This window comes from Electrophorus electricus, chromosome 8, assembly GCF_041902795.1.
Source record: "Electrophorus electricus isolate QZ-2024a chromosome 8, ASM4190279v1, whole genome shotgun sequence".
In the NCBI taxonomy this organism is placed as follows: domain Eukaryota; kingdom Metazoa; phylum Chordata; class Actinopteri; order Gymnotiformes; family Gymnotidae; genus Electrophorus; species Electrophorus electricus.
In genome coordinates, this window is record NC_137504.1 from 18,562,393 (window position 1) to 18,706,571 (window position 144,179).

Consider the following 144,179-nt stretch of genomic DNA (forward strand, 5'->3'; position numbering starts at 1 on the left):
CCCTGAAACAGTGTATAGGGCGATTACAATGCTGTTTCAATGTGTTTAAAAGGTAAAGAACAGAGTTGCAATGTAAAGATACCATTTATAATGCATTACATTTTAGTCTAAAACACAATCTCTTGCTCTGAAACAGTGTCTAGGGCGATTACAATGCTGTTTCAATGTGTTTAAAAGGTAAAGAACAGAGTAGCAATGTAAAGATACCATTTATAATGCATTACATTTTAGTCTAAAACACAATCTTTTGCTCTGAAACAGTGTTTAGGGTGATTACAATGCTTTGAAACGCTGTTTCAGTGTGTTTAAAAGGTAAAGAACAGAGATGCAATGTAAAGATTCCATTTATAATGCATTACATTTTAATCTAAAACACAATCTCTTGCTCTGAAACAGTGTTTAGGGCGATTACAATGCTGTTTCAATTTGTTTAAAAGGTAAAGAACAGAGTAGCAATGTAAAGATACCATTTATAATGCCTTACATTTTAGTCTAAAACACAATCTCTTGCTCTGAAACAGTGTTTAGGGCGATTACAATGCTGTTTCAATGTGTTTAAAAGGTAAAGAACAGACTAGGAATGTAAAGATACCATTTATAATGCATTATAATTTAGTCTAAAACACAATCTCTTGCTCTGAAACAGTGTTTAGGGCGATTACAATGCTTTGAAACGCTGTTTCAGTGTGTTTAAAAGGTAAAGAACAGAGTTGCAATGTAAAGATTCCATTTATAATGCATTACATTTTAGTCTAAAACACAATCTCTTCCTCTGAAACAGTGTTTAGGGCGATTACAATGCTGTTTCAATGTGTTTAAAAGGTAAAGAACAGAGTAGCAATGTAAAGATACCATTTATAATGCTTTAAATTTTAGTATAAAACACAATCTCTTGCCCTGAAACAGTGTTTAGGGCGATTACAATGCTGTTTCAATGTGTTTAAAATGTAAAGAACAGAGTAGCAATGTAAAGATACCATTTATAATGCATTACATTTTAGTCTAAAACACCATCTCTTGCCCTGAAACAGTGTTTAGGGCGATTACAATGCTTTGAAACGCTGTTTCAGTGTGTTTAAAAGGTAAAGAACAGAGTAGCAATGTAAAGATTCCATTTATAATGCATTACATTTTAGTCTAAAACACAATCTCTTGCTCTGAAACAGTGTTTAGGGCGATTACAATGCTGTTTCAATGTGTTTAAAAGGTAAAGAACAGAGTAGCAATGTAAAGATACCATTTATAATGCATTACATTTTAGTCTAAAACACAATCTATTGCTCTGAAACAGTGTTCAGGGCGATTACAATGCTGTTTCAATGTGTTTAAAAGGTAAAGAACAGACTAACAATGTAAAGATACCATTTATAATGCATTACATTTTAGCCTAAAACACAATCTCTTGCTCTGAAACAGTGTTTAGGGTGATTACAATGCTTTGAAACGCTGTTTCAGTGTGTTTAAAAGGTAAAGAACAGAGTTGCAATGTAAAGATTCCATTTATAATGCATTACATTTTAATCTAAAACACAATCTCTTGCTCTGAAACAGTGTTTAGGGCGATTACAATGCTGTTTCAATGTGTTTAAAAGGTAAAGAACAGAGTAGCAATGTAAAGATACCATTTATAATGCATTACATTTTAGTCTAAAACACAATCTCTTGCTCTGAAACAATGTTTAGGGCTATTACAATACTGTTTCATTGTGTTTAAAAGGTAAAGAATAGAGTAGCAATGTAAAGATATCATATATAATGCATTACATTTTAGTCTAAAACACAATCTCTTGCTCTGAAACAGTGTTTAGGGCGATTACAATGCTGTTTCAATGTGTTTAAAAGGTAAAGAACAGACTAGCAATGTAAAGATACCATTTATAATGCATTACATTTTAGTCTAAAACACAATCTTTTGCTCTGAAACAGTGTTTAGGGTGATTACAATGCTTTGAAACGCTGTTTCAGTGTGTTTAAAAGGTAAAGAACAGAGTTGCAATGTAAAGATTCCATTTATAATGCTTTACATTTTAGTCTAAAACACAATCTATTGCTCTGAAACAGTGTTTAGGGCGATTACAATGCTGTTTCAATGTGTTTAAAAGGTAAAGAACAGAGTAGCAATGTAAAGATACCATTTATAATGCATTACATTTTAGTCTAAAACACAATCTCTTGCTCTGAAACAGTGTCTAGGGCGATTACAATGCTGTTTCAATGTGTTTAAAAGGCAAAGAACAGAGTAGCAATGTAAAGATACCATTTATAATGCATTACATTTTAGTCTAAAACAATCTTTTGCTCTGAAACAGTGTTTAGGGTGATTACAATGCTTTGAAACGCTGTTTCAGTGTGTTTAAAAGGTAAAGAACAGAGTAGCAATGTAAAGATAGCATTTATAATGCATTACATTTTAGTCTAAAACACAATCTTTTGCTCTGAAACAGTGTTTAGGGTGATTACAATGCTTTGAAACGCTGTTTCAGTGTGTTTAAAAGGTAAAGAACAGAGTTGCAATGTAAAGATTCCATTTATAATGCATTACATTTTAATCTAAAACACAATCTCTTGCTCTGAAACAGTGTTTAGGGCGATTACAATGCTGTTTCAATGTGTTTAAAAGGTAAAGAACAGAGTAGCAATGTAAAGATACCATTTATAATGCTTTACATTTTAGTCTAAAACACCATCTCTTGCCCTGAAACAGTGTTTAGGGCGATTACAATGCTTTGAAACGCTGTTTCAATGTGTTTAAAAGGTAAAGAACAGAGTTGCAATGTAAAGATTCCATTTATAATGCTTTACATTTTAGTCTAAAACACAATCTATTGCTCTGAAACAGTGTTTAGGGCGATTACAATGCTGTTTCAATGTGTTTAAAAGGTAAAGAACAGACTAGCAATGTAAAGATACCATTTATAATGCATTACATTTTAGTCTAAAACACAATCTTTTGCTCTGAAACATTGTTTAGGGTGATTACAATGCTTTGAAACGCTGTTTCAGTGTGTTTAAAAGGTAAAGAACAGAGTTGCAATGTAAAGATTCCATTTATAATGCATTACATTTTAATCTAGAACACAATCTCTTGCTCTGAAACAGTGTTTAGGGCGATTACAATGCTGTTTCAATGTGTTTAAAAGGTAAAGAACAGACTAGCAATGTAAAGATACCATTTATAATGCATTACATTTTAGTCTAAAACACAATCTTTTGCTCTGAAACAGTGTTTAGGGTGATTACAATGCTTTGAAACGCTGTTTCAGTGTGTTTAAAAGGTAAAGAACAGAGTTGCAATGTAAAGATTCCATTTATAATGCTTTACATTTTAGTCTAAAACACAATCTATTGCTCTGAAACAGTGTTTAGGGCGATTACAATGCTGTTTCAATGTGTTTAAAAGGTAAAGAACAGAGTAGCAATGTAAAGATACCATTTATAATGCATTACATTTTAGTCTAAAACACAATCTCTTGCTTTGAAACAGTGTCTAGGGCGATTACAATGCTGTTTCAATGTGTTTAAAAGGCAAAGAACAGAGTAGCAATGTAAAGATACCATTTATAATGCATTACATTTTAGTCTAAAACACAATCTTTTGCTCTGAAACAGTGTTTAGGGTGATTACAATGCTTTGAAACGCTGTTTCAGTGTGTTTAAAAGGTAAAGAACAGAGTTGCAATGTAAAGATTCCATTTATAATGCATTACATTTTAATCTAAAACACAATCTCTTGCTCTGAAACAGTGTTTAGGGCGATTACAATGCTGTTTCAATGTGTTTAAAAGGTAAAGAACAGAGTAGCAATGTAAAGATACCATTTATAATGCTTTACATTTTAGTCTAAAACACCATCTCTTGCCCTGAAACAGTGTTTAGGGCGATTACAATGCTTTGAAACGCTGTTTCAATGTGTTTAAAAGGTAAAGAACAGAGTTGCAATGTAAAGATTCCATTTATAATGCTTTACATTTTAGTCTAAAACACAATCTATTGCTCTGAAACAGTGTTTAGGGCGATTACAATGCTGTTTCAATGTGTTTAAAAGGTAAAGAACAGACTAGCAATGTAAAGATACCATTTATAATGCATTACATTTTAGTCTAAAACACAATCTTTTGCTCTGAAAAAGTGTTTAGGGTGATTACAATGCTTTGAAACGCTGTTTCAGTGTGTTTAAAAGGTAAAGAACAGAGTTGCAATGTAAAGATTCCATTTATAATGCATTACATTTTAATCTAGAACACAATCTCTTGCTCTGAAACAGTGTTTAGGGCGATTACAATGCTGTTTCAATGTGTTTAAAAGGTAAAGAACAGATTAGCAATGTAAAGATACCATTTATAATGCATTACATTTTAGTCTAAAACACAATCTATTGCTCTGAAACAGTGTTTAGGGCGATTACAATGCTGTTTCAATGTGTTTAAAAGTTAAAGAACAGACTAGCAATGTAAAGATACCATTTATAATGCATTACATTTTAGTCTAAAACACAATCTTTTGCTCTGAAACAGTGTTTAGGGTGATTACAATGCTTTGAAACGCTGTTTCAGTGTGTTTAAAAGGTAAAGAACAGAGTTGCAATGTAAAGATTCCATTTATAATGCTTTACATTTTAGTCTAAAACACAATCTATTGCTCTGAAACAGTGTTTAGGGCGATTACAATGCTGTTTCAATGTGTTTAAAAGGTAAAGAACAGAGTAGCAATGTAAAGATACCATTTATAATGCATTACATTTTAGTCTAAAACACAATCTCTTGCTCTGAAACAGTGTCTAGGGCGATTACAATGCTGTTTCAATGTGTTTAAAAGGCAAAGAACAGAGTAGCAATGTAAAGATACCATTTATAATGCATTACATTTTAGTCTAAAACACAATCTTTTGCTCTGAAACAGTGTTTAGGGTGATTACAATGCTTTGAAACGCTGTTTCAGTGTGTTTAAAAGGTAAAGAACAGAGTAGCAATGTAAAGATAGCATTTATAATGCATTACATTTTAGTCTAAAACACAATCTTTTGCTCTGAAACAGTGTTTAGGGTGATTACAATGCTTTGAAACGCTGTTTCAGTGTGTTTAAAAGGTAAAGAACAGAGTTGCAATGTAAAGATTCCATTTATAATGCATTACATTTTAATCTAAAACACAATCTCTTGCTCTGAAACAGTGTTTAGGGCGATTACAATGCTGTTTCAATGTGTTTAAAAGGTAAAGAACAGAGTAGCAATGTAAAGATACCATTTATAATGCTTTACATTTTAGTCTAAAACACCATCTCTTGCCCTGAAACAGTGTTTAGGGCGATTACAATGCTTTGAAACGCTGTTTCAATGTGTTTAAAAGGTAAAGAACAGAGTTGCAATGTAAAGATTCCATTTATAATGCTTTACATTTTAGTCTAAAACACAATCTATTGCTCTGAAACAGTGTTTAGGGCGATTACAATGCTGTTTCAATGTGTTTAAAAGGTAAAGAACAGAGTAGCAATGTAAAGATACCATTTATAATGCATTACATTTTAGTCTAAAACACAATCTTTTGCTCTGAAACATTGTTTAGGGTGATTACAATGCTTTGAAACGCTGTTTCAGTGTGTTTAAAAGGTAAAGAACAGAGTTGCAATGTAAAGATTCCATTTATAATGCATTACATTTTAATCTAGAACACAATCTCTTGCTCTGAAACAGTGTTTAGGGCGATTACAATGCTGTTTCAATGTGTTTAAAAGGTAAAGAACAGACTAGCAATGTAAAGATACCATTTATAATGCATTACATTTTAGTCTAAAACACAATCTTTTGCTCTGAAACAGTGTTTAGGGTGATTACAATGCTTTGAAACGCTGTTTCAGTGTGTTTAAAAGGTAAAGAACAGAGTTGCAATGTAAAGATTCCATTTATAATGCTTTACATTTTAGTCTAAAACACAATCTATTGCTCTGAAACAGTGTTTAGGGCGATTACAATGCTGTTTCAATGTGTTTAAAAGGTAAAGAACAGAGTAGCAATGTAAAGATACCATTTATAATGCATTACATTTTAGTCTAAAACACAATCTCTTGCTCTGAAACAGTGTCTAGGGCGATTACAATGCTGTTTCAATGTGTTTAAAAGGCAAAGAACAGAGTAGCAATGTAAAGATACCATTTATAATGCATTACATTTTAGTCTAAAACACAATCTTTTGCTCTGAAACAGTGTTTAGGGTGATTACAATGCTTTGAAACGCTGTTTCAGTGTGTTTAAAAGGTAAAGAACAGAGTAGCAATGTAAAGATAGCATTTATAATGCATTACATTTTAGTCTAAAACACAATCTTTTGCTCTGAAACAGTGTTTAGGGTGATTACAATGCTTTGAAACGCTGTTTCAGTGTGTTTAAAAGGTAAAGAACAGAGTTGCAATGTAAAGATTCCATTTATCATGCATTACATTTTAATCTAAAACACAATCTCTTGCTCTGAAACAGTGTTTAGGGCGATTACAATGCTGTTTCAATGTGTTTAAAAGGTAAAGAACAGAGTAGCAATGTAAAGATACCATTTATAATGCTTTACATTTTAGTCTAAAACACCATCTCTTGCCCTGAAACAGTGTTTAGGGCGATTACAATGCTTTGAAACGCTGTTTCAATGTGTTTAAAAGGTAAAGAACAGAGTTGCAATGTAAAGATTCCATTTATAATGCTTTACATTTTAGTCTAAAACACAATCTATTGCTCTGAAACAGTGTTTAGGGCGATTACAATGCTGTTTCAATGTGTTTAAAAGGTAAAGAACAGACTAGCAATGTAAAGATACCATTTATAATGCATTACATTTTAGTCTAAAACACAATCTTTTGCTCTGAAAAAGTGTTTAGGGTGATTACAATGCTTTGAAACGCTGTTTCAGTGTGTTTAAAAGGTAAAGAACAGAGTTGCAATGTAAAGATTCCATTTATAATGCATTACATTTTAATCTAGAACACAATCTCTTGCCCTGAAACAGTGTTTAGGGCGATTACAATGCTGTTTCAATGTGTTTAAAAGGTAAAGAACAGATTAGCAATGTAAAGATACCATTTATAATGCATTACATTTTAGTCTAAAACACAATCTATTGCTCTGAAACAGTGTTTAGGGCGATTACAATGCTGTTTCAATGTGTTTAAAAGGTAAAGAACAGACTAGCAATGTAAAGATACCATTTATAATGCATTACATTTTAGTCTAAAACACAATCTTTTGCTCTGAAACAGTGTTTAGGGTGATTACAATGCTTTGAAACGCTGTTTCAGTGTGTTTAAAAGGTAAAGAACAGAGTTGCAATGTAAAGATTCCATTTATAATGCTTTACATTTTAGTCTAAAACACAATCTATTGCTCTGAAACAGTGTTTAGGGCGATTACAATGCTGTTTCAATGTGTTTAAAAGGTAAAGAACAGAGTAGCAATGTAAAGATACCATTTATAATGCATTACATTTTAGTCTAAAACACAATCTCTTGCTCTGAAACAGTGTCTAGGGCGATTACAATGCTGTTTCAATGTGTTTAAAAGGCAAAGAACAGAGTAGCAATGTAAAGATACCATTTATAATGCATTACATTTTAGTCTAAAACACAATCTTTCGCTCTGAAACAGTGTTTAGGGTGATTACAATGCTTTGAAACGCTGTTTCAGTGTGTTTAAAAGGTAAAGAACAGAGTAGCAATGTAAAGATAGCATTTATAATGCATTACATTTTAGTCTAAAACACAATCTTTTGCTCTGAAACAGTGTTTAGGGTGATTACAATGCTTTGAAACGCTGTTTCAGTGTGTTTAAAAGGTAAAGAACAGAGTTGCAATGTAAAGATTCCATTTATAATGCATTACATTTTAATCTAAAACACAATCTCTTGCTCTGAAACAGTGTTTAGGGCGATTACAATGCTGTTTCAATGTCTTTAAAAGGTAAAGAACAGAGTAGCAATGTAAAGATACCATTTATAATGCTTTACATTTTAGTCTAAAACACCATCTCTTGCCCTGAAACAGTGTTTAGGGCGATTACAATGCTTTGAAACGCTGTTTCAATGTGTTTAAAAGGTAAAGAACAGAGTTGCAATGTAAAGATTCCATTTATAATGCTTTACATTTTAGTCTAAAACACAATCTATTGCTCTGAAACAGTGTTTAGGGCGATTACAATGCTGTTTCAATGTGTTTAAAAGGTAAAGAACAGACTAGCAATGTAAAGATACCATTTATAATGCATTACATTTTAGTCTAAAACACAATCTTTTGCTCTGAAACAGTGTTTAGGGTGATTACAATGCTTTGAAACGCTGTTTCAGTGTGTTTAAAAGGTAAAGAAAAGAGTTGCAATGTAAAGATTCCATTTATAATGCATTACATTTTAATCTAGAACACAATCTCTTGCTCTGAAACAGTGTTTAGGGCGATTACAATGCTGTTTCAATGTGTTTAAAAGGTAAAGAACAGAGTAGCAATGTAAAGATACCATTTATAATGCATTACATTTTAGTCTAAAACAAAATCTTTTGCTCTGAAACAGTGTTTAGGGTGATTACAATGCTTTGAAACGCTGTTTCAGTGTGTTTAAAAGGTAAAGAACAGAGTTGCAAGGTAAAGATTCCATTTATAATGCATTACATTTTAATCTAAAACACAATCTCTTGCTCTGAAACAGTGTTTAGTGCGATTACAATGATGTTTCAATGTGTTTAAAAGGTAAAGAACAGAGTAGCAATGTAAAGATACCATTTATAATGCATCACATTTTAGTCTAAAACACAATCTCTTGCCCTGAAACAGTGTTTAGGGCGATTACAATGCTTTGAAACGCTGTTTCAATGTGTTTAAAAGGTAAAGAACAGAGTTGCAATGTAAAGATTCCATTTATAATGCATTACATTTTAATCTAAAACACAATCTCTTGCTCTGAAACAGTGTCTAGGGCGATTACAATGCTGTTTCAATGTGTTTAAAAGGTAAAGAACAGAGTAGCAATGTAAAGATACCATTTATAATGCATTACATTTTAGTCTAAAACACAATCTTTTGCTCTGAAACAGTGTTTAGGGTGATTACAATGCTTTGAAACGCTGTTTCAGTGTGTTTAAAAGGTAAAGAACAGAGTTGCAATGTAAAGATTCCATTTATAATGCATTACATTTTAATCTAAAACACAATCTCTTGCTCTGAAACAGTGTTTAGTGCGATTACAATGCTGTTTCAATGTGTTTAAAATGTAAAGAACAGAGTAGCAATGTAAAGATACCACTTATAATGCATTACATTTTAGTCTAAAACACCATCTCTTGCTCTGAAACAGTGTTTAGGGCGATTACAATGCTTTGAAACGCTGTTTCAATGTGTTTAAAAGGTAAAGAAGAGAGTTGCAATGTAAAGATTCCATTTATAATGCTTTACATTTTAGACTAAAACACCATCTCTTGCCCTGAAACAGTGTATAGGGCGATTACAATGCTGTTTCAATGTGTTTAAAAGGTAAAGAACAGAGTTGCAATGTAAAGATACCATTTATAATGCATTACATTTTAGTCTAAAACACAATCTCTTGCTCTGAAACAGTGTCTAGGGCGATTACAATGCTGTTTCAATGTGTTTAAAAGGTAAAGAACAGAGTAGCAATGTAAAGATACCATTTATAATGCATTACATTTTAGTCTAAAACACAATCTTTTGCTCTGAAACAGTGTTTAGGGTGATTACAATGCTTTGAAACGCTGTTTCAGTGTGTTTAAAAGGTAAAGAACAGAGATGCAATGTAAAGATTCCATTTATAATGCATTACATTTTAATCTAAAACACAATCTCTTGCTCTGAAACAGTGTTTAGGGCGATTACAATGCTGTTTCAATTTGTTTAAAAGGTAAAGAACAGAGTAGCAATGTAAAGATACCATTTATAATGCCTTACATTTTAGTCTAAAACACAATCTCTTGCTCTGAAACAGTGTTTAGGGCGATTACAATGCTGTTTCAATGTGTTTAAAAGGTAAAGAACAGACTAGGAATGTAAAGATACCATTTATAATGCATTATAATTTAGTCTAAAACACAATCTCTTGCTCTGAAACAGTGTTTAGGGCGATTACAATGCTTTGAAACGCTGTTTCAGTGTGTTTAAAAGGTAAAGAACAGAGTTGCAATGTAAAGATTCCATTTATAATGCCTTACATTTTAGTCTAAAACACAATCTCTTGCTCTGAAACAGTGTCTAGGGCGATTACAATGCTGTTTCAATTTGTTTAAAAGGTAAAGAATAGACTAGGAATGTAAAGATACCATTTATAATGCATTATAATTTAGTCTAAAACACAATCTCTTGCTCTGAAACAGTGTTTAGGGCGATTACAATGCTTTGAAACGCTGTTTCAGTGTGTTTAAAAGGTAAAGAACAGAGTTGCAATGTAAAGATTCCATTTATAATGCATTACATTTTAATCTAAAACACAATCTCTTGCTCTGAAACAGTGTTTAGTGCGATTACAATGCTGTTTCAATGTGTTTAAAAGGTAAAGAACAGAGTAGCAATGTAAAGATACCATTTATAATGCATTACATTTTAGTCTAAAACACCATCTCTTGCCCTGAAACAGTGTTTAGGGCGATTACAATGCTTTGAAACGCTGTTTCAATGTGTTTAAAAGGGAAAGAACAGAGTTGCAATGTAAAGATTCCATTTATAATGCTTTACATTTTAGTCTAAAACACCATCTCTTGCCCTGAAACAGTGTATAGGGCGATTACAATGCTGTTTCAATGTGTTTAAAAGGTAAAGAACAGAGTTGCAATGTAAAGATACCATTTATAATGCATTACATTTTAGTCTAAAACACAATCTCTTGCTCTGAAACAGTGTCTAGGGCGATTACAATGCTGTTTCAATGTGTTTAAAAGGTAAAGAACAGAGTAGCAATGTAAAGCTACCATTTATAATGCATTACATTTTAGTCTAAAACACAATCTTTTGCTCTGAAACAGTGTTTAGGGTGATTACAATGCTTTGAAACGCTGTTTCAGTGTGTTTAAAAGGTAAAGAACAGAGTTGCAATGTAAAGATTCCTTTTATAATGCATTACATTTTAATCTAAAACACAATCTCTTGCTCTGAAACAGTGTTTAGGGCGATTACAATGCTGTTTCAATTTGTTTAAAAGGTAAAGAACAGAGTAGCAATGTAAAGATACCATTTATAATGCCTTACATTTTAGTCTAAAACACAATCTCTTGCTCTGAAACAGTGTTTAGGGCGATTACAATGCTGTTTCAATGTTTTTAAAAGGTAAAGAACAGACTAGGAATGTAAAGATACCATTTATAATGCATTATAATTTAGTCTAAAACACAATCTCTTGCTCTGAAACAGTGTTTAGGGCGATTACAATGCTTTGAAACGCTGTTTCAGTGTGTTTAAAAGGTAAAGAACAGAGTTGCAATGTAAAGATTCCATTTATAATGCCTTACATTTTAGTCTAAAACACAATCTCTTGCTCTGAAACAGTGTCTAGGGCGATTACAATGCTGTTTCAATGTGTTTAAAAGGTAAAGAACAGACTAGGAATGTAAAGATACCATTTATAATGCATTATAATTTAGTCTAAAACACAATCTCTTGCTCTGAAACAGTGTTTAGGGCGATTACAATGCTTTGAAACGCTGTTTCAGTGTGTTTAAAAGGTAAAGAACAGAGTTGCAATGTAAAGATTCCATTTATAATGCATTACATTTTAATCTAAAACACAATCTCTTGCTCTGAAACAGTGTTTAGGGCGATTACAATGCTGTTTCAATGTGTTTAAAAGGTAAAGAACAGAGTAGCAATGTAAAGATACCATATATAATGCATTACATTTTAGTCTAAAACAATCTATTGCTCTGAAACAGTGTCAAGGGCGATTACAATGCTGTTTCAATGTGTTTAAAAGGTAAAGAACAGAGTAGCAATGTAAAGATACCATTTATAATGCTTTACATTTTAGTCTAAAACACAATCTTTTGCTCTGAAACAGTGTTTAGGGTGATTACAATGCTTTGAAACGCTGTTTCAGTGTGTTTAAAAGGTAAAGAACAGAGTTGCAATGTAAAGATTCCATTTATAATGCATTACATTTTAATCTAAAACACAATCTCTTGCTCTGAAACAGTGTTTAGTGCGATTACAATGCTGTTTCAATGTGTTTAAAAGGTAAAGAACAGAGTAGCAATGTAAAGATACCATTTATAATGCATTACATTTTAGACTAAAACACCATCTCTTGCCCTGGAACAGTGTTTAGGGCGATTACAATGCTTTGAAACGCTGTTTCAATGTGTTTAAAAGGTAAAGAACAGAGTTGCAATGTAAAGATTCCATTTATAATGCATTACATTTTAATCTAAAACACAATCTCTTGCTCTGAAACAGTGTCTAGGGCGATTACAATGCTGTTTCAATGTGTTTAAAAGGTAAAGAACAGAGTAGCAATGTAAAGATACCATTTATAATGCATTACATTTTAGTCTAAAACACAATCTTTTGCTCTGAAACAGTGTTTAGGGTGATTACAATGCTTTGAAACGCTGTTTCAGTGTGTTTAAAAGGTAAAGAACAGAGTTGCAATGTAAAGATTCCATTTATAATGCATTACATTTTAATCTAAAACACAATCTCTTGCTCTGAAACAGTGTTTAGTGCGATTACAATGCTGTTTCAATGTGTTTAAAATGTAAAGAACAGAGTAGCAATGTAAAGATACCATTTATAATGCATTACATTTTAGTCTAAAACACCATCTCTTGCCCTGAAACAGTGTTTAGGGCGATTACAATGCTTTGAAACGCTGTTTCAATGTGTTTAAAAGGTAAAGAAGAGAGTTGCAATGTAAAGATTCCATTTATAATGCTTTACATTTTAGTCTAAAACACCATCTCTTGCCCTGAAACAGTGTATAGGGCGATTACAATGCTGTTTCAATGTGTTTAAAAGGTAAAGAACAGAGTTGCAATGTAAAGATTTCATTTATAATGCATTACATTTTAGTCTAAAACACAATCTCTTGCTCTGAAACAATGTCTAGGGCGATTACAATGCTGTTTCAATGTGTTTAAAAGGTAAAGAACAGAGTAGCAATGTAAAGATACCATTTATAATGCATTACATTTTAGTCTAAAACACAATCTTTTGCTCTGAAACAGTGTTTAGGGTGATTACAATGCTTTGAAACGCTGTTTCAGTGTGTTTAAAAGGTAAAGAACAGAGTTGCAATGTAAAGATTCCATTTATAATGCATTACATTTTAATCTAAAACACAATCTCTTGCTCTGAAACAGTGTTTAGGGCGATTACAATGCTGTTTCAATTTGTTTAAAAGGTAAAGAACAGAGTAGCAATGTAAAGATACCATTTATAATGCCTTACATTTTAGTCTAAAACACAATCTCTTGCTCTGAAACAGTGTTTAGGGCGATTACAATGCTGTTTCAATGTGTTTAAAAGGTAAAGAACAGACTAGGAATGTAAAGATACCATTTATAATGCATTATAATTTAGTCTAAAACACAATCTCTTGCTCTGAAACAGTGTTTAGGGCGATTACAATGCTTTGAAACGCTGTTTCAGTGTGTTTAAAAGGTAAAGAACAGAGTTGCAATGTAAAGATTCCATTTATAATGCATTACATTTTAATCTAAAACACAAACTCTTGCTCTGAAACAGTGTTTAGGGCGATTACAATGCTGTTTCAATGTGTTTAAAAGGTAAAGAACAGAGTAGCAATGTAAATATACCATTTATAATGCATTACATTTTAGTCTAAAACACAATCTCTTGCTCTGAAACAGTGTCTAGGGCGATTACAATGCTGTTTCAATGTGTTTAAAAGGTAAAGAACAGAGTAGCAATGTAAAGATACCATTTATAATGCATTACATTTTAATCTAAAACACAATCTCTTGCTCTGAAACAGTGTTTAGTGCGATTACAATGCTGTTTCAATGTGTTTAAAATGTAAAGAACAGAGTAGCAATGTAAAGATACCATTTATAATGCATTACATTTTAGTCTAAAACACCATCTCTTGCCCTGAAACAGTGTTTAGGGCGATTACAATGCTTTGAAACGCTGTTTCAATGTGTTTAAAAGGTAAAGAAGAGAGTTGCAATGTAAAGATTCCATTTATAATGCTTTACATTTTAGTCTAAAACACCATCTCTTGCCCTGAAACAGTGTATAGGGCGATTACAATGCTGTTTCAATGTGTTTAAAAGGTAAAGAACAGAGTTGCAATGTAAAGATTTCATTTATAATGCATTACATTTTAGTCTAAAACACAATCTCTTGCTCTGAAACAATGTCTAGGGCGATTACAATGCTGTTTCAATGTGTTTAAAAGGTAAAGAACAGAGTAGCAATGTAAAGATACCATTTATAATGCATTACATTTTAGTCTAAAACACAATCTTTTGCTCTGAAACAGTGTTTAGGGTGATTACAATGCTTTGAAACGCTGTTTCAGTGTGTTTAAAAGGTAAAGAACAGAGTTGCAATGTAAAGATTCCATTTATAATGCATTACATTTTAATCTAAAACACAATCTCTTGCTCTGAAACAGTGTTTAGGGCGATTACAATGCTGTTTCAATTTGTTTAAAAGGTAAAGAACAGAGTAGCAATGTAAAGATACCATTTATAATGCCTTACATTTTAGTCTAAAACACAATCTCTTGCTCTGAAACAGTGTTTAGGGCGATTACAATGCTGTTTCAATGTGTTTAAAAGGTAAAGAACAGACTAGGAATGTAAAGATACCATTTATAATGCATTATAATTTAGTCTAAAACACAATCTCTTGCTCTGAAACAGTGTTTAGGGCGATTACAATGCTTTGAAACGCTGTTTCAGTGTGTTTAAAAGGTAAAGAACAGAGTTGCAATGTAAAGATTCCATTTATAATGCATTACATTTTAATCTAAAACACAAACTCTTGCTCTGAAACAGTGTTTAGGGCGATTACAATGCTGTTTCAATGTGTTTAAAAGGTAAAGAACAGAGTAGCAATGTAAATATACCATTTATAATGCATTACATTTTAGTCTAAAACACAATCTCTTGCTCTGAAACAGTGTCTAGGGCGATTACAATGCTGTTTCAATGTGTTTAAAAGGTAAAGAACAGAGTAGCAATGTAAAGATACCATTTATAATGCATTACATTTTAATCTAAAACACAATCTCTTGCTCTGAAACAGTGTCTAGGGAGATTACAATGCTGTTTCAATGTGTTTAAAAGGTAAAGAACAGAGTAGCAATGTAAAGATACCATTTATAATGCATTATAATTTAGTCTAAAACACAATCTCTTGCTCTGAAACAGTGTTTAGGGCGATTACAATGCTTTGAAACGCTGTTTCAGTGTGTTTAAAAGGTAAAGAACAGAGTAGCAATGTAAAGATACCATTTATAATGCATTACATTTTAGTCTAAAACACGATCTCTTGCCCTGAAACAGTGTTTAGGGCTATTACAATGCTGTTTCATTGTGTTTAAAAGGTAAAGAATAGAGTAGCAATGTAAAGATATCATATATAATGCATTACATTTTAGTCTAAAACACAATCTCTTGCTCTGAAACAGTGTTTAGGGCGATTACAATGCTATTTCAATGTGTTAAAAAGGTAAAGAACAGAGTAGCAATGTAAAGATACCATTTATAATGCATTACATTTTAGTCTAAAACACAATCTCTTGCCCTGAAACAGTGTTTAGGGCGATTACAATGCTTTGACATGCTCTTTCAATGTGTGTAAAAGGTAAAGAACAGAGTTGCAATGTAAAGATTCCATTTATAATGCATTACATTTTAATCTAAAACACAATCTCTTGCTCTGAAACAGTGTTTAGTGCGATTACAATGCTGTTTCAATGTGTTTAAAATGTAAAGAACAGAGTAGCAATGTAAAGATACCATTTATAATGCATTACATTTTAGTCTAAAACACCATCTCTTGCCCTGAAACAGTGTTTAGGGCGATTACAATGCTTTGAAACGCTGTTTCAATGTGTTTAAAAGGTAAAGAAGAGAGTTGCAATGTAAAGATTCCATTTATAATGCTTTACATTTTAGTCTAAAACACCATCTCTTGCCCTGAAACAGTGTATAGGGCGATTACAATGCTGTTTCAATGTGTTTAAAAGGTAAAGAACAGAGTTGCAATGTAAAGATTTCATTTATAATGCATTACATTTTAGTCTAAAACACAATCTCTTGCTCTGAAACAATGTCTAGGGCGATTACAATGCTGTTTCAATGTGTTTAAAAGGTAAAGAACAGAGTAGCAATGTAAAGATACCATTTATAATGCATTACATTTTAGTCTAAAACACAATCTTTTGCTCTGAAACAGTGTTTAGGGTGATTACAATGCTTTGAAACGCTGTTTCAGTGTGTTTAAAAGGTAAAGAACAGAGTTGCAATGTAAAGATTCCATTTATAATGCATTACATTTTAATCTAAAACACAATCTCTTGCTCTGAAACAGTGTTTAGGGCGATTACAATGCTGTTTCAATTTGTTTAAAAGGTAAAGAACAGAGTAGCAATGTAAAGATACCATTTATAATGCCTTACATTTTAGTCTAAAACACAATCTCTTGCTCTGAAACAGTGTTTAGGGCGATTACAATGCTGTTTCAATGTGTTTAAAAGGTAAAGAACAGACTAGGAATGTAAAGATACCATTTATAATGCATTATAATTTAGTCTAAAACACAATCTCTTGCTCTGAAACAGTGTTTAGGGCGATTACAATGCTTTGAAACGCTGTTTCAGTGTGTTTAAAAGGTAAAGAACAGAGTTGCAATGTAAAGATTCCATTTATAATGCATTACATTTTAATCTAAAACACAATCTCTTGCTCTGAAACAGTGTTTAGGGCGATTACAATGCTGTTTCAATGTGTTTAAAAGGTAAAGAACAGAGTAGCAATGTAAAGATACCATATATAATGCATTACATTTTAGTCTAAAACAATCTATTGCTCTGAAACAGTGTTTAGGGCGATTACAATGATGTTTCAATGTGTTTAAAAGGTAAAGAACAGACTAGCAATGTAAAGATACCATTTATAATGCATTACATTTTAGTCTAAAACACAATCTTTTGCTCTGAAACAGTGTTTAGGGTGATTACAATGCTTTGAAACGCTGTTTCAGTGTGTTTAAAAGGTAAAGAACAGAGTTGCAATGTAAAGATACCATTTATAATGCATTACATTTTAATCTAAAACACAATCTCTTGCTCTGAAACAGTGTTTAGGGCGATTACAATGCTGTTTCAATGTGTTTAAAAGGTAAAGAACAGAGTAGCAATGTAAATATACCATTTATAATGCATTACATTTTAGTCTAAAACACAATCTCTTGCTCTGAAACAGTGTCTAGGGCGATTACAATGCTGTTTCAATGTGTTTAAAAGGTAAAGAACAGAGTAGCAATGTAAAGATACCATTTATAATGCATTACATTTTAATCTAAAACACAATCTCTTGCTCTGAAACAGTGTCTAGGGAGATTACAATGCTGTTTCAATGTGTTTAAAAGGTAAAGAACAGAGTAGCAATGTAAAGATACCATTTATAATGCATTATAATTTAGTCTAAAACACAATCTCTTGCTCTGAAACAGTGTTTAGGGCGATTACAATGCTTTGAAACGCTGTTTCAGTGTGTTTAAAAGGTAAAGAACAGAGTAGCAATGTAAAGATACCATTTATAATGCATTACATTTTAGTCTAAAACACGATCTCTTGCCCTGAAACAGTGTTTAGGGCTATTACAATGCTGTTTCATTGTGTTTAAAAGGTAAAGAATAGAGTAGCAATGTAAAGATATCATATATAATGCATTACATTTTAGTCTAAAACACAATCTCTTGCTCTGAAACAGTGTTTAGGGCGATTACAATGCTATTTCAATGTGTTAAAAAGGTAAAGAACAGAGTAGCAATGTAAAGATACCATTTATAATGCATTACATTTTAGTCTAAAACACCATCTCTTGCCCTGAAACAGTGTTTAGGGCGATTACAATGCTTTGAAACGCTGTTTCAATGTGTTTAAAAGGTAAAGAAGAGAGTTGCAATGTAAAGATTCCATTTATAATGCTTTACATTTTAGTCTAAAACACCATCTCTTGCCCTGAAACAGTGTATAGGGCGATTACAATGCTGTTTCAATGTGTTTAAAAGGTAAAGAACAGAGTTGCAATGTAAAGATTTCATTTATAATGCATTACATTTTAGTCTAAAACACAATCTCTTGCTCTGAAACAATGTCTAGGGCGATTACAATGCTGTTTCAATGTGTTTAAAAGGTAAAGAACAGAGTAGCAATGTAAAGATACCATTTATAATGCATTACATTTTAGTCTAAAACACAATCTTTTGCTCTGAAACAGTGTTTAGGGTGATTACAATGCTTTGAAACGCTGTTTCAGTGTGTTTAAAAGGTAAAGAACAGAGTTGCAATGTAAAGATTCCATTTATAATGCATTACATTTTAATCTAAAACACAATCTCTTGCTCTGAAACAGTGTTTAGGGCGATTACAATGCTGTTTCAATTTGTTTAAAAGGTAAAGAACAGAGTAGCAATGTAAAGATACCATTTATAATGCCTTACATTTTAGTCTAAAACACAATCTCTTGCTCTGAAACAGTGTTTAGGGCGATTACAATGCTGTTTCAATGTGTTTAAAAGGTAAAGAACAGACTAGGAATGTAAAGATACCATTTATAATGCATTATAATTTAGTCTAAAACACAATCTCTTGCTCTGAAACAGTGTTTAGGGCGATTACAATGCTTTGAAACGCTGTTTCAGTGTGTTTAAAAGGTAAAGAACAGAGTTGCAATGTAAAGATTCCATTTATAATGCATTACATTTTAATCTAAAACACAATCTCTTGCTCTGAAACAGTGTTTAGGGCGATTACAATGCTGTTTCAATGTGTTTAAAAGGTAAAGAACAGAGTAGCAATGTAAAGATACCATTTATAATGCATTACATTTTAGTCTAAAACACAATCTTTTGCTCTGAAACAGTGTTTAGGGTGATTACAATGCTTTGAAACGCTGTTTCAGTGTGTTTAAAAGGTAAAGAACAGAGTTGCAATGTAAAGATTCCATTTATAATGCATTACATTTTAATCTAAAACACAATCTCTTGCTCTGAAACAGTGTTTAGTGCGATTACAATGCTGTTTCAATGTGTTTAAAATGTAAAGAACAGAGTAGCAATGTAAAGATACCATTTATAATGCATTACATTTTAGTCTAAAACACCATCTCTTGCCCTGAAACAGTGTTTAGGGCGATTACAATGCTTTGAAACGCTGTTTCAATGTGTTTAAAAGGTAAAGAAGAGAGTTGCAATGTAAAGATTCCATTTATAATGCTTTACATTTTAGTCTAAAACACCATCTCTTGCCCTGAAACAGTGTATAGGGCGATTACAATGCTGTTTCAATGTGTTTAAAAGGTAAAGAACAGAGTTGCAATGTAAAGATTTCATTTATAATGCATTACATTTTAGTCTAAAACACAATCTCTTGCTCTGAAACAATGTCTAGGGCGATTACAATGCTGTTTCAATGTGTTTAAAAGGTAAAGAACAGAGTAGCAATGTAAAGATACCATTTATAATGCATTACATTTTAGTCTAAAACACAATCTTTTGCTCTGAAACAGTGTTTGGGTGATTACAATGCTTTGAAACGCTGTTTCAGTGTGTTTAAAAGGTAAAGAAGAGAGTTGCAATGTAAAGATTCCATTTATAATGCATTACATTTTAATCTAAAACACAATCTCTTGCTCTGAAACAGTGTTTAGGGCGATTACAATGCTGTTTCAATTTGTTTAAAAGGTAAAGAACAGAGTAGCAATGTAAAGATACCATTTATAATGCCTTACATTTTAGTCTAAAACACAATCTCTTGCTCTGAAACAGTGTTTAGGGCGATTACAATGCTGTTTCAATGTGTTTAAAAGGTAAAGAACAGACTAGGAATGTAAAGATACCATTTATAATGCATTATAATTTAGTCTAAAACACAATCTCTTGCTCTGAAACAGTGTTTAGGGCGATTACAATGCTTTGAAACGCTGTTTCAGTGTGTTTAAAAGGTAAAGAACAGAGTTGCAATGTAAAGATTCCATTTATAATGCATTACATTTTAATCTAAAACACAATCTCTTGCTCTGAAACAGTGTTTAGGGCGATTACAATGCTGTTTCAATGTGTTTAAAAGGTAAAGAACAGAGTAGCAATGTAAAGATACCATATATAATGCATTACATTTTAGTCTAAAACAATCTATTGCTCTGAAACAGTGTTTAGGGCGATTACAATGATGTTTCAATGTGTTTAAAAGGTAAAGAACAGACTAGCAATGTAAAGATACCATTTATAATGCATTACATTTTAGTCTAAAACACAATCTTTTGCTCTGAAACAGTGTTTAGGGTGATTACAATGCTTTGAAACGCTGTTTCAGTGTGTTTAAAAGGTAAAGAACAGAGTTGCAATGTAAAGATACCATTTATAATGCATTACATTTTAATCTAAAACACAATCTCTTGCTCTGAAACAGTGTTTAGGGCGATTACAATGCTGTTTCAATGTGTTTAAAAGGTAAAGAACAGAGTAGCAATGTAAATATACCATTTATAATGCATTACATTTTAGTCTAAAACACAATCTCTTGCTCTGAAACAGTGTCTAGGGCGATTACAATGCTGTTTCAATGTGTTTAAAAGGTAAAGAACAGAGTAGCAATGTAAAGATACCATTTATAATGCATTACATTTTAATCTAAAACACAATCTCTTGCTCTGAAACAGTGTCTAGGGAGATTACAATGCTGTTTCAATGTGTTTAAAAGGTAAAGAACAGAGTAGCAATGTAAAGATACCATTTATAATGCATTATAATTTAGTCTAAAACACAATCTCTTGCTCTGAAACAGTGTTTAGGGCGATTACAATGCTTTGAAACGCTGTTTCAGTGTGTTTAAAAGGTAAAGAACAGAGTAGCAATGTAAAGATACCATTTATAATGCATTACATTTTAGTCTAAAACACGATCTCTTGCCCTGAAACAGTGTTTAGGGCTATTACAATGCTGTTTCATTGTGTTTAAAAGGTAAAGAATAGAGTAGCAATGTAAAGATATCATATATAATGCATTACATTTTAGTCTAAAACACAATCTCTTGCTCTGAAACAGTGTTTAGGGCGATTACAATGCTATTTCAATGTGTTAAAAAGGTAAAGAACAGAGTAGCAATGTAAAGATACCATTTATAATGCATTACATTTTAGTCTAAAACACAATCTCTTGCCCTGAAACAGTGTTTAGGGCGATTACAATGCTTTGACATGCTCTTTCAATGTGTGTAAAAGGTAAAGAACAGAGTTGCAATGTAAAGATTCCATTTATAATGCATTACATTTTAATCTAAAACACAATCTCTTGCTCTGAAACAGTGTTTAGTGCGATTACAATGCTGTTTCAATGTGTTTAAAATGTAAAGAACAGAGTAGCAATGTAAAGATACCATTTATAATGCATTACATTTTAGTCTAAAACACCATCTCTTGCCCTGAAACAGTGTTTAGGGCGATTACAATGCTTTGAAACGCTGTTTCAATGTGTTTAAAAGGTAAAGAAGAGAGTTGCAATGTAAAGATTCCATTTATAATGCTTTACATTTTAGTCTAAAACACCATCTCTTGCCCTGAAACAGTGTATAGGGCGATTACAATGCTGTTTCAATGTGTTTAAAAGGTAAAGAACAGAGTTGCAATGTAAAGATTTCGTTTATAATGCATTACATTTTAGTCTAAAACACAATCTCTTGCTCTGAAACAATGTCTAGGGCGATTACAATGCTGTTTCAATGTGTTTAAAAGGTAAAGAACAGAGTAGCAATGTAAAGATACCATTTATAATGCATTACATTTTAGTCTAAAACACAATCTTTTGCTCTGAAACAGTGTTTAGGGTGATTACAATGCTTTGAAACGCTGTTTCAGTGTGTTTAAAAGGTAAAGAACAGAGTTGCAATGTAAAGATTCCATTTATAATGCATTACATTTTAATCTAAAACACAATCTCTTGCTCTGAAACAGTGTTTAGGGCGATTACAATGCTGTTTCAATTTGTTTAAAAGGTAAAGAACAGAGTAGCAATGTAAAGATACCATTTATAATGCCTTACATTTTAGTCTAAAACACAATCTCTTGCTCTGAAACAGTGTTTAGGGCGATTACAATGCTGTTTCAATGTGTTTAAAAGGTAAAGAACAGACTAGGAATGTAAAGATACCATTTATAATGCATTATAATTTAGTCTAAAACACAATCTCTTGCTCTGAAACAGTGTTTAGGGCGATTACAATGCTTTGAAACGCTGTTTCAGTGTGTTTAAAAGGTAAAGAACAGAGTTGCAATGTAAAGATTCCATTTATAATGCATTACATTTTAATCTAAAACACAATCTCTTGCTCTGAAACAGTGTTTAGGGTGATTACAATGCTGTTTCAATGTGTTTAAAAGGTAAAGAACAGAGTAGCAATGTAAAGATACCATATATAATGCATTACATTTTAGTCTAAAACAATCTATTGCTCTGAAACAGTGTTTAGGGCGATTACAATGATGTTTCAATGTGTTTAAAAGGTAAAGAACAGACTAGCAATGTAAAGATACCATTTATAATGCATTACATTTTAGTCTAAAACACAATCTTTTGCTCTGAAACAGTGTTTAGGGTGATTACAATGCTTTGAAACGCTGTTTCAGTGTGTTTAAAAGGTAAAGAACAGAGTTGCAATGTAAAGATACCATTTATAATGCATTACATTTTAATCTAAAACACAATCTCTTGCTCTGAAACAGTGTTTAGGGCGATTACAATGCTGTTTCAATGTGTTTAAAAGGTAAAGAACAGAGTAGCAATGTAAATATACCATTTATAATGCATTACATTTTAGTCTAAAACACAATCTCTTGCTCTGAAACAGTGTCTAGGGCGATTACAATGCTGTTTCAATGTGTTTAAAAGGTAAAGAACAGAGTAGCAATGTAAAGATACCATTTATAATGCATTACATTTTAATCTAAAACACAATCTCTTGCTCTGAAACAGTGTCTAGGGAGATTACAATGCTGTTTCAATGTGTTTAAAAGGTAAAGAACAGAGTAGCAATGTAAAGATACCATTTATAATGCATTATAATTTAGTCTAAAACACAATCTCTTGCTCTGAAACAGTGTTTAGGGCGATTACAATGCTTTGAAACGCTGTTTCAGTGTGTTTAAAAGGTAAAGAACAGAGTAGCAATGTAAAGATACCATTTATAATGCATTACATTTTAGTCTAAAACACGATCTCTTGCCCTGAAACAGTGTTTAGGGCTATTACAATGCTGTTTCATTGTGTTTAAAAGGTAAAGAATAGAGTAGCAATGTAAAGATATCATATATAATGCATTACATTTTATTCTAAAACACAATCTCTTGCTCTGAAACAGTGTTTAGGGCGATTACAATGCTATTTCAATGTGTTAAAAAGGTAAAGAACAGAGTAGCAATGTAAAGATACCATTTATAATGCATTACATTTTAGTCTAAAACACAATCTCTTGCCCTGAAACAGTGTTTAGGGCGATTACAATGCTTTGACATGCTCTTTCAATGTGTGTAAAAGGTAAAGAACAGAGTTGCAATGTAAAGATTCCATTTATAATGCATTACATTTTAATCTAAAACACAATCTCTTGCTCTGAAACAGTGTTTAGGGCGATTACAATGCTGTTTCAATGTGTTTAAAATGTAAAGAACAGAGTAGCAATGTAAAGATACCATTTATAATGCATTACATTTTAGTCTAAAACACCATCTCTTGCCCTGAAACAGTGTTTAGGGCGATTACAATGCTTTGAAACGCTGTTTCAATGTGTTTAAAAGGTAAAGAAGAGAGTTGCAATGTAAAGATTCCATTTATAATGCTTTACATTTTAGTCTAAAACACCATCTCTTGCCCTGAAACAGTGTATAGGGCGATTACAATGCTGTTTCAATGTGTTTAAAAGGTAAAGAACAGAGTTGCAATGTAAAGATTTCATTTATAATGCATTACATTTTAGTCTAAAACACAATCTCTTGCTCTGAAACAATGTCTAGGGCGATTACAATGCTGTTTCAATGTGTTTAAAAGGTAAAGAACAGAGTAGCAATGTAAAGATACCATTTATAATGCATTACATTTTAGTCTAAAACACAATCTTTTGCTCTGAAACAGTGTTTAGGGTGATTACAATGCTTTGAAACGCTGTTTCAGTGTGTTTAAAAGGTAAAGAACAGAGTTGCAATGTAAAGATTCCATTTATAATGCATTACATTTTAATCTAAAACACAATCTCTTGCTCTGAAACAGTGTTTAGGGCGATTACAATGCTGTTTCAATTTGTTTAAAAGGTAAAGAACAGAGTAGCAATGTAAAGATACCATTTATAATGCCTTACATTTTAGTCTAAAACACAATCTCTTGCTCTGAAACAGTGTTTAGGGCGATTAAAATGCTGTTTCAATGTGTTTAAAAGGTAAAGAACAGACTAGGAATGTAAAGATACCATTTATAATGCATTATAATTTAGTCTAAAACACAATCTCTTGCTCTGAAACAGTGTTTAGGGCGATTACAATGCTTTGAAACGCTGTTTCAGTGTGTTTAAAAGGTAAAGAACAGAGTTGCAATGTAAAGATACCATTTATAATGCATTACATTTTAATCTAAAACACAATCTCTTGCTCTGAAACAGTGTTTAGGGCGATTACAATGCTGTTTCAATGTGTTTAAAAGGTAAAGAACAGAGTAGCAATGTAAATATACCATTTATAATGCATTACATTTTAGTCTAAAACACAATCTCTTGCTCTGAAACAGTGTCTAGGGCGATTACAATGCTGTTTCAATGTGTTTAAAAGGTAAAGAACAGAGTAGCAATGTAAAGATACCATTTATAATGCATTACATTTTAATCTAAAACACAATCTCTTGCTCTAAAACAGTGTCTAGGGAGATTACAATGCTGTTTCAATGTGTTTAAAAGGTAAAGAACAGAGTAGCAATGTAAAGATACCATTTATAATGCATTATAATTTAGTCTAAAACACAATCTCTTGCTCTGAAACAGTGTTTAGGGCGATTACAATGCTTTGAAACGCTGTTTCAGTGTGTTTAAAAGGTAAAGAACAGAGTAGCAATGTAAAGATACCATTTATAATGCATTACATTTTAGTCTAAAACACGATCTCTTGCCCTGAAACAGTGTTTAGGGCTATTACAATGCTGTTTCATTGTGTTTAAAAGGTAAAGAATAGAGTAGCAATGTAAAGATATCATATATAATGCATTACATTTTAGTCTAAAACACAATCTCTTGCTCTGAAACAGTGTTTAGGGCGATTACAATGCTATTTCAATGTGTTAAAAAGGTAAAGAACAGAGTAGCAATGTAAAGATACCATTTATAATGCATTACATTTTAGTCTAAAACACAATCTCTTGCCCTGAAACAGTGTTTAGGGCGATTACAATGCTTTGACATGCTCTTTCAATGTGTGTAAAAGGTAAAGAACAGAGTTGCAATGTAAAGATTCCATTTATAATGCATTACATTTTAGTCTAAAACACAACCTCTTGCTCTGAAACAGTGTTTAGGGCGATTACAATGCTGTTTCAATGTGTTTAAAAGGTAAAGAACAGAGTAGCAATGTAAAGATACCATTTATAATGCTTTACATTTTAGTCTAAAACACCATCACTTGCCCTGAAACAGTGTTTAGGGCGATTACAATGCTTTGAAACGCTGTTTCAATGTGTTTAAAAGGTAAAGAACAGAGTTGCAATGTAAAGATTCCATTTATAATGCATTACATTTTAGTCTAAAACACAATCTCTTGCTCTGAAACAGTGTTTAGGGCGATTACAATGCTGTTTCAATGTGTTTAAAAGGTAAAGAACAGAGTAGCAATGTAAAGATACCATTTATAATGCTTTAAATTTTAGTATAAAACACAATCTCTTGCCCTGAAACAGTGTTTAGGGCGATTACAATGCTGTTTCAATTTGTTTAAAAGGTAAAGAACAGACTAGCAATGTAAAGATACCATTTATAATGCATTACATTTTAGTCTAAAACACCATCACTTGCCCTGAAACAGTGTTTAGGGCGATTACAATGCTTTGAAACGCTGTTTCATTGTATTTAAAAGGTAAAGAACAGAGTAGCAATGTAAAGATTCCATTTATAATGCATTACATTTTAGTCTAAAACACAATCTCTTGCTCTGAAACAGTGTTTAGGGCGATTACAATGCTGTTTCAATGTGTTTAAAAGGTAAAGAACAGAGTAGCAATGTAAAGATACCATTTATAATGCTTTACATTTTAGTCTAAAACACCATCACTTGCCCTGAAACAGTGTTTAGGGCGATTACAATGCTTTGAAACGCTGTTTCAGTGTGTTTAAAAGGTAAAGAACAGAGTTGCAATGTAAAGATTCCATTTATAATGCATTACATTTTAATCTAAAACACAATCTCTTGCTCTGAAACAGTGTTTAGGGCGATTACAATGCTGTTTCAATGTGTTTAAAAGGTAAAGAACAGACTAGGAATGTAAAGATACCATTTATAATGCATTATAATTTAGTCTAAAACACAATCTCTTGCTCTGAAACAGTGTTTAGGGCGATTACAATGCTTTGAAACGCTGTTTCAGTGTGTTTAAAAGGTAAAGAACAGAGTTGCAATGTAAAGATTCCATTTATAATGCATTACATTTTAATCTAAAACACAATCTCTTCCTCTGAAACAGTGTTTAGGGTGATTACAATGCTGTTTCAATGTGTTTAAAAGGTAAAGAACAGAGTAGCAATGTAAAGATACCATTTATAATGCCTTACATTTTAGTCTAAAACACAATCTCTTGCTCTGAAACAGTGTCTAGGGCGATTACAATGCTGTTTCAATGTGTTTAAAAGGTAAAGAACAGACTAGGAATGTAAAGATACCATTTATAATGCATTATAATTTAGTCTAAAACACAATCTCTTGCTCTGAAACAGTGTTTAGGGCGATTACAATGCTTTGAAACGCTGTTTCAGTGTGTTTAAAAGGTAAAGAACAGAGTAGCAATGTAAAGATACCATATATAATGCATTACGTTTTAGTCTAAAACACAATCTATTGCTCTGAAACAGTGTTTAGGGCGATTACAATGCCGTTTCAATGTGTTTAAAAGGTAAAGAACAGACTAGCAATGTAAAGATACCATTTATAATGCATTACATTTTAGTCTAAAACACAATCTTTTGCTCTGAAACAGTGTTTAGGGTGATTACAATGCTTTGAAACGCTGTTTCAGTGTGTTTAAAAGGTAAAGAACAGAGTTGCAATGTAAAGATACCATTTATAATGCATTACATTTTAATCTAAAACACAATCTCTTGCTCTGAAACAGTGTTTAGGGCGATTACAATGCTGTTTCAATGTGTTTAAAAGGTAAAGAACAGAGTAGCAATGTAAAGATACCATTTATAATGCATTACATTTTAGTCTAAAACACAATCTCTTGCTCTGAAACAGTGTCTAGGGCGATTACAATGCTGTTTCAATGTGTTTAAAAGGTAAAGAACAGAGTAGCAATGTAAAGATACCATATATAATGCATTACATTTTAGTCTAAAACACAATCTATTGCTCTGAAACAGTGTTTAGGGCGATTACAATGCTGTTTCAATGTGTTTAAAAGGTAAAGAACAGACTAGCAATGTAAAGATACCATTTATAATGCATTACATTTTAGTCTAAAACACAATATTTTGCTCTGAAACAGTGTTTAGGGTGATTACAATGCTTTGAAACGCTGTTTCAGTGTGTTTAAAAGGTAAAGAACAGAGTTGCAATGTAAAGATACCATTTATAATGCATTACATTTTAATCTAAAACACAATCTCTTGCTCTGAAACAGTGTTTAGGGCGATTACAATGCTGTTTCAATGTGTTTAAAAGGTAAAGAACAGAGTAGCAATGTAAAGATACCATTTATAATGCATTACATTTTAGTCTAAAACACAATCTCTTGCTCTGAAACAGTGTCTAGGGCGATTACAATGCTGTTTCAATGTGTTTAAAAGGTAAAGAACAGAGTAGCAATGTAAAGATACCATTTATAATGCATTACATTTTAGTCTAAAACACAATCTCTTGCTCTGAAACAGTGTCTAGGGCAATTACAATGCTGTTTCAATGTGTTTAAAAGGTAAAGAACAGAGTAGCAATGTAAAGATACCATTTATAATGCATTATAATTTAGTCTAAAACACAATCTCTTGCTCTGAAACAGTGTTTAGGGCGATTACAATGCTTTGAAACGCTGTTTCAGTGTGTTTAAAAGGTAAAGAACAGAGTAGCAATGTAAAGATACCATTTATAATGCATTACATTTTAGTCTAAAACACGATCTCTTGCCCTGAAACAGTGTTTACGGCTATTACAATGCTGTTTCATTGTGTTTAAAAGGTAAAGAATAGAGTAGCAATGTAAAGATTCCATTTATAATGCATTACATTTTAGTCTAAAACACAATCTCTTGTTCTGAAACAGTGTTTAGGGCGATTACAATGCTGTTTCAATGTGTTTAAAAGGTAAAGAACAGAGTAGCAATGTAAAGATACCATTTATAATGCTTTACATTTTAGTCTAAAACACCATCACTTGCCCTGAAACAGTGTTTAGGGCGATTACAATGCTTTGAAACGCTGTTTCAATGTGTTTAAAAGGTAAAGAACAGAGTTGCAATGTAAAGATTCCATTTATAATGCATTACATTTTAGTCTAAAACACAATCTCTTCCTCTGAAACAGTGTTTAGGGCGATTACAATGCTGTTTCAATGTGTTTAAAAGGTAAAGAACAGAGTAGCAATGTAAAGATACCATTTATAATGCTTTAAATTTTAGTATAAAACACAATCTCTTGCCCTGAAACAGTGTTTAGGGCGATTACAATGCTGTTTCAATGTGTTTAAAATGTAAAGAACAGAGTAGCAATGTAAAGATACCATTTATAATGCATTACATTTTAGTCTAAAACACCATCTCTTGCCCTGAAACAGTGTTTAGGGCGATTACAATGCTTTGAAACGCTGTTTCAATGTGTTTAAAAGGTAAAGAAGAGAGTTGCAATGTAAAGATTCCATTTATAATGCTTTACATTTTAGTCTAAAACACCATCTCTTGCCCTGAAACAGTGTATAGGGCGATTACAATGCTGTTTCAATGTGTTTAAAAGGTAAAGAACAGAGTAGCAATGTAAAGATACCATTTATAATGCTTTAAATTTTAGTCTAAAACACAATCTCTTGCCCTGAAACAGTGTTTAGGGCGATTACAATGCTGTTTCTATTTGTTTAAAAGGTAAAGAACAGACTAGCAATGTAAAGATACCATTTATAATGCATTACATTTTAGTCTAAAACAAAATCTTTTGCTCTGAAACAGTGTTTAGGGCGATTACAATGCTTTGAAACGCTGTTTCAGTGTGTTTAAAAGGTAAAGAACAGAGTAGCAATGTAAAGATTCCATTTATAATGCATTACATTTTAGTCTAAAACACAATCTCTTGCTCTGAAACAGTGTTTAGGGCGATTACAATGCTGTTTCAATGTGTTTAAAAGGTAAAGAACAGAGTAGCAATGTAAAGATACCATTTATAATGCTTTACATTTTAGTCTAAAACACCATCACTTGCCCTGAAACAGTGTTTAGGGTGATTACAATGCTTTGAAACGCTGTTTCAGTGTGTTTAAAAGGTAAAGAACAGAGTTGCAATATAAAGATACCATTTATAATGCATTACATTTTAATCTAAAACACAATCTCTTGCTCTGAAACAGTGTTTAGGGCGATTACAATGCTGTTTCAATGTGTTTAAAAGGTAAAGAACAGAGTAGCAATGTAAAGATACCATTTATAATGCATTACATTTTAGTCAAAAACACAATCTCTTGCTCTGAAACAGTGTCTAGGGCGATTACAATGCTGTTTCAATGTGTTTAAAAGGTAAAGAACAGAGTAGCAATGTAAAGATACCATTTATAATGCATTACATTTTAGTCTAAAACACAATCTCTTGCTCTGAAACAGTGTCTAGGGCGATTACAATGCTGTTTCAATGTGTTTAAAAGGTAAAGAACAGAGTAGCAATGTAAAGATACCATTTATAATGCATTATAATTTAGTCTAAAACACAATCTCTTACTCTGAAACAGTGTTTAGGGCGATTACAATGCTTTGAAACGCTGTTTCAGTGTGTTTAAAAGGTAAAGAACAGAGTAGCAATGTAAAGATACCATTTATAATGCATTACATTTTAGTCTAAAACACGATCTCTTGCCCTGAAACAGTGTTTACGGCTATTACAATGCTGTTTCATTCTGTTTAAAAGGTAAAGAATAGAGTAGCAATGTAAAGATTCCATTTATAATGCATTACATTTTAGTCTAAAACACAATCTCTTGCTCTGAAACAGTGTTTAGGGCGATTACAATGCTGTTTCAATGTGTTTAAAAGGTAAAGAACAGAGTAGCAATGTAAAGATACCATTTATAATGCTTTACATTTTAGTCTAAAACACCATCACTTGCCCTGAAACAGTGTTTAGGGCGATTACAATGCTTTGAAACGCTGTTTCAATGTGTTTAAAAGGTAAAGAACAGAGTTGCAATGTAAAGATTCCATTTATAATGCATTACATTTTAGTCTAAAACACAATCTCTTCCTCTGAAACAGTGTTTAGGGCGATTACAATGCTGTTTCAATGTGTTTAAAAGGTAAAGAACAGAGTAGCAATGTAAAGATACCATTTATAATGCTTTAAATTTTAGTATAAAACACAATCTCTTGCCCTGAAACAGTGTTTAGGGCGATTACAATGCTGTTTCAATGTGTTTAAAATGCAAAGAACAGAGTAGCAATGTAAAGATACCATTTATAATGCTTTACATTTTAGTCTAAAACACCATCTCTTGCCCTGAAACAGTGTTTAGGGCGATTACAATGCTGTTTCAATGTGTTTAAAAGGTAAAGAACAGAGTAGCAATGTAAAGATACCATTTATAATGCTTTAAATTTTAGTCTAAAACACAATCTCTTGCCCTGAAACAGTGTTTAGGGCGATTACAATGCTGTTTCAATTTGTTTAAAAGGTAAAGAACAGACTAGCAATGTAAAGATACCATTTATAATGCATTACATTTTAGTCTAAAACAAAATCTTTTGCTCTGAAACAGTGTTTAGGGCGATTACAATGCTTTGAAACGCTGTTTCAGTGTGTTTAAAAGGTAAAGAACAGAGTAGCAATGTAAAGATTCCATTTATAATGCATTACATTTTAGTCTAAAACACAATCTCTTGCTCTGAAACAGTGTTTAGGGCGATTACAATGCTGTTTCAATGTGTTTAAAAGGTAAAGAACAGAGTAGCAATGTAAAGATACCATTTATAATGCTTTACATTTTAGTCTAAAACACCATCACTTGCCCTGAAACAGTGTTTAGGGCGATTACAATGCTTTGAAACGCTGTTTCAATGTGTTTAAAAGGTAAAGAACAGAGTTGCAATGTAAAGATTCCATTTATAATGCATTACATTTTAGTCTAAAACACAATCTCTTGCTCTGAAACAGTGTCTAGGGCGATTACAATGCTGTTTCAATGTGTTTAAAAGGTAAAGAACAGACTAGGAATGTAAAGATACCATTTATAATGCATTATAATTTAGTCTAAAACACAATCTCTTGCTCTGAAACAGTGTTTAGGGCGATTACAATGCTTTGAAACGCTGTTTCAGTGTGTTTAAAAGGTAAAGAACAGAGTAGCAATGTAAAGATACCATATATAATGCATTACATTTTATTCTAAAACACGATCTCTTGCCCTGAAACAGTGTTTACGGCTATTACAATGCTGTTTCATTGTGTTTAAAAGGTAAAGAATAGAGTAGCAATGTAAAGATTCCATTTATAATGCATTACATTTTAGTCTAAAACACAATCTCTTGCCCTGAAACAGTGTTTAGGGCGATTACAATGCTGTTTCAATTTGTTTAAAAGGTAAAGAACAGACTAGCAATGTAAAGATACCATTTATAATGCATTACATTTTAGTCTAAAACAAAATCTTTTGCTCTGAAACAGTGTTTAGGGCGATTACAATGCTTTGAAACGCTGTTTCAGTGTGTTTAAAAGGTAAAGAACAGAGTAGCAATGTAAAGATTCCATTTATAATGCATTAAATTTTAGTCTAAAACACAATCTCTTGCTCTGAAACAGTGTTTAGGGCGATTACAATGCTGTTTCAATGTGTTTAAAAGGTAAAGAACAGAGTAGCAATGTAAAGATACCATTTATAATGCTTTACATTTTAGTCTAAAACACGATCACTTGCCCTGAAACAGTGTTTAGGGCGATTACAATGCTTTGAAACGCTGTTTCAATGTGTTTAAAAGGTAAAGAACAGAGTTGCAATGTAAAGATACCATTTATAATGCATTACATTTTAGTCTAAAACACAATCTCTTGCTCTGAAACAGTGTCTAGGGCGATTACAATGCTGTTTCAATGTGTTTAAAAGTTAAAGAACAGAGTAGCAATGTAAAGATACCATTTATAATGCATTACATTTTAGTCTAAAACACAATCTTTTGCTCTGAAACAGTGTTTAGGGCGATTACAATGCTGTTTCAATGTGTTTAAAAGGTAAAGAACAGACTAGGAATGTAAAGATACCATTTATAATGCATTATAATTTAGTCTAAAACACAATCTCTTGCTCTGAAACAGTGTTTAGGGCGATTACAATGCTTTGAAACGCTGTTTCAGTGTGTTTAAAAGGTAAAGAACAGAGTTGCAATGTAAAGATTCCATTTATAATGCATTACATTTTAATCTAAAACACAATCTCTTGCTCTGAAACAGTGTTTAGGGCGATTACAATGCTGTTTCAATGTGTTTAAAAGGTAAAGAACAGAGTAGCAATGTAAAGATACCATTTATAATGCCTTACATTTTAGTCTAAAACACAATCTCTTGCTCTGAAACAGTGTCTAGGGCGATTACAATGCTGTTTCAATGTGTTTAAAAGGTAAAGAACAGAGTAGGAATGTAAAGATACCATTTATAATGCATTATAATTTAGTCTAAAACACAATCTCTTGCTCTGAAACAGTGTTTAGGGCGATTACAATGCTTTGAAACGCTGTTTCAGTGTGTTTAAAAGGTAAAGAACAGAGGTGCAATGTAAAGATAACATTTATAATGCATTACATTTTAATCTAAAACACAATCTCTTGCTCTGAAACAGTGTTTAGGGCGATTACAATGCTGTTTCAATGTGTTTAAAAGGTAAAGAACAGAGTAGCAATGTAAAGATACCATATATAATGCATTACATTTTAGTCTAAAACACAATCTATTGCTCTGAAACAGTGTTTAGGGCGATTACAATGCTGTTTCAATGTGTTTAAAAGGTAAAGAACAGACTAGCAATGTAAAGATACCATTTATAATGCATTACATTTTAGTCTAAAACACAATCTTTTGCTCTGAAACAGTGTTTAGGGTGATTACAATGCTTTGAAACGCTGTTTCAGTGTGTTTAAAAGGTAAAGAACAGAGTTGCAATGTAAAGATACCATTTATAATGCATTACATTTTAATCTAAAACACAATCTCTTGCTCTGAAACAGTGTTTAGGGCGATTACAATGCTGTTTCAATGTGTTTAAAAGGTAAAGAACAGAGTAGCAATGTAAAGATACCATTTATAATGCATTACATTTTAGTCTAAAACACAATCTCTTGCTCTGAAACAGTGTCTAGGGCGATTACAATGCTGTTTCAATGTGTTTAAAAGGTAAAGAACAGAGTAGCAATGTAAAGATACCATTTATAATGCATTACATTTTAGTCTAAAACACAATCTCTTGCTCTGAAACAGTGTCTAGGGCGATTACAATGCTGTTTCAATGTGTTTAAAAGGTAAAGAACAGAGTAGCAATGTAAAGATACCATTTATAATGCATTATAATTTAGTCTAAAACACAATCTCTTGCTCTGAAACAGTGTTTAGGGCGATTACAATGCTTTGAAACGCTGTTTCAGTGTGTTTAAAAGGTAAAGAACAGAGTAGCAATGTAAAGATACCATTTATAATGCATTACATTTTAGTCTAAAACACGATCTCTTGCCCTGAAACAGTGTTTACGGCTATTACAATGCTGTTTCATTGTGTTTAAAAGGTAAAGAATAGAGTAGCAATGTAAAGATATCATATATAATGCATTACATTTTAGTCTAAAACACAATCTCTTGCTCTGAAACAGTGTTTAGGGCGATTACAATGCTGTTTCAATGTGTTTAAAAGGTAAAGAACAGAGTAGCAATGTAAAGATACCATTTATAATGCATTACATTTTAGTCTAAAACACAATCTCTTGCCCTGAAACAGTGTTTAGGGCGATTACAATGCTTTGACATGCTCTTTCAATGTGTTTAAAAGGTAAAGAACAGAGTTGCAATGTAAAGATTCCATTTATAATGCATTACATTTTAGTCTAAAACACAATCTCTTGCTCTGAAACAGTGTTTAGGGCGATTACAATGCTGTTTCAATGTGTTTAAAAGGTAAAGAACAGAGTAGCAATGTAAAGATACCATTTATAATGCTTTACATTTTAGTCTAAAACACCATCACTTGCCCTGAAACAGTGTTTAGGGCGATTACAATGCTTTGAAACGCTGTTTCAATGTGTTTAAAAGGTAAAGAACAGAGTTGCAATGTAAAGATTCCATTTATAATGCATTACATTTTAGTCTAAAACACAATCTCTTCCTCTGAAACAGTGTTTAGGGCGATTACAATGATGTTTCAATGTGTTTAAAAGGTAAAGAACAGAGTAGCAATGTAAAGATACCATTTATAATGCATTACATTTTAGGCTAAAACACAATCTCTTGCTCTGAAACAGTGTTTAGGGCGATTACAATGCTGTTTCAATGTGTTTAAAAGGTTAAGAACAGAGTAGCAATGTAAAGAGACCATTTATAATGCATTACATTTTAGTCTAAAACACAATCTCTTGCCCTGAAACAGTGTTTAGGGCGATTACAATGCTTTGACACGCTCTTTCAATGTGTTTAAAAGGTAAAGAACAGAGTAGCAATGTAAAGATCCCATTTATAATGCATTACATTTTAGTCTAAAACACAATCTCTTGCCCTGAAACAGTGTTTAGGGCGATTACAATGCTTTGACATGCTCTTTCAATGTGTTTAAAAGGTAAAGAAAAGAGTTGCAATGTAAAGATTCCATTTATAATGCATTACATTTTAGTCTAAAACACAATCTCTTGCTCTGAAACAGTGTTTAGGGCGATTACAATGCTGTTTCAATGCGTTTAAAAGGTAAAGAACAGAGTAGCAATGTAAAGATACCATTTATAATGCTTTACATTTTAGTCTAAAACACACTCTCTTGCCCTGAAACAGTGTTTAGGGCGATTACAATGCTGTTTCAATGTGTTTAAAAGGTAAAGAACAGACTAGCAATGTAAAGATACCATTTATAATGCATTACATTTTAGTCTAAAACAAAATCTTTTGCTCTGAAACAGTGTTTAGGGCGATTACAATGCTTTGAAACGCTGTTTCAGTGTGTTTAAAAGGTAAAGAACAGAGTAGCAATGTAAAGATACCATTTATAATGCATTACATTTTAGTCTAAAACACAATCTCTTGCTCTGAAACAGTGTTTAGGGCTATTACAATGCTGTTTCATTGTGTTTAAAAGGTAAAGAATAGAGTAGCAATGTAAAGATATCAAATATAATGCATTACATTTTAGTCTAAAACACAATCTCTTGCTCTGAAACAGCGTTTAGGGCGATTACAATGCTGTTTCAATGTGTTTAAAAGGTAAAGAACAGAGTTGCAATGTAAAGATTCCATTTATAATGCATTACATTTTAGTCTAAAACACAATCTCTTGCTCTGAAACAGTGTTTAGGGCGATTACAATGCTGTTTCAATGTGTTTAAAAGGTTAAGAACAGAGTAGCAATGTAAAGATACCATTTATAATGCATTACATTTTAGTCTAAAACACAATCTCTTGCCCTGAAACAGTGTTTAGGGCGATTACAATGCTTTGACACGCTCTTTCAATGTGTTTAAAAGGTAAAGAACAGAGTAGCAATGTAAAGATCCCATTTATAATGCATTACATTTTAGTCTAAAACACAATCTCTTGCCCTGAAACAGTGTTTAGGGCGATTACAATGCTTTGACACGCTCTTTCAATGTGTTTAAAAGGTAAAGAAAAGAGTTGCAATGTTAAGATTCCATTTATAATGCATTACATTTTAGTCTAAAACACAATCTCTTGCCCTGAAACAGTGTTTAGGGCGATTACAATGCTGTTTCAATTTGTTTAAAAGGTAAAGAACAGACTAGCAATGTAAAGATACCATTTATAATGCATTACATTTTAGTCTAAAACAAAATCTTTTGCTCTGAAACAGTGTTTAGGGCGATTACAATGCTTTGAAACGCTGTTTCAGTGTGTTTAAAAGGTAAAGAACAGAGTAGCAATGTAAAGATTCCATTTATAATGCATTACATTTTAGTCTAAAACACAATCTCTTGCTCTGAAACAGTGTTTAGGGCGATTACAATGCTGTTTCAATGTGTTTAAAAGGTAAAGAACAGAGTAGCAATGTAAAGATACCATTTATAATGCTTTACATTTTAGTCTAAAACACGATCACTTGCCCTGAAACAGTGTTTAGGGCGATTACAATGCTTTGAAACGCTGTTTCAATGTGTTTAAAAGGTAAAGAACAGAGTTGCAATGTAAAGATACCATTTATAATGCATTACATTTTAGTCTAAAACACAATCTCTTGCTCTGAAACAGTGTCTAGGGCGATTACAATGCTGTTTCAATGTGTTTAAAAGTTAAAGAACAGAGTAGCAATGTAAAGATACCATTTATAATGCATTACATTTTAGTCTAAAACACAATCTTTTGCTCTGAAACAGTGTTTAGGGTGATTACAATGCTTTGAAACGCTGTTTCAGTGTGTTTAAAAGGTAAAGAACAGAGTTGCAATGTAAAGATTTCATTTATAATGCATTACATTTTAATCTAAAACACAATCTCTTGCTCTGAAACAGTGTTTAGGGCGATTACAATGCTGTTTCAATTTGTTTAAAAGGTAAAGAACAGAGTAGCAATGTAAAGATACCATTTATAATGCCTTACATTTTAGTCTAAAACACAATCTCTTGCTCTGAAACAGTGTTTAGGGCGATTACAATGCTGTTTCAGTGTGTTTAAAAGGTAAAGAACAGAGTTGCAATGTAAAGATTCCATTTATAATGCATTACATTTTAATCTAAAACACAATCTCTTGCTCTGAAACAGTGTTTAGGGCGATTACAATGCTGTTTCAATGTGTTTAAAAGGTAAAGAACAGAGTAGCAATGTAAAGATACCATTTATAATGCATTACATTTTAGTCTAAAACACAATCTCTTGCTCTGAAACAGTGTTTAGGGCGATTACAATGCTTTGAAACGCTGTTTCAGTGTGTTTAAAAGGTAAAGAACAGAGTAGCAATGTAAAGATACCATATATAATGCATTACGTTTTAGTCTAAAACACAATCTATTGCTCTGAAACAGTGTTTAGGGCGATTACAATGCCGTTTCAATGTGTTTAAAAGGTAAAGAACAGACTAGCAATGTAAAGATACCATTTATAATGCATTACATTTTAGTCTAAAACACAATCTTTTGCTCTGAAACAGTGTTTAGGGTGATTGCAATGCTTTGAAACGCTGTTTCAGTGTGTTTAAAAGGTAAAGAACAGAGGTGCAATGTAAAAATAACATTTATAATGCATTACATTTTAATCTAAAACACAATCTCTTGCTCTGAAACAGTGTTTAGGGCGATTACAATGCTGTTTCAATGTGTTTAAAAGGTAAAGAACAGAGTAGCAATGTAAAGATACCATATATAATGCATTACATTTTAGTCTAAAACACAATCTATTGCTCTGAAACAGTGTTTAGGGCGATTACAATGCTGTTTCAATGTGTTTAAAAGGTAAAGAACAGACTAGCAATGTAAAGATACCATTTATAATGCATTACATTTTAGTCTAAAACACAATCTTTTGCTCTGAAACAGTGTTTAGGGTGATTACAATGCTTTGAAACGCTGTTTCAGTGTGTTTAAAAGGTAAAGAACAGAGTTGCAATGTAAAGATACCATTTATAATGCATTACATTTTAATCTAAAACACAATCTCTTGCTCTGAAACAGTGTTTCGGGCGATTACAATGCTGTTTCAATGTGTTTAAAAGGTAAAGAACAGAGTAGCAATGTAAAGATACCATTTATAATGCATTACATTTTAGTCTAAAACACAATCTCTTGCTCTGAAACAGTGTCTAGGGCGATTACAATGCTGTTTCAATGTGTTTAAAATGTAAAGAACAGAGTAGCAATGTAAAGATACCATTTATAATGCATTACATTTTAGTCTAAAACACAATCTCTTGCTCTGAAACAGTGTCTAGGGCGATTACAATGCTGTTTCAATGTGTTTAAAAGGTAAAGAACAGAGTAGCAATGTAAAGATACCATTTATAATGCATTATAATTTAGTCTAAAACACAATCTCTTGCTCTGAAACAGTGTTTAGGGCGATTACAATGCTTTGAAACGCTGTTTCAGTGTGTTTAAAAGGTAAAGAACAGAGTAGCAATGTAAAGATACCATTTATAATGCATTACATTTTAGTCTAAAACACGATCTCTTGCCCTGAAACAGTGTTTACGGCTATTACAATGCTGTTTCATTGTGTTTAAAAGGTAAAGAATAGAGTAGCAATGTAAAGATATCATATATAATGCATTACATTTTAGTCTAAAACACAATCTCTTGCTCTGAAACAGTGTTTAGGGCGATTACAATGCTGTTTCAATGTGTTTAAAAGGTAAAGAACAGAGTTGCAATGTAAAGATTTCATTTATAATGCATTACATTTTAATCTAAAACACAATCTCTTGCTCTGAAACAGTGTTTAGGGCGATTACAATGCTGTTTCAATTTGTTTAAAAGGTAAAGAACAGAGTAGCAATGTAAAGATACCATTTATAATGCCTTACATTTTAGTCTAAAACACAATCTCTTGCTCTGAAACAGTGTTTAGGGCGATTACAATGCTGTTTCAGTGTGTTTAAAAGGTAAAGAACAGAGTTGCAATGTAAAGATTCCATTTATAATGCATTACATTTTAATCTAAAACACAATCTCTTGCTCTGAAACAGTGTTTAGGGCGATTACAATGCTGTTTCAATGTGTTTAAAAGGTAAAGAACAGAGTAGCAATGTAAAGATACCATTTATAATGCATTACATTTTAGTCTAAAACACAATCTCTTGCTCTGAAACAGTGTTTAGGGCGATTACAATGCTTTGAAACGCTGTTTCAGTGTGTTTAAAAGGTAAAGAACAGAGTAGCAATGTAAAGATACCATATATAATGCATTACGTTTTAGTCTAAAACACAATCTATTGCTCTGAAACAGTGTTTAGGGCGATTACAATGCCGTTTCAATGTGTTTAAAAGGTAAAGAACAGACTAGCAATGTAAAGATACCATTTATAATGCATTACATTTTAGTCTAAAACACAATCTTTTGCTCTGAAACAGTGTTTAGGGTGATTGCAATGCTTTGAAACGCTGTTTCAGTGTGTTTAAAAGGTAAAGAACAGAGGTGCAATGTAAAGATAACATTTATAATGCATTACATTTTAATCTAAAACACAATATCTTGCTCTGAAACAGTGTTTAGGGCGATTACAATGCTGTTTCAATGTGTTTAAAAGGTAAAGAACAGAGTAGCAATGTAAAGATACCATATATAATGCATTACATTTTAGTCTAAAACACAATCTATTGCTCTGAAACAGTGTTTAGGGCGATTACAATGCTGTTTCAATGTGTTTAAAAGGTAAAGAACAGACTAGCAATGTAAAGATACCATTTATAATGCATTACATTTTAGTCTAAAACACAATCTTTTGCTCTGAAACAGTGTTTAGGGTGATTACAATGCTTTGAAACGCTGTTTCAGTGTGTTTAAAAGGTAAAGAACAGAGTTGCAATGTAAAGATACCATTTATAATGCATTACATTTTAATCTAAAACACAATCTCTTGCTCTGAAACAGTGTTTAGGGCGATTACAATGCTGTTTCAATGTGTTTAAAAGGTAAAGAACAGAGTAGCAATGTAAAGATACCATTTATAATGCATTACATTTTAGTCTAAAACACAATCTCTTGCTCTGAAACAGTGTCTAGGGCGATTACAATGCTGTTTCAATGTGTTTAAAAGGTAAAGAACAGAGTAGCAATGTAAAGATACCATTTATAATGCATTACATTTTAGTCTAAAACACAATCTCTTGCTCTGAAACAGTGTCTAGGGCGATTACAATGCTGTTTCAATGTGTTTAAAAGGTAAAGAACAGAGTAGCAATGTAAAGATACCATTTATAATGCATTATAATTTAGTCTAAAACACAATCTCTTGCTCTGAAACAGTGTTTAGGGCGATTACAATGCTTTGAAACGCTGTTTCAGTGTGTTTAAAAGGTAAAGAACAGAGTAGCAATGTAAAGATACCATTTATAATGCATTACATTTTAGTCTAAAACACGATCTCTTGCCCTGAAACAGTGTTTACGGCTATTACAATGCTGTTTCATTGTGTTTAAAAGGTAAAGAATAGAGTAGCAATGTAAAGATATCATATATAATGCATTACATTTTAGTCTAAAACACAATCTCTTGCTCTGAAACAGTGTTTAGGGCGATTACAATGCTGTTTCAATGTGTTTAAAAGGTAAAGAACAGAGTAGCAATGTAAAGATACCATTTATAATGCATTACATTTTAGTCTAAAACACAATCTCTTGCCCTGAAACAGTGTTTAGGGCGATTACAATGCTTTGACATGCTCTTTCAATGTGTTTAAAAGGTAAAGAACAGAGTTGCAATGTAAAGATTCCATTTATAATGCATTACATTTTAGTCTAAAACACAATCTCTTGCTCTGAAACAGTGTTTAGGGCGATTACAATGCTGTTTCAATGTGTTTAAAAGGTAAAGAACAGAGTAGCAATGTAAAGATACCATTTATAATGCTTTACATTTTAGTCTAAAACACCATCACTTGCCCTGAAACAGTGTTTAGGGCGATTACAATGCTTTGAAACGCTGTTTCAATGTGTTTAAAAGGTAAAGAACAGAGTTGCAATGTAAAGATTCCATTTATAATGCATTACATTTTAGTCTAAAACACAATCTCTTCCTCTGAAACAGTGTTTAGGGCGATTACAATGATGTTTCAATGTGTTTAAAAGGTAAAGAACAGAGTAGCAATGTAAAGATACCATTTATAATGCTTTAAATTTTAGTATAAAACACAATCTCTTGCCCTGAAACAGAGTTTAGGGCGATTACAATGCTGCTTCAATGTGTTTAAAAGGTAATGAACAGAGTAGCAATGTAAAGATACCATTTATAATGCATTACATTTTAGTCTAAAACACAATCTCTTGCCCTGAAACAGTGTTTAGTGCGATTACAATGCTTTGAAACGCTGTTTCAATGTGTTTAAAAGGTAAAGAACAGAGTAGCAATGTAAAGATACCATTTATAATGCATTACATTTTAGTCTAAAATACAATCTCTTGTCCTGAAACAGTGTTTAGGGCGATTACAATGCTGATTCAATGTGTTTAAAAGGTAAAGAACAGAGTAGCAATGTAAAGATACCATTTATAATGCATTACATTTTAGGCTAAAACACAATCTCTTGCTCTGAAACAGTGTTTAGGGCGATTACAATGCTGTTTCAATGTGTTTAAAAGGTTAAGAACAGAGTAGCAATGTAAAGATACCATTTATAATGCATTACATTTTAGTCTAAAACACAATCTCTTGCCCTGAAACAGTGTTTAGGGCGATTACAATGCTTTGACACGCTCTTTCAATGTGTTTAAAAGGTAAAGAACAGAGTAGCAATGTAAAGATCCCATTTATAATGCATTACATTTTAGTCTAAAACACAATCTCTTGCCCTGAAACAGTGTTTAGGGCGATTACAATGCTTTGACATGCTCTTTCAATGTGTTTAAAAGGTAAAGAACAGAGTTGCAATGTAAAGATTCCATTTATAATGCATTACATTTTAGTCTAAAACACAATATCTTGCTCTGAAACAGTGTTTAGGGCGATTACAATGCTGTTTCAATGTGTTTAAAAGGTTAAGAACAGAGTAGCAATGTAAAGATACCATTTATAATGCATTACATTTTAGTCTAAAACACAATCTCTTGCCCTGAAACAGTGTTTAGGGTGATTACAATGCTGTTTCAATGTGTTTAAAAGGTAAAGAACAGAGTAGCAATGTAAAGATACCATATATAATGCATTACATTTTAGTCTAAAACACAATCTCTTGCTCTGAAACAGTGTTTAGGGCGATTACAATGCTGTTTCAATGTGTTTAAAAGGTAAAGAACAGACTAGCAATGTAAAGATACCATTTATAATGCATCACATTTTAGTCTAAAACACAATCTCTTGCTCTGAAATAGTGTCTAGGGCGATTACAATGCCGTTTCAATGTGTTTAAAAGGTAAAGAACAGAGTAGCAATTTAAAGATACCATTTATAATGCTTTAAATTTTAGTCTAAAACACAATCTCTTGCCCTGAAACAGTGTTTAGGGCGATTACAATGCTGTTTCAATGTGTTTAAAAGGTAAAGAACAGACTAGCAATGTAAAGATACCATTTATAATGCATTACATTTTAGTCTAAAACAAAATCTTTTGCTCTGAAACAGTGTTTAGGGCGATTACAATGCTTTGAAACGCTGTTTCAGTGTGTTTAAAAGGTAAAGAACAGAGTAGCAATGTAAAGATACCATTTATAATGCATTACATTTTAGTCTAAAACACAATCTCTTGCTCTGAAACAGTGTTTAGGGCTATTACAATGATGTTTCATTGTGTTTAAAAGGTAAAGAATAGAGTAGCAATGTAAAGATATCAAATATAATGCATTACATTTTAGTCTAAAACACAATCTCTTGCTCTGAAACAGTGTTTAGGGCGATTACAATGCCGTTTCAATGTGTTTAAAAGGTAAAGAACAGAGTAGCAATGTAAAGATACCATTTATAATGCATTACATTTTAGTCTAAAACACAATCTCTTGCCCTGAAACAGTGTTTAGGGCGATTACAATGCTTTGACACCCTCTTTCAATGTGTTTAAAAGGTAAAGAACAGAGTTGCAATGTAAAGATTCCATTTATAATGCATTACATTTTAGTCTAAAACACAATCTCTTGCTCTGAAACAGTGTTTAGGGCGATTACAATGCTGTTTCAATGTGTTTAAAAGGTTAAGAACAGAGTAGCAATGTAAAGATACCATTTATAATGCATTACATTTTAGTCTAAAACACAATCTCTTGCCCTGAAACAGTGTTTAGGGCGATTACAATGCTTTGACACGCTCTTTCAATGTGTTTAAAAGGTAAAGAACAGAGTAGCAATGTAAAGATCCCATTTATAATGCATTACATTTTAGTCTAAAACACAATCTCTTGCTCTGAAACAGTGTTTAGGGCGATTACAATGCTGTTTCAATGCGTTTAAAAGGTAAAGAACAGAGTAGCAATGTAAAGATACCATTTATAATGCTTTACATTTTAGTCTAAAACACCATCTCTTGCCCTGAAACAGTGTATAGGGCGATTACAATGCTGTTTCAATGTGTTTAAAAGGTAAAGAACAGAGTAGCAATGTAAAGATACCATTTATAATGCTTTAAATTTTAGTCTAAAACACAATCTCTTGCCCTGAAACAGTGTTTAGGGCGATTACAATGCTGTTTCAATGTGTTTAAAAGGTAAAGAACAGACTAGCAATGTAAAGATACCATTTAAAATGCATTACATTTTAGTCTAAAACAAAATCTTTTGCTCTGAAACAGTGTTTAGGGCGATTACAATGCTTTGAAACGCTGTTTCAGTGTGTTTAAAAGGTAAAGAACAGAGTAGCAATGTAAAGATACCATTTATAATGCATTACATTTTAGTCTAAAACACAATCTCTTGCTCTGAAACAGTGTTTAGGGCGATTACAATGCTGTTTCAATGTGTTTAAAAGGTTAAGAACAGAGTAGCAATGTAAAGATACCATTTATAATGCATTACATTTTAGTCTAAAACACAATCTCTTGCCCTGAAACAGTGTTTAGGGCGATTACAATGCTTTGACACGCTCTTTCAATGTGTTTAAAAGGTAAAGAACAGAGTAGCAATGTAAAGATCCCATTTATAATGCATTACATTTTAGTCTAAAACACAATCTCTTGCCCTGAAACAGTGTTTAGGGCAATTACAATGCTTTGACACGCTCTTTCAATGTGTTTAAAAGGTAAAGAAAAGAGTTGCAATGTAAAGATTCCATTTATAATGCATTACATTTTAGTCTAAAACACAATCTCTTGCTCTGAAACAGTGTTTAGGGCGATTACAATGCTGTTTCAATGTGTTTAAAAGGTAAAGAACAGACTAGCAATGTAAAGATACCATTTATAATGCATCACATTTTAGTCTAAAACACAATCTCTTGCTCTGAAATAGTGTCTAGGGCGATTACAATGCCGTTTCAATGTGTTTAAAAGGTAAAGAACAGAGTAGCAATGTAAAGATACCATTTATAATGCTTTAAATTTTAGTCTAAAACACAATCTCTTGCCCTGAAACAGTGTTTAGGGCGATTACAATGCTGTTTCAATGTGTTTAAAAGGTAAAGAACAGACTAGCAATGTAAAGATACCATTTATAATGCATTACATTTTAGTCTAAAACAAAATCTTTTGCTCTGAAACAGTGTTTAGGGCGATTACAATGCTTTGAAACGCTGTTTCAGTGTGTTTAAAAGGTAAAGAACAGAGTAGCAATGTAAAGATACCATTTATAATGCATTACATTTTAGTCTAAAACACAATCTCTTGCTCTGAAACAGTGTTTAGGGCTATTACAATGCTGTTTCATTGTGTTTAAAAGGTAAAGAATAGAGTAGCAATGTAAAGATATCAAATATAATGCATTACATTTTAGTCTAAAACACAATCTCTTGCTCTGAAACAGTGTTTAGGGCGATTACAATGCTGTTTCAATGTGTTTAAAAGGTAAAGAACAGAGTAGCAATGTAAAGATACCATTTATAATGCATTACATTTTAGTCTAAAACACAATCTCTTGCCCTGAAACAGTGTTTAGGGCGATTACAATGCTTTGACACGCTCTTTCAATGTGTTTAAAAGGTAAAGAACAGAGTTGCAATGTAAAGATTCCATTTATAATGCATTACATTTTAGTCTAAAACACAATCTCTTGCTCTGAAACAGTGTTTAGGGCGATTACAATGCTGTTTCAATGTGTTTAAAAGGTTAAGAACAGAGTAGCAATGTAAAGATACCATTTATAATGCATTACATTTTAGTCTAAAACACAATCTCTTGCCCTGAAACAGTGTTTAGGGCGATTACAATGCTTTGACACGCTCTTTCAATGTGTTTAAAAGGTAAAGAACAGAGTAGCAATGTAAAGATCCCATTTATAATGCATTACATTTTAGTCTAAAACACAATCTCTTGCCCTGAAACAGTGTTTAGGGCGATTACAATGCTTTGACACGCTCTTTCAATGTGTTTAAAAGGTAAAGAAAAGAGTTGCAATGTAAAGATTCCATTTATAATGCATTACATTTTAGTCTAAAACACAATCTCTTGCTCTGAAACAGTGTTTAGGGCGATTACAATGCTGTTTCAATGTGTTTAAAAGGTTAAGAACAGAGTAGCAATGTAAAGATACCATTTATAATGCATTACATTTTAGTCTAAAACACAATCTCTTGCCCTGAAACAGTGTTTAGGGCGATTACAATGCTTTGACACGCTCTTTCAATGTGTTTAAAAGGTAAAGAACAGAGTAGCAATGTAAAGATCCCATTTATAATGCATTACATTTTAGTCTAAAACACAATCTCTTGCCCTGAAACAGTGTTTAGGGCGATTACAATGCTTTGACACGCTCTTTCAATGTGTTTAAAAGGTAAAGAAAAGAGTTGCAATGTAAAGATTCCATTTATAATGCATTACATTTTAGTCTAAAACACAATCTCTTGCTCTGAAACAGTGTTTAGGGCGATTACAATGCTGTTTCAATGCGTTTAAAAGGTAAAGAACAGAGTAGCAATGTAAAGATACCATTTATAATGCTTTACATTTTAGTCTAAAACACCATCTCTTGCCCTGAAACAGTGTATAGGGCGATTACAATGCTGTTTCAATGTGTTTAAAAGGTAAAGAACAGAGTAGCAATGTAAAGATACCATTTATAATGCTTTAAATTTTAGTCTAAAACACAATCTCTTGCCCTGAAACAGTGTTTAGGGCGATTACAATGCTGTTTCAATGTGTTTAAAAGGTAAAGAACAGACTAGCAATGTAAAGATACCATTTAAAATGCATTACATTTTAGTCTAAAACAAAATCTTTTGCTCTGAAACAGTGTTTAGGGCGATTACAATGCTTTGAAACGCTGTTTCAGTGTGTTTAAAAGGTAAAGAACAGAGTAGCAATGTAAAGATACCATTTATAATGCATTACATTTTAGTCTAAAACACAATCTCTTGCTCTGAAACAGTGTTTAGGGCGATTACAATGCTGTTTCAATGTGTTTAAAAGGTTAAGAACAGAGTAGCAATGTAAAGATACCATTTATAATGCATTACATTTTAGTCTAAAACACAATCTCTTGCCCTGAAACAGTGTTTAGGGCGATTACAATGCTTTGACACGCTCTTTCAATGTGTTTCAAAGGTAAAGAACAGAGTAGCAATGTAAAGATCCCATTTATAATGCATTACATTTTAGTCTAAAACACAATCTCTTGCCCTGAAACAGTGTTTAGGGCAATTACAATGCTTTGACACGCTCTTTCAATGTGTTTAAAAGGTAAAGAAAAGAGTTGCAATGTAAAGATTCCATTTATAATGCATTACATTTTAGTCTAAAACACAATCTCTTGCTCTGGAACAGTGTTTAGGGCGATTACAATGCTGTTTCAATGCGTTTAAAAGGTAAAGAACAGAGTAGCAATGTAAAGATACCATTTATAATGCTTTACATTTTAGTCTAAAACACCATCTCTTGCCCTGAAACAGTGTATAGGGCGATTACAATGCTGTTTCAATGTGTTTAAAAGGTAAAGAACAGAGTAGCAATGTAAAGATACCATATATAATGCATTACATTTTAGTCTAAAACACAATCTCTTGCTCTGAAACAGTGTTTAGGGCGATTACAATGCTGTTTCAATGTGTTTAAAAGGTAAAGAACAGACTAGCAATGTAAAGATACCATTTATAATGCATTACATTTTAGTCTAAAACACAATCTTTTGCTCTGAAACAGTGTTTAGGGTGATTACAATGCTTTGAAACGCTGTTTCAGTGTGTTTAAAAGGTAAAGAACAGAGTTGCAATGTAAAGATTCCATTTATAATGCATTACATTTTAATCTAAAACACAATCTCTTGCTCTGAAACAGTGTTTAGTGCGATTACAATGCTGTTTCAATGTGTTTAAAAGGTAAAGAACAGACTAGCAATGTAAAGATACCATTTATAATGCATTATATTTTAGTCTAAAACACAATCTCTTGCTCTGAAACAGTGTTTAGGGCGATTACAATGCTGTTTCAATGTGTTTAAAAGGTTAAGAACAGAGTAGCAATGTAAAGATACCATTTATAATGCATTACATTTTAGTCTAAAACACAATCTCTTGCCCTGAAACAGTGTTTAGGGCGATTACAATGCTTTGACACGCTCTTTCAATGTGTTTAAAAGGTAAAGAACAGAGTAGCAATGTAAAGATCCCATTTATAATGCATTACATTTTAGTCTAAAACACAATCTCTTGCCCTGAAACAGTGTTTAGGGCGATTACAATGCTTTGACATGCTCTTTCAATGTGTTTAAAAGGTAAAGAAAAGAGTTGCAATGTAAAGATTCCATTTATAATGCATTACATTTTAGTCTAAAACACAATCTCTTGCTCTGAAACAGTGTTTAGGGCGATTACAATGCTGTTTCAATGCGTTTAAAAGGTAAAGAACAGAGTAGCAATGTAAAGATACCATTTATAATGCTTTACATTTTAGTCTAAAACACACTCTCTTGCCCTGAAACAGTGTATAGGGCGATTACAATGCTGTTTCAATGTGTTTAAAAGGTAAAGAACAGAGTAGCAATGTAAAGATACCATATATAATGCATTACATTTTAGTCTAAAACACAATCTCTTGCTCTGAAACAGTGTTTAGGGCGATTACAATGCTGTTTCAATGTGTTTAAAAGGTAAAGAACAGACTAGCAATGTAAAGATACCATTTATAATGCATCACATTTTAGTCTAAAACACAATCTCTTGCTCTGAAATAGTGTCTAGGGCGATTACAATGCCGTTTCAATGTGTTTAAAAGGTAAAGAACAGAGTAGCAATGTAAAGATACCATTTATAATGCTTTAAATTTTAGTCTAAAACACAATCTCTTGCCCTGAAACAGTGTTTAGGGCGATTACAATGCTGTTTCAATGTGTTTAAAAGGTAAAGAACAGACTAGCAATGTAAAGATACCATTTATAATGCATTACATTTTAGTCTAAAACAAAATCTTTTGCTCTGAAACAGTGTTTAGGGCGATTACAATGCTTTGAAACGCTGTTTCAGTGTGTTTAAAAGGTAAAGAACAGAGTAGCAATGTAAAGATACCATTTATAATGCATTACATTTTAGTCTAAAACACAATCTCTTGCTCTGAAACAGTGTTTAGGGCTATTACAATGCTGTTTCATTGTGTTTAAAAGGTAAAGAATAGAGTAGCAATGTAAAGATATCAAATATAATGCATTACATTTTAGTCTAAAACACAATCTCTTGCTCTGAAACAGTGTTTAGAGCGATTACAATGCTGTTTCAATGTGTTTAAAAGGTAAAGAACAGAGTAGCAATGTAAAGATACCATTTATAATGCATTACATTTTAGTCTAAAACACAATCTCTTGCCCTGAAACAGTGTTTAGGGCGATTACAATGCTTTGACACGCTCTTTCAATGTGTTTAAAAGGTAAAGAACAGAGTTGCAAGGTAAAGATTCCATTTATAATGCATTACATTTTAGTCTAAAACACAATATCTTGCTCTGAAACAGTGTTTAGGGCGATTACAATGCTGTTTCAATGTGTTTAAAAGGTTAAGAACAGAGTAGCAATGTAAAGATACCATTTATAATGCATTACATTTTAGTCTAAAACACAATCTCTTGCCCTGAAACAGTGTTTAGGGCGATTACAATGCTTTGACACGCTCTTTCAATGTGTTTAAAAGGTAAAGAACAGAGTAGCAATGTAAAGATCCCATTTATAATGCATTACATTTTAGTCTAAAACACAATCTCTTGCCCTGAAACAGTGTTTAGGGCGATTACAATGCTTTGACACGCTCTTTCAATGTGTTTAAAAGGTAAAGAAAAGAGTTGCAATGTAAAGATTCCATTTATAATGCATTACATTTTAGTCTAAAACACAATCTCTTGCTCTGAAACAGTGTTTAGGGCGATTACAATGCTGTTTCAATGCGTTTAAAAGGTAAAGAACAGAGTAGCAATGTAAAGATACCATTTATAATGCTTTACATTTTAGTCTAAAACACCATCTCTTGCCCTGAAACAGTGTATAGGGCGATTACAATGCTGTTTCAATGTGTTTAAAAGGTAAAGAACAGAGTAGCAATGTAAAGATACCATTTATAATGCTTTAAATTTTAGTCTAAAACACAATCTCTTGCCCTGAAACAGTGTTTAGGGCGATTACAATGCTGTTTCAATGTGTTTAAAAGGTAAAGAACAGACTAGCAATGTAAAGATACCATTTAAAATGCATTACATTTTAGTCTAAAACAAAATCTTTTGCTCTGAAACAGTGTTTAGGGCGATTACAATGCTTTGAAACGCTGTTTCAGTGTGTTTAAAAGGTAAAGAACAGAGTAGCAATGTAAAGATACCATTTATAATGCATTACATTTTAGTCTAAAACACAATCTCTTGCTCTGAAACAGTGTTTAGGGCGATTACAATGCTGTTTCAATGTGTTTAAAAGGTTAAGAACAGAGTAGCAATGTAAAGATACCATTTATAATGCATTACATTTTAGTCTAAAACACAATCTCTTGCCCTGAAACAGTGTTTAGGGCGATTACAATGCTTTGACACGCTCTTTCAATGTGTTTAAAAGGTAAAGAACAGAGTAGCAATGTAAAGATCCCATTTATAATGCATTACATTTTAGTCTAAAACACAATCTCTTGCCCTGAAACAGTGTTTAGGGCAATTACAATGCTTTGACACGCTCTTTCAATGTGTTTAAAAGGTAAAGAAAAGAGTTGCAATGTAAAGATTCCATTTATAATGCATTACATTTTAGTCTAAAACACAATCTCTTGCTCTGAAACAGTGTTTAGGGCGATTACAATGCTGTTTCAATGCGTTTAAAAGGTAAAGAACAGAGTAGCAATGTAAAGATACCATTTATAATGCTTTACATTTTAGTCTAAAACACCATCTCTTGCCCTGAAACAGTGTATAGGGCGATTACAATGCTGTTTCAATGTGTTTAAAAGGTAAAGAACAGAGTAGCAATGTAAAGATACCATATATAATGCATTACATTTTAGTCTAAAACACAATCTCTTGCTCTGAAACAGTGTTTAGGGCGATTACAATGCTGTTTCAATGTGTTTAAAAGGTAAAGAACAGACTAGCAATGTAAAGATACCATTTATAATGCATTACATTTTAGTCTAAAACACAATCTTTTGCTCTGAAACAGTGTTTAGGGTGATTACAATGCTTTGAAACGCTGTTTCAGTGTGTTTAAAAGGTAAAGAACAGAGTTGCAATGTAAAGATTCCATTTATAATGCATTACATTTTAATCTAAAACACAATCTCTTGCTCTGAAACAGTGTTTAGTGCGATTACAATGCTGTTTCAATGTGTTTAAAAGGTAAAGAACAGAGTAGTAATGTAAAGATACCATTTATAATGCATCACATTTTAGTCTAAAACACAATCTCTTGCTCTGAAATAGTGTCTAGGGCGATTACAATGCCGTTTCAATGTGTTTAAAAGGTAAAGAACAGAGTAGCAATGTAAAGATACCATTTATAATGCTTTAAATTTTAGTCTAAAACACAATCTCTTGCCCTGAAACAGTGTTTAGGGCGATTACAATGCTTTGACACGCTCTTTCAATGTGTTTAAAAGGTAAAGAACAGAGTAGCAATGTAAAGATCCCATTTATAATGCATTACATTTTAGTCTAAAACACAATCTCTTGCCCTGAAACAGTGTTTAGGGCAATTACAATGCTTTGACACGCTCTTTCAATGTGTTTAAAAGGTAAAGAAAAGAGTTGCAATGTAAAGATTCCATTTATAATGCATTACATTTTAGTCTAAAACACAATCTCTTGCTCTGAAACAGTGTTTAGGGCGATTACAATGCTGTTTCAATGCGTTTAAAAGGTAAAGAACAGAGTAGCAATGTAAAGATACCATTTATAATGCTTTACATTTTAGTCTAAAACACCATCTCTTGCCCTGAAACAGTGTATAGGGCGATTACAATGCTGTTTCAATGTGTTTAAAAGGTAAAGAACAGAGTAGCAATGTAAAGATACCATATATAATGCATTACATTTTAGTCTAAAACACAATCTCTTGCTCTGAAACAGTGTTTAGGGCGATTACAATGCTGTTTCAATGTGTTTAAAAGGTAAAGAACAGACTAGCAATGTAAAGATACCATTTATAATGCATTACATTTTAGTCTAAAACACAATCTTTTGCTCTGAAACAGTGTTTAGGGTGATTACAATGCTTTGAAACGCTGTTTCAGTGTGTTTAAAAGGTAAAGAACAGAGTTGCAATGTAAAGATTCCATTTATAATGCATTACATTTTAATCTAAAACACAATCTCTTGCTCTGAAACAGTGTTTAGTGCGATTACAATGCTGTTTCAATGTGTTTAAAAGGTAAAGAACAGAGTAGTAATGTAAAGATACCATTTATAATGCATCACATTTTAGTCTAAAACAAAATCTCTTGCTCTGAAATAGTGTCTAGGGCGATTACAATACCGTTTCAATGTGTTTAAAAGGTAAAGAACAGAGTAGCAATGTAAAGATACCATTTATAATGCTTTAAATTTTAGTCTAAAACACAATCTCTTGCCCTGAAACAGTGTTTAGGGCGATTACAATGCTTTGAAACGCTGTTTCATTGTGTTTAAAAGGTAAAGAACAGAGTAGCAATGTAAAGATACCATTTATAATGCATTACATTTTAGTCTAAAACACAATCTCTTGCCCTGAAACAGTGTTTAGGGCTATTACAATGCTGTTTCATTGTGTTTAAAAAGTAAAGAATAGAGTAGCAATGTAAAGATATCAAATATAATGCATTACATTTTAGTCTAAAACACAATCTCTTGCTCTGAAACAGTGTTTAGGGCGATTACAATGCTGTTTCAATGTGTTTAAAAGGTAAAGAACAGAGTAGCAATGTAAAGATACCATTTATAATGCATTACATTTTAGTCTAAAACACAATCTCTTGCCCTGAAACAGTGTTTAGGGCGATTACAATGCTTTGACACGCTCTTTCAATGTGTTTAAAAGGTAAAGAACAGAGTTGCAATGTAAAGATTCCATTTATAATGCATTACATTTTAGTCTAAAACACAATCTCTTGCTCTGAAACAGTGTTTAGGGCGATTACAATGCTGTTTCAATGTGTTTAAAAGGTTAAGAACAGAGTAGCAATGTAAAGATACCATTTATAATGCATTACATTTTAGTCTAAAACACAATCTCTTGCCTTGAAACAGTGTTTAGGGCGATTACAATGCTTTGACACGCTCTTTCAATGTGTTTAAAAGGTAAAGAACAGAGTAGCAATGTAAAGATCCCATTTATAATGCATTACATTTTATTCTAAAACACAATCTCTTGCTCTGAAACAGTGTTTAGGGCGATTACAATGCTGTTTCAATGCGTTTAAAAGGTAAAGAACAGAGTAGCAATGTAAAGATACCATTTATAATGCTTTACATTTTAGTCTAAAACACCATCTCTTGCCCTGAAACAGTGTATAGGGCGATTACAATGCTGTTTCAATGTGTTTAAAAGGTAAAGAACAGAGTAGCAATGTAAAGATACCATTTATAATGCTTTAAATTTTAGTCTAAAACACAATCTCTTGCCCTGAAACAGTGTTTAGGGCGATTACAATGCTGTTTCAATGTGTTTAAAAGGTAAAGAACAGACTAGCAATGTAAAGATACCATTTAAAATGCATTACATTTTAGTCTAAAACAAAATCTTTTGCTCTGAAACAGTGTTTAGGGCGATTACAATGCTTTGAAACGCTGTTTCAGTGTGTTTAAAAGGTAAAGAACAGAGTAGCAATGTAAAGATATCATATATAATGCATTACATTTTAGTCTAAAACACAATCTCTTGCTCTGAAACAGTGTTTACGGCGATTACAATGCTGTTTCAATGTGTTTAAAAGGTAAAGAACAGAGTAGCAATGTAAAGATACCATTTATAATGCATTACATTTTAGTCTAAAACACAATCTCTTGCCCTGAAACAGTGTTTAGGGCGATTACAATGCTTTGACACGCTCTTTCAATGTGTTTAAAAGGTAAAGAACAGAGTTGCAATGTAAAGATTCCATTTATAATGCATTACATTTTAGTCTAAAACATAATCTCTTGCTCTGAAACAGTCTTTAGGGCGATTACAATGCTGTTTCAATGTGTTTAAAAGGTAAAGAACAGAGTAGCAATGTAAAGATACCATTTATAATGCTTTACATTTTAGTCTAAAACACAATCTCTTGCCCTGAAACAGTGTTTAGAGCGATTACAATGCTTTGAAACGCTGTTTCAATGTGTTTAAAAGGTAAAGAACAGAGTTGCAATGTAAAGATACCATTTATATTGCATTACATTTTAGTCTAAAACACCATCTCTTGCCCTGAAACAGTGTATAGGGCGATTACAATGCTGTTTCAATTTGTTTAAAAGGTAAAGAACAGAGTAGCAATGTAAAGATACCATTTATAATGCTTTAAATTTTAGTCTAAAACACAATCTCTTGCCCTGAAACAGTGTTTAGGGCGATTACAATGCTGTTTCAATGTGTTTAAAAGGTAAAGAACAGACTAGCAATGTAAAGATACCATTTAAAATGCATTACATTTTAGTCTAAAACAAAATCTTTTGCTCTGAAACAGTGTTTAGGGCGATTACAATGCTTTGAAACGCTGTTTCAGTGTGTTTAAAAGGTAAAGAACAGAGTAGCAATGTAAAGATACCATTTATAATGCATTACATTTTAGTCTAAAACACAATCTCTTGCTCTGAAACAGTGATTAGGGCGATTACAATGCTGTTTCAATGTGTTTAAAAGGTTAAGAACAGAGTAGCAATGTAAAGATACCATTTATAATGCATTACATTTTAGTCTAAAACACAATCTCTTGCCCTGAAACAGTGTTTAGGGCGATTACAATGCTTTGACACGCTCTTTCAATGTGTTTAAAAGGTAAAGAACAGAGTAGCAATGTAAAGATCCCATTTATAATGCATTACATTTTAGTCTAAAACACAATCTCTTGCCCTGAAACAGTGTTTATGGCGATTACAATGCTTTGACACGCTCTTTCAATGTGTTTAAAAGGTAAAGAAAAGAGTTGCAATGTAAAGATTCCATTTATAATGCATTACATTTTAGTCTAAAACACAATCTCTTGCTCTGAAACAGTGTTTAGGGCGATTACAATGCTGTTTCAATGCGTTTAAAAGGTAAAGAACAGAGTAGCAATGTAAAGATACCATTTATAATGCTTTACATTTTAGTCTAAAACACCATCTCTTGCCCTGAAACAGTGTTTAGGGCGATTACAATGCTTTGAAACGCTGTTTCAGTGTGTTTAAAAGGTAAAGAACAGAGTAGCAATGTAAAGATACCATTTATAATGCATTACATTTTAGTCTAAAACACAATCTCTTGCCCTGAAACAGTGTTTAGGGCTATTACAATGCTGTTTCATTGTGTTTAAAAAGTAAAGAATAGAGTAGCAATGTAAAGATATCAAATATAATGCATTACATTTTAGTCTAAAACACAATCTCTTGCTCTGAAACAGTGTTTAGGGCGATTACAATGCTGTTTCAATGTGTTTAAAAGGTAAAGAACAGAGTAGCAATGTAAAGATACCATTTATAATGCATTACATTTTAGTCTAAAACACAATCTCTTGCCCTGAAACAGTGTTTAGGGCGATTACAATGCTTTGACACGCTCTTTCAATGTGTTTAAAAGGTAAAGAAAAGAGTTGCAATGTAAAGATTCCATTTATAATGCATTACATTTTAGTCTAAAACACAATCTCTTGCTCTGAAACAGTGTTTAGGGCGATTACAATGCTGTTTCAATGCGTTTAAAAGGTAAAGAACAGAGTAGCAATGTAAAGATACCATTTATAATGCTTTACATTTTAGTCTAAAACACCATCTCTTGCCCTGAAACAGTGTATAGGGCGATTACAATGCTGTTTCAATGTGTTTAAAAGGTAAAGAACAGAGTAGCAATGTAAAGATACCATTTATAATGCTTTAAATTTTAGTCTAAAACACAATCTCTTGCCCTGAAACAGTGTTTAGGGCGATTACAATGCTGTTTCAATGTGTTTAAAAGGTAAAGAACAGACTAGCAATGTAAAGATACCATTTAAAATGCATTACATTTTAGTCTAAAACAAAATCTTTTGCTCTGAAACAGTGTGTAGGGCGATTACAATGCTTTGAAACGCTGTTTCAGTGTGTTTAAAAGGTAAAGAACAGAGTAGCAATGTAAAGATACCATTTATAATGCATTACATTTTAGTCTAAAACACAATCTCTTGCCCTGAAACAGTGTTTAGGGCTATTACAATGCTGTTTCATTGTGTTTAAAAGGTAAAGAATAGAGTAGCAATGTAAAGATATCATATATAATGCATTACATTTTAGTCTAAAACACAATCTCTTGCTCTGAAACAGTGTTTAGGGCGATTACAATGCTGTTTCAATGTGTTTAAAAGGTAAAGAACAGAGTAGCAATGTAAAGATACCATTTATAATGCATTACATTTTAGTCTAAAACACAATCTCTTGCCCTGAAACAGTGTTTAGGGCGATTACAATGCTTTGACACGCTCTTTCAATGTGTTTAAAAGGTAAAGAACAGAGTTGCAATGTAAAGATTCCATTTATAATGCATTACATTTTAGTCTAAAACATAATCTCTTGCTCTGAAACAGTGTTTAGGGCGATTACAATGCTGTTTCAATGTGTTTAAAAGGTAAAGAACAGAGTAGCAATGTAAAGATACCATTTATAATGCTTTACATTTTAGTCTAAAACACAATCTCTTGCCCTGAAACAGTGTTTAGAGCGATTACAATGCTTTGAAACGCTGTTTCAATGTGTTTAAAAGGTAAAGAACAGAGTTGCAATGTAAAGATACCATTTATATTGCATTACCTTTTTGTCTAAAACACAATCTCTTGCCCTGAAACAGTGTTTAGGGCTATTACAATGATGTTTCATTGTGTTTAAAAGGTAAAGAATAGAGTAGCAATGTAAAGATATCATATATAATGCATTACATTTTAGTCTAAAACACAATCTCTTGCTCTGAAACAGTGTTTAGGGCGATTACAATGCTGTTTCAATGTGTTTAAAAGGTAAAGAACAGAGTAGCAATGTAAAGATACCATTTATAATGCATTACATTTTAGTCTAAAACACAATCTCTTGCCCTGAAACAGTGTTTAGGGCGATTACAATGCTTTGACACGCTCTTTCAATGTGTTTAAAAGGTAAAGAACAGAGTTGCAATGTAAAGATTCCATTTATAATGCATTACATTTTAGTCTAAAACATAATCTCTTGCTCTGAAACAGTGTTTAGGGCGATTACAATGCTGTTTCAATGTGTTTAAAAAGTAAAGAACAGATTTGCAATGTAAAGATTCCATTTATATTGCATTACATTTTAGTCTAAAACACCATCTCTTGCCCTGAAACAGTGTATAGGGCGATTACAATGCTGTTTCAATGTGTTTAAAAGGTAAAGAACAGAGTAGCAATGTAATGATACCATATATAATGCATTACATTTTAGTCTAAAACACAATCTCTTGCTCTGAAACAGTGTTTAGGGCGATTACAATGCTGTTTCAATGTATTTAAAAGGTAAAGAATAGACTAGCAATGTAAAGATACCATTTATAATGCATTACATTTTAGTCTAAAACAAAATCTTTTGCTCTGAAACAGTGTTTAGGGTGATTACAATGCTTTGAAATGCTGTTTCAGTGTGTTTAAAAGGTAAAGAACAGAGTTGCAATGTAAAGATTCTATTTATAATGCATTACATTTTAATCTAAAACACAATCTCTTGCTCTGAAACAGTGTTTAGTGCGATTACAATGATGTTTCAATGTGTTTAAAAGGTAAAGAACAGAGTAGCAATGTAAAGATACCATTTATAATGCATCACATTTTAGTCTAAAACACAATCTCTTGCTCTGAAACAGTGTCTAGGGCGATTACAATGCTGTTTCAATGTGTTTAAAAGGTAAAGAACAGAGTAGCAATGTAAAGATACCATTTATAATGCATTACATTTTAGTCTAAAACACAATCTTTTGCTCTGAAACAGTGTTTAGGGTGATTACAATGCTTTGAAACGCTGTTTCAGTGTGTTTAAAAGGTAAAGAACAGAGTTGCAATGTAAAGATTCCATTTATAATGCATTACATTTTAATCTAAAACACAATCTCTTGCTCTGAAACAGTGTTTAGTGCGATTACAATGCTGTTTCAATGTGTTTAAAAGGTAAAGAACAGAGTAGCAATGTAAAGATACCATTTATAATGCATTACATTTTAGTCTAAAACACCATCTCTTGCCCTGAAACAGTGTTTAGGGCCATTACAATGCTTTGAAACGCTGTTTCAATGTGTTTAAAAGGTAAAGAACAGAGTTGCAATGTAAAGATACCATTTATAATCCATTACATTTTACTCTAAAACACAATCTCTTGCTCTGAAACAGTGTCTAGGGCGATTACAATGCTGTTTCAATGTGTTTAAAAGGTAAAGAACAGAGTTGCAATGTAAAGATTCCATTTATATTGCATTACATTTTAGTCTAAAACACCATCTCTTGCCCTGAAACAGTGTATAGGGCGATTACAATGCTGTTTCAATGTGTTTAAAAGGTAAAGAACAGAGTAGCAATGTAATGATACCATATATAATGCATTACATTTTAGTCTAAAACACAATCTCTTGCTCTGAAACAGTGTTTAGGGCGATTACAATGCTGTTTCAATGTGTTTAAAAGGTAAAGAATAGACTAGCAATGTAAAGATACCATTTATAATGCATTACATTTTAGTCTAAAACAAAATCTTTTGCTCTGAAACAGTGTTTAGGGTGATTACAATGCTTTGAAATGCTGTTTCAGTGTGTTTAAAAGGTAAAGAACAGAGTTGCAATGTAAAGATTCCATTTATAATGCATTACATTTTAATCTAAAACACAATCTCTTGCTCTGAAACAGTGTTTAGTGCGATTACAATGATGTTTCAATGTGTTTAAAAGGTAAAGAACAGAGTAGCAATGTAAAGATACCATTTATAATGCATCACATTTTAGTCTAAAACACAATCTCTTGCTCTGAAACAGTGTCTAGGGCGATTACAATGCTGTTTCAATGTGTTTAAAAGGTAAAGAACAGAGTAGCAATGTAAAGATACCATTTATAATGCATTACATTTTAGTCTAAAACACAATCTTTTGCTCTGAAACAGTGTTTAGGGTGATTACAATGCTTTGAAACGCTGTTTCAGTGTGTTTAAAAGGTAAAGAACAGAGTTGCAATGTAAAGATTCCATTTATAATGCATTACATTTTAATCTAAAACACAATCTCTTGCTCTGAAACAGTGTTTAGGGCGATTACAATGCTGTTTCAATGTGTTTAAAAGGTAAAGAATAGACTAGCAATGTAAAGATACCATTTATAATGCATTACATTTTAGTCTAAAACAAAATCTTTTGCTCTGAAACAGTGTTTAGGGTGATTACAATGCTTTGAAATGCTGTTTCAGTGTGTTTAAAAGGTAAAGAACAGAGTTGCAATGTAAAGATTCCATTTATAATGCATTACATTTTAATCTAAAACACAATCTCTTGCTCTGAAACAGTGTTTAGTGCGATTACAATGATGTTTCAATGTGTTTAAAAGGTAAAGAACAGAGTAGCAATGTAAAGATACCATTTATAATGCATCACATTTTAGTCTAAAACACAATCTCTTGCTCTGAAACAGTGTCTAGGGCGATTACAATGCTGTTTCAATGTGTTTAAAAGGTAAAGAACAGAGTAGCAATGTAAAGATACCATTTATAATGCATTACATTTTAGTCTAAAACACAATCTTTTGCTCTGAAACAGTGTTTAGGGTGATTACAATGCTTTGAAACGCTGTTTCAGTGTGTTTAAAAGGTAAAGAACAGAGTTGCAATGTAAAGATTCCATTTATAATGCATTACATTTTAATCTAAAACACAATCTCTTGCTCTGAAACAGTGTTTAGTGCGATTACAATGCTGTTTCAATGTGTTTAAAAGGTAAAGAACAGAGTAGCAATGTAAAGATACCATTTATAATGCATTACATTTTAGTCTAAAACACCATCTCTTGCCCTGAAACAGTGTTTAGGGCGATTACAATGCTTTGAAACGCTGTTTCAATGTGTTTAAAAGGTAAAGAACAGAGTAGCAATGTAAAGATACCATTTATAATGCATCACACTTTAGTCTAAAACACAATCTCTTGCTCTGAAACTGTGTCTAGGGCGATTACAATGCTGTTTCAATGTGTTTAAAAGGTAAAGAACAGAGTAGCAATGTAAAGATACCATTTATAATGCTTTACATTTTAGTCTAAAACACCATCACTTGCCCTGAAACAGTGTTTAGGGCGATTACAATGCTTTGAAACGCTGTTTCAATGTGTTTAAAAGGTAAAGAACAGAGTTGCAATGTAAAGATACCATTTATAATGCATTACATTTTAGTCTAAAACACAATCTCTTGCTCTGAAACAGTGTCTAGGGCGATTACAATGCTGTTTCAATGTGTTTAAAAGGTAAAGAACAGAGTAGCAATGTAAAGATACCATTTATAATGCATTACATTTTAGTCTAAAACACAATCTTTTGCTCTGAAACAGTGTTTAGGGTGATTACAATGCTTTGAAACGCTGTTTCAGTGTGTTTAAAAGGTAAAGAACAGAGTTGCAATGTAAAGATTCCATTTATAATGCATTACATTTTAATCTAAAACACAATCTCTTGCTCTGAAACAGTGTTTAGGGCGATTACAATGTTGTTTCAATGTGTTTAAAAGGTAAAGAACAGAGTAGCAATGTAAAGATACCATTTATAATGCCTTACATTTTAGTCTAAAACACAATCTCTTGCTCTGAAACAGTGTCTAGGGCGATTACAATGCTGTTTCAATGTGTTTAAAAGGTACAGAACAGACTAGGAATGTAAAGATACCATTTATAATGCATTATAATTTAGTCTAAAACACAATCTCTTGCTCGGAAACAGTGTTTAGGGCGATTACAATGCTTTGAAACGCTGTTTCAGTGTGTTTAAAAGGTAAAGAACAGAGTAGCAATGTAAAGATACCATATATAATGCATTACATTTTAGTCTAAAACACAATCTATTGCTCTGAAACAGTGTTTAGGGCGATTACAATGCTGTTTCAATGTGTTTAAAAGGTAAAGAACAGACTAGCAATGTAAAGATACCATTTATAATGCATTACATTTTAGTCTAAAACACAATCTTTTGCTCTGAAACAGTGTTTAGGGTGATTACAATGCTTTGAAACGCTGTTTCAGTGTGTTTAAAAGGTAAAGAACAGAGTAGCAATGTAAAGATACCATTTATAATGCATTACATTTTAGTCTAAAACACAATCTTTTGCTCTGAAACAGTGTTTAGGGTGATTACAAAGCTTTGAAACGCTGTTTCAGTGTGTTTAAAAGGTAAAGAACAGAGTTGCAATGTAAAGATTCCATTTATAATGCATTACATTTTAATCTAAAACACAATCTCTTGCTCTGAAACAGTGTTTAGGGCGATTACAATGCTGTTTCAATGTGTTTAAAAGGTAAAGAACAGAGTAGCAATGTAAAGATACCATTTATAATGCCTTACATTTTAGTCTAAAACACAATCTCTTGCTCTGAAACAGTGTTTAGGGCGATTACAATGCTGTTTCAATGTGTTTAAAAGGTAAAGAACAGACTAGGAATGTAAAGCTACCATTTATAATGCATTATAATTTAGTCTAAAACACAATCTCTTGCTCTGAAACAGTGTTTAGGGCGATTACAATGCTTTGAAACGCTGTTTCAGTGTGTTTAAAAGGTAAAGAACAGAGTAGCAATGTAAAGATACCATATATAATGCATTACGTTTTAGTCTAAAACACAATCTATTGCTCTGAAACAGTGTTTAGGGCGATTACAATGCCGTTTCAATGTGTTTAAAAGGTAAAGAACAGACTAGCAATGTAAAGATACCATTTATAATGCATTACATTTTAGTCTAAAACACAATCTTTTGCTCTGAAACAGTGTTTAGGGTGATTACAATGCTTTGAAACGCTGTTTCAGTGTGTTTAAAAGGTAAAGAACAGAGTTGCAATGTAAAGATAACATTTATAATGCATTACATTTTAATCTAAAACACAATCTCTTGCTCTGAAACAGTGTTTAGGGCGATTACAATGCTGTTTCAATGTGTTTAAAAGGTAAAGAACAGAGTAGCAATGTAAAGATACCATTTATAATGCATTACATTTTAGTCTAAAACACAATCTCTTGCTCTGAAACAGTGTCTAGGGCGATTACAATGCTGTTTCAATGTGTTTAAAAGGTAAAGAACAGACTAGGAATGTAAAGATACCATTTATAATGCATTATAATTTAGTCTAAAACACAATCTCTTGCTCTGAAACAGTGTTTAGGGCTATTACAATGCTTTGAAACGCTGTTTCAGTGTGTTTAAAAGGTAAAGAACAGAGTTGCAATGTAAAGATTCCATTTATAATGCATTACATTTTAATCTAAAACACAATCTCTTGCTCTGAAACAGTGTCTAGGGCGATTACAATGCTGTTTCAATGTGTTTAAAAGGTAAAGAACAGACTAGGAATGTAAAGATACCATTTATAATGCATTATAATTTAGTCTAAAACACAATCTCTTGCTCTGAAACAGTGTTTAGGGCGATTACAATGCTTTGAAACGCTGTTTCAGTGTGTTTAAAAGGTAAAGAACAGAGTAGCAATGTAAAGATACCATATATAATGCATTACATTTTAGTCTAAAACACAATCTATTGCTCTGAAACAGTGTTTAGGGCGATTACAATGCTGTTTCAATGTGTTTAAAAGGTAAAGAACAGACTAGCAATGTAAAGATACCATTTATAATGCATTACATTTTAGTCTAAAACACAATCTTTTGCTCTGAAACAGTGTTTAGGGTGATTACAATGCTTTGAAACGCTGTTTCAGTGTGTTTAAAAGGTAAAGAACAGAGTTGCAATGTAAAGATACCATTTATAATGCATTACATTTTAATCTAAAACACAATTTCTTGCTCTGAAACAGTGTCTAGGGCGATTACAATGCCGTTTCAATGTGTTTAAAAGGTAAAGAACAGAGTAGCAATGTAAAGATACCATTGATAATGCTTTAAATTTTAGTCTAAAACACAATCTCTTGCCCTGAAACAGTGTTTAGGGCGATTACAATGCTGTTTAAATGTGTTTAAAAGGTAAAGAACAGACTAGCAATGTAAAGATACCATTTTTAATGCATTACATTTTAGTCTAAAACAAAATCTTTTGCTCTGAAACAGTGTTTAGGGCGATTACAATGCTGTTTCAATGTGTTTAAAAGGTAAAGAACAGAGTAGCAATGTAAAGATATCATTTATAATGCCTTACATTTTAGTCTAAAACACAATCTCTTGCTCTGAAACAGTGTCTAGGGCGATTACAATGCTGTTTCAATGTGTTTAAAAGGTAAAGAACAGAGTAGCAATGTAAAGATACCATATATAATGCATTACATTTTAGTCTAAACACAATCTCTTGCTCTGAAACAGTGTCTAGGGCGATTACAATGCTGTTTAAATGTGTTTAAAAGGTAAAGAACAGACTAGGAATGTAAAGATACCATTTATAATGCATTATAATTTAGTCTAAAACACAATCTCTTGCTCTGAAACAGTGTTTAGGGCTATTACAATGCTTTGAAACGCTGTTTCAGTGTGTTTAAAAGGTAAAGAACAGAGTTGCAATGTAAAGATTCCATTTATAATGCATTACATTTTAATCTAAAACACAATCTCTTGCTCTGAAACAGTGTCTAGGGCGATTACAATGCTGTTTCAATGTGTTTAAAAGGTAAAGAACAGACTAGGAATGTAAAGATACCATTTATAATGCATTATAATTTAGTCTAAAACACAATCTCTTGCTCTGAAACAGTGTTTAGGGCGATTACAATGCTTTGAAACGCTGTTTCAGTGTGTTTAAAAGGTAAAGAACAGAGTAGCAATGTAAAGATACCATATATAATGCATTACATTTTAGTCTAAAACACAATCTATTGCTCTGAAACAGTGTTTAGGGCGATTACAATGCTGTTTCAATGTGTTTAAAAGGTAAAGAACAGACTAGCAATGTAAAGATACCATTTATAATGCATTACATTTTAGTCTAAAACACAATCTTTTGCTCTGAAACAGTGTTTAGGGTGATTACAATGCTTTGAAACGCTGTTTCAGTGTGTTTAAAAGGTAAAGAACAGAGTAGCAATGTAAAGATACCATTTATAATGCATTACATTTTAGTCTAAAACACAATCTTTTGCTCTGAAACAGTGTTTAGGGTGATTACAAAGCTTTGAAACGCTGTTTCAGTGTGTTTAAAAGGTAAAGAACAGAGTTGCAATGTAAAGATTCCATTTATAATGCATTACATTTTAATCTAAAACACAATCTCTTGCTCTGAAACAGTGTTTAGGGCGATTACAATGCTGTTTCAATGTGTTTAAAAGGTAAAGAACAGAGTAGCAATGTAAAGATACCATTTATAATGCCTTACATTTTAGTCTAAAACACAATCTCTTGCTCTGAAACAGTGTTTAGGGCGATTACAATGCTGTTTCAATGTGTTTAAAAGGTAAAGAACAGACTAGGAATGTAAAGCTACCATTTATAATGCATTATAATTTAGTCTAAAACACAATCTCTTGCTCTGAAACAGTGTTTAGGGCGATTACAATGCTTTGAAACGCTGTTTCAGTGTGTTTAAAAGGTAAAGAACAGAGTAGCAATGTAAAGATACCATATATAATGCATTACGTTTTAGTCTAAAACACAATCTATTGCTCTGAAACAGTGTTTAGGGCGATTACAATGCCGTTTCAATGTGTTTAAAAGGTAAAGAACAGACTAGCAATGTAAAGATACCATTTATAATGCATTACATTTTAGTCTAAAACACAATCTTTTGCTCTGAAACAGTGTTTAGGGTGATTACAATGCTTTGAAACGCTGTTTCAGTGTGTTTAAAAGGTAAAGAACAGAGTTGCAATGTAAAGATAACATTTATAATGCATTACATTTTAATCTAAAACACAATCTCTTGCTCTGAAACAGTGTTTAGGGCGATTACAATGCTGTTTCAATGTGTTTAAAAGGTAAAGAACAGAGTAGCAATGTAAAGATACCATTTATAATGCATTACATTTTAGTCTAAAACACAATCTCTTGCTCTGAAACAGTGTCTAGGGCGATTACAATGCTGTTTCAATGTGTTTAAAAGGTAAAGAACAGAGTAGCAATGTAAAGATACCATATATAATGCATTACATTTTAGTCTAAAACACAATCTCTTGCTCTGAAACAGTGTCTAGGGCGATTACAATGCTGTTTAAATGTGTTGAAAAGGTAAAGAACAGACTAGGAATGTAAAGATACCATTTATAATGCATTATAATTTAGTCTAAAACACAATCTCTTGCTCTGAAACAGTGTTTAGGGCTATTACAATGCTTTGAAACGCTGTTTCAGTGTGTTTAAAAGGTAAAGAACAGAGTTGCAATGTAAAGATTCCATTTATAATGCATTACATTTTAATCTAAAACACAATCTCTTGCTCTGAAACAGTGTCTAGGGCGATTACAATGCTGTTTCAATGTGTTTAAAAGGTAAAGAACAGACTAGGAATGTAAAGATACCATTTATAATGCATTATAATTTAGTCTAAAACACAATCTCTTGCTCTGAAACAGTGTTTAGGGCGATTACAATGCTTTGAAACGCTGTTTCAGTGTGTTTAAAAGGTAAAGAACAGACTAGCAATGTAAAGATACCATTTATAATGCATTACATTTTAGTCTAAAACACAATCTTTTGCTCTGAAACAGTGTTTAGGGTGATTACAATGCTTTGAAACGCTGTTTCAGTGTGTTTAAAAGGTAAAGAACAGAGTTGCAATGTAAAGATACCATTTATAATGCATTACATTTTAATCTAAAACACAATTTCTTGCTCTGAAACAGTGTCTAGGGCGATTACAATGCCGTTTCAATGTGTTTAAAAGGTAAAGAACAGAGTAGCAATGTAAAGATACCATTGATAATGCTTTAAATTTTAGTCTAAAACACAATCTCTTGCCCTGAAACAGTGTTTAGGGCGATTACAATGCTGTTTAAATGTGTTTAAAAGGTAAAGAACAGACTAGCAATGTAAAGATACCATTTTTAATGCATTACATTTTAGTCTAAAACAAAATCTTTTGCTCTGAAACAGTGTTTAGGGCGATTACAATGCTGTTTCAATGTGTTTAAAAGGTAAAGAACAGAGTAGCAATGTAAAGATATCATTTATAATGCCTTACATTTTAGTCTAAAACACAATCTCTTGCTCTGAAACAGTGTCTAGGGCGATTACAATGCTGTTTCAATGTGTTTAAAAGGTAAAGAACAGAGTAGCAATGTAAAGATACCATATATAATGCATTACATTTTAGTCTAAACACAATCTCTTGCTCTGAAACAGTGTCTAGGGCGATTACAATGCTGTTTAAATGTGTTTAAAAGGTAAAGAACAGACTAGGAATGTAAAGATACCATTTATAATGCATTATAATTTAGTCTAAAACACAATCTCTTGCTCTGAAACAGTGTTTAGGGCTATTACAATGCTTTGAAACGCTGTTTCAGTGTGTTTAAAAGGTAAAGAACAGAGTTGCAATGTAAAGATTCCATTTATAATGCATTACATTTTAATCTAAAACACAATCTCTTGCTCTGAAACAGTGTCTAGGGCGATTACAATGCTGTTTCAATGTGTTTAAAAGGTAAAGAACAGACTAGGAATGTAAAGATACCATTTATAATGCATTATAATTTAGTCTAAAACACAATCTCTTGCTCTGAAACAGTGTTTAGGGCGATTACAATGCTTTGAAACGCTGTTTCAGTGTGTTTAAAAGGTAAAGAACAGAGTAGCAATGTAAAGATACCATATATAATGCATTACATTTTAGTCTAAAACACAATCTATTGCTCTGAAACAGTGTTTAGGGCGATTACAATGCTGTTTCAATGTGTTTAAAAGGTAAAGAACAGACTAGCAATGTAAAGATACCATTTATAATGCATTACATTTTAGTCTAAAACACAATCTTTTGCTCTGAAACAGTGTTTAGGGTGATTACAATGCTTTGAAACGCTGTTTCAGTGTGTTTAAAAGGTAAAGAACAGAGTTGCAATGTAAAGATACCATTTATAATGCATTACATTTTAATCTAAAACACAATCTCTTGCTCTGAAACAGTGTCTAGGGCGATTACAATGCCGTTTCAATGTGTTTAAAAGGTAAAGAACAGAGTAGCAATGTAAAGATACCATTGATAATGCTTTAAATTTTAGTCTAAAACACAATCTCTTGCCCTGAAACAGTGTCTAGGGCGATTACAATGCTGTTTCAATGTGTTTAAAAGGTAAAGAACAGACTATCAATGTAAAGATACCATTTTTAATGCATTACATTTTAGTCTAAAACAAAATCTTTTGCTCTGAAACAGTGTTTAGGGCGATTACAATGCTGTTTCAATGTGTTTAAAAGGTAAAGAACAGAGTAGCAATGTAAAGATATCATTTATAATGCCTTACATTTTAGTCTAAAACACAATCTCTTGCTCTGAAACAGTGTCTAGGGCGATTACAATGCTGTTTCAATGTGTTTAAAAGGTAAAGAACAGACTAGGAATGTAAAGATACCATTTATAATGCATTATAATTTAGTCTAAAACACAATCTCTTGCTCTGAAACACTGTTTAGGGCGATTAAAATACTTTGAAACGCTGTTTCAGTGTGTTTAAAAGGTAAAGAAAAGAGTAGCAATGTAAAGATACCATATATAATGCATTACGTTTTAGTCTAAAACACAATCTATTGCTCTGAAAAAGTGTTTAGGGCGATTACAATGCCGTTTCAATGTGTTTAAAAGGTAAAGAACAGACTAGCAATGTAAAGATACCATTTATAATGCATTACATTTTAGTCTAAAACACAATCTTTTGCTCTGAAACAGTGTTTAGGGTGATTACAATGCTTTGAAACGCTGTTTCAGTGTGTTTAAAAGGTAAAGAACAGAGTTGCAATGTAAAGATAACATTTATAATGCATTACATTTTAATCTAAAACACAATCTCTTGCTCTGAAACAGTGTTTAGGGCGATTACAATGCTGTTTCAATGTGTTTAAAAGGTAAAGAACAGAGTAGCAATGTAAAGATACCATTTATAATGCATTACATTTTAGTCTAAAACACAATCTCTTGCTCTGAAACAGTGTCTAGGGCGATTACAATGCTGTTTCAATGTGTTTAAAAGGTAAAGAACAGAGTAGCAATGTAAAGATACCATATATAATGCATTACATTTTAGTCTAAAACACAATCTCTTGCTCTGAAACAGTGTCTAGGGCGATTACAATGCTGTTTAAATGTGTTTAAAAGGTAAAGAACAGACTAGGAATGTAAAGATACCATTTATAATGCATTATAATTTAGTCTAAAACACAATCTCTTGCTCTGAAACAGTGTTTAGGGCGATTACAATGCTTTGAAACGCTGTTTCTGTGTGTTTAAAAGGTAAAGAACAGAGTAGCAATGTAAAGATACCATATATAATGCATTACATTTTAGTCTAAAACACAATCTATTGCTCTGAAACAGTGTTTAGGGCGATTACAATGCTGTTTCAATGTGTTTAAAAGGTAAAGAACAGACTAGCAATGTAAAGATACCATTTATAATGCATTACATTTTAGTCTAAAACACAATCTCTTGCTCTGAAACAGTGTTTAGGGCGATTACAATGCTTTGAAACGCTGTTTCAGTGTGTTTAAAAGGTAAAGAACAGAGTAGCAATGTAAAGATACCATTTATAATGCATTACATTTTAGTCTAAAACACAATCTTTTGCTCTGAAACAGTGTTTAGGGTGATTACAATGCTTTGAAACGCTGTTTCAGTGTGTTTAAAAGGTAAAGAACAGAGTAGCAATGTAAAGATACCATTTATAATGCATTACATTTTAGTCTAAAACACAATCTTTTGCTCTGAAACAGTGTTTAGGGTGATTACAAAGCTTTGAAACGCTGTTTCAGTGTGTTTAAAAGGTAAAGAACAGAGTTGCAATGTAAAGATTCCATTTATAATGCATTACATTTTAATCTAAAACACAATCTCTTGCTCTGAAACAGTGTTTAGGGCGATTACAATGCTGTTTCAATGTGTTTAAAAGGTAAAGAACAGAGTAGCAATGTAAAGATACCATTTATAATGCCTTACATTTTAGTCTAAAACACAATCTCTTGCTCTGAAACAGTGTTTAGGGCGATTACAATGCTGTTTCAATGTGTTTAAAAGGTAAAGAACAGACTAGGAATGTAAAGCTACCATTTATAATGCATTATAATTTAGTCTAAAACACAATCTCTTGCTCTGAAACAGTGTTTAGGGCGATTACAATGCTTTGAAACGCTGTTTCAGTGTGTTTAAAAGGTAAAGAACAGAGTTGCAATGTAAAGATTCCATTTATAATGCATTACATTTTAATCTAAAACACAATCTCTTGCTCTGAAACAGTGTTTAGGGCGATTACAATGCTGTTTCAATGTGTTTAAAAGGTAAAGAACAGAGTAGCAATGTAAAGATACCATTTATAATGCCTTACATTTTAGTCTAAAACACAATCTCTTGCTCTGAAACAGTGTCTAGGGCGATTACAATGCTGTTTCAATGTGTTTAAAAGGTAAAGAACAGACTAGGAATGTAAAGATACCATTTATAATGCATTATAATTTAGTCTAAAACACAATCTCTTGCTCTGAAACAGTGTTTAGGGCGATTACAATGCTTTGAAACGCTGTTTCAGTGTGTTTAAAAGGTAAAGAACAGAGTAGCAATGTAAAGATACCATATATAATGCATTACGTTTTAGTCTAAAACACAATCTCTTGCTCTGAAACAGTGTTTAGGGCGATTACAATGCCGTTTCAATGTGTTTAAAATGTAAAGAACAGACTAGCAATGTAAAGATACCATTTATAATGCATTACATTTTAGTCTAAAACACAATCTTTTGCTCTGAAACAGTGTTTAGGGTGATTACAATGCTTTGAAACGCTGTTTCAGTGTGTTTAAAAGGTAAAGAACAGAGTTGCAATGTAAAGATAACATTTATAATGCATTACATTTTAATCTAAAACACAATCTCTTGCTCTGAAACAGTGTTTAGGGCGATTACAATGCTGTTTCAATGTGTTTAAAAGGTAAAGAACAGAGTAGCAATGTAAAGATACCATTTATAATGCATTACATTTTAGTCTAAAACACAATCTCTTGCTCTGAAACAGTGTCTAGGGCGATTACAATGCTGTTTCAATGTGTTTAAAAGGTAAAGAACAGAGTAGCAATGTAAAGATACCATATATAATGCATTACATTTTAGTCTAAAACACAATCTCTTGCTCTGAAACAGTGTCTAGGGCGATTACAATGCTGTTTAAATGTGTTTAAAAGGTAAAGAACAGACTAGGAATGTAAAGATACCATTTATAATGCATTATAATTTAGTCTAAAACACAATCTCTTGCTCTGAAACAGTGTTTAGGGCTATTACAATGCTTTGAAACGCTGTTTCAGTGTGTTTAAAAGGTAAAGAACAGAGTTGCAATGTAAAGATTCCATTTATAATGCATTACATTTTAATCTAAAACACAATCTCTTGCTCTGAAACAGTGTCTAGGGCGATTACAATGCTGTTTCAATGTGTTTAAAAGGTAAAGAACAGACTAGGAATGTAAAGATACCATTTATAATGCATTATAATTTAGTCTAAAACACAATCTCTTGCTCTGAAACAGTGTTTAGGGCGATTACAATGCTTTGAAACGCTGTTTCAGTGTGTTTAAAAGGTAAAGAACAGAGTAGCAATGTAAAGATACCATATATAATGCATTACATTTTAGTCTAAAACACAATCTATTGCTCTGAAACAGTGTTTAGGGCGATTACAATGCTGTTTCAATGTGTTTAAAAGGTAAAGAACAGACTAGCAATGTAAAGATACCATTTATAATGCATTACATTTTAGTCTAAAACACAATCTTTTGCTCTGAAACAGTGTTTAGGGTGATTACAATGCTTTGAAACGCTGTTTCAGTGTGTTTAAAAGGTAAAGAACAGAGTTGCAATGTAAAGATACCATTTATAATGCATTACATTTTAATCTAAAACACAATCTCTTGCTCTGAAACAGTGTCTAGGGCGATTACAATGCCGTTTCAATGTGTTTAAAAGGTAAAGAACAGAGTAGCAATGTAAAGATACCATTGATAATGCTTTAAATTTTAGTCTAAAACACAATCTTTTGCTCTGAAACAGTGTTTAGGGTGATTACAATGCTTTGAAACGCTGTTTCAGTGTGTTTAAAAGGTAAAGAACAGAGTAGCAATGTAAAGATACCATTTATAATGCATTACATTTTAGTCTAAAACACAATCTTTTGCTCTGAAACAGTGTTTAGGGTGATTACAAAGCTTTGAAACGCTGTTTCAGTGTGTTTAAAAGGTAAAGAACAGACTAGCAATGTAAAGATACCATTTATAATGCATTACATTTTAGTCTAAAACACAATCTCTTGCTCTGAAACAGTGTTTAGGGCGATTACAATGCTTTGAAACGCTGTTTCAGTGTGTTTAAAAGGTAAAGAACAGAGTAGCAATGTAAAGATACCATTTATAATGCATTACATTTTAGTCTAAAACACAATCTTTTGCTCTGAAACAGTGTTTAGGGTGATTACAAAGCTTTGAAACGCTGTTTCAGTGTGTTTAAAAGGTAAAGAACAGAGTTGCAATGTAAAGATTCCATTTATAATGCATTACATTTTAATCTAAAACACAATCTCTTGCTCTGAAACAGTGTTTAGGGCGATTACAATGCTGTTTCAATGTGTTTAAAAGGTAAAGAACAGAGTAGCAATGTAAAGATACCATTTATAATGCCTTACATTTTAGTCTAAAACACAATCTCTTGCTCTGAAACAGTGTTTAGGGCGATTACAATGCTGTTTCAATGTGTTTAAAAGGTAAAGAACAGACTAGGAATGTAAAGCTACCATTTATAATGCATTATAATTTAGTCTAAAACACAATCTCTTGCTCTGAAACAGTGTTTAGGGCGATTACAATGCTTTGAAACGCTGTTTCAGTGTGTTTAAAAGGTAAAGAACAGAGTTGCAATGTAAAGATTCCATTTATAATGCATTACATTTTAATCTAAAACACAATCTCTTGCTCTGAAACAGTGTTTAGGGCGATTACAATGCTGTTTCAATGTGTTTAAAAGGTAAAGAACAGAGTAGCAATGTAAAGATACCATTTATAATGCCTTACATTTTAGTCTAAAACACTATCTCTTGCTCTGAAACAGTGTCTAGGGCGATTACAATGCTGTTTCAATGTGTTTAAAAGGTAAAGAACAGACTAGGAATGTAAAGATACCATTTATAATGCATTATAATTTAGTCTAAAACACAATCTCTTGCTCTGAAACAGTGTTTAGGGCGATTACAATGCTTTGAAACGCTGTTTCAGTGTGTTTAAAAGGTAAAGAACAGAGTAGCAATGTAAAGATACCATATATAATGCATTACGTTTTAGTCTAAAACACAATCTCTTGCTCTGAAACAGTGTTTAGGGCGATTACAATGCCGTTTCAATGTGTTTAAAAGGTAAAGAACAGACTAGCAATGTAAAGATACCATTTATAATGCATTACATTTTAGTCTAAAACACAATCTTTTGCTCTGAAACAGTGTTTAGGGTGATTACAATGCTTTGAAACGCTGTTTCAGTGTGTTTAAAAGGTAAAGAACAGAGTTGCAATGTAAAGATAACATTTATAATGCATTACATTTTAATCTAAAACACAATCTCTTGCTCTGAAACAGTGTTTAGGGCGATTACAATGCTGTTTCAATGTGTTTAAAAGGTAAAGAACAGAGTAGCAATGTAAAGATACCATTTATAATGCATTACATTTTAGTCTAAAACACAATCTCTTGCTCTGAAACAGTGTCTAGGGCGATTACAATGCTGTTTCAATGTGTTTAAAAGGTAAAGAACAGAGTAGCAATGTAAAGATACCATATATAATGCATTACATTTTAGTCTAAAACACAATCTCTTGCTCTGAAACAGTGTCTAGGGCGATTACAATGCTGTTTAAATGTGTTTAAAAGGTAAAGAACAGACTAGGAATGTAAAGATACCATTTATAATGCATTATAATTTAGTCTAAAACACAATCTCTTGCTCTGAAACAGTGTTTAGGGCTATTACAATGCTTTGAAACGCTGTTTCAGTGTGTTTAAAAGGTAAAGAACAGAGTTGCAATGTAAAGATTCCATTTATAATGCATTACATTTTAATCTAAAACACAATCTCTTGCTCTGAAACAGTGTCTAGGGCGATTACAATGCTGTTTCAATGTGTTTAAAAGGTAAAGAACAGACTAGGAATGTAAAGATACCATTTATAATGCATTATAATTTAGTCTAAAACACAATCTCTTGCTCTGAAACAGTGTTTAGGGCGATTACAATGCTTTGAAACGCTGTTTCAGTGTGTTTAAAAGGTAAAGAACAGAGTAGCAATGTAAAGATACCATATATAATGCATTACATTTTAGTCTAAAACACAATCTATTGCTCTGAAACAGTGTTTAGGGCGATTACAATGCTGTTTCAATGTGTTTAAAAGGTAAAGAACAGACTAGCAATGTAAAGATACCATTTATAATGCATTACATTTTAGTCTAAAACACAATCTTTTGCTCTGAAACAGTGTTTAGGGTGATTACAATGCTTTGAAACGCTGTTTCAGTGTGTTTAAAAGGTAAAGAACAGAGTTGCAATGTAAAGATACCATTTATAATGCATTACATTTTAATCTAAAACACAATCTCTTGCTCTGAAACAGTGTCTAGGGCGATTACAATGCCGTTTCAATGTGTTTAAAAGGTAAAGAACAGAGTAGCAATGTAAAGATACCATTGATAATGCTTTAAATTTTAGTCTAAAACACAATCTTTTGCTCTGAAACAGTGTTTAGGGTGATTACAATGCTTTGAAACGCTGTTTCAGTGTGTTTAAAAGGTAAAGAACAGAGTAGCAATGTAAAGATACCATTTATAATGCATTACATTTTAGTCTAAAACACAATCTTTTGCTCTGAAACAGTGTTTAGGGTGATTACAAAGCTTTGAAACGCTGTTTCAGTGTGTTTAAAAGGTAAAGAACAGAGTTGCAATGTAAAGATTCCATTTATAATGCATTACATTTTAATCTAAAACACAATCTCTTGCTCTGAAACAGTGTTTAGGGCGATTACAATGCTGTTTCAATGTGTTTAAAAGGTAAAGAACAGAGTAGCAATGTAAAGATACCATTTATAATGCCTTACATTTTAGTCTAAAACACAATCTCTTGCTCTGAAACAGTGTTTAGGGCGATTACAATGCTGTTTCAATGTGTTTAAAAGGTAAAGAACAGACTAGGAATGTAAAGCTACCATTTATAATGCATTATAATTTAGTCTAAAACACAATCTCTTGCTCTGAAACAGTGTTTAGGGCGATTACAATGCTTTGAAACGCTGTTTCAGTGTGTTTAAAAGGTAAAGAACAGAGTTGCAATGTAAAGATTCCATTTATAATGCATTACATTTTAATCTAAAACACAATCTCTTGCTCTGAAACAGTGTTTAGGGCGATTACAATGCTGTTTCAATGTGTTTAAAAGGTAAAGAACAGAGTAGCAATGTAAAGATACCATTTATAATGCCTTACATTTTAGTCTAAAACACAATCTCTTGCTCTGAAACAGTGTCTAGGGCGATTACAATGCTGTTTCAATGTGTTTAAAAGGTAAAGAACAGACTAGGAATGTAAAGATACCATTTATAATGCATTATAATTTAGTCTAAAACACAATCTCTTGCTCTGAAACAGTGTTTAGGGCGATTACAATGCTTTGAAACGCTGTTTCAGTGTGTTTAAAAGGTAAAGAACAGAGTAGCAATGTAAAGATACCATATATAATGCATTACGTTTTAGTCTAAAACACAATCTCTTGCTCTGAAACAGTGTTTAGGGCGATTACAATGCCGTTTCAATGTGTTTAAAAGGTAAAGAACAGACTAGCAATGTAAAGATACCATATATAATGCATTACGTTTTAGTCTAAAACACAATCTCTTGCTCTGAAACAGTGTTTAGGGCGATTACAATGCTGTTTCAATGTGTTTAAAAGGTAAAGAACAGAGTAGCAATGTAAAGATACCATTTATAATGCATTACATTTTAGTCTAAAACACAATCTCTTGCTCTGAAACAGTGTCTAGGGCGATTACAATGCTGTTTCAATGTGTTTAAAAGGTAAAGAACAGAGTAGCAATGTAAAGATACCATATATAATGCATTACATTTTAGTCTAAAACACAATCTCTTGCTCTGAAACAGTGTCTAGGGCGATTACAATGCTGTTTAAATGTGTTTAAAAGGTAAAGAACAGACTAGGAATGTAAAGATACCATTTATAATGCATTATAATTTAGTCTAAAACACAATCTCTTGCTCTGAAACAGTGTTTAGGGCTATTACAATGCTTTGAAACGCTGTTTCAGTGTGTTTAAAAGGTAAAGAACAGAGTTGCAATGTAAAGATTCCATTTATAATGCATTACATTTTAATCTAAAACACAATCTCTTGCTCTGAAACAGTGTCTAGGGCGATTACAATGCTGTTTCAATGTGTTTAAAAGGTAAAGAACAGACTAGGAATGTAAAGATACCATTTATAATGCATTATAATTTAGTCTAAAACACAATCTCTTGCTCTGAAACAGTGTTTAGGGCGATTACAATGCTTTGAAACGCTGTTTCAGTGTGTTTAAAAGGTAAAGAACAGAGTAGCAATGTAAAGATACCATATATAATGCATTACATTTTAGTCTAAAACACAATCTATTGCTCTGAAACAGTGTTTAGGGCGATTACAATGCTGTTTCAATGTGTTTAAAAGGTAAAGAACAGACTAGCAATGTAAAGATACCATTTATAATGCATTACATTTTAGTCTAAAACACAATCTTTTGCTCTGAAACAGTGTTTAGGGTGATTACAATGCTTTGAAACGCTGTTTCAGTGTGTTTAAAAGGTAAAGAAGAGAGTTGCAATGTAAAGATACCATTTATAATGCATTACATTTTAATCTAAAACACAATCTCTTGCTCTGAAACAGTGTCTAGGGCGATTACAATGCCGTTTCAATGTGTTTAAAAGGTAAAGAACAGAGTAGCAATGTAAAGATACCATTGATAATGCTTTAAATTTTAGTCTAAAACACAATCTCTTGCCCTGAAACAGTGTTTAGGGCGATTACAATGCTGTTTCAATGTGTTTAAAAGGTAAAGAACAGACTAGCAATGTAAAGATACCATTTTTAATGCATTACATTTTAGTCTAAAACAAAATCTTTTGCTCTGAAACAGTGTTTAGGGCGATTACAATGCTGTTTCAATGTGTTTAAAAGGTAAAGAACAGAGTAGCAATGTAAAGATATCATTTATAATGCCTTACATTTTAGTCTAAAACACAATCTCTTGCTCTGAAACAGTGTCTAGGGCGATTACAATGCTGTTTCAATGTGTTTAAAAGGTAAAGAACAGAGTAGCAATGTAAAGATACCATATATAATGCATTACATTTTAGTCTAAAACACAATCTCTTGCTCTGAAACAGTGTCTAGGGCGATTACAATGCTGTTTAAATGTGTTTAAAAGGTAAAGAACAGACTAGGAATGTAAAGATACCATTTATAATGCATTATAATTTAGTCTAAAACACAATCTCTTGCTCTGAAACAGTGTTTAGGGCGATTACAATGCTTTGAAACGCTGTTTCAGTGTGTTTAAAAGGTAAAGAACAGAGTTGCAATGTAAAGATACCATTTATAATGCATTACATTTTAATCTAAAACACAATCTCTTGCTCTGAAACAGTGTCTAGGGCGATTACAATGCCGTTTCAATGTGTTTAAAAGGTAAAGAACAGAGTAGCAATGTAAAGATACCATTGATAATGCTTTAAATTTTAGTCTAAAACACAATCTCTTGCCCTGAAACAGTGTTTAGGGCGATTACAATGCTGTTTCAATGTGTTTAAAAGGTAAAGAACAGACTAGCAATGTAAAGATACCATTTTTAATGCATTACATTTTAGTCTAAAACAAAATCTTTTGCTCTGAAACAGTGTTTAGGGCGATTACAATGCTGTTTCAATGTGTTTAAAATGTAAAGAACAGACTAGCAATGTAAAGATACCATTTATAATGCATTACATTTTAGTCTAAAACACAATCTTTTGCTCTGAAACAGTGTTTAGGGTGATTACAATGCTTTGAAACGCTGTTTCAGTGTGTTTAAAAGGTAAAGAACAGAGTTGCAATGTAAAGATACCATTTATAATGCATTACATTTTAATCTAAAACACAATCTCTTGCTCTGAAACAGTGTCTAGGGCGATTACAATGCCGTTTCAATGTGTTTAAAAGGTAAAGAACAGAGTAGCAATGTAAAGATACCATTGATAATGCTTTAAATTTTAGTCTAAAACACAATCTCTTGCCCTGAAACAGTGTTTAGGGCGATTACAATGCTGTTTCAATGTGTTTAAAAGGTAAAGAACAGACTAGCAATGTAAAGATACCATTTTTAATGCATTACATTTTAGTCTAAAACAAAATCTTTTGCTCTGAAACAGTGTTTAGGGCGATTACAATGCTGTTTCAATGTGTTTAAAATGTAAAGAACAGAGTAGCAATGTAAAGATATCATTTATAATGCCTTACATTTTAGTCTAAAACACAATCTCTTGCTCTGAAACAGTGTCTAGGGCGATTACAATGCTGTTTCAATGTGTTTAAAAGGTAAAGAACAGACTAGGAATGTAAAGATACCATTTATAATGCATTATAATTTAGTCTAAAACACAATCTCTTGCTCTGAAACAGTGTTTAGGGCGATTAAAATGCTTTGAAACGCTGTTTCAGTGTGTTTAAAAGGTAAAGAAAAGAGTAGCAATGTAAAGATACCATATATAATGCATTACGTTTTAGTCTAAAACACAATCTATTGCTCTGAAACAGTGTTTAGGGCGATTACAATGCCGTTTCAATGTGTTTAAAAGGTAAAGAACAGACTAGCAATGTAAAGATACCATTTATAATGCATTACATTTTAGTCTAAAACACAATCTTTTGCTCTGAAACAGTGTTTAGGGTGATTACAATGCTTTGAAACGCTGTTTCAGTGTGTTTAAAAGGTAAAGAACAGAGTTGCAATGTAAAGATAACATTTATAATGCATTACATTTTAGTCTAAAACACAATCTCTTGCTCTGAAACAGTGTCTAGGGCGATTACAATGCTGTTTCAATGTGTTTAAAAGGTAAAGAACAGAGTAGCAATGTAAAGATACCATATATAATGCATTACATTTTAGTCTAAAACACAATCTATTGCTCTGAAACAGTGTTTAGGGCGATTACAATGCTGTTTCAATGTGTTTAAAAGGTAAAGAACAGACTAGCAATGTAAAGATACCATTTATAATGCATTACATTTTAGTCTAAAACACAATCTTTTGCTCTGAAACAGTGTTTAGGGTGATTACAATGCTTTGAAACGCTGTTTCAGTGTGTTTAAAAGGTAAAGAACAGAGTAGCAATGTAAAGATACCATTTATAATGCATTACATTTTAGTCTAAAACACAATCTTTTGCTCTGAAACAGTGTTTAGGGTGATTACAAAGCTTTGAAACGCTGTTTCAGTGTGTTTAAAAGGTAAAGAACAGAGTTGCAATGTAAAGATTCCATTTATAATGCATTACATTTTAATCTAAAACACAATCTCTTGCTCTGAAACAGTGTTTAGGGCGATTACAATGCTGTTTCAATGTGTTTAAAAGGTAAAGAACAGAGTAGCAATGTAAAGATACCATTTATAATGCCTTACATTTTAGTCTAAAACACAATCTCTTGCTCTGAAACAGTGTTTAGGGCGATTACAATGCTGTTTCAATGTGTTTAAAAGGTAAAGAACAGACTAGGAATGTAAAGATACCATTTATAATGCATTATAATTTAGTCTAAAACACAATCTCTTGCTCTGAAACAGTGTTTAGGGCGATTACAATGCTTTGAAACGCTGTTTCAGTGTGTTTAAAAGGTAAAGAACAGAGTTGCAATGTAAAGATTCCATTTATAATGCATTACATTTTAATCTAAAACACAATCTCTTGCTCTGAAACAGTGTTTAGGGCGATTACAATGCTGTTTCAATGTGTTTAAAAGGTAAAGAACAGAGTAGCAATGTAAAGATACCATTTATAATGCCTTACATTTTAGTCTAAAACACAATCTCTTGCTCTGAAACAGTGTCTAGGGCGATTACAATGCTGTTTCAATGTGTTTAAAAGGTAAAGAACAGACTAGGAATGTAAAGATACCATTTATAATGCATTATAATTTAGTCTAAAACACAATCTCTTGCTCTGAAACAGTGTTTAGGGCGATTACAATGCTTTGAAACGCTGTTTCAGTGTGTTTAAAAGGTAAAGAACAGAGTAGCAATGTAAAGATACCATATATAATGCATTACGTTTTAGTCTAAAACACAATCTATTGCTCTGAAACAGTGTTTAGGGCGATTACAATGCTGTTTCAATGTGTTTAAAAGGTAAAGAACAGACTAGCAATGTAAAGATACCATTTATAATGCATTACATTTTAGTCTAAAACACAATCTTTTGCTCTGAAACAGTGTTTAGGGTGATTACAATGCTTTGAAACGCTGTTTCAGTGTGTTTAAAAGGTAAAGAACAGAGTTGCAATGTAAAGATACCATTTATAATGCATTACATTTTAATCTAAAACACAATCTCTTGCTCTGAAACAGTGTCTAGGGCGATTACAATGCCGTTTCAATGTGTTTAAAAGGTAAAGAACAGAGTAGCAATGTAAAGATACCATTGATAATGCTTTAAATTTTAGTCTAAAACACAATCTTTTGCTCTGAAACAGTGTTTAGGGTGATTACAATGCTTTGAAACGCTGTTTCAGTGTGTTTAAAAGGTAAAGAACAGAGTAGCAATGTAAAGATACCATTTATAATGCATTACATTTTAGTCTAAAACACAATCTTTTGCTCTGAAACAGTGTTTAGGGTGATTACAAAGCTTTGAAACGCTGTTTCAGTGTGTTTAAAAGGTAAAGAACAGAGTTGCAATGTAAAGATTCCATTTATAATGCATTACATTTTAATCTAAAACACAATCTCTTGCTCTGAAACAGTGTTTAGGGCGATTACAATGCTGTTTCAATGTGTTTAAAAGGTAAAGAACAGAGTAGCAATGTAAAGATACCATTTATAATGCCTTACATTTTAGTCTAAAACACAATCTCTTGCTCTGAAACAGTGTTTAGGGCGATTACAATGCTGTTTCAATGTGTTTAAAAGGTAAAGAACAGACTAGGAATGTAAAGCTACCATTTATAATGCATTATAATTTAGTCTAAAACACAATCTCTTGCTCTGAAACAGTGTTTAGGGCGATTACAATGCTTTGAAACGCTGTTTCAGTGTGTTTAAAAGGTAAAGAACAGAGTTGCAATGTAAAGATTCCATTTATAATGCATTACATTTTAATCTAAAACACAATCTCTTGCTCTGAAACAGTGTTTAGGGCGATTACAATGCTGTTTCAATGTGTTTAAAAGGTAAAGAACAGAGTAGCAATGTAAAGATACCATTTATAATGCCTTACATTTTAGTCTAAAACACAATCTCTTGCTCTGAAACAGTGTCTAGGGCGATTACAATGCTGTTTCAATGTGTTTAAAAGGTAAAGAACAGACTAGGAATGTAAAGATACCATTTATAATGCATTATAATTTAGTCTAAAACACAATCTCTTGCTCTGAAACAGTGTTTAGGGCGATTACAATGCTTTGAAACGCTGTTTCAGTGTGTTTAAAAGGTAAAGAACAGAGTAGCAATGTAAAGATACCATATATAATGCATTACGTTTTAGTCTAAAACACAATCTCTTGCTCTGAAACAGTGTTTAGGGCGATTACAATGCCGTTTCAATGTGTTTAAAAGGTAAAGAACAGACTAGCAATGTAAAGATACCATATATAATGCATTACGTTTTAGTCTAAAACACAATCTCTTGCTCTGAAACAGTGTTTAGGGCGATTACAATGCTGTTTCAATGTGTTTAAAAGGTAAAGAACAGAGTAGCAATGTAAAGATACCATTTATAATGCATTACATTTTAGTCTAAAACACAATCTCTTGCTCTGAAACAGTGTCTAGGGCGATTACAATGCTGTTTCAATGTGTTTAAAAGGTAAAGAACAGAGTAGCAATGTAAAGATACCATATATAATGCATTACATTTTAGTCTAAAACACAATCTCTTGCTCTGAAACAGTGTCTAGGGCGATTACAATGCTGTTTAAATGTGTTTAAAAGGTAAAGAACAGACTAGGAATGTAAAGATACCATTTATAATGCATTATAATTTAGTCTAAAACACAATCTCTTGCTCTGAAACAGTGTTTAGGGCTATTACAATGCTTTGAAACGCTGTTTCAGTGTGTTTAAAAGGTAAAGAACAGAGTTGCAATGTAAAGATTCCATTTATAATGCATTACATTTTAATCTAAAACACAATCTCTTGCTCTGAAACAGTGTCTAGGGCGATTACAATGCTGTTTCAATGTGTTTAAAAGGTAAAGAACAGACTAGGAATGTAAAGATACCATTTATAATGCATTATAATTTAGTCTAAAACACAATCTCTTGCTCTGAAACAGTGTTTAGGGCGATTACAATGCTTTGAAACGCTGTTTCAGTGTGTTTAAAAGGTAAAGAACAGAGTAGCAATGTAAAGATACCATATATAATGCATTACATTTTAGTCTAAAACACAATCTATTGCTCTGAAACAGTGTTTAGGGCGATTACAATGCTGTTTCAATGTGTTTAAAAGGTAAAGAACAGACTAGCAATGTAAAGATACCATTTATAATGCATTACATTTTAGTCTAAAACACAATCTTTTGCTCTGAAACAGTGTTTAGGGTGATTACAATGCTTTGAAACGCTGTTTCAGTGTGTTTAAAAGGTAAAGAACAGAGTTGCAATGTAAAGATACCATTTATAATGCATTACATTTTAATCTAAAACACAATCTCTTGCTCTGAAACAGTGTCTAGGGCGATTACAATGCCGTTTCAATGTGTTTAAAAGGTAAAGAACAGAGTAGCAATGTAAAGATACCATTGATAATGCTTTAAATTTTAGTCTAAAACACAATCTCTTGCCCTGAAACAGTGTTTAGGGCGATTACAATGCTGTTTCAATGTGTTTAAAAGGTAAAGAACAGACTAGCAATGTAAAGATACCATTTTTAATGCATTACATTTTAGTCTAAAACAAAATCTTTTGCTCTGAAACAGTGTTTAGGGCGATTACAATGCTGTTTCAATGTGTTTAAAAGGTAAAGAACAGAGTAGCAATGTAAAGATATCATTTATAATGCCTTACATTTTAGTCTAAAACACAATCTCTTGCTCTGAAACAGTGTCTAGGGCGATTACAATGCTTTGAAACGCTGTTTCAGTGTGTTTAAAAGGTAAAGAACAGAGTTGCAATGTAAAGATACCATTTATAATGCATTACATTTTAATCTAAAACACAATCTCTTGCTCTGAAACAGTGTCTAGGGCGATTACAATGCCGTTTCAATGTGTTTAAAAGGTAAAGAACAGAGTAGCAATGTAAAGATACCATTGATAATGCTTTAAATTTTAGTCTAAAACACAATCTCTTGCCCTGAAACAGTGTTTAGGGCGATTACAATGCTGTTTCAATGTGTTTAAAAGGTAAAGAACAGACTAGCAATGTAAAGATACCATTTTTAATGCATTACATTTTAGTCTAAAACAAAATCTTTTGCTCTGAAACAGTGTTTAGGGCGATTACAATGCTGTTTCAATGTGTTTAAAATGTAAAGAACAGACTAGCAATGTAAAGATACCATTTATAATGCATTACATTTTAGTCTAAAACACAATCTTTTGCTCTGAAACAGTGTTTAGGGTGATTACAATGCTTTGAAACGCTGTTTCAGTGTGTTTAAAAGGTAAAGAACAGAGTTGCAATGTAAAGATACCATTTATAATGCATTACATTTTAGTCTAAAACACAATCTTTTGCTCTGAAACAGTGTTTAGGGTGATTACAATGCTTTGAAACGCTGTTTCAGTGTGTTTAAAAGGTAAAGAACAGAGTAGCAATGTAAAGATACCATTTATAATGCATTACATTTTAGTCTAAAACACAATCTTTTGCTCTGAAACAGTGTTTAGGGTGATTACAAAGCTTTGAAACGCTGTTTCAGTGTGTTTAAAAGGTAAAGAACAGAGTTGCAATGTAAAGATTCCATTTATAATGCATTACATTTTAATCTAAAACACAATCTCTTGCTCTGAAACAGTGTTTAGGGCGATTACAATGCTGTTTCAATGTGTTTAAAAGGTAAAGAACAGAGTAGCAATGTAAAGATACCATTTATAATGCCTTACATTTTAGTCTAAAACACAATCTCTTGCTCTGAAACAGTGTTTAGGGCGATTACAATGCTGTTTCAATGTGTTTAAAAGGTAAAGAACAGACTAGGAATGTAAAGATACCATTTATAATGCATTATAATTTAGTCTAAAACACAATCTCTTGCTCTGAAACAGTGTTTAGGGCGATTACAATGCTTTGAAACGCTGTTTCAGTGTGTTTAAAAGGTAAAGAACAGAGTTGCAATGTAAAGATTCCATTTATAATGCATTACATTTTAATCTAAAACACAATCTCTTGCTCTGAAACAGTGTTTAGGGCGATTACAATGCTGTTTCAATGTGTTTAAAAGGTAAAGAACAGAGTAGCAATGTAAAGATACCATTTATAATGCCTTACATTTTAGTCTAAAACACAATCTCTTGCTCTGAAACAGTGTCTAGGGCGATTACAATGCTGTTTCAATGTGTTTAAAAGGTAAAGAACAGACTAGGAATGTAAAGATACCATTTATAATGCATTATAATTTAGTCTAAAACACAATCTCTTGCTCTGAAACAGTGTTTAGGGCGATTACAATGCTTTGAAACGCTGTTTCAGTGTGTTTAAAAGGTAAAGAACAGAGTAGCAATGTAAAGATACCATATATAATGCATTACGTTTTAGTCTAAAACACAATCTATTGCTCTGAAACAGTGTTTAGGGCGATTACAATGCTGTTTCAATGTGTTTAAAAGGTAAAGAACAGACTAGCAATGTAAAGATACCATTTATAATGCATTACATTTTAGTCTAAAACACAATCTTTTGCTCTGAAACAGTGTTTAGGGTGATTACAATGCTTTGAAACGCTGTTTCAGTGTGTTTAAAAGGTAAAGAACAGAGTTGCAATGTAAAGATACCATTTATAATGCATTACATTTTAATCTAAAACACAATCTCTTGCTCTGAAACAGTGTCTAGGGCGATTACAATGCCGTTTCAATGTGTTTAAAAGGTAAAGAACAGAGTAGCAATGTAAAGATACCATTGATAATGCTTTAAATTTTAGTCTAAAACACAATCTTTTGCTCTGAAACAGTGTTTAGGGTGATTACAATGCTTTGAAACGCTGTTTCAGTGTGTTTAAAAGGTAAAGAACAGAGTAGCAATGTAAAGATACCATTTATAATGCATTACATTTTAGTCTAAAACACAATCTTTTGCTCTGAAACAGTGTTTAGGGTGATTACAAAGCTTTGAAACGCTGTTTCAGTGTGTTTAAAAGGTAAAGAACAGAGTTGCAATGTAAAGATTCCATTTATAATGCATTACATTTTAATCTAAAACACAATCTCTTGCTCTGAAACAGTGTTTAGGGCGATTACAATGCTGTTTCAATGTGTTTAAAAGGTAAAGAACAGAGTAGCAATGTAAAGATACCATTTATAATGCCTTACATTTTAGTCTAAAACACAATCTCTTGCTCTGAAACAGTGTTTAGGGCGATTACAATGCTGTTTCAATGTGTTTAAAAGGTAAAGAACAGACTAGGAATGTAAAGCTACCATTTATAATGCATTATAATTTAGTCTAAAACACAATCTCTTGCTCTGAAACAGTGTTTAGGGCGATTACAATGCTTTGAAACGCTGTTTCAGTGTGTTTAAAAGGTAAAGAACAGAGTTGCAATGTAAAGATTCCATTTATAATGCATTACATTTTAATCTAAAACACAATCTCTTGCTCTGAAACAGTGTTTAGGGCGATTACAATGCTGTTTCAATGTGTTTAAAAGGTAAAGAACAGAGTAGCAATGTAAAGATACCATTTATAATGCCTTACATTTTAGTCTAAAACACAATCTCTTGCTCTGAAACAGTGTCTAGGGCGATTACAATGCTGTTTCAATGTGTTTAAAAGGTAAAGAACAGACTAGGAATGTAAAGATACCATTTATAATGCATTATAATTTAGTCTAAAACACAATCTCTTGCTCTGAAACAGTGTTTAGGGCGATTACAATGCTTTGAAACGCTGTTTCAGTGTGTTTAAAAGGTAAAGAACAGAGTAGCAATGTAAAGATACCATATATAATGCATTACGTTTTAGTCTAAAACACAATCTCTTGCTCTGAAACAGTGTTTAGGGCGATTACAATGCCGTTTCAATGTGTTTAAAAGGTAAAGAACAGACTAGCAATGTAAAGATACCATATATAATGCATTACGTTTTAGTCTAAAACACAATCTCTTGCTCTGAAACAGTGTTTAGGGCGATTAGAATGCTGTTTCAATGTGTTTAAAAGGTAAAGAACAGAGTAGCAATGTAAAGATACCATTTATAATGCATTACATTTTAGTCTAAAACACAATCTCTTGCTCTGAAACAGTGTCTAGGGCGATTACAATGCTGTTTCAATGTGTTTAAAAGGTAAAGAACAGAGTAGCAATGTAAAGATACCATATATAATGCATTACATTTTAGTCTAAAACACAATCTCTTGCTCTGAAACAGTGTCTAGGGCGATTACAATGCTGTTTAAATGTGTTTAAAAGGTAAAGAACAGACTAGGAATGTAAAGATACCATTTATAATGCATTATAATTTAGTCTAAAACACAATCTCTTGCTCTGAAACAGTGTTTAGGGCTATTACAATGCTTTGAAACGCTGTTTCAGTGTGTTTAAAAGGTAAAGAACAGAGTTGCAATGTAAAGATTCCATTTATAATGCATTACATTTTAATCTAAAACACAATCTCTTGCTCTGAAACAGTGTCTAGGGCGATTACAATGCTGTTTCAATGTGTTTAAAAGGTAAAGAACAGACTAGGAATGTAAAGATACCATTTATAATGCATTATAATTTAGTCTAAAACACAATCTCTTGCTCTGAAACAGTGTTTAGGGTGATTACAATGCTTTGAAACGCTGTTTCAGTGTGTTTAAAAGGTAAAGAACAGAGTAGCAATGTAAAGATACCATATATAATGCATTACATTTTAGTCTAAAACACAATCTATTGCTCTGAAACAGTGTTTAGGGCGATTACAATGCTGTTTCAATGTGTTTAAAAGGTAAAGAACAGACTAGCAATGTAAAGATACCATTTATAATGCATTACATTTTAGTCTAAAACACAATCTTTTGCTCTGAAACAGTGTTTAGGGTGATTACAATGCTTTGAAACGCTGTTTCAGTGTGTTTAAAAGGTAAAGAACAGAGTTGCAATGTAAAGATACCATTTATAATGCATTACATTTTAATCTAAAACACAATCTCTTGCTCTGAAACAGTGTCTAGGGCGATTACAATGCCGTTTCAATGTGTTTAAAAGGTAAAGAACAGAGTAGCAATGTAAAGATACCATTGATAATGCTTTAAATTTTAGTCTAAAACACAATCTCTTGCCCTGAAACAGTGTTTAGGGCGATTACAATGCTGTTTCAATGTGTTTAAAAGGTAAAGAACAGACTAGCAATGTAAAGATACCATTTTTAATGCATTACATTTTAGTCTAAAACAAAATCTTTTGCTCTGAAACAGTGTTTAGGGCGATTACAATGCTGTTTCAATGTGTTTAAAAGGTAAAGAACAGAGTAGCAATGTAAAGATATCATTTATAATGCCTTACATTTTAGTCTAAAACACAATCTCTTGCTCTGAAACAGTGTCTAGGGCGATTACAATGCTGTTTCAATGTGTTTAAAAGGTAAAGAACAGAGTAGCAATGTAAAGATACCATATATAATGCATTACATTTTAGTCTAAAACACAATCTCTTGCTCTGAAACAGTGTCTAGGGCGATTACAATGCTGTTTAAATGTGTTTAAAAGGTAAAGAACAGACTAGGAATGTAAAGATACCATTTATAATGCATTATAATTTAGTCTAAAACACAATCTCTTGCTCTGAAACAGTGTTTAGGGCGATTACAATGCTTTGAAACGCTGTTTCAGTGTGTTTAAAAGGTAAAGAACAGAGTTGCAATGTAAAGATACCATTTATAATGCATTACATTTTAATCTAAAACACAATCTCTTGCTCTGAAACAGTGTCTAGGGCGATTACAATGCCGTTTCAATGTGTTTAAAAGGTAAAGAACAGAGTAGCAATGTAAAGATACCATTGATAATGCTTTAAATTTTAGTCTAAAACACAATCTCTTGCCCTGAAACAGTGTTTAGGGCGATTACAATGCTGTTTCAATGTGTTTAAAAGGTAAAGAACAGACTAGCAATGTAAAGATACCATTTTTAATGCATTACATTTTAGTCTAAAACAAAATCTTTTGCTCTGAAACAGTGTTTAGGGCGATTACAATGCTGTTTCAATGTGTTTAAAATGTAAAGAACAGACTAGCAATGTAAAGATACCATTTATAATGCATTACATTTTAGTCTAAAACACAATCTTTTGCTCTGAAACAGTGTTTAGGGTGATTACAATGCTTTGAAACGCTGTTTCAGTGTGTTTAAAAGGTAAAGAACAGAGTTGCAATGTAAAGATACCATTTATAATGCATTACATTTTAATCTAAAACACAATCTCTTGCTCTGAAACAGTGTCTAGGGCGATTACAATGCCGTTTCAATGTGTTTAAAAGGTAAAGAACAGAGTAGCAATGTAAAGATACCATTGATAATGCTTTAAATTTTAGTCTAAAACACAATCTCTTGCCCTGAAACAGTGTTTAGGGCGATTACAATGCTGTTTCAATGTGTTTAAAAGGTAAAGAACAGACTAGCAATGTAAAGATACCATTTTTAATGCATTACATTTTAGTCTAAAACAAAATCTTTTGCTCTGAAACAGTGTTTAGGGCGATTACAATGCTGTTTCAATGTGTTTAAAATGTAAAGAACAGAGTAGCAATGTAAAGATATCATTTATAATGCCTTACATTTTAGTCTAAAACACAATCTCTTGCTCTGAAACAGTGTCTAGGGCGATTACAATGCTGTTTCAATGTGTTTAAAAGGTAAAGAACAGACTAGGAATGTAAAGATACCATTTATAATGCATTATAATTTAGTCTAAAACACAATCTCTTGCTCTGAAACAGTGTTTAGGGCGATTAAAATGCTTTGAAACGCTGTTTCAGTGTGTTTAAAAGGTAAAGAAAAGAGTAGCAATGTAAAGATACCATATATAATGCATTACGTTTTAGTCTAAAACACAATCTATTGCTCTGAAACAGTGTTTAGGGCGATTACAATGCCGTTTCAATGTGTTTAAAAGGTAAAGAACAGACTAGCAATGTAAAGATACCATTTATAATGCATTACATTTTAGTCTAAAACACAATCTTTTGCTCTGAAACAGTGTTTAGGGTGATTACAATGCTTTGAAACGCTGTTTCAGTGTGTTTAAAAGGTAAAGAACAGAGTTGCAATGTAAAGATAACATTTATAATGCATTACATTTTAGTCTAAAACACAATCTCTTGCTCTGAAACAGTGTCTAGGGCGATTACAATGCTGTTTCAATGTGTTTAAAAGGTAAAGAACAGAGTAGCAATGTAAAGATACCATATATAATGCATTACATTTTAGTCTAAAACACAATCTATTGCTCTGAAACAGTGTTTAGGGCGATTACAATGCTGTTTCAATGTGTTTAAAAGGTAAAGAACAGACTAGCAATGTAAAGATACCATTTATAATGCATTACATTTTAGTCTAAAACACAATCTTTTGCTCTGAAACAGTGTTTAGGGTGATTACAATGCTTTGAAACGCTGTTTCAGTGTGTTTAAAAGGTAAAGAACAGAGTAGCAATGTAAAGATACCATTTATAATGCATTACATTTTAGTCTAAAACACAATCTTTTGCTCTGAAACAGTGTTTAGGGTGATTACAAAGCTTTGAAACGCTGTTTCAGTGTGTTTAAAAGGTAAAGAACAGAGTTGCAATGTAAAGATTCCATTTATAATGCATTACATTTTAATCTAAAACACAATCTCTTGCTCTGAAACAGTGTTTAGGGCGATTACAATGCTGTTTCAATGTGTTTAAAAGGTAAAGAACAGAGTAGCAATGTAAAGATACCATTTATAATGCCTTACATTTTAGTCTAAAACACAATCTCTTGCTCTGAAACAGTGTTTAGGGCGATTACAATGCTGTTTCAATGTGTTTAAAAGGTAAAGAACAGACTAGGAATGTAAAGATACCATTTATAATGCATTATAATTTAGTCTAAAACACAATCTCTTGCTCTGAAACAGTGTTTAGGGCGATTACAATGCTTTGAAACGCTGTTTCAGTGTGTTTAAAAGGTAAAGAACAGAGTTGCAATGTAAAGATTCCATTTATAATGCATTACATTTTAATCTAAAACACAATCTCTTGCTCTGAAACAGTGTTTAGGGCGATTACAATGCTGTTTCAATGTGTTTAAAAGGTAAAGAACAGAGTAGCAATGTAAAGATACCATTTATAATGCCTTACATTTTAGTCTAAAACACAATCTCTTGCTCTGAAACAGTGTCTAGGGCGATTACAATGCTGTTTCAATGTGTTTAAAAGGTAAAGAACAGACTAGGAATGTAAAGATACCATTTATAATGCATTATAATTTAGTCTAAAACACAATCTCTTGCTCTGAAACAGTGTTTAGGGCGATTACAATGCTTTGAAACGCTGTTTCAGTGTGTTTAAAAGGTAAAGAACAGAGTAGCAATGTAAAGATACCATATATAATGCATTACGTTTTAGTCTAAAACACAATCTATTGCTCTGAAACAGTGTTTAGGGCGATTACAATGCTGTTTCAATGTGTTTAAAAGGTAAAGAACAGACTAGCAATGTAAAGATACCATTTATAATGCATTACATTTTAGTCTAAAACACAATCTTTTGCTCTGAAACAGTGTTTAGGGTGATTACAATGCTTTGAAACGCTGTTTCAGTGTGTTTAAAAGGTAAAGAACAGAGTTGCAATGTAAAGATAACATTTATAATGCATTACATTTTAATCTAAAACACAATCTCTTGCTCTGAAACAGTGTTTAGGGCGATTACAATGCTGTTTCAATGTGTTTAAAAGGTAAAGAACAGAGTAGCAATGTAAAGATACCATTTATAATGCATTACATTTTAGTCTAAAACACAATCTCTTGCTCTGAAACAGTGTCTAGGGCGATTACAATGCTGTTTCAATGTGTTTAAAAGGTAAAGAACAGAGTAGCAATGTAAAGATACCATATATAATGAATTACATTTTAGTCTAAAACACAATCTCTTGCTCTGAAACAGTGTCTAGGGCGATTACAATGCTGTTTAAATGTGTTTAAAAGGTAAAGAACAGACTAGGAATGTAAAGATACCATTTATAATGCATTATAATTTAGTCTAAAACACAATCTCTTGCTCGGAAACAGTGTTTAGGGCTATTACAATGCTTTGAAACGCTGTTTCAGTGTGTTTAAAAGGTAAAGAACAGAGTTGCAATGTAAAGATTCCATTTATAATGCATTACATTTTAATCTAAAACACAATCTCTTGCTCTGAAACAGTGTTTAGGGCGATTACAATGCTGTTTCAATGTGTTTAAAAGGTAAAGAACAGAGTAGCAATGTAAAGATACCATTTATAATGCCTTACATTTTAGTCTAAAACACAATCTCTTGCTCTGAAACAGTGTTTAGGGCGATTACAATGCTTTGAAACGCTGTTTCAGTGTGTTTAAAAGGTAAAGAACAGAGTAGCAATGTAAAGATACCATATATAATGCATTACATTTTAGTCTAAAACACAATCTATTGCTCTGAAACAGTGTTTAGGGCGATTACAATGCTGTTTCAATGTGTTTAAAAGGTAAAGAACAGACTAGCAATGTAAAGATACCATTTATAATGCATTACATTTTAGTCTAAAACACAATCTTTTGCTCTGAAACAGTGTTTAGGGTGATTACAATGCTTTGAAACGCTGTTTCAGTGTGTTTAAAAGGTAAAGAACAGAGTAGCAATGTAAAGATACCATTTATAATGCATTACATTTTAGTCTAAAACACAATCTTTTGCTCTGAAACAGTGTTTAGGGTGATTACAAAGCTTTGAAACGCTGTTTCAGTGTGTTTAAAAGGTAAAGAACAGAGTTGCAATGTAAAGATTCCATTTATAATGCATTACATTTTAATCTAAAACACAATCTCTTGCTCTGAAACAGTGTTTAGGGCGATTACAATGCTGTTTCAATGTGTTTAAAAGGTAAAGAACAGAGTAGCAATGTAAAGATACCATTTATAATGCCTTACATTTTAGTCTAAAACACAATCTCTTGCTCTGAAACAGTGTTTAGGGCGATTACAATGCTGTTTCAATGTGTTTAAAAGGTAAAGAACAGACTAGGAATGTAAAGATACCATTTATAATGCATTATAATTTAGTCTAAAACACAATCTCTTGCTCTGAAACAGTGTTTAGGGCGATTACAATGCTTTGAAACGCTGTTTCAGTGTGTTTAAAAGGTAAAGAACAGAGTTGCAATGTAAAGATTCCATTTATAATGCATTACATTTTAATCTAAAACACAATCTCTTCTCTGAAACAGTGTTTAGGGCGATTACAATGCTGTTTCAATGTGTTTAAAAGGTAAAGAACAGAGTAGCAATGTAAAGATACCATTTATAATGCCTTACATTTTAGTCTAAAACACAATCTCTTGCTCTGAAACAGTGTCTAGGGCGATTACAATGCTGTTTCAATGTGTTTAAAAGGTAAAGAACAGACTAGGAATGTAAAGATACCATTTATAATGCATTATAATTTAGTCTAAAACACAATCTCTTGCTCTGAAACAGTGTTTAGGGCGATTACAATGCTTTGAAACGCTGTTTCAGTGTGTTTAAAAGGTAAAGAACAGAGTAGCAATGTAAAGATACCATATATAATGCATTACGTTTTAGTCTAAAACACAATCTATTGCTCTGAAACAGTGTTTAGGGCGATTACAATGCTGTTTCAATGTGTTTAAAAGGTAAAGAACAGAGTAGCAATGTAAAGATACCATTTATAATGCCTTACATTTTAGTCTAAAACACAATCTCTTGCTCTGAAACAGTGTTTAGGGCGATTACAATGCTTTGAAACGCTGTTTCAGTGTGTTTAAAAGGTAAAGAAAAGAGTAGCAATGTAAAGATACCATATATAATGCATTACGTTTTAGTCTAAAACACAATCTATTGCTCTGAAACAGTGTTTAGGGCGATTACAATGCTGTTTCAATGTGTTTAAAAGGTAAAGAACAGACTAGCAATGTAAAGATACCATTTATAATGCATTACATTTTAGTCTAAAACACAATCTCTTGCTCTGAAACAGTGTTTAGGGCGATTACAATGCTTTGAAACGCTGTTTCAGTGTGTTTAAAAGGTAAAGAACAGAGTAGCAATGTAAAGATACCATATATAATGCATTACATTTTAGTCTAAAACACAATCTATTGCTCTGAAACAGTGTTTAGGGCGATTACAATGCTGTTTCAATGTGTTTAAAAGGTAAAGAACAGACTAGCAATGTAAAGATACCATTTATAATGCATTACATTTTAGTCTAAAACACAATCTTTTGCTCTGAAACAGTGTTTAGGGTGATTACAATGCTTTGAAACGCTGTTTCAGTGTGTTTAAAAGGTAAAGAACAGAGTAGCAATGTAAAGATACCATTTATAATGCATTACATTTTAGTCTAAAACACAATCTTTTGCTCTGAAACAGTGTTTAGGGTGATTACAAAGCTTTGAAACGCTGTTTCAGTGTGTTTAAAAGGTAAAGAACAGAGTTGCAATGTAAAGATTCCATTTATAATGCATTACATTTTAATCTAAAACACAATCTCTTTCTCTGAAACAGTGTTTAGGGCGATTACAATGCTGTTTCAATGTGTTTAAAAGGTAAAGAACAGAGTAGCAATGTAAAGATACCATTTATAATGCCTTACATTTTAGTCTAAAACACAATCTCTTGCTCTGAAACAGTGTTTAGGGCGATTACAATGCTGTTTCAATGTGTTTAAAAGGTAAAGAACAGACTAGGAATGTAAAGATACCATTTATAATGCATTATAATTTAGTCTAAAACACAATCTCTTGCTCTGAAACAGTGTTTAGGGCGATTACAATGCTTTGAAACGCTGTTTCAGTGTGTTTAAAAGGTAAAGAACAGAGTTGCAATGTAAAGATTCCATTTATAATGCATTACATTTTAGTCTAAAACACAATCTCTTGCTCTGAAACAGTGTCTAGGGCGATTACAATGCTGTTTCAATGTGTTTAAAAGGTAAAGAACAGAGTAGCAATGTAAAGATACCATATATAATGCATTACATTTTAGTCTAAAACACAATCTCTTGCTCTGAAACAGTGTCTAGGGCGATTACAATGCTGTTTAAATGTGTTTAAAAGGTAAAGAACAGACTAGGAACGTAAAGATACCATTTAAAATGCATTATAATTTAGTCTAAAACACAATCTCTTGCTCTGAAACAGTGTTTAGGGCTATTACAATGCTTTGAAACGCTGTTTCAATGTGTTTTAAAGGTAAAGAACAGAGTTGCAATGTAAAGATTCCATTTATAATGCATTACATTTTAATCTAAAACACAATCTCTTGCTCTGAAACAGTGTCTAGGGCGATTACAATGCTGTTTCAATGTGTTTAAAAGGTAAAGAACAGACTAGGAATGTAAAGATACCATTTATAATGCATTATAATTTAGTCTAAAACACAATCTCTTGCTCTGAAACAGTGTTTAGGGCGATTACAATGCTTTGAAACGCTGTTTCAGTGTGTTTAAAAGGTAAAGAACAGAGTAGCAATGTAAAGATACCATATATAATGCATTACATTTTAGTCTAAAACACAATCTATTGCTCTGAAACAGTGTTTAGGGCGATTACAATGCTGTTTCAATGTGTTTAAAAGGTAAAGAACAGACTAGCAATGTAAAGATACCATTTATAATGCATTACATTTTAGTCTAAAACACAATCTCTTGCTCTGAAACAGTGTTTAGGGCGATTACAATGCTTTGAAACGCTGTTTCAGTGTGTTTAAAAGGTAAAGAACAGAGTAGCAATGTAAAGATACCATATATAATGCATTACATTTTAGTCTAAAACACAATCTATTGCTCTGAAACAGTGTTTAGGGCGATTACAATGCTGTTTCAATGTGTTTAAAAGGTAAAGAACAGACTAGCAATGTAAAGATACCATTTATAATGCATTACATTTTAGTCTAAAACACAATCTTTTGCTCTGAAACAGTGTTTAGGGTGATTACAATGCTTTGAAACGCTGTTTCAGTGTGTTTAAAAGGTAAAGAACAGAGTAGCAATGTAAAGATACCATTTATAATGCATTACATTTTAGTCTAAAACACAATCTTTTGCTCTGAAACAGTGTTTAGGGTGATTACAAAGCTTTGAAACGCTGTTTCAGTGTGTTTAAAAGGTAAAGAACAGAGTTGCAATGTAAAGATTCCATTTATAATGCATTACATTTTAATCTAAAACACAATCTCTTGCTCTGAAACAGTGTTTAGGGCGATTACAATGCTGTTTCAATGTGTTTAAAAGGTAAAGAACAGAGTAGCAATGTAAAGATACCATTTATAATGCCTTACATTTTAGTCTAAAACACAATCTCTTGCTCTGAAACAGTGTTTAGGGCGATTACAATGCTGTTTCAATGTGTTTAAAAGGTAAAGAACAGACTAGGAATGTAAAGATACCATTTATAATGCATTATAATTTAGTCTAAAACACAATCTCTTGCTCTGAAACAGTGTTTAGGGCGATTACAATGCTTTGAAATGCTGTTTCAGTGTGTTTAAAAGGTAAAGAACAGAGTTGCAATGTAAAGATTCCATTTATAATGCATTACATTTTAATCTAAAACACAATCTCTTGCTCTGAAACAGTGTTTAGGGCGATTACAATGCTGTTTCAATGTGTTTAAAAGGTAAAGAACAGAGTAGCAATGTAAAGATACCATTTATAATGCCTTACATTTTAGTCTAAAACACAATCTCTTGCTCTGAAACAGTGTCTAGGGCGATTACAATGCTGTTTCAATGTGTTTAAAAGGTAAAGAACAGACTAGGAATGTAAAGATACCATTTATAATGCATTATAATTTAGTCTAAAACACAATCTCTTGCTCTGAAACAGTGTTTAGGGCGATTACAATGCTTTGAAACGCTGTTTCAGTGTGTTTAAAAGGTAAAGAACAGAGTAGCAATGTAAAGATACCATATATAATGCATTACGTTTTAGTCTAAAACACAATCTATTGCTCTGAAACAGTGTTTAGGGCGATTACAATGCCGTTTCAATGTGTTTAAAAGGTAAAGAACAGACTAGCAATGTAAAGATACCATTTATAATGCATTACATTTTAGTCTAAAACACAATCTTTTGCTCTGAAACAGTGTTTAGGGTGATTACAAAGCTTTGAAACGCTGTTTCAGTGTGTTTAAAAGGTAAAGAACAGAGTTGCAATGTAAAGATTCCATTTATAATGCATTACATTTTAATCTAAAACACAATCTCTTGCTCTGAAACAGTGTTTAGGGCGATTACAATGCTGTTTCAATGTGTTTAAAAGGTAAAGAACAGAGTAGCAATGTAAAGATACCATTTATAATGCCTTACATTTTAGTCTAAAACACAATCTCTTGCTCTGAAACAGTGTTTAGGGCGATTACAATGCTGTTTCAATGTGTTTAAAAGGTAAAGAACAGACTAGGAATGTAAAGATACCATTTATAATGCATTATAATTTAGTCTAAAACACAATCTCTTGCTCTGAAACAGTGTTTAGGGCGATTACAATGCTTTGAAACGCTGTTTCAGTGTGTTTAAAAGGTAAAGAACAGAGTTGCAATGTAAAGATTCCATTTATAATGCATTACATTTTAGTCTAAAACACAATCTCTTGCTCTGAAACAGTGTCTAGGGCGATTACAATGCTGTTTCAATGTGTTTAAAAGGTAAAGAACAGAGTAGCAATGTAAAGATACCATATATAATGCATTACATTTTAGTCTAAAACACAATCTCTTGCTCTGAAACAGTGTCTAGGGCGATTACAATGCTGTTTAAATGTGTTTAAAAGGTAAAGAACAGACTAGGAACGTAAAGATACCATTTAAAATGCATTATAATTTAGTCTAAAACACAATCTCTTGCTCTGAAACAGTGTTTAGGGCTATTACAATGCTTTGAAACGCTGTTTCAGTGTGTTTTAAAGGTAAAGAACAGAGTTGCAATGTAAAGATTCCATTTATAATGCATTACATTTTAATCTAAAACACAATCTCTTGCTCTGAAACAGTGTCTAGGGCGATTACAATGCTGTTTCAATGTGTTTAAAAGGTAAAGAACAGACTAGGAATGTAAAGATACCATTTATAATGCATTATAATTTAGTCTAAAACACAATCTCTTGCTCTGAAACAGTGTTTAGGGCGATTACAATGCTTTGAAACGCTGTTTCAGTGTGTTTAAAAGGTAAAGAACAGAGTAGCAATGTAAAGATACCATATATAATGCATTACATTTTAGTCTAAAACACAATCTATTGCTCTGAAACAGTGTTTAGGGCGATTACAATGCTGTTTCAATGTGTTTAAAAGGTAAAGAACAGACTAGCAATGTAAAGATACCATTTATAATGCATTACATTTTAGTCTAAAACACAATCTCTTGCTCTGAAACAGTGTTTAGGGCGATTACAATGCTTTGAAACGCTGTTTCAGTGTGTTTAAAAGGTAAAGAACAGAGTAGCAATGTAAAGATACCATATATAATGCATTACATTTTAGTCTAAAACACAATCTATTGCTCTGAAACAGTGTTTAGGGCGATTACAATGCTGTTTCAATGTGTTTAAAAGGTAAAGAACAGACTAGCAATGTAAAGATACCATTTATAATGCATTACATTTTAGTCTAAAACACAATCTTTTGCTCTGAAACAGTGTTTAGGGTGATTACAATGCTTTGAAACGCTGTTTCAGTGTGTTTAAAAGGTAAAGAACAGAGTAGCAATGTAAAGATACCATTTATAATGCATTACATTTTAGTCTAAAACACAATCTTTTGCTCTGAAACAGTGTTTAGGGTGATTACAAAGCTTTGAAACGCTGTTTCAGTGTGTTTAAAAGGTAAAGAACAGAGTTGCAATGTAAAGATTCCATTTATAATGCATTACATTTTAATCTAAAACACAATCTCTTGCTCTGAAACAGTGTTTAGGGCGATTACAATGCTGTTTCAATGTGTTTAAAAGGTAAAGAACAGAGTAGCAATGTAAAGATACCATTTATAATGCCTTACATTTTAGTCTAAAACACAATCTCTTGCTCTGAAACAGTGTTTAGGGCGATTACAATGCTGTTTCAATGTGTTTAAAAGGTAAAGAACAGACTAGGAATGTAAAGATACCATTTATAATGCATTATAATTTAGTCTAAAACACAATCTCTTGCTCTGAAACAGTGTTTAGGGCGATTACAATGCTTTGAAAGGCTGTTTCAGTGTGTTTAAAAGGTAAAGAACAGAGTTGCAATGTAAAGATTCCATTTATAATGCATTACATTTTAATCTAAAACACAATCTCTTGCTCTGAAACAGTGTTTAGTGCGATTACAATGCTGTTTCAATGTGTTTAAAAGGTAAAGAAGAGAGTAGCAATGTAAAGATACCATTTATAATGCATCACATTTTAGTCTAAAACACAATCTCTTGCTCTGAAACAGTGTCTAGGGCGATTACAATGCCGTTTCAATGTGTTTAAAAGGTAAAGAACAGAGTAGCAATGTAAAGATACCATTGATAATGCTTTAAATTTTAGTCTAAAACACAATCTCTTGCCCTGAAACAGTGTTTAGGGCGATTACAATGCTGTTTCAATGTGTTTAAAAGGTAAAGAACAGACTAGCAATGTAAAGATACCATTTATAATGCATTACATTTTAGTCTAAAACAAAATCTTTTGCTCTGAAACAGTGTTTAGGGCGATTACAATGCTGTTTCAATGTGTTTAAAAGGTAAAGAACAGAGTAGCAATGTAAAGATACCATTTATAATGCATTATAATTTAGTCTAAAACACAATCTCTTGCTCTGAAACAGTGTTTAGGGCGATTACAATGCTTTGAAACGCTGTTTCAGTGTGTTTAAAAGGTAAAGAAAAGAGTAGCAATGTAAAGATACCATATATAATGCATTACGTTTTAATCTAAAACACAATCTATTGCTCTGAAACAGTGTTTAGGGCGATTACAATGCCGTTTCAATGTGTTTAAAAGGTAAAGAACAGACTAGCAATGTAAAGATACCATTTATAATGCATTACATTTTAGTCTAAAACACAATCTTTTGCTCTGAAACAGTGTTTAGGGTGATTACAATGCTTTGAAACGCTGTTTCAGTGTGTTTAAAAGGTAAAGAAAAGAGTTGCAATGTAAAGATTCCATTTATAATGCATTACATTTTAGTCTAAAACACAATCTCTTGCTCTGAAACAGTGTCTAGGGCGATTACAATGCTGTTTCAATGTGTTTAAAAGGTAAAGAACAGAGTAGCAATGTAAAGATACCATATATAATGCATTACATTTTAGTCTAAAACACAATCTCTTGCTCTGAAACAGTGTCTAGGGCGATTACAATGCTGTTTAAATGTGTTTAAAAGGTAAAGAACAGACTAGGAACGTAAAGATACCATTTAAAATGCATTATAATTTAGTCTAAAACACAATCTCTTGCTCTGAAACAGTGTTTAGGGCTATTACAATGCTTTGAAACGCTGTTTCAGTGTGTTTTAAAGGTAAAGAACAGAGTTGCAATGTAAAGATTCCATTTATAATGCATTACATTTTAATCTAAAACACAATCTCTTGCTCTGAAACAGTGTCTAGGGCGATTACAATGCTGTTTCAATGTGTTTAAAAGGTAAAGAACAGACTAGGAATGTAAAGATACCATTTATAATGCATTATAATTTAGTCTAAAACACAATCTCTTGCTCTGAAACAGTGTTTAGGGCGATTACAATGCTTTGAAACGCTGTTTCAGTGTGTTTAAAAGGTAAAGAACAGAGTAGCAATGTAAAGATACCATATATAATGCATTACATTTTAGTCTAAAACACAATCTATTGCTCTGAAACAGTGTTTAGGGCGATTACAATGCTGTTTCAATGTGTTTAAAAGGTAAAGAACAGACTAGCAATGTAAAGATACCATTTATAATGCATTACATTTTAGTCTAAAACACAATCTCTTGCTCTGAAACAGTGTTTAGGGCGATTACAATGCTTTGAAACGCTGTTTCAGTGTGTTTAAAAGGTAAAGAACAGAGTAGCAATGTAAAGATACCATATATAATGCATTACATTTTAGTCTAAAACACAATCTATTGCTCTGAAACAGTGTTTAGGGCGATTACAATGCTGTTTCAATGTGTTTAAAAGGTAAAGAACAGACTAGCAATGTAAAGATACCATTTATAATGCATTACATTTTAGTCTAAAACACAATCTTTTGCTCTGAAACAGTGTTTAGGGTGATTACAATGCTTTGAAACGCTGTTTCAGTGTGTTTAAAAGGTAAAGAACAGAGTAGCAATGTAAAGATACCATTTATAATGCATTACATTTTAGTCTAAAACACAATCTTTTGCTCTGAAACAGTGTTTAGGGTGATTACAAAGCTTTGAAACGCTGTTTCAGTGTGTTTAAAAGGTAAAGAACAGAGTTGCAATGTAAAGATTCCATTTATAATGCATTACATTTTAATCTAAAACACAATCTCTTGCTCTGAAACAGTGTTTAGGGCGATTACAATGCTGTTTCAATGTGTTTAAAAGGTAAAGAACAGAGTAGCAATGTAAAGATACCATTTATAATGCCTTACATTTTAGTCTAAAACACAATCTCTTGCTCTGAAACAGTGTTTAGGGCGATTACAATGCTGTTTCAATGTGTTTAAAAGGTAAAGAACAGACTAGGAATGTAAAGATACCATTTATAATGCATTATAATTTAGTCTAAAACACAATCTCTTGCTCTGAAACAGTGTTTAGGGCGATTACAATGCTTTGAAAGGCTGTTTCAGTGTGTTTAAAAGGTAAAGAACAGAGTTGCAATGTAAAGATTCCATTTATAATGCATTACATTTTAATCTAAAACACAATCTCTTGCTCTGAAACAGTGTTTAGTGCGATTACAATGCTGTTTCAATGTGTTTAAAAGGTAAAGAAGAGAGTAGCAATGTAAAGATACCATTTATAATGCATCACATTTTAGTCTAAAACACAATCTCTTGCTCTGAAACAGTGTCTAGGGCGATTACAATGCCGTTTCAATGTGTTTAAAAGGTAAAGAACAGAGTAGCAATGTAAAGATACCATTGATAATGCTTTAAATTTTAGTCTAAAACACAATCTCTTGCCCTGAAACAGTGTTTAGGGCGATTACAATGCTGTTTCAATGTGTTTAAAAGGTAAAGAACAGACTAGCAATGTAAAGATACCATTTATAATGCATTACATTTTAGTCTAAAACAAAATCTTTTGCTCTGAAACAGTGTTTAGGGCGATTACAATGCTGTTTCAATGTGTTTAAAAGGTAAAGAACAGAGTAGCAATGTAAAGATACCATTTATAATGCATTATAATTTAGTCTAAAACACAATCTCTTGCTCTGAAACAGTGTTTAGGGCGATTACAATGCTTTGAAACGCTGTTTCAGTGTGTTTAAAAGGTAAAGAAAAGAGTAGCAATGTAAAGATACCATATATAATGCATTACGTTTTAATCTAAAACACAATCTATTGCTCTGAAACAGTGTTTAGGGCGATTACAATGCCGTTTCAATGTGTTTAAAAGGTAAAGAACAGACTAGCAATGTAAAGATACCATTTATAATGCATTACATTTTAGTCTAAAACACAATCTTTTGCTCTGAAACAGTGTTTAGGGTGATTACAATGCTTTGAAACGCTGTTTCAGTGTGTTTAAAAGGTAAAGAAAAGAGTTGCAATGTAAAGATAACATTTATAATGCATTACATTTTAATCTAAAACACAATCTCTTGCTCTGAAACAGTGTTTAGGGAGATTACAATGCTGTTTCAATGTGTTTAAAAGGTAAAGAACAGAGTAGCAATGTAAAGATACCATTTATAATGCATTACATTTTAGTCTAAAACACAATCTCTTGCTCTGAAACAGTGTCTAGGACGATTACAATGCTGTTTCAATGTGTTTAAAAGGTAAAGAACAGAGTAGCAATGTAAAGATACCATATATAATGCATTACATTTTAGTCTAAAACACAATCTCTTGCTCTGAAACAGTGTCTAGGGCGATTACAATGCTGTTTCAATGTGTTTAAAAGGTAAAGAACAGACTAGCAATGTAAAGATACCATTTATAATGCATTACATTTTAGTCTAAAACACAATCTTTTGCTCGGAAACAGTGTTTAGGGTGATTACAATGCTTTGAAACGCTGTTTCAGTGTGTTTAAAAGGTAAAGAACAGAGTTGCAATGTAAAGATTCCATGTATAATGCATTACATTTTAATCTAAAACACAATCTCTTGCTCTGAAACAGTGTTTAGTGCGATTACAATGCTGTTTCAATTTGTTTAAAAGGTAAAGAACAGAGTAGCAATGTAAAGATACCATTTATAATGCTTTAAATTTTAGTCTAAAACACAATCTCTTGCCCTGAAACAGTGTTTACGGCGATTACAATGCTGTTTCAATGTGTTTAAAAAGTAAAGAACAGACTAGCAATGTAAAGATACCATTTATAATGCATTACATTTTAGTCTAAAACACAATCTCTTGCTCTGAAACAGTGTCTAGGACGATTACAATGCTGTTTCAATGTGTTTAAAAGGTAAAGAACAGAGTAGCAATGTAAAGATACCATATATAATGCATTACATTTTAGTCTAAAACACAATCTCTTGCTCTGAAACAGTGTCTAGGGCGATTACAATGCTGTTTCAATGTGTTTAAAAGGTAAAGAACAGACTAGCAATGTAAAGATACCATTTATAATGCATTACATTTTAGTCTAAAACACAATCTTTTGCTCGGAAACAGTGTTTAGGGTGATTACAATGCTTTGAAACGCTGTTTCAGTGTGTTTAAAAGGTAAAGAACAGAGTTGCAATGTAAAGATTCCATTTATAATGCATTACATTTTAATCTAAAACACAATCTCTTGCTCTGAAACAGTGTTTAGTGCGATTACAATGCTGTTTCAATTTGTTTAAAAGGTAAAGAACAGAGTAGCAATGTAAAGATACCATTTATAATGCTTTAAATTTTAGTCTAAAACACAATCTCTTGCCCTGAAACAGTGTTTACGGCGATTACAATGCTGTTTCAATGTGTTTAAAAAGTAAAGAACAGACTAGCAATGTAAAGATACCATTTATAATGCATTACATTTTAGTCTAAAACAAAATCTTTTGCTCTGAAACAGTGTTTAGGGCGATTACAATGCTGTTTCAATGTGTTTAAAAGGTAAAGAACAGAGTAGCAATGTAAAGATACCATTTATAATGCCTTACATTTTAGTCTAAAACACAATCTCTTGCTCTGAAACAGTGTCTAGAGCGATTACAATGCTGTTTCAATGTGTTTAAAAGGTAAAGAACAGACTAGGAATGTAAAGATACCATTTATAATGCATTATAATTTAGTCTAAAACACAATCTCTTGCTCTGAAACAGTGTTTAGGGTGATTACAATGCTTTGAAACGCTGTTTCAGTGTGTTTAAAAGGTAAAGAACAGAGTAGCAATGTAAAGATACCATATATAATGCATTACGTTTTATTCTAAAACACAATCTATTGCTCTGAAACAGTGTTTAGGGCGATTACAATGCCGTTTCAATGTGTTTAAAAGGTAAAGAACAGACTAGCAATGTAAAGATACCATTTATAATGCATTACATTTTAGTCTAAAACACAATCTTTTGCTCTGAAACAGTGTTTAGGGTGATTACAATGCTTTGAAACGCTGTTTCAGTGTGTTTAAAAGGTAAAGAACAGAGTTGCAATGTAAAGATAACATTTATAATGCATTACATTTTAATCTAAAACACAATCTCTTGCTCTGAAACAGTGTTTAGGGCGATTACAATGCTGTTTCAATGTGTTTAAAAGGTAAAGAACAGAGTAGCAATGTAAAGATACCATTTATAATGCATTACATTTTAGTCTAAAACACAATCTCTTGCTCTGAAACAGTGTCTAGGGCGATTACAATGCTGTTTCAATGTGTTTAAAAGGTAAAGAACAGACTAGGAATGTAAAGATACCATTTATAATGCATTATAATTTAGTCTAAAACACAATCTCTTGCTCTGAAACAGTGTTTAGGGCTATTACAATGCTTTGAAACGCTGTTTCAGTGTGTTTAAAAGGTAAAGAACAGAGTTGCAATGTAAAGATTCCATTTATAATGCATTACATTTTAATCTAAAACACAATCTCTTGCTCTGAAACAGTGTCTAGGGCGATTACAATGCTGTTTCAATGTGTTTAAAAGGTAAAGAACAGAGTAGCAATGTAAAGATACCATTTATAATGCCTTACATTTTAGTCTAAAACACAATCTCTTGCTCTGAAACAGTGTTTAGGGCGATTACAATGCTGTTCAAATGTGTTTAAAAGGTAAAGAACAGACTAGGAATGTAAAGATACCATTTATAATGAATTATAATTTAGTCTAAAACACAATCTCTTGCTCTGAAACAGTGTTTAGGGCGATTACAATGCTTTGAAACGCTGTTTCAGTGTGTTTAAAAGGTAAAGAACAGAGTTGCAATGTAAAGATTCCATTTATAATGCATTACATTTTAATCTAAAACACAATCTCTTGCTCTGAAACAGTGTTTAGGGTGATTACAATGCTGTTTCAATGTGTTTAAAAGGTAAAGAAAAGAGTAGCAATGTAAAGATACCATTTATAATGCCTTACATTTTAGTCTAAAACACAATCTCTTGCTCTGAAACAGTGTCTAGGGCGATTACAATGCTGTTTCAATGTGTTTAAAAGGTAAAGAACAGACTAGGAATGTAAAGATACCATTTATAATGCATTATAATTTAGTCTAAAACACAATCTCTTGCTCTGAAACAGTGTTTAGGGCGATTACAATGCTTTGAAACGCTGTTTCAGTGTGTTTAAAAGGTAAAGAACAGAGTAGCAATGTAAAGATACCATATATAATGCATTACGTTTTAGTCTAAAACACAATCTATTGCTCTGAAACAGTGTTTAGGGCGATTACAATGCCGTTTCAATGTGTTTAAAAGGTAAAGAACAGAATAGCAATGTAAAGATACCATTTATAATGCATTACATTTTAGTCTAAAACACAATCTTTTGCTCTGAAACAGTGTTTAGGGTGATTACAATGCTTTGAAAAGCTGTTTCAGTGTGTTTAAAAGGTAAAGAACAGAGTTGCAATGTAAAGATAACATTTATAATGCATTACATTTTAATCTAAAACACAATCTCTTGCTCTGAAACAGTGTTTAGGGCGATTACAATGCTGTTTCAATGTGTTTAAAAGGTAAAGAACAGAGTAGCAATGTAAAGATACCATTTATAATGCATTACATTTTAGTCTAAAACACAATCTCTTGCTCTGAAACAGTGTCTAGGGCGATTACAATGCTGTTTCAATGTGTTTAAAAGGTAAAGAACAGAGTAGCAATGTAAAGATACCATATATAATGCATTACATTTTAGTCTAAAACACAATCTCTTGCTCTGAAACAGTGTCTAGGGCGATTACAATGCTGTTTAAATGTGTTTAAAAGGTAAAGAACAGACTAGGAATGTAAAGATACCATTTATAATGCATTATAATTTAGTCTAAAACACAATCTCTTGCTCTGAAAAAGTGTTTAGGGCTATTACAATGCTTTGAAACGCTGTTTCAGTGTGTTTAAAAGGTAAAGAACAGAGTTGCAATGTAAAGATTCCATTTATAATGCATTACATTTTAATCTAAAACACAATCTCTTGCTCTGAAACAGTGTCTAGGGCGATTACAATGCTGTTTCAATGTGTTTAAAAGGTAAAGAACAGACTAGGAATGTAAAGATACCATTTATAATGCATTATAATTTAGTCTAAAACACAATCTCTTGCTCTGAAACAGTGTTTAGGGCGATTACAATGCTTTGAAACGCTGTTTCAGTGTGTTTAAAAGGTAAAGAACAGAGTAGCAATGTAAAGATACCATATATAATGCATTACATTTTAGTCTAAAACACAATCTATTGCTCTGAAACAGTGTTTAGGGCGATTACAATGCTGTTTCAATGTGTTTAAAAGGTAAAGAACAGACTAGCAATGTAAAGATACCATTTATAATGCATTACATTTTAGTCTAAAACACAATCTTTTGCTCTGAAACAGTGTTTAGGGTGATTACAATGCTTTGAAACGCAGTTTCACTGTGTTTAAAAGGTAAAGAACAGAGTTGCAATGTAAAGATTCCATTTATAATGCATTACATTTTAATCTAAAACACAATCTCTTGCTCTGAAACAGTGTTTAGGGCAATTACAATGCTGTTTCAATGTGTTTAAAAGGTAAAGAACAGAGTAGCAATGTAAAGATACCATTTATAATGCCTTACATTTTAGTCTAAAACACAATCTCTTGCTCTGAAACAGTGTTTAGGGCGATTACAATGCTGTTCAAATGTGTTTAAAAGGTAAAGAACAGACTAGGAATGTAAAGATACCATTTATAATGCATTATAATTTAGTCTAAAACACAATCTCTTGCTCTGAAACAGTGTTTAGGGCGATTACAATGCTTTGAAACGCTGTTTCAGTGTGTTTAAAAGGTAAAGAACAGAGTTGCAATGTAAAGATTCCATTTATAATGCATTACATTTTAATCTAAAACACAATCTCTTGCTCTGAAACAGTGTTTAGGGTGATTACAATGCTGTTTCAATGTGTTTAAAAGGTAAAGAAAAGAGTAGCAATGTAAAGATACCATTTATAATGCATTACATTTTAGTCTAAAACACAATCTCTTGCTCTGAAACAGTGTCTAGGGCGATTACAATGCTGTTTCAATGTTTTTAAAAGGTAAAGAACAGACTAGGAATGTAAAGATACCATTTATAATGCATTATAATTTAGTCTAAAACACAATCTCTTGCTCTGAAACAGTGTTTAGGGCTATTACAATGCTTTGAAACGCTGTTTCAGTGTGTTTAAAAGGTAAAGAACAGAGTTGCAATGTAAAGATTCCATTTATAATGCATTACATTTTAATCTAAAACACAATCTCTTGCTCTGAAACAGTGTCTAGGGCGATTACAATGCTGTTTCAATGTGTTTAAAAGGTAAAGAACAGACTAGGAATGTAAAGATACCATTTATAATGCATTATAATTTAGTCTAAAACACAATCTCTTGCTCTGAAACAGTGTTTAGGGCGATTACAATGCTTTGAAACGCTGTTTCAGTGTGTTTAAAAGGTAAAGAACAGAGTAGCAATGTAAAGATACCATATACAATGCATTACATTTTAGTCTAAAACACAATCTATTGCTCTGAAACAGTGTTTAGGGCGATTACAATGCTGTTTCAATATGTTTAAAAGGTAAAGAACAGACTAGCAATGTAAAGATACCATTTATAATGCATTACATTTTAGTCTAAAACACAATCTTTTGCTCTGAAACAGTGTTTAGGGTGATTACAATGCTTTGAAACGCTGTTTCAGTGTGTTTAAAAGGTAAAGAACAGAGTTGCAATGTAAAGATACCATTTATAATGCATTACATTTTAATCTAAAACACAATCTCTTGCTCTGAAACAGTGTTTAGGGCGATTACAATGCTGTTTCAAAGTGTTTAAAAGGTAAAGAACAGAGTAGCAATGTAAAGATACCATTTATAATGCATTACATTTTAGTCTAAAACACAATCTCTTGCTCTGAAACAGTGTCTAGGGCGATTACAATGCTGTTGCAATGTGTTTAAAAGGTAAAGAACAGAGTAGCAATGTAAAGATACCATTTATAATGCATTACATTTTAGTCTAAAACACAATCTCTTGCTCTGAAACAGTGTTTAGGGCGATTACAATGCTGTTCAAATGTGTTTAAAAGGTAAAGAACAGACTAGGAATGTAAAGATACCATTTATAATGCATTATAATTTAGTCTAAAACACAATCTCTTGCTCTGAAACAGTGTTTAGGGCGATTACAATGCTTTGAAACGCTGTTTCAGTGTGTTTAAAAGGTAAAGAACAGAGTTGCAATGTAAAGATTCCATTTATAATGCATTACATTTTAATCTAAAACACAATCTCTTGCTCTGAAACAGTGTTTAGGGTGATTACAATGCTGTTTCAATGTGTTTAAAAGGTAAAGAAAAGAGTAGCAATGTAAAGATACCATTTATAATGCCTTACATTTTAGTCTAAAACACAATCTCTTGCTCTGAAACAGTGTCTAGGGCGATTACAATGCTGTTTCAATGTGTTTAAAAGGTAAAGAACAGACTAGGAATGTAAAGATACCATTTATAATGCATTATAATTTAGTCTAAAACACAATCTCTTGCTCTGAAACAGTGTTTAGGGCGATTACAATGCTTTGAAACGCTGTTTCAGTGTGTTTAAAAGGTAAAGAACAGAGTAGCAATGTAAAGATACCATATATAATGCATTACGTTTTAGTCTAAAACACAATCTATTGCTCTGAAACAGTGTTTAGGGCGATTACAATGCCGTTTCAATGTGTTTAAAAGGTAAAGAACAGAATAGCAATGTAAAGATACCATTTATAATGCATTACATTTTAGTCTAAAACACAATCTTTTGCTCTGAAACAGTGTTTAGGGTGATTACAATGCTTTGAAAAGCTGTTTCAGTGTGTTTAAAAGGTAAAGAACAGAGTTGCAATGTAAAGATAACATTTATAATGCATTACATTTTAATCTAAAACACAATCTCTTGCTCTGAAACAGTGTTTAGGGCGATTACAATGCTGTTTCAATGTGTTTAAAAGGTAAAGAACAGAGTAGCAATGTAAAGATACCATTTATAATGCATTACATTTTAGTCTAAAACACAATCTCTTGCTCTGAAACAGTGTCTAGGGCGATTACAATGCTGTTTCAATGTGTTTAAAAGGTAAAGAACAGAGTAGCAATGTAAAGATACCATATATAATGCATTACATTTTAGTCTAAAACACAATCTCTTGCTCTGAAACAGTGTCTAGGGCGATTACAATGCTGTTTAAATGTGTTTAAAAGGTAAAGAACAGACTAGGAATGTAAAGATACCATTTATAATGCATTATAATTTAGTCTAAAACACAATCTCTTGCTCTGAAAAAGTGTTTAGGGCTATTACAATGCTTTGAAACGCTGTTTCAGTGTGTTTAAAAGGTAAAGAACAGAGTTGCAATGTAAAGATTCCATTTATAATGCATTACATTTTAATCTAAAACACAATCTCTTGCTCTGAAACAGTGTCTAGGGCGATTACAATGCTGTTTCAATGTGTTTAAAAGGTAAAGAACAGACTAGGAATGTAAAGATACCATTTATAATGCATTATAATTTAGTCTAAAACACAATCTCTTGCTCTGAAACAGTGTTTAGGGCGATTACAATGCTTTGAAACGCTGTTTCAGTGTGTTTAAAAGGTAAAGAACAGAGTAGCAATGTAAAGATACCATATATAATGCATTACATTTTAGTCTAAAACACAATCTATTGCTCTGAAACAGTGTTTAGGGCGATTACAATGCTGTTTCAATGTGTTTAAAAGGTAAAGAACAGACTAGCAATGTAAAGATACCATTTATAATGCATTACATTTTAGTCTAAAACACAATCTTTTGCTCTGAAACAGTGTTTAGGGTGATTACAATGCTTTGAAACGCAGTTTCACTGTGTTTAAAAGGTAAAGAACAGAGTTGCAATGTAAAGATTCCATTTATAATGCATTACATTTTAATCTAAAACACAATCTCTTGCTCTGAAACAGTGTTTAGGGCAATTACAATGCTGTTTCAATGTGTTTAAAAGGTAAAGAACAGAGTAGCAATGTAAAGATACCATTTATAATGCCTTACATTTTAGTCTAAAACACAATCTCTTGCTCTGAAACAGTGTTTAGGGCGATTACAATGCTGTTCAAATGTGTTTAAAAGGTAAAGAACAGACTAGGAATGTAAAGATACCATTTATAATGCATTATAATTTAGTCTAAAACACAATCTCTTGCTCTGAAACAGTGTTTAGGGCGATTACAATGCTTTGAAACGCTGTTTCAGTGTGTTTAAAAGGTAAAGAACAGAGTTGCAATGTAAAGATTCCATTTATAATGCATTACATTTTAATCTAAAACACAATCTCTTGCTCTGAAACAGTGTTTAGGGTGATTACAATGCTGTTTCAATGTGTTTAAAAGGTAAAGAAAAGAGTAGCAATGTAAAGATACCATTTATAATGCATTACATTTTAGTCTAAAACACAATCTCTTGCTCTGAAACAGTGTCTAGGGCGATTACAATGCTGTTTCAATGTTTTTAAAAGGTAAAGAACAGACTAGGAATGTAAAGATACCATTTATAATGCATTATAATTTAGTCTAAAACACAATCTCTTGCTCTGAAACAGTGTTTAGGGCTATTACAATGCTTTGAAACGCTGTTTCAGTGTGTTTAAAAGGTAAAGAACAGAGTTGCAATGTAAAGATTCCATTTATAATGCATTACATTTTAATCTAAAACACAATCTCTTGCTCTGAAACAGTGTCTAGGGCGATTACAATGCTGTTTCAATGTGTTTAAAAGGTAAAGAACAGACTAGGAATGTAAAGATACCATTTATAATGCATTATAATTTAGTCTAAAACACAATCTCTTGCTCTGAAACAGTGTTTAGGGCGATTACAATGCTTTGAAACGCTGTTTCAGTGTGTTTAAAAGGTAAAGAACAGAGTAGCAATGTAAAGATACCATATACAATGCATTACATTTTAGTCTAAAACACAATCTATTGCTCTGAAACAGTGTTTAGGGCGATTACAATGCTGTTTCAATATGTTTAAAAGGTAAAGAACAGACTAGCAATGTAAAGATACCATTTATAATGCATTACATTTTAGTCTAAAACACAATCTTTTGCTCTGAAACAGTGTTTAGGGTGATTACAATGCTTTGAAACGCTGTTTCAGTGTGTTTAAAAGGTAAAGAACAGAGTTGCAATGTAAAGATACCATTTATAATGCATTACATTTTAATCTAAAACACAATCTCTTGCTCTGAAACAGTGTTTAGGGCGATTACAATGCTGTTTCAAAGTGTTTAAAAGGTAAAGAACAGAGTAGCAATGTAAAGATACCATTTATAATGCATTACATTTTAGTCTAAAACACAATCTCTTGCTCTGAAACAGTGTCTAGGGCGATTACAATGCTGTTGCAATGTGTTTAAAAGGTAAAGAACAGAGTAGCAATGTAAAGATACCATTTATAATGCATTACATTTTAGTCTAAAACACAATCTCTTGCTCTGAAACAGTGTTTAGGGCGATTACAATGCTGTTCAAATGTGTTTAAAAGGTAAAGAACAGACTAGGAATGTAAAGATACCATTTATAATGCATTATAATTTAGTCTAAAACACAATCTCTTGCTCTGAAACAGTGTTTAGGGCGATTACAATGCTTTGAAACGCTGTTTCAGTGTGTTTAAAAGGTAAAGAACAGAGTTGCAATGTAAAGATTCCATTTATAATGCATTACATTTTAATCTAAAACACAATCTCTTGCTCTGAAACAGTGTTTAGGGTGATTACAATGCTGTTTCAATGTGTTTAAAAGGTAAAGAAAAGAGTAGCAATGTAAAGATACCATTTATAATGCCTTACATTTTAGTCTAAAACACAATCTCTTGCTCTGAAACAGTGTCTAGGGCGATTACAATGCTGTTTCAATGTGTTTAAAAGGTAAAGAACAGACTAGGAATGTAAAGATACCATTTATAATGCATTATAATTTAGTCTAAAACACAATCTCTTGCTCTGAAACAGTGTTTAGGGCGATTACAATGCTTTGAAACGCTGTTTCAGTGTGTTTAAAAGGTAAAGAACAGAGTAGCAATGTAAAGATACCATATATAATGCATTACGTTTTAGTCTAAAACACAATCTATTGCTCTGAAACAGTGTTTAGGGCGATTACAATGCCGTTTCAATGTGTTTAAAAGGTAAAGAACAGACTAGCAATGTAAAGATACCATTTATAATGCATTACATTTTAGTCTAAAACACAATCTTTTGCTCTGAAACAGTGTTTAGGGTGATTACAATGCTTTGAAACGCTGTTTCAGTGTGTTTAAAAGGTAAAGAACAGAGTTGCAATGTAAAGATAACATTTATAATGCATTACATTTTAATCTAAAACACAATCTCTTGCTCTGAAACAGTGTTTAGGGCGATTACAATGCTGTTTCAATGTGTTTAAAAGGTAAAGAACAGAGTAGCAATGTAAAGATACCATTTATAATGCATTACATTTTAGTCTAAAACACAATCTCTTGCTCTGAAACAGTGTCTAGGGCGATTACAATGCTGTTTCAATGTGTTTAAAAGGTAAAGAACAGAGTAGCAATGTAAAGATACCATATATAATGCATTACATTTTAGTCTAAAACACAATCTCTTGCTCTGAAACAGTGTCTAGGGCGATTACAATGCTGTTTAAATGTGTTTAAAAGTTAAAGAACAGACTAGGAATGTAAAGATACCATTTATAATGCATTATAATTTAGTCTAAAACACAATCTCTTGCTCTGAAACAGTGTTTAGGGCTATTACAATGCTTTGAAACGCTGTTTCAGTGTGTTTAAAAGGTAAAGAACAGAGTTGCAATGTAAAGATTCCATTTATAATGCATTACATTTTAATCTAAAACACAATCTATTGCTCTGAAACAGTGTTTAGGGCGATTACAATGCTGTTTCAATATGTTTAAAAGGTAAAGAACAGACTAGCAATGTAAAGATACCATTTATAATGCATTACATTTTAGTCTAAAACACAATCTTTTGCTCTGAAACAGTGTTTAGGGTGATTACAATGCTTTGAAACGCTGTTTCAGTGTGTTTAAAAGGTAAAGAACAGAGTTGCAATGTAAAGATACCATTTATAATGCATTACATTTTAATCTAAAACACAATCTCTTGCTCTGAAACAGTGTTTAGGGCGATTACAATGCTGTTTCAAAGTGTTTAAAAGGTAAAGAACAGAGTAGCAATGTAAAGATACCATTTATAATGCATTACATTTTAGTCTAAAACACAATCTCTTGCTCTGAAACAGTGTCTAGGGCGATTACAATGCTGTTGCAATGTGTTTAAAAGGTAAAGAACAGAGTAGCAATGTAAAGATACCATTTATAATGCATTACATTTTAGTCTAAAACACAATCTCTTGCTCTGAAACAGTGTCTAGGGCGATGACAATGCTGTTTCAATGTGTTTAAAAGGTAAAGAACAGAGTAGCAATGTAAAGATACCATTTATAATGCATTATAATTTAGTCTAAAACACAATCTCTTGCTCTGAAACAGTGTTTAGGGCGATTACAATGCTTTGAAACGCTGTTTCAGTGTGTTTAAAAGGTAAAGAACAGAGTTGCAATGTAAAGATTCCATTTATAATGCATTACATTTTAATCTAAAACACAATCTCTTGCTCTGAAACAGTGTTTAGTGCGATTACAATGCTGTTTCAATGTGTTTAAAAGGTAAAGAACAGAGTAGCAATGTAAAGATACCATTTATAATGCATCACATTTTAGTCTAAAACACAATCTCTTGCTCTGAAACAGTGTCTAGGGCGATTACAATGCCGTTTCAATGTGTTTAAAAGGTAAAGAACAGAGTAGCAATGTAAAGATACCATTTATAATGCTTTAAATTTTAGTCTAAAACACAATCTCTTGCTCTGAAACAGTGTTTAGGGCGATTACAATGCTGTTTCAATGTTTTTAAAAGGTAAAGAACAGAGTAGCAATGTAAAGATACCATTTATAATGCCTTACATTTTAGTCTAAAACACAATCTCTTGCTCTGAAACAGTGTCTAGGGCGATTACAATGCTGTTTCAATGTGTTTAAAAGGTAAAGAACAGACTAGGAATGTAAAGATACCATTTATAATGCATTATAATTTAGTCTAAAACACAATCTCTTGCTCTGAAACAGTGTTTAGGGCGATTACAATGCTTTGAAACGCTGTTTCAGTGTGTTTAAAAGGTAAAGAACAGAGTAGCAATGTAAAGATACCATATATAATGCATTACGTTTTAGTCTAAAACACAATCTATTGCTCTGAAACAGTGTTTAGGGCGATTACAATGCCGTTTCAATGTGTTTAAAAGGTAAAGAACAGACTAGCAATGTAAAGATACCATTTATAATGCATTACATTTTAGTCTAAAACACAATCTCTTGCTCTGAAACAGTGTCTAGGGCGATTACAATGCTGTTTCAATGTGTTTAAAAGGTAAAGAACAGAGTAGCAATGTAAAGATACCATATATAATGCATTACATTTTAGTCTAAAACACAATCTCTTGCTCTGAAACAGTGTCTAGGGCGATTACAATGCTGTTTAAATGTGTTTAAAAGGTAAAGAACAGACTAGGAATGTAAATATACCATTTATAATGCATTATAATTTAGTCTAAAACACAATCTCTTGCTCTGAAACAGTGTTTAGGGCGATTACAATGCTTTGAAACGCTGTTTCAGTGTGTTTAAAAGGTAAAGAACAGAGTAGCAATGTAAAGATACCATATATAATGCATTACATTTTAGTCTAAAACACAATCTATTGCTCTGAAACAGTGTTTAGGGCGATTACAATGCTGTTTCAATGTGTTTAAAAGGTAAAGAACAGACTAGCAATGTAAAGATACCATTTATAATGCATTACATTTTAGTCTAAAACACAATCTTTTGCTCTGAAACAGTGTTTAGGGTGATTACAATGCTTTGAAACGCTGTTTCAGTGTGTTTAAAAGGTAAAGAACAGAGTTGCAATGTAAAGATACCATTTATAATGCATTACATTTTAATCTAAAACACAATCTCTTGCTCTGAAACAGTGTTTAGGGCGATTACAATGCTGTTTCAATGTCTTTAAAAGGTAAAGAACAGAGTAGCAATGTAAAGATACCATTTATAATGCATTACATTTTAGTCTAAAACACAATCTCTTGCTCTGAAACAGTGTCTAGGGCGATTACAATGCTGTTTCAATGTGTTTAAAAGGTAAAGAACAGAGTAGCAATGTAAAGATACCATTTATAATGCTTTAAATTTTAGTCTAAAACACAATCTCTTGCCCTGAAACAGTGTTTAGAGCGATTACAATGCTTTGAAACGCTGTTTCAATGTGTTTAAAAGGTAAAGAACAGAGTTGCAATGTAAAGATACCATATATAATGCATTACATTTTAGTCTAAAACACAATCTCTTGCTCTGAAACAGTGTTTAGGGCGATTACAATGCTGTTTCAATGTGTTTAAAAGGTAAAGAACAGAGTAGCAATGTAAAGATACCATTTATAATGCATTACATTTTAGTCTAAAACACAATCTCTTGCCCTGAAACAGTGTTTAGGGCGATTACAATGCTTTGACACGCTCTTTCAATGTGTTTAAAAGGTAAAGAACAGAGTTGCAATGTAAAGATTCCATTTATAATGCATTACATTTTAGTCTAAAACACAATCTCTTGCTCTGAAACAGTGTTTAGGGCGATTACAATGCTGTTTCAATGTTTTTAAAAGGTAAAGAACAGAGTAGCAATGTAAAGATACCATTTATAATGCTTTACATTTTAGTCTAAAACACAATCTCTTGCCCTGAAACAGTGTTTAGAGCGATTACAATGCTTTGAAACGCTGTTTCAATGTGTTTAAAAGGTAAAGAACAGAGTTGCAATGTAAAGATACCATTTATAATGCATTACATTTTAGTCTAAAACACAATCTCTTGCCCTGAAACAGTGTTTAGAGCGATTACAATGCTTTGAAACGCTGTTTCAAAGTGTTTAAAAGGTAAAGAACAGAGTTGCAATGTAAAGATTCCATTTATATTGCATTACATTTTAGTCTAAAACACAATCTCTTGCTCTGAAACAGTGTTTAGGGCGATTACAATGCTTTGACACACTCTTTCAATGTGTTTAAAAGGTAAAGAAAAGAGTTGCAATGTAAAGATTCCATTTATAATGCATTACATTTTAGTCTAAAACACAATCTCTTGCTCTGAAACAGTGTTTAGGGCGATTACAATGCTGTTTCAATGTGTTTAAAAGGTAAAGAACAGAGTAGCAATGTAAAGATACCATTTATAATGCATCACATTTTAGTCTAAAACACAATCTTTTGCTCTGAAACAGTGTCTAGGGCGATTACAATGCTGTTTCAATGTGTTTAAAAGGTAAAGAACAGACAAGGAATGTAAAGATACCATTTATAATGCATTATAATTTAGTCTAAAACACAATCTCTTGCTCTGAAACAGTGTTTAGGGCGATTACAATGCTTTGAAACGCTGTTTCAGTGTGTTTAAAAGGTAAAGAACAGAGTAGCAATGTAAAGATACCATATATAATGCATTACATTTTAGTCTAAAACACAATCTATTGCTCTGAAACAGTGTTTAGGGCGATTACAATGCTGTTTCAATGTGTTTAAAAGGTAAAGAACAGACTAGCAATGTAAAGATACCATTTATAATGCATTACATTTTAGTCTAAAACACAATCTTTTGCTCTGAAACAGTGTTTAGGGTGATTACAATGCTTTGAAACGCTGTTTCAGTGTGTTTAAAAGGTAAAGAACAGAGTTGCAATGTAAAGATACCATTTATAATGCATTACATTTTAATCTAAAACACAATCTCTTGCTCTGAAACAGTGTTTAGTGCGATTACAATGCTGTTTCAATGTGTTTAAAAGGTAAAGAACAGAGTAGCAATGTAAAGATACCATATATAATGCATTACGTTTTAGTCTAAAACACAATCTATTGCTCTGAAACAGTGTTTAGGGCGATTACAATGCCGTTTCAATGTGTTTAAAAGGTAAAGAACAGACTAGCAATGTAAAGATACCATTTATAATGCATTACATTTTAGTCTAAAACACAATCTCTTGCTCTGAAACAGTGTCTAGGGCGATTACAATGCTGTTTCAATGTGTTTAAAAGGTAAAGAACAGAGTAGCAATGTAAAGATACCATATATAATGCATTATATTTTAGTCTAAAACACAATCTCTTGCTCTGAAACAGTGTCTAGGGCGATTACAATGCTGTTTAAATGTTTTTAAAAGGTAAAGAACAGACTAGGAATGTAAAGATACCATTTATAATGCATTATAATTTAGTCTAAAACACAATCTCTTGCTCTGAAACAGTGTTTAGGGCGATTACAATGCTTTGAAACGCTGTTTCAGTGTGTTTAAAAGGTAAAGAACAGAGTAGCAATGTAAAGATACCATATATAATGCATTACATTTTAGTCTAAAACACAATCTATTGCTCTGAAACAGTGTTTAGGGCGATTACAATGCTGTTTCAATGTGTTTAAAAGGTAAAGAACAGACTAGCAATGTAAAGATACCATTTATAATGCATTACATTTTAGTCTAAAACACAATCTTTTGCTCTGAAACAGTGTTTAGGGTGATTACAATGCTTTGAAACGCTGTTTCAGTGTGTTTAAAAGGTAAAGAACAGAGTTGCAATGTAAAGATACCATTTATAATGCATTACATTTTAATCTAAAACACAATCTCTTGCTCTGAAACAGTGTTTAGGGCGATTACAATGCTGTTTCAATGTCTTTAAAAGGTAAAGAACAGAGTAGCAATGTAAAGATACCATTTATAATGCATTACATTTTAGTCTAAAACACAATCTCTTGCTCTGAAACAGTGTCTAGGGCGATTACAATGCTGTTTCAATGTGTTTAAAAGGTAAAGAACAGAGTAGCAATGTAAAGATACCATTTATAATGCTTTAAATTTTAGTCTAAAACACAATCTCTTGCCCTGAAACAGTGTTTAGAGCGATTACAATGCTTTGAAACGCTGTTTCAATGTGTTTAAAAGGTAAAGAACAGAGTTGCAATGTAAAGATACCATATATAATGCATTACATTTTAGTCTAAAACACAATCTCTTGCTCTGAAACAGTGTTTAGGGCGATTACAATGCTGTTTCAATGTGTTTAAAAGGTAAAGAACAGAGTAGCAATGTAAAGATACCATTTATAATGCATTACATTTTAGTCTAAAACACAATCTCTTGCCCTGAAACAGTGTTTAGGGCGATTACAATGCTTTGACACGCTCTTTCAATGTGTTTAAAAGGTAAAGAACAGAGTTGCAATGTAAAGATTCCATTTATAATGCATTACATTTTAGTCTAAAACACAATCTCTTGCTCTGAAACAGTGTTTAGGGCGATTACAATGCTGTTTCAATGTTTTTAAAAGGTAAAGAACAGAGTAGCAATGTAAAGATACCATTTATAATGCTTTACATTTTAGTCTAAAACACAATCTCTTGCCCTGAAACAGTGTTTAGAGCGATTACAATGCTTTGAAACGCTGTTTCAATGTGTTTAAAAGGTAAAGAACAGAGTTGCAATGTAAAGATACCATTTATAATGCATTACATTTTAGTCTAAAACACAATCTCTTGCCCTGAAACAGTGTTTAGAGCGATTACAATGCTTTGAAACGCTGTTTCAAAGTGTTTAAAAGGTAAAGAACAGAGTTGCAATGTAAAGATTCCATTTATATTGCATTACATTTTAGTCTAAAACACAATCTCTTGCTCTGAAACAGTGTTTAGGGCGATTACAATGCTTTGACACGCTCTTTCAATGTGTTTAAAAGGTAAAGAAAAGAGTTGCAATGTAAAGATTCCATTTATAATGCATTACATTTTAGTCTAAAACACAATCTCTTGCTCTGAAACAGTGTTTAGGGCGATTACAATGCTGTTTCAATGTGTTTAAAAGGTAAAGAACAGAGTAGCAATGTAAAGATACCATTTATAATGCATCACATTTTAGTCTAAAACACAATCTTTTGCTCTGAAACAGTGTCTAGGGCGATTACAATGCTGTTTCAATGTGTTTAAAAGGTAAAGAACAGACAAGGAATGTAAAGATACCATTTATAATGCATTATAATTTAGTCTAAAACACAATCTCTTGCTCTGAAACAGTGTTTAGGGCGATTACAATGCTTTGAAACGCTGTTTCAGTGTGTTTAAAAGGTAAAGAACAGAGTAGCAATGTAAAGATACCATATATAATGCATTACATTTTAGTCTAAAACACAATCTATTGCTCTGAAACAGTGTTTAGGGCGATTACAATGCTGTTTCAATGTGTTTAAAAGGTAAAGAACAGACTAGCAATGTAAAGATACCATTTATAATGCATTACATTTTAGTCTAAAACACAATCTTTTGCTCTGAAACAGTGTTTAGGGTGATTACAATGCTTTGAAACGCTGTTTCAGTGTGTTTAAAAGGTAAAGAACAGAGTTGCAATGTAAAGATACCATTTATAATGCATTACATTTTAATCTAAAACACAATCTCTTGCTCTGAAACAGTGTTTAGTGCGATTACAATGCTGTTTCAATGTGTTTAAAAGGTAAAGAACAGAGTTGCAATGTAAAGATACCATTTATAATGCATCACATTTTAGTCTAAAACACAATCTCTTGCTCTGAAACAGTGTCTAGGGCGATTACAATGCCGTTTCAATGTGTTTAAAAGGTAAAGAACAGAGTAGCAATGTAAAGATACCATATATAATGCATTACATTTTAGTCTAAAACACAATCTCTTGCTCTGAAACAGTGTCTAGGGCGATTACAATGCTGTTTCAATGTGTTTAAAAGGTAAAGAACAGAGTAGCAATGTAAAGATACCATTTATAATGCATTATAATTTAGTCTAAAACACAATCTCTTGCTCTGAAACAGTGTTTAGGGCGATTACAATGCTTTGAAACGCTGTTTCAGTGTGTTTAAAAGGTAAAGAACAGAGTAGCAATGTAAAGATACCATATATAATGCATTACGTTTTAGTCTAAAACACAATCTATTGCTCTGAAACAGTGTTTAGGGCGATTACAATGCCGTTTCAATGTGTTTAAAAGGTAAAGAACAGACTAGCAATGTAAAGATACCATTTATAATGCATTACATTTTAGTCTAAAACACAATCTCTTGCTCTGAAACAGTGTCTAGGGCGATTACAATGCTGTTTCAATGTGTTTAAAAGGTAAAGAACAGAGTAGCAATGTAAAGATACCATATATAATGCATTATATTTTAGTCTAAAACACAATCTCTTGCTCTGAAACAGTGTCTAGGGCGATTACAATGCTGTTTAAATGTTTTTAAAAGGTAAAGAACAGACTAGGAATGTAAAGATACCATTTATAATGCATTATAATTTAGTCTAAAACACAATCTCTTGCTCTGAAACAGTGTTTAGGGCGATTACAATGCTTTGAAACGCTGTTTCAGTGTGTTTAAAAGGTAAAGAACAGAGTAGCAATGTAAAGATACCATATATAATGCATTACATTTTAGTCTAAAACACAATCTATTGCTCTGAAACAGTGTTTAGGGCGATTACAATGCTGTTTCAATGTGTTTAAAAGGTAAAGAACAGACTAGCAATGTAAAGATACCATTTATAATGCATTACATTTTAGTCTAAAACACAATCTTTTGCTCTGAAACAGTGTTTAGGGTGATTACAATGCTTTGAAACGCTGTTTCAGTGTGTTTAAAAGGTAAAGAACAGAGTTGCAATGTAAAGATACCATTTATAATGCATTACATTTTAATCTAAAACACAATCTCTTGCTCTGAAACAGTGTTTAGGGCGATTACAATGCTGTTTCAATGTGTTTAAAAGGTAAAGAACAGAGTAGCAATGTAAAGATACCATTTATAATGCATTACATTTTAGTCTAAAACACAATCTCTTGCTCTGAAACAGTGTCTAGGGCGATTACAATGCTGTTTCAATGTGTTTAAAAGGTAAAGAACAGAGTAGCAATGTAAAGATACCATTTATAATGCATTACATTTTAGTCTAAAACACAATGTCTTGCTCTGAAACAGTGTCTAGGGCGATTACAATGCTGTTTCAATGTGTTTAAAAGGTAAAGAACAGAGTAGCAATGTAAAGATACCATTTATAATGCATTATAATTTAGTCTAAAACACAATCTCTTGCCCTGAAACAGTGTTTAGGGCGATTACAATGCTGTTTCAATGTGTTTAAAAGGTAAAGAACAGACTAGCAATGTAAAGATACCATTTATAATGCATTACATTTTAGTCTAAAACAAAATCTTTTGCTCTGAAACAGTGTTTAAGGCGATTACAATGCTTTGAAACGCTGTTTCAGTGTGTTTAAAAGGTAAAGAACAGAGTAGCAATGTAAAGATACCATTTATAATGCATTACATTTTAGTCTAAAACACAATCTCTTGCCCTGAAACAGTGTTTAGGGCTATTACAATGCTGTTTCATTGTGTTTAAAAGGTAAAGAATAGAGTAGCAATGTAAAGATATCATATATAATGCATTACATTTTAGTCTGAAACACAATCTCTTGCTCTGAAACAGTGTTTAGGGCGATTACAATGCTTTGAAACGCTGTTTCAGTGTGTTTAAAAGGTAAAGAACAGAGTAGCAATGTAAAGATACCATATATAATGCATTACATTTTAGTCTAAAACACAATCTATTGCTCTGAAACAGTGTTTAGGGCGATTACAATGCTGTTTCAATGTGTTTAAAAGGTAAAGAACAGACTAGCAATGTAAAGATACCATTTATAATGCATTACATTTTAGTCTAAAACACAATCTTTTGCTCTGAAACAGTGTTTAGGGTGATTACAATGCTTTGAAACGCTGTTTCAGTGTGTTTAAAAGGTAAAGAACAGAGTAGCAATGTAAAGATACCATTTATAATGCATTACATTTTATTCTAAAACACAATCTCTTGCCCTGAAACAGTGTTTAGGGCTATTACAATGCTGTTTCATTGTGTTTAAAAGGTAAAGAATAGAGTAGCAATGTAAAGATATCATATATAATGCATTACATTTTAGTCTAAAACACAATCTCTTGCTCTGAAACAGTGTTTAGGGCGATTACAATGCTGTTTCAATGTGTTTAAAAGGTAAAGAACAGAGTAGCAATGTAAAGATACCATTTATAATGCATTACATTTTAGTCTAAAACACAATCTCTTGCTCTGAAACAGTGTCTAGGGCGATTACAATGCTGTTTCAATGTGTTTAAAAGGTAAAGAACAGAGTAGCAATGTAAAGATACCATTTATAATGCATTACATTTTAGTCTAAAACACAATCTCTTACTCTGAAACAGTGTCTAGGGCGATTACAATGCTGTTTCAATGTGTTTAAAAGGTAAAGAACAGAGTAGCAATGTAAAGATACCATTTATAATGCATTATAATTTAGTCTAAAACACAATCTCTTGCTCTGAAACAGTGTTTAGGGCGATTACAATGCTTTGAAACGCTGTTTCAATGTGTTTAAAAGGTAAAGAACAGAGTTGCAATGTAAAGATTCCATTTATAATGCATTACATTTTAATCTAAAACACAATCTCTTGCTCTGAAACAGTGTTTAGTGCGATTACAATGCTGTTTCAATGTGTTTAAAAGGTAAAGAACAGAGTAGCAATGTAAAGATACCATTTATAATGCATCACATTTTAGTCTAAAACACAATCTCTTGCTCTGAAACAGTGTCTAGGGCGATTACAATGCCGTTTCAATGTGTTTAAAAGGTAAAGAACAGAGTAGCAATGTAAAGATACCATTTATAATGCTTTAAATTTTAGTCTAAAACACAATCTCTTGCCCTGAAACAGTGTTTAGGGCGATTACAATGCTGTTTCAATGTGTTTAAAAGGTAAAGAACAGACTAGCAATGTAAAGATACCATTTATAATGCATTACATTTTAGTCTAAAACAAAATCTTTTGCTCTGAAACAGTGTTTAAGGCGATTACAAAGCTTTGAAACGCTGTTTCAGTGTGTTTAAAAGGTAAAGAACAGAGTAGCAATGTAAAGATACCATTTATAATGCATTACATTTTAGTCTAAAACACAATCTCTTGCCCTGAAACAGTGTTTAGGGCTATTACAATGCTGTTTCATTGTGTTTAAAAGGTAAAGAATAGAGTAGCAATGTAAAGATATCATATATAATGCATTACATTTTAGTCTAAAACACAATCTCTTGCTCTGAAACAGTGTTTAGGGCGATTACAATGCTGTTTCAATGTGTTTAAAAGGTAAAGAACAGAGTAGCAATGTAAAGATACCATTTATAATGCATTACATTTTAGTCTAAAACACAATCTCTTGCTCTAAAACAGTGTCTAGGGCGATTACAATGCTGTTTCAATGTGTTTAAAAGGTAAAGAACAGAGTAGCAATGTAAAGATACCATTTATAATGCATTATAATTTAGTCTAAAACACAATCTCTTGCTCTGAAACAGTGTTTAGGGCGATTACAATGCTTTGAAACGCTGTTTCAATGTGTTTAAAAGGTAAAGAACAGAGTTGCAATGTAAAGATTCCATTTATAATGCATTACATTTTAATCTAAAACACAATCTCTTGCTCTGAAACAGTGTTTAGTGCGATTACAATGCTGTTTCAATGTGTTTAAAAGGTAAAGAACAGAGTAGCAATGTAAAGATACCATTTATAATGCATCACATTTTAGTCTAAAACACAATCTCTTGCTCTGAAACAGTGTCTAGGGCGATTACAATGCCGTTTCAATGTGTTTAAAAGGTAAAGAACAGAGTAGCAATGTAAAGATACCATTTATAATGCTTTAAATTTTAGTCTAAAACACAATCTCTTGCCCTGAAACAGTGTTTAGGGCGATTACAATGCTGTTTCAATGTGTTTAAAAGGTAAAGAACAGACTAGCAATGTAAAGATACCATTTATAATGCATTACATTTTAGTCTAAAACAAAATCTTTTGCTCTGAAACAGTGTTTAGGGCGATTACAATGCTTTGAAATGCTGTTTCAGTGTGTTTAAAAGGTAAAGAACAGAGTAGCAATGTAAAGATACCATTTATAATGCATTACATTTTAGTCTAAAACACAATCTCTTGCCCTGAAACAGTGTTTAGGGCTATTACAATGCTGTTTCATTGTGTTTAAAAGGTAAAGAATAGAGTAGCAATGTAAAGATATCATATATAATGCATTACATTTTAGTCTAAAACACAATCTCTTGCTCTGAAACAGTGTTTAGGGCGATTACAATGCTGTTTCAATGTGTTTAAAAGGTAAAGAACAGAGTAGCAATGTAAAGATACCATTTATAATGCATTACATTTTAGTCTAAAACACAATCTCTTGCCCTGAAACAGTGTTTAGGGCGATTACAATGCTTTGACACGCTCTTTCAATGTGTTTAAAAGGTAAAGAACAGAGTTGCAATGTAAAGATTCCATTTATAATGCATTACATTTTAGTCTAAAACACAATCTCTTGCTCTGAAACAGTGTTTAGGGCGATTACAATGCTGTTTCAATGTTTTTAAAAGGTAAAGAACAGAGTAGCAATGTAAAGATACCATTTATAATGCTTTACATTTTAGTCTAAAACACAATCTCTTGCCCTGAAACAGTGTTTAGAGCGATTACAATGCTTTGAAACGCTGTTTCAATGTGTTTAAAAGGTAAAGAACAGAGTTGCAATGTAAAGATACCATTTATAATGCATTACATTTTAGTCTAAAACACAATCTCTTGCCCTGAAACAGTGTTTAGAGCGATTACAATGCTTTGAAACGCTGTTTCAATGTGTTTAAAAGGTAAAGAACAGAGTTGCAATGTAAAGATTCCATTTATATTGCATTACATTTTAGTCTAAAACACAATCTCTTGCTCTCAAACAGTGTTTAGGGCGATTACAATGCTTTGACACGCTCTTTCAATGTGTTTAAAAGGTAAAGAAAAGAGTTGCAATGTAAAGATTCCATTTATAATGCATTACATTTTAGTCTAAAACACAATCTCTTGCTCTGAAACAGTGTTTAGGGCGATTACAATGCTGTTTCAATGCGTTTAAAAGGTAAAGAACAGAGTAGCAATGTAAAGATACCATTTATAATGCATCACATTTTAGTCTAAAACACAATCTTTTGCTCTGAAACAGTGTCTAGGGCGATTACAATGCTGTTTCAATGTGTTTAAAAGGTAAAGAACAGACTAGGAATGTAAAGATACCATTTAAAATGCATTATAATTTAGTCTAAAACACAATCTCTTGCTCTGAAACAGTGTTTAGGGCGATTACAATGCTTTGAAACGCTGTTTCAGTGTGTTTAAAAGGTAAAGAACAGAGTAGCAATGTAAAGATACCATATATAATGCATTACATTTTAGTCTAAAACACAATCTCTTGCTCTGAAACAGTGTCTAGGGCGATTACAATGCTGTTTCAATGTGTTTAAAAGGTAAAGAACAGAGTAGCAATGTAAAGATACCATTTATAATGCATTATAATTTAGTCTAAAACACAATCTCTTGCTATGAAACAGTGTTTAGGGCGATTACAATGCTTTGAAACGCTGTTTCAGTGTGTTTAAAAGGTAAAGAACAGAGTTGCAATGTAAAGATTCCATTTATAATGCATTACATTTTAATCTAAAACACAATCTCTTGCTCTGAAACAGTGTTTAGTGCGATTACAATGCTGTTTCAATGTGTTTAAAAGGTAAAGAACAGAGTAGCAATGTAAAGATACCATTTATAATGCTTTAAATTTTAGTCTAAAACACAATCTCTTGCCCTGAAACAGTGTTTAGGGCGATTACAATGCTGTTTCAATGTGTTTAAAAGGTAAAGAACAGACTAGCAATGTAAAGATACCATTTATAATGCCTTACATTTTAGTCTAAAACACAATCTCTTGCCCTGAAACAGTGTTTAGGGCGATTACAATGCTGTTTCAATGTGTTTAAAAGGTAAAGAACAGATTAGCAATGTAAAGATACCATTTATAATGCATTATAATTTAGTCTAAAACACAATCTCTTGCTCTGAAACAGTGTTTAGGGCGATTACAATGCTTTGAAACGCTGTTTCAGTGTGTTTAAAAGGTAAAGAACAGAGTAGCAATGTAAAGATACCATATATAATGCATTACGTTTTAGTCTAAAACACAATCTATTGCTCTGAAACAGTGTTTAGGGCGATTACAATGCCGTTTCAATGTGTTTAAAAGGTAAAGAACAGAGTAGCAATGTAAAGATACCATTTATAATGCCTTACATTTTAGTCTAAAACACAATCTCTTGCTCTGAAACAGTGTTTAGGGCGATTACAATGCTGTTTCAATGTGTTTAAAAGGTAAAGAACAGACTAGGAATGTAAAGATACTATTTATAATGCATTATAATTTAGTCTAAAACACAATCTCTTGCTCTGAAACAGTGTTTAGGGCGATTACAATGCTTTGAAACGCTGTTTCAGTGTGTTTAAAAGGTAAAGAACAGAGTTGCAATGTAAAGATTCCATTTATAATGCTTTACATTTTAGTCTAAAACACAATCTATTGCTCTGAAACAGTGTTTAGGGCGATTACAATGCTGTTTCAATGTGTTTAAAAGGTAAAGAACAGAGTAGCAATGTAAAGATACCATTTATAATGCATTATAATTTAGTCTAAAACACAATCTCTTACTCTGAAACAGTGTCTAGGGCGATTACAATGCTGTTTCAATGTGTTTAAAAGGTAAAGAACAGAGTAGCAATGTAAAGATACCATTTATAATGCATTATAATTTAGTCTAAAACACAATCTCTTGCTCTGAAACAGTGTTTAGGGCGATTACAATGCTTTGAAACGCTGTTTCAATGTGTTTAAAAGGTAAAGAACAGAGTTGCAATGTAAAGATTCCATTTATAATGCATTACATTTTAATCTAAAACACAATCTCTTGCTCTGAAACAGTGTTTAGTGCGATTACAATGCTGTTTCAATGTGTTTAAAAGGTAAAGAACAGAGTAGCAATGTAAAGATACCATTTATAATGCATCACATTTTAGTCTAAAACACAATCTCTTGCTCTGAAACAGTGTCTAGGGCGATTACAATGCCGTTTCAATGTGTTTAAAAGGTAAAGAACAGAGTAGCAATGTAAAGATACCATTTATAATGCTTTAAATTTTAGTCTAAAACACAATCTCTTGCCCTGAAACAGTGTTTAGGGCGATTACAATGCTGTTTCAATGTGTTTAAAAGGTAAAGAACAGACTAGCAATGTAAAGATACCATTTATAATGCATTACATTTTAGTCTAAAACAAAATCTTTTGCTCTGAAACAGTGTTTAAGGCGATTACAAAGCTTTGAAACGCTGTTTCAGTGTGTTTAAAAGGTAAAGAACAGAGTAGCAATGTAAAGATACCATTTATAATGCATTACATTTTAGTCTAAAACACAATCTCTTGCCCTGAAACAGTGTTTAGGGCTATTACAATGCTGTTTCATTGTGTTTAAAAGGTAAAGAATAGAGTAGCAATGTAAAGATATCATATATAATGCATTACATTTTAGTCTAAAACACAATCTCTTGCTCTGAAACAGTGTTTAGGGCGATTACAATGCTGTTTCAATGTGTTTAAAAGGTAAAGAACAGAGTAGCAATGTAAAGATACCATTTATAATGCATTACATTTTAGTCTAAAACACAATCTCTTGCTCTAAAACAGTGTCTAGGGCGATTACAATGCTGTTTCAATGTGTTTAAAAGGTAAAGAACAGAGTAGCAATGTAAAGATACCATTTATAATGCATTATAATTTAGTCTAAAACACAATCTCTTGCTCTGAAACAGTGTTTAGGGCGATTACAATGCTTTGAAACGCTGTTTCAATGTGTTTAAAAGGTAAAGAACAGAGTTGCAATGTAAAGATTCCATTTATAATGCATTACATTTTAATCTAAAACACAATCTCTTGCTCTGAAACAGTGTTTAGTGCGATTACAATGCTGTTTCAATGTGTTTAAAAGGTAAAGAACAGAGTAGCAATGTAAAGATACCATTTATAATGCATCACATTTTAGTCTAAAACACAATCTCTTGCTCTGAAACAGTGTCTAGGGCGATTACAATGCCGTTTCAATGTGTTTAAAAGGTAAAGAACAGAGTAGCAATGTAAAGATACCATTTATAATGCTTTAAATTTTAGTCTAAAACACAATCTCTTGCCCTGAAACAGTGTTTAGGGCGATTACAATGCTGTTTCAATGTGTTTAAAAGGTAAAGAACAGACTAGCAATGTAAAGATACCATTTATAATGCATTACATTTTAGTCTAAAACAAAATCTTTTGCTCTGAAACAGTGTTTAGGGCGATTACAATGCTTTGAAATGCTGTTTCAGTGTGTTTAAAAGGTAAAGAACAGAGTAGCAATGTAAAGATACCATTTATAATGCATTACATTTTAGTCTAAAACACAATCTCTTGCCCTGAAACAGTGTTTAGGGCTATTACAATGCTGTTTCATTGTGTTTAAAAGGTAAAGAATAGAGTAGCAATGTAAAGATATCATATATAATGCATTACATTTTAGTCTAAAACACAATCTCTTGCTCTGAAACAGTGTTTAGGGCGATTACAATGCTGTTTCAATGTGTTTAAAAGGTAAAGAACAGAGTAGCAATGTAAAGATACCATTTATAATGCATTACATTTTAGTCTAAAACACAATCTCTTGCCCTGAAACAGTGTTTAGGGCGATTACAATGCTTTGACACGCTCTTTCAATGTGTTTAAAAGGTAAAGAACAGAGTTGCAATGTAAAGATTCCATTTATAATGCATTACATTTTAGTCTAAAACACAATCTCTTGCTCTGAAACAGTGTTTAGGGCGATTACAATGCTGTTTCAATGTTTTTAAAAGGTAAAGAACAGAGTAGCAATGTAAAGATACCATTTATAATGCTTTACATTTTAGTCTAAAACACAATCTCTTGCCCTGAAACAGTGTTTAGAGCGATTACAATGCTTTGAAACGCTGTTTCAATGTGTTTAAAAGGTAAAGAACAGAGTTGCAATGTAAAGATACCATTTATAATGCATTACATTTTAGTCTAAAACACAATCTCTTGCCCTGAAACAGTGTTTAGAGCGATTACAATGCTTTGAAACGCTGTTTCAATGTGTTTAAAAGGTAAAGAACAGAGTTGCAATGTAAAGATTCCATTTATATTGCATTACATTTTAGTCTAAAACACAATCTCTTGCTCTCAAACAGTGTTTAGGGCGATTACAATGCTTTGACACGCTCTTTCAATGTGTTTAAAAGGTAAAGAAAAGAGTTGCAATGTAAAGATTCCATTTATAATGCATTACATTTTAGTCTAAAACACAATCTCTTGCTCTGAAACAGTGTTTAGGGCGATTACAATGCTGTTTCAATGCGTTTAAAAGGTAAAGAACAGAGTAGCAATGTAAAGATACCATTTATAATGCATCACATTTTAGTCTAAAACACAATCTTTTGCTCTGAAACAGTGTCTAGGGCGATTACAATGCTGTTTCAATGTGTTTAAAAGGTAAAGAACAGACTAGGAATGTAAAGATACCATTTAAAATGCATTATAATTTAGTCTAAAACACAATCTCTTGCTCTGAAACAGTGTTTAGGGCGATTACAATGCTTTGAAACGCTGTTTCAGTGTGTTTAAAAGGTAAAGAACAGAGTAGCAATGTAAAGATACCATATATAATGCATTACATTTTAGTCTAAAACACAATCTCTTGCTCTGAAACAGTGTCTAGGGCGATTACAATGCTGTTTCAATGTGTTTAAAAGGTAAAGAACAGAGTAGCAATGTAAAGATACCATTTATAATGCATTATAATTTAGTCTAAAACACAATCTCTTGCTATGAAACAGTGTTTAGGGCGATTACAATGCTTTGAAACGCTGTTTCAGTGTGTTTAAAAGGTAAAGAACAGAGTTGCAATGTAAAGATTCCATTTATAATGCATTACATTTTAATCTAAAACACAATCTCTTGCTCTGAAACAGTGTTTAGTGCGATTACAATGCTGTTTCAATGTGTTTAAAAGGTAAAGAACAGAGTAGCAATGTAAAGATACCATTTATAATGCTTTAAATTTTAGTCTAAAACACAATCTCTTGCCCTGAAACAGTGTTTAGGGCGATTACAATGCTGTTTCAATGTGTTTAAAAGGTAAAGAACAGACTAGCAATGTAAAGATACCATTTATAATGCCTTACATTTTAGTCTAAAACACAATCTCTTGCCCTGAAACAGTGTTTAGGGCGATTACAATGCTGTTTCAATGTGTTTAAAAGGTAAAGAACAGATTAGCAATGTAAAGATACCATTTATAATGCATTATAATTTAGTCTAAAACACAATCTCTTGCTCTGAAACAGTGTTTAGGGCGATTACAATGCTTTGAAACGCTGTTTCAGTGTGTTTAAAAGGTAAAGAACAGAGTAGCAATGTAAAGATACCATATATAATGCATTACGTTTTAGTCTAAAACACAATCTATTGCTCTGAAACAGTGTTTAGGGCGATTACAATGCCGTTTCAATGTGTTTAAAAGGTAAAGAACAGAGTAGCAATGTAAAGATACCATTTATAATGCCTTACATTTTAGTCTAAAACACAATCTCTTGCTCTGAAACAGTGTTTAGGGCGATTACAATGCTGTTTCAATGTGTTTAAAAGGTAAAGAACAGACTAGGAATGTAAAGATACTATTTATAATGCATTATAATTTAGTCTAAAACACAATCTCTTGCTCTGAAACAGTGTTTAGGGCGATTACAATGCTTTGAAACGCTGTTTCAGTGTGTTTAAAAGGTAAAGAACAGAGTTGCAATGTAAAGATTCCATTTATAATGCTTTACATTTTAGTCTAAAACACAATCTATTGCTCTGAAACAGTGTTTAGGGCGATTACAATGCTGTTTCAATGTGTTTAAAAGGTAAAGAACAGACTAGCAATGTAAAGATACCATTTATAATGCATTACATTTTAGTCTAAAACACAATCTTTTGCTCTGAAACAGTGTTTAGGGTGATTACAATGCTTTGAAACGCTGTTTCAGTGTGTTTAAAAGGTAAAGAACAGAGTTGCAATGTAAAGATTCCATTTATAATGCATTACATTTTAATCTAAAACACAATCTCTTGCTCTGAAACAGTGTTTAGTGCGATTACAATGCTGTTTCAATGTGTTTAAAAGGTAAAGAACAGACTAGCAATGTAAAGATACCATTTATAATGCATTACATTTTAGTCTAAAACACAATCTCTTGCTCTGAAACAGTGTCTAGGGCGATTACAATGCTGTTTAAATGTGTTTAAAAGGTAAAGAACAGACTAGGAATGTAGAGATACCATTTATAATGCATTATAATTTAGTCTAAAACACAATCTCTTGCTCTGAAACAGTGTTTAGGGCTATTACAATACTTTGAAACGCTGTTTCAGTGTGTTTAAAAGGTAAAGAACAGAGTTGCAATGTAAAGATTCCATTTATAATGCATTACATTTTAATCTAAAACACAATCTCTTGCTCTGAAACAGTGTCTAGGGCGATTACAATGCTGTTTCAATGTGTTTAAAAGGTAAAGAACAGACTAGGAATGTAAAGATACCATTTATAATGCATTATAATTTAGTCTAAAACACAATCTCTTGCTCTGAAACAGTGTTTAGGGCGATTACAATGCTTTGAAACGCTGTTTCAGTGTGTTTAAAAGGTAAAGAACAGAGTAGCAATGTAAAGATACCATATATAATGCATTACATTTTAGTCTAAAACACAATCTATTGCTCTGAAACAGTGTTTAGGGCGATTACAATGCTGTTTCAATGTGTTTAAAAGGTAAAGAACAGACTAGCAATGTAAAGATACCATTTATAATGCATTACATTTTAGTCTAAAACACAATCTTTTGCTCTGAAACAGTGTTTAGGGTGATTACAATGCTTTGAAACGCTGTTTCAGTGTGTTTAAAAGGTAAAGAACAGAGTTGCAATGTAAAGATACCATTTATAATGCATTACATTTTAATCTAAAACACAATCTCTTGCTCTGAAACAGTGTTTAGGGCGATTACAATGCTGTTTCAATGTGTTTTAAAGGTAAAGAACAGAGTAGCAATGTAAAGATACCATTTATAATGCTTTAAATTTTAGTCTAAAACACAATCTCTTGCCCTGAAACAGTGTTTAGGGCGATTACAATGCTGTTTCAATGTGTTTAAAAGGTAAAGAACAGACTAGCAATGTAAAGATACCATTTATAATGCATTACATTTTAGTCTAAAACAAAATCTTTTGCTCTGAAACAGTGTTTAAGGCGATTACAATGCTTTGAAACGCTGTTTCAGTGTGTTTAAAAGGTAAAGAACAGAGTAGCAATGTAAAGATACCATTTATAATGCATTACATTTTAGTCTAAAACACAATCTCTTGCCCTGAAACAGTGTTTAGGGCTATTACAATGCTGTTTCATTGTGTTTAAAAGGTAAAGAATAGAGTAGCAATGTAAAGATATCATATATAATGCATTACATTTTAGTCTAAAACACAATCTCTTGCTCTGAAACAGTGTTTAGGGCGATTACAATGCTGTTTCAATGTGTTTAAAAGGTAAAGAACAGAGTAGCAATGTAAAGATACCATTTATAATGCATTACATTTTAGTCTAAAACACAATCTCTTGCTCTGAAACAGTGTCTAGGGCGATTACAATGCCGTTTCAATGTGTTTAAAAGGTAAAGAACAGAGTAGCAATGTAAAGATACCATTTATAATGCAATACATTTTAGTCTAAAACACAATCTCTTGCCCTGAAACAGTGTTTAGGGCGATTACAATGCTGTTTCAATGTGTTAAAAAGGTAAAGAACAGACTAGCAATGTAAAGATACCATTTATAATGCATTACATTTTAGTCTAAAACAAAATCTTTTGCTCTGAAACAGTGTTTAGGGCGATTACAATGCTTTGAAACGCTGTTTCAGTGTGTTTAAAAGGTAAAGAACAGAGTAGCAATGTAAAGATTCCATTTATAATGCATTACATTTTAGTCTAAAACACAATCTCTTGCTCTGAAACAGTGTTTAGGGCGATTACAATGCTGTTTCAATGTTTTTAAAAGGTAAAGAACAGAGTAGCAATGTAAAGATACCATTTATAATGCTTTACATTTTAGTCTAAAACACAATCTCTTGCCCTGAAACAGTGTTTAGAGCGATTACAATGCTTTGAAACGCTGTTTCAATGTGTTTAAAAGGTAAAGAACAGAGTTGCAATGTAAAGATACCATTTATAATGCATTACATTTTAGTCTAAAACACAATCTCTTGCCCTGAAACAGTGTTTAGAGCGATTACAATGCTTTGAAACGCTGTTTCAATGTGTTTAAAAGGTAAAGAACAGAGTTGCAATGTAAAGATTCCATTTATATTGCATTACATTTTAGTCTAAAACACAATCTCTTGCTCTGAAACAGTGTTTAGGGCGATTACAATGCTTTGACACGCTCTTTCAATGTGTTTAAAAGGTAAAGAAAAGAGTTGCAATGTAAAGATTCCATTTATAATGCATTACATTTTAGTCTAAAACACAATTTCTTGCTCTGAAACAGTGTTTAGGGCGATTACAATGCTGTTTCAATGCGTTTAAAAGGTAAAGAACAGAGTAGCAATGTAAAGATACCATTTATAATGCATCACATTTTAGTCTAAAACACAATCTTTTGCTCTGAAACAGTGTCTAGGGCGATTACAATGCTGTTTCAATGTGTTTAAAAGGTAAAGAACAGACTAGGAATGTAAAGATACCATTTATAATGCATTATAATTTAGTCTAAAACACAATCTCTTGCTCTGAAACAGTGTTTAGGGCGATTACAATGCTTTGAAACGCTGTTTCAGTGTGTTTAAAAGGTAAAGAACAGAGTAGCAATGTAAAGATACCATATATAATGCATTACATTTTAGTCTAAAACACAATCTATTGCTCTGAAACAGTGTTTAGGGCGATTACAATGCTGTTTCAATGTGTTTAAAAGGTAAAGAACAGACTAGCAATGTAAAGATACCATTTATAATGCATTACATTTTAGTCTAAAACACAATCTTTTGCTCTGAAACAGTGTTTAGGGTGATTACAATGCTTTGAAACGCTGTTTCAGTGTGTTTAAAAGGTAAAGAACAGAGTTGCAATGTAAAGATACCATTTATAATGCATTACATTTTAATCTAAAACACAATCTCTTGCTCTGAAACAGTGTTTAGGGCGATTACAATGCTGTTTCAATGTGTTTAAAAGGTAAAGAACAGAGTAGCAATGTAAAGATACCATTTATAATGCATTACATTTTAGTCTAAAACACAATCTCTTGCTCTGAAACAGTGTCTAGGGCGATTACAATGCTGCTTCAATGTGTTTAAAAGGTAAAGAACAGAGTAGCAATGTAAAGATACCATTTATAATGCATTACATTTTAGTCTAAAACACAATCTCTTGCTCTGAAACAGTGTCTAGGGCGATTACAATGCTGTTTCAATGTGTTTAAAAGGTAAAGAACAGAGTAGCAATGTAAAGATACCATTTATAATGCATTATAATTTAGTCTAAAACACAATCTCTTGCTCTGAAACAGTGTTTAGGGCGATTACAATGCTTTGAAACGCTGTTTCAGTGTGTTTAAAAGGTAAAGAACAGAGTTGCAATGTAAAGATACCATTTATAATGCATTACATTTTAATCTAAAACACAATCTCTTGCTCTGAAACAGTGTTTAGGGCGATTACAATGCTGTTTCAATGTGTTTTAAAGGTAAAGAACAGAGTAGCAATGTAAAGATACCATTTATAATGCTTTAAATTTTAGTCTAAAACACAATCTCTTGCCCTGAAACAGTGTTTAGGGCGATTACAATGCTGTTTCAATATGTTTAAAAGGTAAAGAACAGACTAGCAATGTAAAGATACCATTTATAATGCATTACATTTTAGTCTAAAACAAAATCTTTTGCTCTGAAACAGTGTTTAAGGCGATTACAATGCTTTGAAACGCTGTTTCAGTGTGTTTAAAAGGTAAAGAACAGAGTAGCAATGTAAAGATACCATTTATAATGCATTACATTTTAGTCTAAAACACAATCTCTTGCCCTGAAACAGTGTTTAGGGCTATTACAATGCTGTTTCATTGTGTTTAAAAGGTAAAGAATAGAGTAGCAATGTAAAGATATCATATATAATGCATTACATTTTAGTCTAAAACACAATCTCTTGCTCTGAAACAGTGTTTAGGGCGATTACAATGCTGTTTCAATGTGTTTAAAAGGTAAAGAACAGAGTAGCAATGTAAAGATACCATTTATAATGCATTACATTTTAGTGTAAAACACAATCTCTTGCTCTGAAACAGTGTCTAGGGCGATTACAATGCCGTTTCAATGTGTTTAAAAGGTAAAGAACAGAGTAGCAATGTAAAGATACCATTTATAATGCAATACATTTTAGTCTAAAACACAATCTCTTGCCCTGAAACAGTGTTTAGGGCGATTACAATGCTGTTTCAATGTGTTTAAAAGGTAAAGAACAGACTAGCAATGTAAAGATACCATTTATAATGCATTACATTTTAGTCTAAAACAAAATCTTTTGCTCTGAAACAGTGTTTAGGGCGATTACAATGCTTTGAAACGCTGTTTCAGTGTGTTTAAAAGGTAAAGAACAGAGTAGCAATGTAAAGATTCCATTTATAATGCATTACATTTTAGTCTAAAACACAATCTCTTGCTCTGAAACAGTGTTTAGGGCGATTACAATGCTGTTTCAATGTTTTTAAAAGGTAAAGAACAGAGTAGCAATGTAAAGATACCATTTATAATGCTTTACATTTTAGTCTAAAACACAATCTCTTGCCCTGAAACAGTGTTTAGAGCGATTACAATGCTTTGAAACGCTGTTTCAATGTGTTTAAAAGGTAAAGAACAGAGTTGCAATGTAAAGATACCATTTATAATGCATTACATTTTAGTCTAAAACACAATCTCTTGCCCTGAAACAGTGTTTAGAGCGATTACAATGCTTTGAAACGCTGTTTCAATGTGTTTAAAAGGTAAAGAACAGAGTTGCAATGTAAAGATTCCATTTATATTGCATTACATTTTAGTCTAAAACACAATCTCTTGCTCTGAAACAGTGTTTAGGGCGATTACAATGCTTTGACACGCTCTTTCAATGTGTTTAAAAGGTAAAGAAAAGAGTTGCAATGTAAAGATTCCATTTATAATGCATTACATTTTAGTCTAAAACACAATCTCTTGCTCTGAAACAGTGTTTAGGGCGATTACAATGCTGTTTCAATGCGTTTAAAAGGTAAAGAACAGAGTAGCAATGTAAAGATACCATTTATAATGCATCACATTTTAGTCTAAAACACAATCTTTTGCTCTGAAACAGTGTCTAGGGCGATTACAATGCTGTTTCAATGTGTTTAAAAGGTAAAGAACAGACTAGGAATGTAAAGATACCATTTATAATGCATTATAATTTAGTCTAAAACACAATCTCTTGCTCTGAAACAGTGTTTAGGGCGATTACAATGCTTTGAAACGCTGTTTCAGTGTGTTTAAAAGGTAAAGAACAGAGTAGCAATGTAAAGATACCATATATAATGCATTACATTTTAGTCTAAAACACAATCTATTGCTCTGAAACAGTGTTTAGGGCGATTACAATGCTGTTTCAATGTGTTTAAAAGGTAAAGAACAGACTAGCAATGTAAAGATACCATTTATAATGCATTACATTTTAGTCTAAAACACAATCTTTTGCTCTGAAACAGTGTTTAGGGTGATTACAATGCTTTGAAACGCTGTTTCAGTGTGTTTAAAAGGTAAAGAACAGAGTTGCAATGTAAAGATACCATTTATAATGCATTACATTTTAATCTAAAACACAATCTCTTGCTCTGAAACAGTGTTTAGGGCGATTACAATGCTGTTTCAATGTGTTTAAAAGGTAAAGAACAGAGTAGCAATGTAAAGATACCATTTATAATGCATTACATTTTAGTCTAAAACACAATCTCTTGCTCTGAAACAGTGTCTAGGGCGATTACAATGCTGCTTCAATGTGTTTAAAAGGTAAAGAACAGAGTAGCAATGTAAAGATACCATTTATAATGCATTATAATTTAGTCTAAAACACAATCTCTTGCTCTGAAACAGTGTTTAGGGCGATTACAATGCTTTGAAACGCTGTTTCAGTGTGTTTAAAAGGTAAAGAACAGAGTTGCAATGTAAAGATACCATTTATAATGCATTACATTTTAATCTAAAACACAATCTCTTGCTCTGAAACAGTGTTTAGGGCGATTACAATGCTGTTTCAATGTGTTTTAAAGGTAAAGAACAGAGTAGCAATGTAAAGATACCATTTATAATGCTTTAAATTTTAGTCTAAAACACAATCTCTTGCCCTGAAACAGTGTTTAGGGCGATTACAATGCTGTTTCAATGTGTTTAAAAGGTAAAGAACAGACTAGCAATGTAAAGATACCATTTATAATGCATTACATTTTAGTCTAAAACAAAATCTTTTGCTCTGAAACAGTGTTTAAGGCGATTACAATGCTTTGAAACGCTGTTTCAGTGTGTTTAAAAGGTAAAGAACAGAGTAGCAATGTAAAGATACCATTTATAATGCATTACATTTTAGTCTAAAACACAATCTCTTGCCCTGAAACAGTGTTTAGGGCTATTACAATGCTGTTTCATTGTGTTTAAAAGGTAAAGAATAGAGTAGCAATGTAAAGATATCATATATAATGCATTACATTTTAGTCTAAAACACAATCTCTTGCTCTGAAACAGTGTTTAGGGCGATTACAATGCTGTTTCAATGTGTTTAAAAGGTAAAGAACAGAGTAGCAATGTAAAGATACCATTTATAATGCATTACATTTTAGTGTAAAACACAATCTCTTGCTCTGAAACAGTGTCTAGGGCGATTACAATGCCGTTTCAATGTGTTTAAAAGGTAAAGAACAGAGTAGCAATGTAAAGATACCATTTATAATGCAATACATTTTAGTCTAAAACACAATCTCTTGCCCTGAAACAGTGTTTAGGGCGATTACAATGCTGTTTCAATGTGTTTAAAAGGTAAAGAACAGACTAGCAATGTAAAGATACCATTTATAATGCATTACATTTTAGTCTAAAACAAAATCTTTTGCTCTGAAACAGTGTTTAGGGCGATTACAATGCTTTGAAACGCTGTTTCAGTGTGTTTAAAAGGTAAAGAACAGAGTAGCAATGTAAAGATTCCATTTATAATGCATTACATTTTAGTCTAAAACACAATCTCTTGCTCTGAAACAGTGTTTAGGGCGATTACAATGCTCTTTCAATGTTTTTAAAAGGTAAAGAACAGAGTAGCAATGTAAAGATACCATTTATAATGCTTTACATTTTAGTCTAAAACACAATCTCTTGCCCTGAAACAGTGTTTAGAGCGATTACAATGCTTTGAAACGCTGTTTCAATGTGTTTAAAAGGTAAAGAACAGAGTTGCAATGTAAAGATACCATTTATAATGCATTACATTTTAGTCTAAAACACAATCTCTTGCCCTGAAACAGTGTTTAGAGCGATTACAATGCTTTGAAACGCTGTTTCAATGTGTTTAAAAGGTAAAGAACAGAGTTGCAATGTAAAGATTCCATTTATATTGCATTACATTTTAGTCTAAAACACAATCTCTTGCTCTGAAACAGTGTTTAGGGCGATTACAATGCTTTGACACGCTCTTTCAATGTGTTTAAAAGGTAAAGAAAAGAGTTGCAATGTAAAGATTCCATTTATAATGCATTACATTTTAGTCTAAAACACAATCTCTTGCTCTGAAACAGTGTTTAGGGCGATTACAATGCTGTTTCAATGCGTTTAAAAGGTAAAGAACAGAGTAGCAATGTAAAGATACCATTTATAATGCATCACATTTTAGTCTAAAACACAATCTTTTGCTCTGAAACAGTGTCTAGGGCGATTACAATGCTGTTTCAATGTGTTTAAAAGGTAAAGAACAGACTAGGAATGTAAAGATACCATTTATAATGCATTATAATTTAGTCTAAAACACAATCTCTTGCTCTGAAACAGTGTTTAGGGCGATTACAATGCTTTGAAACGCTGTTTCAGTGTGTTTAAAAGGTAAAGAACAGAGTAGCAATGTAAAGATACCATATATAATGCATTACATTTTAGTCTAAAACACAATCTATTGCTCTGAAACAGTGTTTAGGGCGATTACAATGCTGTTTCAATGTGTTTAAAAGGTAAAGAACAGACTAGCAATGTAAAGATACCATTTATAATGCATTACATTTTAGTCTAAAACACAATCTTTTGCTCTGAAACAGTGTTTAGGGTGATTACAATGCTTTGAAACGCTGTTTCAGTGTGTTTAAAAGGTAAAGAACAGAGTTGCAATGTAAAGATACCATTTATAATGCATTACATTTTAATCTAAAACACAATCTCTTGCTCTGAAACAGTGTTTAGGGCGATTACAATGCTGTTTCAATGTGTTTAAAAGGTAAAGAACAGAGTAGCAATGTAAAGATACCATTTATAATGCATTACATTTTAGTCTAAAACACAATCTCTTGCTCTGAAACAGTGTCTAGGGCGATTACAATGCTGCTTCAATGTGTTTAAAAGGTAAAGAACAGAGTAGCAATGTAAAGATACCATTTATAATGCATTATAATTTAGTCTAAAACACAATCTCTTGCTATGAAACAGTGTTTAGGGCGATTACAATGCTTTGAAACGCTGTTTCAGTGTGTTTAAAAGGTAAAGAACAGAGTTGCAATGTAAAGATTCCATTTATAATGCATTACATTTTAATCTAAAACACAATCTCTTGCTCTGAAACAGTGTTTAGTGCGATTACAATGCTGTTTCAATGTGTTTAAAAGGTAAAGAACAGAGTAGCAATGTAAAGATACCATTTATAATGCATCACATTTTAGTCTAAAACACAATCTCTTGCTCTGAAACAGTGTCTAGGGCGATTACAATGCTGTTTCAATGTGTTTAAAAGGTAAAGAACAGAGTAGCAATGTAAAGATACCATTTATAATGCATTATAATTTAGTCTAAAACACAATCTCTTGCTCTGAAACAGTGTTTAGGGCGATTACAATGCTTTGAAACGCTGTTTCAATGTGTTTAAAAGGTAAAGAACAGAGTTGCAATGTAAAGATTCCATTTATAATGCATTACATTTTAATCTAAAACACAATCTCTTGCTCTGAAACAGTGTTTAGTGCGATTACAATGCTGTTTCAATGTGTTTAAAAGGTAAAGAACAGAGTAGCAATGTAAAGATACCATTTATAATGCATCACATTTTAGTCTAAAACACAATCTCTTGCTCTGAAACAGTGTCTAGGGCGATTACAATGCCGTTTCAATGTGTTTAAAAGGTAAAGAACAGAGTAGCAATGTAAAGATACCATTTATAATGCAATACATTTTAGTCTAAAACACAATCTCTTGCCCTGAAACAGTGTTTAGGGCGATTACAATGCTGTTTCAATGTGTTTAAAAGGTAAAGAACAGACTAGCAATGTAAAGATACCATTTATAATGCATTACATTTTAGTCTAAAACAAAATCTTTTGCTCTGAAACAGTGTTTAGGGCGATTACAATGCTTTGAAACGCTGTTTCAGTGTGTTTAAAAGGTAAAGAACAGAGTAGCAATGTAAAGATACCATTTATAATGCATTACATTTTAGTCTAAAACACAATCTCTTGCCCTGAAACAGTGTTTAGGGCGATTACAATGCTGTTTCAATGTGTTTAAAAGGTAAAGAACAGAGTAGCAATGTAAAGATACCATTTATAATGCATTACATTTTAGTCTAAAACACAATCTCTTGCCCTGAAAGTGTTTAGGGCGATTACAATGCTTTGACACGCTCTTTCAATGTGTTTAAAAGGTAAAGAACAGAGTTGCAATGTAAAGATTCCATTTATAATGCATTACATTTTAGTCTAAAACACAATCTCTTGCTCTGAAACAGTGTTTAGGGCGATTACAATGCTGTTTCAATGTTTTTAAAAGGTAAAGAACAGAGTAGCAATGTAAAGATACCATTTATAATGCTTTACATTTTAGTCTAAAACACAATCTCTTGCCCTGAAACAGTGTTTAGAGCGATTACAATGCTTTGAAACGCTGTTTCAATGTGTTTAAAAGGTAAAGAACAGAGTTGCAATGTAAAGATACCATTTATAATGCATTACATTTTAGTCTAAAACACAATCTCTTGCCCTGAAACAGTGTTTAGAGCGATTACAATGCTTTGAAACGCTGTTTCAATGTGTTTAAAAGGTAAAGAACAGAGTTGCAATGTAAAGATTCCATTTATATTGCATTACATTTTAGTCTAAAACACAATCTCTTGCTCTGAAACAGTGTTTAGGGCGATTACAATGCTTTGACACGCTCTTTCAATGTGTTTAAAAGGTAAAGAAAAGAGTTGCAATGTAAAGATTCCATTTATAATGCATTACATTTTAGTCTAAAACACAATCTCTTGCTCTGAAACAGTGTTTAGGGCGATTACAATGCTGTTTCAATGCGTTTAAAAGGTAAAGAACAGAGTAGCAATGTAAAGATACCATTTATAATGCATCACATTTTAGTCTAAAACACAATCTTTTGCTCTGAAACAGTGTCTAGGGCGATTACAATGCTGTTTCAATGTGTTTAAAAGGTAAAGAACAGACTAGGAATGTAAAGATACCATTTATAATGCATTATAATTTAGTCTAAAACACAATCTCTTGCTCTGAAACAGTGTTTAGGGCGATTACAATGCTTTGAAACGCTGTTTCAGTGTGTTTAAAAGGTAAAGAACAGAGTAGCAATGTAAAGATACCATATATAATGCATTACATTTTAGTCTAAAACACAATCTATTGCTCTGAAACAGTGTTTAGGGCGATTACAATGCTGTTTCAATGTGTTTAAAAGGTAAAGAACAGACTAGCAATGTAAAGATACCATTTATAATGCATTACATTTTAGTCTAAAACACAATCTTTTGCTCTGAAACAGTGTTTAGGGTGATTACAATGCTTTGAAACGCTGTTTCAGTGTGTTTAAAAGGTAAAGAACAGAGTTGCAATGTAAAGATACCATTTATAATGCATTACATTTTAATCTAAAACACAATCTCTTGCTCTGAAACAGTGTTTAGGGCGATTACAATGCTGTTTCAATGTGTTTAAAAGGTAAAGAACAGAGTAGCAATGTAAAGATACCATTTATAATGCATTATAATTTAGTCTAAAACACAATCTCTTGCTATGAAACAGTGTTTAGGGCGATTACAATGCTTTGAAACGCTGTTTCAGTGTGTTTAAAAGGTAAAGAACAGAGTTGCAATGTAAAGATTCCATTTATAATGCATTACATTTTAATCTAAAACACAATCTCTTGCTCTGAAACAGTGTTTAGTGCGATTACAATGCTGTTTCAATGTGTTTAAAAGGTAAAGAACAGAGTAGCAATGTAAAGATACCATTTATAATGCATCACATTTTAGTCTAAAACACAATCTCTTGCTCTGAAACAGTGTCTAGGGCGATTACAATGCCGTTTCAATGTGTTTAAAAGGTAAAGAACAGAGTAGCAATGTAAAGATACCATTTATAATGCTTTAAATTTTAGTCCAAAACACAATCTCTTGCCCTGAAACAGTGTCTAGGGCGATTACAATGCCGTTTCAATGTGTTTAAAAGGTAAAGAACAGACTAGCAATGTAAAGATACCATTTATAATGCATTACATTTTAGTCTAAAACAAAATCTTTTGCTCTGAAACAGTGTTTAGGGCGATTACAATGCTGTTTCAATGTGTTTAAAAGGTAAAGAACAGAGTAGCAATGTAAAGATACCATTTATAATGCCTTACATTTTAGTCTAAAACACAATCTCTTGCCCTGAAACAGTGTTTAGGGCGATTACAATGCTGTTTCAATGTGTTTAAAAGGTAAAGAACAGACTAGCAATGTAAAGATACCATTTATAATGCATTATAATTTAGTCTAAAACACAATCTCTTGCTCTGAAACAGTGTTTAGGGCGATTACAATGCTTTGAAACGCTGTTTCAGTGTGTTTAAAAGGTAAAGAACAGAGTAGCAATGTAAAGATACCATATATAATGCATTACGTTTTAGTCTAAAACACAATCTATTGCTCTGAAACAGTGTCTAGGGCGATTACAATGCTGTTTCAATGTGTTTAAAAGGTAAAGAACAGAGTAGCAATGTAAAGATACCATATATAATGCATTACATTTTAGTCTAAAACACAATCTCTTGCTCTGAAACAGTGTCTAGGGCGATTACAATGCTGTTTAAATGTGTTTAAAAGGTAAAGAACAGACTAGGAATGTAGAGATACCATTTATAATGCATTATAATTTAGTCTAAAACACAATCTCTTGCTCTGAAACAGTGTTTAGGGCTATTACAATACTTTGAAACGCTGTTTCAGTGTGTTTAAAAGGTAAAGAACAGAGTTGCAATGTAAAGATTCCATTTATAATGCATTACATTTTAATCTAAAACACAATCTCTTGCTCTGAAACAGTGTCTAGGGTGATTGCAATGCTGTTTCAATGTGTTTAAAAGGTAAAGAACAGACTAGGAATGTAAAGATACCATTTATAATGCATTATAATTTAGTCTAAAACACAATCTCTTGCTCTGAAACAGTGTTTAGGGCGATTACAATGCTTTGAAACGCTGTTTCAGTGTGTTTAAAAGGTAAAGAACAGAGTAGCAATGTAAAGATACCATATATAATGCATTACATTTTAGTCTAAAACACAATCTATTGCTCTGAAACAGTGTTTAGGGCGATTACAATGCTGTTTCAATGTGTTTAAAAGGTAAAGAACAGAGTAGCAATGTAAAGATACCATTTATAATGCATTATAATTTAGTCTAAAACACATCT